Genomic DNA, 144,179 nt, shown 5'->3' with positions numbered 1-144,179 from the left:
TTATAGCATGTTCCCTCTAAGCCAGTCAACATCCTGGCAAACATCTTCTGCACTCTCTCCAAAGTCTCAACAGCCTCCAGATGCACCCTAACTAGAGTTTATAAAGCTTCAACATAACTTCCCGACTCTTGAGCTCAGTTCCTCAACTAGTAAAGTTAAGCTTGACATATGCTTTCTTAATAACCCTTTCAACATGTATAGCCATTTTCGGGGGCAATAAACTTCGACCTCAAGATCCCTCTGCTCATCACTGTTACAGGTCTTGTCATTAGCATTATTGTCTCCTTATATTTGATTTCCTGAAGTGCAACACTTAACATTTGGTTGGTTTCATCTCCATCTTCCATTTTTCTGCCCTTATCTGAATTTGATCTATATCTGTAATCCATAGCCCGTCTTCTACACTATCCACAACACCAGGAATCTTCATATGGTCTGCAAATTTACTAATCCACCCATCTACCTTTGCAGCCAGATCATACTTACGTATACATATGTAGATATTAAAATTCATGTAGACAATATCTGCAGTCTACCTTCACCACTCACCTTTGTCACTTCCTCAAAAAACTCAAACAAGTTACTAACACATATCATGTCTCGCATAAAGGCACCGACTGTCCCTAAATAGGTCTTGGTTTTCCAAATGCTAATAAATCCTATCCATAAGATTCATCTCCAGTAACTTCCTTACTACTGATGTGATATTCACCAGTTCATTGTTTCTAGGGTTGCCCCTGTTTCCCTTCTTGAATAATGTAACAACATGCCAGTCCTCCAGGACCTTGTCTGTGGCTAGAGAGGACACAAAGATATTGGACAAGGCCTCAGCAATCTCATCTCTTCCCTCTTTCACAACCTAAGTATATATTCCATCAGGCTGTAGTGACTTATCCATCATAATGTTTCTTAAGAGACCTTAACACTATCTCCTTTTTTAATCTTGAAATTCCCTAACAAATTAACACTAATCTCCTTATCCTCCATGTCCTTCTTCTTGATAAATACAGATGCAAAGTACTTATTTAGGACCTCACCCATAATCTCTGCTTCTAAACATTTCCACTTTTATCCTTGAGTGGTCATACACACTACCTAATTATTCTCTCGCTCTTGATGTATGCATGGAATGCCTTAGGATTCTCTTTAATCCTGCTTGCCAAGGGCTGTTCATGGTCTCTTCTGGCTTTTCTAATTCCCTTCTTGAATTATTTTCTGCTTTCTTTATAATTCTTAAGGGCTCTGTTTGTTTTTTAGATTCCTAAACCTTACATATATTTCCGTTTCCTTCTTGACTAAGTTCACCACCTCTTTTGACATTCAATTTTGCTGATCTTGGCATCCTTATCCTTCCTTCTTATTGGAATATACCTGTGCAGTTGGCCTTTTAAACACCTTCCAAAGAAGAGCAAATGACTATTTTCAAATAGTAGTATACAGTTCTTAGGAAGCTGGGAGAATTTAAAAACAAATCCAACATTAGTCAGTACATACAGCTGTGCAAAAACACAAATCACAAGATTTGCTTGGAAAAGAGATGACAGGAGAGAAAACACATGCAAGGATCACTGCTACTTGAGGGTGGGGAGTTTGTCTTTATGGGCTTAAATAATGAATAGACGTACATGCAGCTGATAGGACAATCTCAATCATTATTTTACTCTAGATATGAGGCATATGTAGAAGTTTGCCATTGAAAAAAGAAATGTTTCATCTCCAGAATAATGCTGAAGTTGTGAGCAGTTATAGTAAGAGGAAAGAGGCACAATATTGCTCAATGTGATTCACTCAACTGCTGGGTATCTGAAACATATATATGCTAACCCCTCTGCTTCCTTGATGAGGACGAAAAGATAGCATTTTTTTATTTTCAATTTTCCATATCAAGCACTTTATAAGGTAACAAGAAACCTTGTGCCTAAAGTATTGCAACATGTGATTTGTGACTATAATGTCCTAAAACAAATTTAAACCATTTTCTGTTTTTAAGTTTTTATTAAATCGCTTTCAAAGAAAAATGTACTATATATAGAGTCATAGAGTCATAAAGAATAACAGCACAGAAGCAGGTCATTTGGCCTGTCTGGTCTATGCCTAAACCACTTAAACTCCCATTGACTTGTTCTGGGACCGTAGCACTCCACCTCCCTACCATCCATGTACCTATCCAAACTTCTCTTAAACATTGAAATCGAGCTTGCATGCACCATTTGTGCTAACAGCTCATTCCACACACTGTCATGACTCTCTGAGTAAAGAAGTTTCCTCTCATGTTCCCGTTAGAATTCTCACCTTTCACCCATAACCCATGACCTCTGATTGTAGTCCCACACCAACCTCAGTGGAAAAAGCCTGCTTGCATTTACCTTATCTATACTCTCATAATTTTGTATACCTCAATCAAATCTCCTCTCAATCTTCTATAAGACCATAAGACCATAAGATATAGGAGCAGAAGTAGGCCATTTGGCCCATTGAGTCTGCTCCGCCATTCAATCATGGGCTGATCCAATTCTTCCAGTCATCCCCACTCCCCTGCCTTCTCCCCATACCCTTTGATGCCCTGGCTAATCAAGAACCCATTTATTTCTGCCTTAAATGCGCCCAATGATTTGGCCTCCACAGCTGCTCGTGGCAACAAATTCCATAGATTTAGCATCCTCTGACTAAAGTAATTTCTCCACATCTCAGTTCTAAATGGACGTCCTTCAATCCTGAAATTGTGCTCTCTTGTCCTAGACTCCCCTACCATGGAAAATAACTTTGTCATATCTAATCTGTTCAGGCCTTCTAACATTCTACATTCTAAAGAATATGCTCTTAACCTATTCAATCTTTCCTTATAATTCAGGTCCTCCTGAACTGACAATGTCCTTGTAAATTTTCTCAGTACTCTTTCAACCTTGTTTACATCTTTCTTGTAGGTAGGTGACCAAAACTGCACAGAATACTCTAAATTAGGCCTCACCTACACCTTATACAACTTCAGCGTAACATCCCATCTCCTGTACTCAATACATTGATTTATGAAGGTCAATGTGCCAAAAGCTTTTACAACCCTATCTACCTGTGACGCCACTTTCAATAAATTTCAAGGTACTTCCCAGATACCTTTGTTCTACCACATTCCTCAGTGCCCCACCGTTCATTGTGTAAGACCTCCCCAGTTGGTCCTACCAAAGTGCAAACCTAGAACTTGTCTGCATTAAATTCCATATGCCATTTTTCAGCCCATTTTTGCAGCTGATGCAGATCCCTCTTCAAGCCATGATAGCCTTCCTCACTATCCACTATGCCCCCAGTCTTGATGTCGTTCACAAACTTGCTGATCCTGTTAACCACATTATCATCCAGATCATTGACAAAGGTGACAAACAACAAAGGACCCTGCACCGATCCCTACAGCACACCTCTAGTCACAGGCCTCCGGTCAGAGAGACAAACCTCTAAGACCACACTCTGGCTTCTTGCATAAAGTCAATGTCTAATCCAATTTACTGCTTCATCCTGAATACTGAGCGACTGAACCTGCTAGACCTTGTCAAATGCCTCACTAAAGTCCATGTAGACAAAACCAATATCTTGCCTTCATCCACTCTCCTGGTAACTTCCTAAAAAAATCCATAAGATTGGTTAGACGTGACCTACCACACACAAAGCCATGCTGACTATCCTTCATCAGTCCAAGTCATTTGAAATACTTATATACTCGGTCTCTTTGAATACCTTCCAATTTCCTTCCCATAATTGATGTCATACTCACTGGCCTATAATTTCATGGTTTCTGTTTAGAGCATTTTTTAACAGTGGAACAACACTGGCAACCCTCCAATCTCTGGGTACCTTTCTGTCGGGAAGTATGCTTAAAATATCTCTGCTAGGGCCCTGGCAATTTCTGCACTTACCTCCCCTAGGATCCGAGGAAACACTTTGTCAGGCCCTGGGAATTTATCCACCCTGATTTGCCTCAGAGTAGCAAACAGCTCCTCCTCTGCCATCTGTACAGGGTCCAGGAAGTTGATGCTGTTCTGCTTCACTTCTATAGACTCTGTGTCCATCTCCCAAGTAAATACAGATGCAAAGAATGCAGATAAGATATCCCCCCTCTGTTTTGGCTGCACACATAGATTACCATTCGGTCTTCCAGAGGACTAATTTCGTCCCTGGAATCCTTTTGCTCTTGACATATCTGTCGAATCCCTTTGGATTCTCCTTCACCTGTCTGCTAAAGCAACTTCATGCCTTTGTTTAGCCTTCTTGAATTCTTTGTTAAGTGCTCTCTTGCATTTCTTGTACTCCATAAGCACCTCTTTTGTTTGTTCTTGCCTATTCCTACTATGCACCTCCTTTTTTTCTCTTAACCAGGGCTTCAATATCTCTTGAAAACCAAGGTTCCCTACACTTTTTTATCTTTACCTTTTATTCTGACTGGCACGTACAAGCTTGGTGCCCTCAAAATTTTGTTTTTGAAGGCCTTCCACTTTCCAAGTGCACCTTTGCCAAAATAAAGCTTGTCCCAATCCACACTTGACAGATCATTCCTGATATCATCGAAACTGGCCTTTCTCCAATTCAGAATCTCAACCTGCAGACAGACCCTCCTTTTAGCATATTTACTTTGAAACTAATGGCATTGTGGTCACTGGATGCAAAGTGTTACCCCATACAAACCTCTGTCACCCGCCCTGTCTCATTTCCTAATAGCAGATCCAGTGTTGCATGCTCTCTCGTTGGGACTTCTACATATTGATGAAGAAAATTTTCCTGAACGCATTTGACAAACCCTATCATATCTAGTCCTTTTACAGTGTGGGATTCCCACTCAATATGTGGAAAGTTAAAGTCGTTTACTATAACAACCTTATGTTTCCTGCAACAGTCTGCGGTCTCTTTACAATTTGTTCCTCAAAATCCCTAGCACTGTTGGGTGGTCTGTAATATAGCCCCGTTAACACGTTCATAACTTTCTTATTTCTCAGTTCCACCCATAACGCCTTACTGGTTGAGTTCTCCAGTCTGTTCTGACAGAGCTTTGCCGTGACATTTTCCCTGACTAGTAACGCCATGCCTCCTCCTTTAATCCCTCCCTAATCTATTCTTTCACAATGACTAACCAATAGACTGTTTGGTATGTAACATTGCAGACAATATAAAATTAGAGCTTTTCATGTGTTGCTTTGTATGAAGAAGAGTTTGGAGTTCAGACAAAATCAGAACAAAACTAATAAGAATGTCCATTTGGGACATAAAATGAATGGGGAGGGGGAGGGGACATCGACTCAGACCATGAGAGGCCTGTGTTGGGCATTTTCATGCCTTACAAGGCGCATATTTGAAGTCTATGTGGAGCGCCACTCCTTGCATGGACTAGAGCAATGTGTGATTAAGTGCCTTGTTCAAGGGCACAAACACACTGCCACAGCTGAGGCTCGAACTAGTGACCTTGAGGTAACTAGACGAACGCCTTAACCACTTGGCCACATGCCCAACACATGAATGAGCTACTGGATAAATACATGAGAAACTTCCTTTGGATAGAATGGGTCAAGCTAGTGGAGGATGTGAAAACAGAATTAGATCTGTGAACTTGGACACAAAGATAAAAGATTGATGATCTTTTAGGCTACGCCCCTGGATCATTTAAAAACAAAGTTGAATCCACCACACACACCTCAGTTGCATATCCATCAAATGTCACTGGATGGTGGCCTTTTTTCCCTCTTTATCCCAGGAACATTTTGGTTTTATTACTTGAGGGAGCATGAGAATAATGTTCCCCCATGTAAATAAATTGACCTATGCTTTTGGTAGACCCTTAGACTTCATATTAATAAATTGCAAAACAACTATAATGAGAGAAAGAGAGTCAAAACAAATTTTGTAATCCTTCAAATATGAATGTTCTATATTTTTATGAGATCATAAATTCATATAAAAACTGCTTTGTTGTTTGATGAGATATAGTTAAAATGTTCTGATTCATTGAAAAAAGTTGGCACAAAAATATGGAGCAGAATGTTGTTCATGCCTCACTTACATTTCTTTTGCTCAGACATCAAAAAGCTACCTTCCTGAAGTTTATTACTGGTATAAATGTGAATGTTTTTCTCATTATTAAGTATGAATTTCAAAGTAAATCAAAGTGCTTTAAAAATACACAATGTTATTGTGAAATTATAAATTTATAGCCAGGATAGCCACAGTGCTGTTGGTTGAGAAATGTACAATTGACCCAGCAACAATGACCAAATTAGGATCATATGCAGCTTCAAGAGAACATAGGTGAAGATACTTGTTCTTCACGGTGATGGAGAGTGGAACTGTGGGAGGTACACCGAAAAGCCTTTGGAGCTTAACTACCATAGATGCTACCATAGTCAAAGTCATGTATGCTTTGCAGATGTGAAGTACCTACAGTAGGCACCTCAAAGTCTTCATCATAACTGCCAACTAACTCATGTATCCTTAGCCCATAATCACGTAAAAGAAAAGAGGAACATTCAGGATGGCCTGATAACTACATCTGCAGTAAGTGCCCCAAATGAGCTGCAGCTCCAATTGAAGGAATTGGAGCTGCAGCATGACACGCTTCAGCTCATACAGAAAAATGAGAAGGTGATAGATGAGAGCTACAGGGAGCTATGGGTCACCTCTAGGTTGCCGGAGGCAGGTACCTGAGTGACTGTCAGGAGAGGGAAGAGGAATAGGCAGTCAGTGCAGGGTTTCCCTGTGGCCGTTCCCCTCAATAATATGTATACCACTTTGGATACTGATGGTGGTGTCAACCAACCAGGGGAGGCTGCAACAGCCAGGCCTCTGACACTGAATCTGGCTCTGTGGCTCAGAAGGAAAGGGGAGAGAAGCAGGTAGTAGTGATAGTGTATTCCATAGTAAAAAAAAAACTGCCTATCAGATGGCTTTCTAAAGCAACTTGTAGTTGAGCCCTCTAGGAACAGCAATTCTGGATTGGGAGTTATGTAATGATCCAGATTTGATTAGGAAGCTTAAGGTAAAGGAACCCTTAGGAGACAGTAATCATAATATGATAGAATTCACTCTGCAGTTTGAGAAAGAGAAGCTAAAATTGGATGTATCAGTATTACAGTAGCGTACTGATTGTGCATACAGCTCCAATGCCAGATTCAAGTTTGCTGACACCTCTGTCGTAGGCTGAATTAAAGGTGGTGACAAATAATATATAGGAGGGAGACTGAAAATCTAGCTGAGTAGTGCCACTAGAACAACCTGTGGAGCAAACCAGAGGTCCATGAGCCAGTATAAATCGGTGGATCAGAGGTAGAGAGGGTCAGCAACTTAAAATTCTTCGGTGTTATTATTTCGGAGGACCTGTCATGGACTTAGCACGTAAGTGCAATCACAAAGGAAGCATGGCAGTGCCTCTGCTTAGGATTTTGCAAAGACTGGGCATGAGATCCAAAATTTTAATAAACTGCTATAGATGTGTGGTAGAGAGTATATTGACTGGCTGCATCACAGCCTGGCATGGAACTACCAATGACTTTGACTGGAAAATCATACAACAAGAAATGGATGCAGCCTAGCCCATCATAGGTAAAGCTCTCCTCACCATTGAGCACGTCTACATTGAACGTTGCAGGAAAACAGCATCCATCATCAAGGACCACCCATCTCCCTTGGCACCCAGGTCATGCTCTCTTCTCACTGCTGCCATCAGACAGTAGGTTCAGGAAGCCTTAGCACTCACACCACCAGGCTCAGGAGCAGTCATTTGCTCTCAACCATCAGGCTCTTGAGCTAATTACACTTACCCCATTATTGAAATGTTCCCACAGGTTAAGAACTCACCTGCAGGGACTCTTCATCTCATGTTCTTGATAATTATTGCTTATTTATTTATTATTAATAATAATAATAATATTAATATTTCTTTCTTTTTCTATTTACACAGTTAGTTGTCTTTTACACACTGGTTGAACGTCAAGTTGGTGAGGTCTTTCTTTGATTCTATTTCTGTTGTTTTTCTATTATGGATTTATAGAAACATAGAAACAAAGAAAACCTACAGCACAATACAGACCCTTCGGCCCACAAAGTTGTGCCGAACATGTCCCTACCTTAGAAATTACTAGGCCTCTATTTTTGTAAGCTCCATGTACCTATCCAAAAGACTCATGAAAGACCCTATCAAATCCGCCTCCACCACCGTTGCCGGCAGCCCATTCCACGCACTCACCACTCTCTGTGTAAAAACTTACCCCTGACATTTCTTCTGTACCTACTCCCCAGCACCTTAAACCTGTGTCCTCTTGTGGCAACCATTTCAACCCTGGGAAGAAGCCTCTGACTATCCACACGATCAATGCCTCTCATCATCTTATACACCTCTATCAGGTCACCTCTCATCCTCCGTCACTCCAAGGACAAAAGGCCGAGTTCACTCAACCTATTCTCATAAGGCATGCTCCCCGATCCAGGCAACATCCTTGTAAATCTCCTCTGCACCCTTTCTATGGCTTCCACATCCTTCCTGTAGTGAAGCGACCAGAAATGAGCACAGCACTCCAAGTGGGGTCCGACCAAGGTCCTATATAGCTGCAACATTACCTCTTGGCTCCTAAATTCAATTCCACGATTAATGAAGGCCAATACACCGTATGCCTTCTTAACCACAGAGTCAACCTGCGCAGCTGCTTTGAGTGCCCTATGGACTTGGACCCCAAGATCCCTCTGATCCCTCACACTGCCAAGAGTCTTACCATTAATACTATATTCTGCCATCATATTTGACCTACCAAAATAAGCCATCTCACACTTATCTGGGTTGAAGTCCATCTGCCACTTCTCAGCCCAGTTTTGCATCCTATCAATGTCCCACTGCAACCTCTGACAGCCCTCCACACTATCCACAACACCCCCAACCTTTGTGTCATCAGCAAACTTACTAATCCATCCATCCACTTCCTCGTCCAGGTCATTTATAAAAATCACAAAGAGTAAGGGTCCCAGAACAGATCCCTGAGGCACACCACTGGTCACCGACCTCCATGCAGAATATGACCCATCTACAACTACTCTTTGCCTTCTGTGGGCAAGCCAGTTCTGGATCAACAAAGCAACACCACCTTGGATCCCATGCCTCTCAATAAGCCTTCGATGGGGTACCTTATCAAATGCCTTGCTGAAATCCATATACACTACATCGACTGCTCTTCTTTCATCAATGTGTTTAGTCACATCCTCAAAAAATTCAATTAGGCTCGTAAGGTACGACCTGCCCTTGACAAAGCCATGCTGACTGTTCATAATCATATTATACCTCTCCAAATGTTCATAAATCCTGCCTCTCAGGATCTTCTCCATCAACTTACCAACCGCTGAAGTAAGACTCACTGGGTCTATAATTTCCTGGGCTATCTCTACTCCCTTTCTTGAATAAAGAACAACATCCACAACCCTCCAATCCTTCGGAACCTCTCCCGTCCCCATTGATGATTCAAAGATCATCACCAGAGGCTCAGTAATCTCCTCCCTCACCTCCCACAGTAGACTGGGGTACATCTCATCCAGTCCTGGCGACTTATCCAACTTGATGCTTTCTGAAAGCACCAGCACATCCTCTTTCTTAATATCTTCATGCTCAAGCTTTTCAGTCTGCTGCAAGTCATCACTACAATCACCAAGATCCTTTTCCATAGAATTCTGAAGTATTCATTAAGTACCTCTGGTGTTTCCTCCGGTTCCATACACACTTTCCCACTGTCACACTTGATAGGTCCTATTCTTTCACGTCTTATCGTCTTGCTCTTCACATACTTGTAGAATGCCTTGGGGTTTTCCTTAATCCTGCCCACCAAGGCCTTCTCATGGCCCCTTCTGGCTCTCCTAATTTCCTTTTTAAGCTCCTTCCTGTTAGCCTTATAATCATCTACATCTCTAACATTACCTAGCTCTCTGAACCTTTTGTAAGCTTTTCTTTTCTTCTTGACTAGAATTATTACAGCCTTTGTACACCACAGTTCCTGTACCCTACCATAACTTTCCTGTCTCATTGGAACGTACTTATGCAGAACTCCACACAAATATCCCCTGAACATTTGCCACATTTCTTCCGTACTTTTCCCTGAGAACATCTGTTCCCAATTTAAGCTCCCAATTTCCTGCCTGATAGTCTCATAATTCCCCTTAATCCAATTAAAAGCTTTTCTAACTTGTCTGTTCCTATCTCTCTCCAATGCTATCGTAAAACAGATAGAATTATGATCACTATCTCCAAAATGCTCTCCCACTGAGAGATCTGACCCCTGACCAGGTTCATTTCCCAATACCAAATCAAGTACAGCCTCTCCTCTTGTAGGTTTATCTACATATTGTGTCAAGAAACCTTCCTGAACACACCTAACAAACTCCACCCCATCTAAACCCCTTGCTTTTGGGAGATACCAATCAATATTTGGGAAGTTAAAATCTCCCATCATGACAACTCTGTTATTATTACACCTTTCCAGGATCTGTTTCCCTATCTGCTCCTTGATGTCCCTGTTACTATTGAGCGACCTATAAAAAACACCCAGTAAAGTTATTGACCCCTTCCTGTTCCTAACCTCCACCCACAGAGACTCCGTAGACAATTCCTGCATGGCAGCCGTGACACTATATCTGATCAACAATGCCACGCCCCCACCTCTTTTGCCTCCCTCCCTGTCTTTTCTGAAACATCTAAAACCCAGCTCTTGAAGTAACCATTCCTGTCCTTGAGCCATCCAAGCATCTGTAATGGCCACTACATCATAGCTACAAGTACTGATCCACACTCTAAGCTCATCTGCTTTGTTCACAATACCCCTTGCATTAAAATAGACACATCTCAAACCATCAGTCTGAGCGCATCCTTTCTCTATCACCTGCCTATCCTCCCTCTCTCACTGTCTCCAAGCTTTCTCTATTTGTGAGCCAACCACCTCTTCAGTTCGGTTTCCACTCCCAACACTTCTAGTTTAAACTCTCCCCAGTAGCCTTCGCAAACCTCCCCGCCAGGATATTGGTGCCCCTGGGATTCAAGTGCAACCCGTCCTTTTTGTACAGGTCACACCTGCCCCAAAAGAGGTCCCAATGATTCAGAAATCTGAATCCCTGCCCCCTGCTTCAATCCCTCAGCCATACATTTATTCTCCACCTCCTTCTATTCCTATACTCAGTGTGGCATGGCACAGGCAGTAATCCCGAGATTACTGCCTTTGCGGTCCTGCTTCTCAACTTCCTTCCTAACTCCCTGTTCTCTTTTTTCAGGACCTCTTCCCTTTTCCTACCTGTCATTGGTACCAACATGTACCACGACCTCTGGCTGTTCTCCCTCCCACTGCAGGGTATCTTGGACAAGATCTGAAACATCCCGGACCCTGGCACCTGGGAGGCAAACTACCATGCGAGTTTTTTTCTTGCGTCCACAGAATCGCCTGTCTGACCCCCTAACTATAGCGTCACCTATCACTACTGCCTTCCTCTTCCTTTCCCTACCCTTCAGAGCCACAGGGCCGGACTCTATGCCAGAGGCACGGCCACTGTTGCTTCGCCCATGTAGGCTGTCCCTCCCCAACAGTACTCAAACAGGAGTACTTACTGTTCAGGGGTACAGCCACAGGGGTACTCTCTAGTTCCTGACTCTTCCCCTTCCCTCTCCTGACTGTGACCCACTTCTCTGTCTCCCATGGCCCCGGTGTGACCACTTGCCTATAACTCCTTTCTATCACCTCCTCGCTCTCCTTGACCAGACGAAGGTCATCGAGCTGCATCTCCAGTTCCCTAACGCGGTCCGTTAGGAGCTGCAGCTCGACACACCGGGTGCAAATATGGCCATCCGGGAGGCTGGGAGACTCCAGGATCTTCCACATCTGACACTGAGCACAGAACACTGCCCTCACACACATACTTCCTTTTCACAATTAACACTGGGAAACTTACCTCGCCTCATTGCCACCTTAGCCTGTTGAGCCAAAGCCCTACCACTCTACTACCTCTCACTCCGCTGCCCACTGGATATGGCAGTCTTCTCTTTAGACTTTTTCCGCTCTACTGGCTGACGTCACGTGCCTGCACAGTCTTGCCTCTCTTTTACCCTGTGTAGTAAAATGACTTCGCTCCGGAAATCCTTAGCCGTTCCACTCGCAGCCTTCTTGCTCCGATTTATTGAGTATGTCTGCAAGAAAGTGAATCTCAGAGTTGTATATGGTGACATATTTATACTTTGATAATAAATTTACTTTGAACTTTGAACTTCAAAGGGGAACTGGAGAGGAGCTGGCCAAAGTTGATTGGAAGGAGGCACTAGCAATGGCTAGAAATTTGGAAGGTGCAGGAAAGGTTCATCCCAAAAATGAAGAAGTACTCTAAAGAGAGAATGAGGCAACCATGGCCGACAAGGGAAGTCAAAAGCAGCATAAAAGTAAACAAGAGGGCATATAATATTGCAAAAATTAGTGGGAAATTAGAGGATTGGGAAACTTTTGAAAACCAACATGAAGCAACTAAAAAAGTCATAAAGAGAGGAAAGATGGTAAGCTAGCCAATAATATAAAAGACGATACAACATTTTTTTTCAGATTGTACATAGAGTAAAAGAGAGACAAGAGTGTGTATTAGCCCGCTGGAAAATGACACTGGAGAGATAGCAATGGAGGACTAATAAATTGCGGATGAATTTAATAAGTATTTTGTGCCAGTCTTCACTGTGAAATATACTAGCAGAAAGCCAGAAATGCATCCTTAATAATGGAAATCTTCCCAACCACTGACATTTTGATTATTTTTTATTTTTATTTATTTAGAGACAAGTCCTTCTGGCCTTTTGTGCTGTACCACCCAGCAAACTCCAACAACCCAATTTAGTCCAAGGTTAATCACGAGACAATTTACAATGACCAATTAACCTATCTGCCACGTCTTTACTATGTGGGAGGAAACCAGAGCAGCTGGAGAAAATCTATGCATTCCATGGGGAGGACGTAGAGACACCCCTTACAGAGAATACTCGGGCTGAACTCTGAACCTTAATACTCCGAGCTGTAATAGTGTCATGCTAACTGCTACATTACAGTGGTGTCCAAGTCAGGTTAACTGGCCTATAATTTATTTTCTTTTCCCTTCCTCTCTTTGAGCGGAGTGACAATTGAAATGTTCCAGTCTTCCAGAACCATTTTAAAATCTAGTGTTTCTTGAAAGGTCATTACTATTGCTTCCACAATCTCTTCGGCTGTCTTCTTCAGAATCCTGAGGTGTAGTTCATCTGGTCCAGGTGACTGATATACCTTCAGATCTTTCAGCTTCCCAAGCGCCATCTCCTTAGAAATAGCAACTACACTCACTTCTGCCCTCGACACTCTCAAATTGCTGACATATTACCGGTGTCTTCCACAGTGAAGACTGACGCAAAGTACTTATTAAGTTCATCTGCCATTTCTTTGTCCCCCATTACTACCTCTCCAGCATCATTTTCCAACAGTCAGATATTCACTTTTACCTCTCTTTTACTCTTTATATATCTGAAAGTGTCGCAACCATGGATTCGGTAGCGCAGTAGATATGACAATTGTGCTTGTGAATTTGCACTTGTCAGCAAATTATTACTTAATCATGATAATATTTAACTCCATACTTGTCATCGTAGTGCTTGTCGAGACTTGGACAGAGCACAGCGCACAAAGCACACACAGGGTATTGTGAGTAGTTTTGGACCCCTTATCTAAGGAAAGATGTGCTGGCATTGGACAGGGTCCAGAGGATGTTCACAAGAATGATTACAGCAATGAAAGAGTTAAGGTATGAGGAGCATTTCATGGCTCTAGGCTTGTACTTGCTGGAGCTTAGAAGAACGAGTGGTGAGCTTATTGAAACCTATTGACTGTTGAAAGGTCTGGATAGAGTGGATGTAGGGAGGATGTTTCCTATAGTGGGTGAGTTTAGAACCAGAGGGCACAGTCTCAGAACAGAGATGAAGAGGGATTTCTTTAGCCAGAGGGTAATGAATCTGTGGAATTCATTGGCACAGGCGGCTGTGGAAGCCAAATTAATAAGTATATTTAAAGCAGAGGTTGATAAGTTCTTGATTAATGAGGAGGGTCAAAGGTTACATGGAGAAGGCAGAAGAATGGTATTGAGAGGGATAATAAATCAGCCATGATGGAATGACAGAATGGACTCAATGGGCTGAATGGCCTAAATTTGCTCCTGTGCCTTATGGTCTTTTGGTCTAGCTCTATATTGGAAAACAGCAATTTGGAATTTGGCTTAGAGCTGGCTTCTCCACCTTTTGAAGATGTAACAGAGTGAGCAGTTCAAAAAGCATAATTTGTTAAATGGGTCACATGGTGGTTGACTGCAAGAGCACGTCTTTATTTAAGTTGATTGCAAGAGCACATCATTATTTAAGTATCAGCTAATACATTTGAAAGATTTTGTATTTCTCATTAATAGTAAACCTCACAGTGAGATGGGCCAAATAAGGAAATAAATTAGGGTTGGAAGGTATCAGTTAAGCTGCAGTTAAATCTCCATCTGGAAATTACCATAAGACCATCATACAATAGGAGCAGAATAAAGCCATTCGGCCCATCGACTCTGTGTTGACATTCAATCATGGCAGATTTATTTTCCCTCTCAGCATCATTCTCCTGTCTTCTCCCTGTTACATTTGACATCCTCACTAGCCAAGAACCTGGCAGTCTCTACTTCAAATGCCTCCAATGACTTGGCCTCCACCGCTGTCTGGAGCAATTACTGAGAGTAGTTGTCTACAACTCCCTGTTTCCCCAATTATCCAAGGAGAAGAAAGCCACCTTCATTTTCTCCTCCTCCTTATCTTCATCCTCACTATGGTCACTAAATCATGGTCCTCATGTTGTCTGATATGTCCTTTATGAATTTCACATTGCAAGAGTGATTATTTTAAATCTTGCACAGTCATAAAGAAGCCTGAGTGGCTGACAGGGAACACCAGAATGGGACATGCTAGTTAATTATCAAATATATCCTCATGGTTCCTCCTTTACATGATAGTTGGTGCTGCCTCTCGGTGAATCACCTCACTCCTTCCCTCCTTTGAATGCCATAAACTTCAGCACAATGTGAATGAATTCCTCACAAGCAATCAGCATTAAAATCCAAGCTGACAATGGTGCACCCTTTCCTGATGAGCTTAATGCCTTAGATGCATGTTTTAGCAGAAGGGGAATAGATTGCCACCACCTCCAATGCACAGGAATCCACAGCAACCATCGCAGATGTAAGGTCAGTCTTCCGGTAAGTGAACATGCGGAAAGCATCTGGTTGGATGGAGACCCTGGCCATGTCCTCAGACCCTGTGCAGATCAGCTGACAGGAGTGTTGCGGGCAATTTTAACCTCTCTCTACTTGAACCTGAGGTTCCCACTTTCTTTATGAAGGCCACTATAATTCCGATACCCAAGAAAAATAAGGTAATGTACCTTAATGACTGCTGCCGATTCACTCTGACATCCACCATCATGAAGTTCTTTGAGAAGCTGGTCATGGCGTGTATTAACTTCAGCTTCCCAGGCAGCCTCAACCCACTGCAATCCACCTGCCGTCCAAACAAGACTGACAACATATCCCTGGCCTTGCACTTATCTCCAGAGCTTTTGAAGAGTAAAGATACCCACGTTAGACTATTGTTTTTCAACTGCAGCTCAATCTTCAATAACTATTGAACATAGAAATTCCAAGCAAACTCATCTCCAAGCTCCTAGGCCTGGTACCTAACATTTCCCTTTGCAACTGGATGTTTGACTTCCTACCCAACAGATTGCAATCAGTAAGAATAATCAGCAACACATCTGCCATGAGTATCCTCGACACTGGTGACCCACAAGGTTGCCATCTCAGCCCCTGACTCAAGTCCCTCTGCACTCACCATCTAACTCTTGGGCTTTAACTCCATCTATAAGTTTGCAGCTGATACCACCGTAGTGGGCTGAATCTCAAATAATATTGTCGGATTACACAGTCCAGTGATATGGTGACATTACAGCAAACTTTCCCTCAATATCAGTAAAACAAAAGAGCTGGTCGTTGAGTTCAGGAAGGGAAGTAGTGCACACACTCCTACTTACAACAGTTGCGAGAGCTGAGAGAGTTAAAAGCTTCTTGTTCGTAGGAGTGAACATTACCAACAGCCTGTCCTGATCCAAACACAGAGATATCTTAGCCAAGAAGGCACACCAGCACCTCTGCTTCCTTAGGAGGCTGAAGAAATTTGGCATGTCCCCTTTGACCCTCACCAATTGTTATCAATGCACTATCAAAAGCATCCTATTCAGATGCATCACAGCATGTTGCAGCAACTGCTCTGCTCAACAGGGTAAAGCAACCAACATAATCAAAGACCTCACCCACTCCTGACATTCCCTCCTCTACCCTGTCCCATCAGACACAAGATACAAAATCCTGAAAGCACATACCACCAGGCTCAAGGACAGCTTCTTTCCCACGGTGATAAGCCTATTAAGCCATTCACTGGTACAAAAAAAGTGGACTTGTGACCTCTAAATCCACCTTGTTATGGCCTTGCGTCTTATTGCCTGCCTACAATGCACTTTCTCTGTAACTGGAACACTTTATTCCGCATTTGATTATTGTTTTTCCATATCCTACCCAAATGCACTGTTGAAATGAAATGATCTGTATGGATGGCATGCAACACAATGATTTCACTGTACCTCAGTACATGTGACAATAATAAACATATTTATCGATTTCATGGCTCACATCAAATACATATATCAATAGTGCTCTATTGATTTTTTGTCTAGCTTTCACTTAGAAAAATAAAATTCTGGATATTGCAGAAACTATGGTTGGAACATCAAGAAGGAGGCAAATGATAACTGGTAAGAAATTACAAAATTAACTCGAACAATGAATTTCTGGATGAATAATTTTACCACAGAAGTTATATCTTCCCGTTCAAGTTCAAGTTTATTGGTATCATAGATGTACATACAGAGGGTATAAATACCATGAAAATTAGCTTTTTGCAGAAGCAGTACAGTATATTCCTAGCATAATAAACATAAATCAACATGAGGTTACCATGATCTCGGGAGTAAACTTTTGCAATGAAAGATAACTCATATCATTTATTCAACATATTCAAACCCATAATTTTGTAAAATGCTTTCTGGTTTACAGGATTTTGCTGAATGATATTGTATAATGGTATAAAAGTTGACCATTTTGACCCCAACTATTTTCATCTCTGAAAACAATTTTATAGTACTCTAACTCTGTTCTTCGTTCAGTTATTTGCACTGTATTTTCTTTTAGACTTCACCTTGCTTTTAATTCAATCACTCTGCAGATTTCCTCGTGTTTGTGACTGAGCTTGGTTCTGTGAATAGTCTGTCCCATACTCCAACAGGAATCTATTCATTTCGCTTAACATGCCTCAATGGATTTAAGGGCCCCAAATCATAGACTGTTGAGTTTAGCTGTTATCCCGTGTGTAATCGATCCAAAATGATCAGATTTTCATTAAAGCTACACCTTTTTGGACCTTTAATTCGGGACTTTACCAGGAATAAATGAATATGGACAACAAATAAATCTTCACAATCCATCTTATTTTATGTGCAATTTACTTTCTATGCAACCTGTGATCAAATATTTACTTTAGGCTTTGTCTCCTTCTTCAATTACATCAAAATCTACTTTGTGATTCATGTTTTAACTTATTATTCAGTACTTCTATCTTTATTTAATAATGTCTGATTTATATGGACTGCTTATTCATTGCATATGCTATTCATGGCACCATTTCATTATGAATCTGTATAATCTGTCATTGTTATTAATTGTGTTTTGTAAAGATCAGTAACAGAGCAAAGATAAAATGGGAAATGTATTGTAATGGAGATTCTAACTGCCTGGCCAGAGATCAGCTCTTGAAGTTGCCTACTTTTCCTCCCCTAAAACAAGCAGCAAGGGCTGTGCTCTCACAACTTGCCAACTTGTTCAGCAGACAACAAAGGGCTACAAGTATGACAAATTGGTATGTACACTCCAAGACACCAACAGTTCCAGGCAAAGGAAGCATTGTCTAAATATGCTTGCAGTCTTTACAGTGAGGTCAAGGGCAGCAGCATGGCTTTCTCTCTGAACATATTGTGCTTTCATGTGGATAGTGTACCAGAGTCATAAGCAATGTGTTAAAGGGATAATTGATATCTCACTGTAGGTTCCCTGTGGTCTGGCACGGTAGCTCAAAAGGCCGTGGTTAGTGGATTGGCACAACATTAAATGATCCTGATTGAATGGCCTAGGTCTGGTTACAGGCCAACTGCAGGCTCAGGAAAGGGAAGCCTTTGCATTGACAGAATATGTTGGCATTTAACTGTGGTACCATTATTGCCATGTGAGCACAGTAAAAGGCAGCCTGTCCCATTAGGAAGCCCCTAGTGCTGCATGCTTTTCTTGGCTGCTGTTGTTTGACAAAGAAAAAGAAAATGCACTGAGCTCTCCTGGAATGGAGAGCGTCTCTGAGTACCCTAAGTACAGAGCGGGAGAGCTGGCATTCTGTTGAAATCAGCACACACAATCAATTCCTCCTGCATAACAGGTCAATGTACTGCAGTGTACCAAAGCTGCAGAAAGTGTGGGAAAAGGCTAACCCTTAGCTTCCAGTAACCAACACACAACAAAACTCCAAGTCACCAAGTCATCAGCTCTTCCATATGAGAGAGATCATGCTGCAGCTAAGTTCTGGATCCTCTGTGGTATGTGAAATCAAATAACTGTTTCATTATTATGCATCTTGGAAACACTGTTATCAAATCAGTATTGCACGAGAACTGAAGCTACATTCTGCCTAATATGAATTCTTCTGGCACACACAATCATCTTCCACACTTCCACTCTTCTCATAAGGACAGACAGTATAGCTAGCACAACATATATTCACACATAATAATGCAGAGTACTTTGGAAATCAATCATGTAGTACCCAAACAACGGTTGCTACAGAGGCAACATGCAAGCATGAAAAAAGATGAAACTCACAGCAGAGATTAAAACAAATAGACATATTCATACACAGTGATTGTAAGTAGAGTACAAGGCAAAACAGTAAAATAATGACTGACTTACACCTTCTCACTCTAAGTTCCTTCCACCACTAAGTCCTCTCTGAATAATCTTTTATTCTTACAGGCTCGAATTTCGAATTTAAATATTTTGAGACCATAATCCGACAATCTAATGAAACTATTTTGTTCTCTAGATTTTTTTCAAATTACAACCAAATTTTAAATTATTGGTTACATATCTTTCCCTCTTTCACACTGTTGCTTAGAGATTATATGCAGCAGAGTGACCTACAGTAAAAATCTACAGAAAACCATTTGAAATCCTGAAAATATATTGGTAGGATATATTATTTTTTGCCAAATATCAGGTATCAAATTTAATTGAAAAATAACTTATGTAAAACATAATATGATAGTTGTAATGGATTTATTTGTAGAGGAATAGATTCAACTAAAAATAACTTAGTGGAATAGGTCAAGCATTTCTAAATAGAATCATTATTTCTGAGAAATTTAAGCCAAAAACCCTAAAAAAAAATCATGATGAAAAATTTATGATGAAAAAGTTTTTAATGAATGAATTTGTTAATTCTGCTGACTAACTTGCATTTTTACCAATTGTCTTTTATGCAGAGAATTGGTAAATGTGTGTTACAGAGAACAGAGGTAAAGAGTCACAATATGTTGTACATGGATGACACTGTGACGTTGGCCTTGATTCATGAAAGGTTTATTTTGGCAACATTCAAAGGGTGGGTTATACCTGCTCAGCTCATCCTAGACCACCCCCTCCTAGTCCTCTCGCAGGAAGAAATTTGGTCAATTGAGATGCCTTTTCATGTGATATGTAATTCAGCAACAATCATATTGCCAAGTAAGTGCATTAATTCTCTAAAATACGGAACCATTTTAAATACGCTCAGCGCTGTAAATGAACACAGCTTTTAACAATAAATAAAGACTGGCTCTTAAGGTTGGTTGTGATATTCAATTGTAACTAACTTAAAGTGACATTGCCTGATTTTATTTTTAAAGGTAGTAGAATAGATTTTTAAAAAGAGAAAAGCTAAAGATGCTGCTATAGAAATATCTAAAATAAATCAATACCTTTCTTTAAAAATGCATTAAATTTATTTTAGTAACAAATTCACACCCACCCCTACAGCAAACAAGAATCAATATGTTTTCTATATTGGAGGACTCAAGCAAACATTTTAAGACATCAGTAGAAATGATTGTACCAATATTTGTCGCAGTCTGGAACATGGCTACAAATAGTGTTGTTATCAAATCAGGAGTATGAAATATTGTGCAATTTCACTTCCAATTTATTCAATAAGAATAGTTCACTTTTCCAAAAATGACTCTTGCATATAGTTTGAAAAACCATACATGGGTTTAGAAGTTGTCTAATTAAAGAAATTTGCATCATACACACAGTTGGACAGTATAAGGTAATGTACAGGGCAATATCACAAGTAAATCTGCAAGGTATTTATCATAAGTTTTAATTTATCATTTCATCTTATTACAGTATTTCTTCATTGAGTCATTCCACAGCTAAAAATAATTGACAGAAAAATATTTCTCAGTTTATTTAGAAGACAGGAAGATCTAAATGACATTGGTCTATAGTATCACAAAGATTCAATTGAAACCAATCAATGTTATCTAAAAACAAGGATTAGGCCTTCTGATTCTCTAAGCAATTAGATGCATTTAGAAGTTTTCAGCTGTGTGAGTTAGGACTTCCTTCACATTTACTATAATGGAAATCCAGGACATCAAAAAAAAACTTGAAGGAAAAGAACAATGAGTATTATATTGGCCACTTGTGAATCAGTAGTCAATTTGACCCCTATGCTACAATTTATAAGTTTATACATTGTAAACACGAGGACTTCTGCAGATGCTGGAAATTCAAGCAACACACATCAAAGTTGCTGGTGAACGCAGCAGGCCAGGCAGCATCTCTAGGAAGAGGTACAGTCGACATTTCAGGCCGAGACCCTTCGTCAGGACTAACTGAAGGAAGAGCTAGTAAGAAATCTCTTACTAGCTCTTCCTTCAGTTAGTCCTGACAAAGGGTCTCGGCCTGAAACGTCGACTGTACCTCTTCCTAGAGATGCTGCCTGGCCTGCTGCGTTCACCAGCAACTTTGATGTGTGTTGCTTTATACATTGTATCCAGTTTCCTTACCTCTTCATCAAATTCTTGATAGGCTCATTGACATAAGTGATGTTGAGGTGCTGCTGGTTTGATATCCACAAAGCATATATAGAGCAGTCAAAAATATAATGGAAGTATATGACATTTTGACCATCTGATTGATTTCTTAGTGTCAATCTGAACCAGTTATTTGACTAATTGTTTATGCACACCAAGCTCCTCACCAATTCATGTGTCCCTCCTGCATTCCTGTCATCTGGATGCATGAACAAGTACGCAGCCAAGCTGATAATCCTTTAAAAAGTTACAGGAGGATTCTGTCTTAAAAAAACATGACCTGTACAGATTTTTTTCTTGACATCTTAAGAGAACGAGTGCTGTCCGAAATGAAAGTAGAAAATGTTTGAAATATTCAGCAGGTCAAGCAGCATCAATGAAGAAAGAAATAGAGTCAACATTTCAGGTTGATAATCTTTCATCACAGCAGCTTTTTAATTACTGACACCTTCTTGGCAATGTATAAATGAGGATAGACATGCTTTTTTTCTGGGTTTTAGGCTGGCATGGACAACAGCGAAAGCTTGGTCCCTGTTAAGTTCTGTGCTGAAATTTAAAAGGGACTGGAGGGGCAAATTTTTCATGCACTAGGTTGTGAGTATGTAGAAAGAGCTGCCAGAGGAATTGATAGAGATAGATCCAATTGCAGTCTTAAGATACTTGGACAGGTTCATGGGTAGGAGAGGTTTAGAAGCACAGAGGGCCAATACAAGCAAATGGGATGAGCTCAGGATGGCTCCTTGGCTAGCATGGACAGATTGAGCCAAAGAGCCTGTTTCAATGCTAACTCTATAACACTGTGACAAGGAACTTTAAAGAACAGAAGATTATTCCACTCACTGAACCAGATGTGTTCTACTATTCAGTGAGGATACAGTACATCTCAACTGATCCATGGATCCGTTTGTCTGTCTTGGTTTCATTTCTCTCTATGTCCTTAATAGCTTTATTGATCTGAGATATAAATGGAAATTAATTTAAGCTAATATCCATTTTTTGAGTGAAGAAGTTCCACAGGTTTACAATTGGCTGCATGAAGGAGAATATCTAAATGTGATCAAAATCATGAAAGCTTCAATATGCCCCCTTAACTATGATTTCAAAGAACAGAAGCATAATTTACGGTATCTCTCATCATCTTGCCTTTTGTGGTATCCTGAAAATACTGGGAAGATATTGAGATTTTATTATTGCCCCCCCCCCAGTTGTTGAAGATAACACAAAATAAAAATAGTTTTATCCAAAAAAAACGCGACGTAACACTGCTGAACTATAAATGCTATTATATCGTATTTGCAGACACTGAAGAGCACTATTATCATAACTGGTTTCAGAAAATGTAAGAAGATTACTGGTATATATACAATGTGCTTTTTGCATGGTTTTATTTTTTTCTGAAGAGCAGTATTGCTTATGGAGATTAAATTAGATCTCACTGAGTCAGGTTTTTTTTTACATTTTGTACCAGTGAAGATGAATACAGCAACTATATTAGGTTATTTTAATAGTTCTATCAAGTCATGAATGAAACATGGAGAAAAAAAACTGAAACATATTTTTACCATGGTTGATATTGTTGCAGAAAAATCTACTTTGCTTCTTTCTGTAGTTGCTTGGTCAAACAAACCAGATGGAAGAAGCAATATACACAAAATGCTGGAGGAACTCAATGAGTCCGGCAGCATCTATGGAAATGAGCAAACAGTTAACATTTTAGGTCGAGACCCTTTTTCAGGGCTGGAAAGGAAATGGGAAGACGCCAGAATAAAAAGGTGAGGGGAGGGAAAGCAGAATAGCTAGAAGGTGAAAGGTGAAGCCAGATGGGTAGGAACGGTAAAGGGCTGGAGAGGAATGAATCTGTCAGGAGAGGAGAATGGACCATTGCAGAAAGGGAAAGAGAGGGGATCCAGGGGAGGTGATAGACAGGTGAGAAGATATAAGAGGACAGAGAGGGGAATAGAGGGGAAAGGAATTTTTTTTACCAGAAGGAGAAAACGACATTCATGCTATCAAGTAGGAGACTACTAAATGGAATATAAGGTGTTGCTTCATTGTGGCATGAGAGGAAGCCATGGATCGTCAAGTTAGAATGGGAATGGGAATGGGAATTAAAATGTTTGGCCACCAGGAAGTTCCGCTTTTGGTGGATGGAACAGAGGTGCTCGATGAAGTGGCCCCCCAATTTACAATAGGACAGACTAATGTAAAGGAGGCTGCATCAGGAGCACTAGACATAATAGACGACCCCAGCAAATTCACAGGTAAAATGTTGCCTCACCTGGAAGGACTGTTTGGGACCCTGAATTGAGGTGAGAGAGGAGGTGAATGGGCAGTTGTAGCTACTTTTAGGGATAAGTGTCAGGAGGGAGATTAGTGGGGAAGGACAAGGGAATCACAGAGAGAGCAATCCCTGCGGAAAACGAGGGAGAAGGCAAAGATAAGTTAGAGTTGGTAAATCTAATTGAACAGCATCAACATCCCACGCCCAGTCTTACATTCAATGGTAGAAGTTTAACTGCTGGAATTAATAGCAAAACAGTTAGACTCTAGCAGATTTGAAAAGAATAGCCAAACTAGGTGAAGAAGATGGGTCACAGAAATTATTCACACTACATTAGAAATTGTTTTCTTTGTTGGTAGACGTTGAAGGAAAGGAAGCAGTGATGGAACAACGATGCTGTGTGTTGGTGATGTGTGAGCAGAAAGTTATGCCAGATGTTACAGTGCAGTTTAAGGACTTGCCTCCTTCTTGCTTAGTTACACTGGGGAAAGGAATCAGTGTGACATGGACGTATGAGGTGAGAATGGATGTATGAGGTGAGAATGAGAATTGGTAGAAGTGAAGCAAAGCTCTGTCTCCTGATATTTTTCAAGGAAAGAATCGAATGTGACAGGTCCAACATGGCTATTAAATACAAAGCTAGATTGGAATTGGGATCAAAGGTATGAAGAAACTCTCTGTACCAACTATACTTGATAAGAATCCTTAAAATTTTTCTCAATGAGTTAGGTTATATTCAAGGTAGAAGCTCCAAAATTCAACTAAAGAAAAGTGCTGCACCTAGATTCTTTAATGCTCCTTCTGTAGCTTACAGCCTGAAGGTTATGGAAAAACAGAGAGCCAATGGGAAACTGGTTTTTGATTGAGTTTTCTGATTTAACTGCAACAGATGATGCCGTTATGATCTATGGGGATTATAAATTAATAACTAAAGTCAACCAAAAATAAACTCTTCTTACATCCAACTGATTTGTTGGTTCAACTAGGAGGAGGACAGATCTTCACAAGCTTTGACGTGTTGCATACATACCAGTCAAAGAGTCAGTCTAGTACATGCCAAACCATTTGGACTGCCTAGTCCAATTGACCTGAACCCAGACCATAGCTTTCCGTAATCCTGTCATCCATGTACCTATCCAAACTTCTCTTAAAAGTTGAAATCAAGCTCGCATGCAGCACTTGCACTGGCAGCTCATTCCATACTATCACAACCCTCTGAGTGAAGACAATTCCCCTTATGTTCCCATTAAATTGTTCACCTTTCTTAGCCCATGACCATGATCCCTTCTATTCCCTAATCTGACTTCTTGCATTTTCTCACCTGTCTATCACCTCCCCCAGTTCCCCTGTCTTTCCCTTTCTGCAATGGTCCACTCTGCCCTCCTAACAGATTCATTCTTCTCCAGCCCCTTACCTTTCCTATCCACCTGGCTCAACTTTCTTAGCCCATGACCATGACCCCTTAGCTCATGACCTTTGGTTGTAGTCCCACCCAACCTCACTGGAAAAAGCTGGCTTGTATCTATCCTGTCTATACCCCACATAATTTTGTATACCTAATCAAATCTTTCCTCAATCTCCACGTTCTGAGGAATAAAGTCCTAACCTACTCAATCTTTCCTTATAACTCAGGCCATCCAGTCTGGCACCATCCTTATAAATTTTCTCTGTACTCTTTCAACCTTATTTATGTCTTTCCTGTTGGTAGGAGACCAAAACTGCACACAATATTCTAAATTAGGCCTCACCAAGGTCTTATACAACTTCAACATAACATTCTATCTCCTGTACTCAATACTTTGACTTATGAAGGGTAAGGTGGCAAAAGCTTTCTTTACAAACCTATCAACCTGTGACTACTTTCAAATAATTATGGACCTATATTCCCAGATCCCTTTGTTCTACTGCAGTCCTCAGTGCCCTATCATTCACTGTGTAAGACCTACTCTGATGGTCCTACCACAGTGCAACGCCTTGCATTTATCTGCATTAAATTCCATCTGCCGTTTTTCAGCTTAATTTCCAGCAGGTCCAGATTCTGCTGCAAGTTCTGATAGTCTTTCACACTGTCCACTACGCACCCAATTTGCTGATCCATTTAACTACATTATCATCCAGATCATTGACAAAGATGACAAACAACAAAGGATCCAGCACCAATCCCTGCAGCACACCTCTAGTCACAGGTCTCTGGTCAGAGAGGCAGTCACCTAGTACCAATCTCTGAGTTCTGCCACAAACCAATGTCTAATCCAATTTATTACTTCATCTTCAGTGCTAAACAACTGAACCTTCTTGACCAACATCCTATGCAGGACCTTATCAAATGCCTCGGTAAAATCCATGTAGACAACATGCACTGCCTTGCCTTCATCAACTTTCCTGGTAACTTCCTCAAAAAAATCTATTAGATTGTTTAGGCACAACCTACCATGTACAAAACCATGTTGACTATCCTTAATCAGTCCATGTCTATCCAAATGCTCATATATCTGGACCCCTAGAACACTTTCCAATAACTTTCCCACTACTGATATCAGCCTCACTTGTCTACAATTTCATGGTTTATTTTTTGAGCCTTTCTTAAACAATGAAACAACATTAGCTATCGTCCAATCCTCAAGAACCTCACCTATCACTAAGGATAATTTAAATATCTCTGCTTGGGTCCCTGCGTTTTCTGCTCTTGCCTCCAACAGAGCACCTTGTCAGACCCTGAGGATTTATCCATTCTAATTTGCCTCAGGACAGCAAACACTTCATCCACTGTAATCAGTATAGGGTCCATAACCTCACTGCTGCTTTACTTCATTTTATCAACTTTGTGTCCATCTCCCGAGTAAATACAGATGCAAAAAATCCATTTAAGATCTCCCTCATCTCTTTTTGGCTCCACACATGGATTACCATTCTGATTTACCAGAAGGCCAGTTTTGTGCCTTGCAATCTTTTTTCTCTTATCATATCTGTAGAATCCCTTAGGATTCTCCTTCACATTGTCTGCCAGGGCAACCTCATGCCTCTTTTAGCCCTCCTGATTTCTTTCTTAGATGTTCTCATGCATTTCTTATACTCTATAAGTAGCTCAATTTTCCTACCTGCCTATACCTGCAATGCACCTTCTTTTCTTTCTAAACCAGCGCCTCACTATCTCTTGAAAACCAAGCTTCCTAAACCTGTTATCTTTATCTTCCATTTTGACAGATACATACAAGTTTCGACCCTCAAAATTTCACTTACCAAGTACCCCTTTGCCAGAAAACAACCTGTCCCAATCTACACTTGCCATATCCTTTCTGCTACAATCAAAATTAGCCTTTCTCCAATTTAGAATCTCAACCATTCTTTTCCAATATTTGAAACTGATGACATTGTAATCACTAGATACATAAACTTCTATCACTCGCCCTATTGCACATTGTCTTGTTGGGACTTCTATGTATTGATTAAGGAAATTTCCAGAGCACATTTTACAAACGCTATCCCAGCTGGTCCCTTTACAGTATGGAGTCCCAGTCAATATCACCTACTATAACAACCATATGTTTCTTGCAACAGTCTGCGATCTGCAAATCTGTTCCTCTAAATCCATCAGACTGTTGGGTGGTCTACAACATAGCCCATTTACGTGGACATACCTATCTTATTCCTCAGATCCGCCCATAAAGCCTCACTAGACGAGTTCTCCAGTCTGTCCTGACTGAGCACTGCCGTGACTTTTTCCCTGACTCCCCCTTTTAATGCCTCTTGCTCTGTTATGCCTTAAACAATAGAACTCTGGAATATTGAGCAGCCGGTCCTCCCCCCTCCTACAACCAAGTCTCATTAATGGCTACAATATCATAATTCCATGTGTTGATCCATGTCCTGAGCTCATCTGCCTTTCCTACAATAATTTTTGCATTGAAGTATACGCAGCTCAGAACATTAGTCGCACTATACTCAACCTTTTGGTTCCTGACTTTGTCTGAGGTCTTAACAACATCTGTCTCCACAACCTCTCCACTATCTGTTCTGGCGCTCTGGTTCCAATCTCCCTGCAACTCTAACTTAAACCCACCCCTTCCCACTAGCTACTCTTCCCACTAGGATATTAGCCCCCTTCCAGTTCTGGTATAAACCACCTCTTCTCTACAGGTCCCACCTTCCCTGGAATAGAGCTCAGTGATCCAAAAGTCTGAAGAACTCCCTCCTACACCAACTCCTAAAGCCTGGTTTATACTTCTGCGTCAACGCGTCGCCATAAGGTCTGCGTCGCCACAAACCCTACACAAAGCTGACGTGGAACCCTACACCAGAGCCTGCGTTGCTGCGACGCGCACTTCTCCCAAAATGTAACCGCGCGGCGTGGCAATGCAGACCGTAAGAACTGTGATTGGTCCGCTTGGTAGCATCGCATTTCATCCTACGCTGCAATAGCTTCCCATTGGGCGACTGAAGGGCAGGGAAGGAACTCTGGCTGCAATGCTTTCCGTAAAGCTTTACAGACCTCCGAAATCATGGAGGACACATTTCACTTTTATGAAAAAAGACGCTCGCTTCTTGTATACCCCGAGAAAGACTACCATGACCATGAAGCCTTGCGCGGGCAGGTGTGTGCGCATGTGTGACCTGCGTGAATTGCAGAGAGACACAGACACACAACGCACAAGTATAAATGCTCACAATGCGCGTAGGCCATTTGCGTAGGTTACGGCGTCCAGTTCACGCAGAAGTATAAACCAGGCTTTAGCCATATATTACACTGTATGTTCTTCCCATTTCTGGCTTCAATAGCATGTGGCACAGGTAGAAATCCTGAGATCACAATCCTGGAGGTCTGTCCTTTAACTTTGCAGTTAACTCCCTGAACTTTGTGTTGGCCAAGTGGTTAGGGCGTTCATCTAGTGATTTGAAGGTCACTAGTTTGAGCCTCAGCTGTGGCAGCGTGTTTGTGTTCTTGAGCAAGGCACTTAATCACACATTGCTCTAGTCTGTGCGAGGAGTGGCGCCCCACACAGACTTCCAATCTGTGCCTTGTAAGGCATGAAAATGCCCGACGCAGGCCTCTCATGGTTTGAGTCGATGTTCCCTCCCCTGAACTCACTTTGCAGAACCTCATCACTCTTCTTACCTGTGTAATTGATACCTAGAAGGATTACAACCTCTGGCAGCTCCCCCTCCCGCTTAAGACTGCTGAGGACTCAATCTGAGATATCCCAGGTCCTGGCACCTGGGAGGCAACATACCATCCAAGAATCTCCTTCTCACCCACAGAATCTCCTTTCAGTTCCCCAACTAATGAATTCAATAAGAAAAATGTTAGGGCCCATACACAAAATGCTACATTACAAGATTATGTGAAAAGTGAACAAAATTTGTATATCCAGAATTCAAGCAGTTACTAGTGACCTCACAGATTTTTGTTCATTATTATCCAGCAAAGCCATTATTACTGTGACATACTGCTTTGTGATTTCAATGTAGTTTTATCAAAGCAATGAAACAATCTCAGAATGAGAGAAAAGAGATTTGGATAACATGACAAAATAACAAAGTTCTGCAGTATAGCTGGAATTTTATTATTTTCATAATCATAAACACCTGCACAATATTTTTGGTAAAGAAAGAGATACCTCCATAATTATTAACTATGCTACAGATGTTGTAATATTAACACACCATGTGTATGATTAGATTCTGAAGTACAAGAATGGAGAAAGTGAGCAGAATACAAAAAATGCTGAGCTGGTTGCTTGTAGCGTGTGGTAACTCTTTCTACTTCCGTGCACAATACAAATACCAAATAAGATTGTGCCACTGCTAGAGTGCATGGACTTTATACCATTTATAACCCAATAACTTGTTACCATAATGAGATTTGACCCCCCCCCATCGTCTCAAGGAGGAAATGCACGTTTGCAATGGATATGAAAAGGAATGTATCAGGAAATGTAGAAGAGGCTTGATACAAAAACAGAGCAGTGGAGACTATTTCGCAGTAAACATACTTTACTAACAAATTGCAAAGTAACAAGCCACAGGGGCCACAAAATAAGAGAGAACAGATACTTAACATGACAGGGTAACCGGAGGCTAGGAGCAACTGTTTGAGGCTGGTTGGTTGAATGGGAGAACAAGGTCTGTGGATGAGAGCTGGGTTTCAATAGGCTGCAGGTGATGATTTGGAAATGAGTGACATGTGACTCCTGCTAGCTGGGTGGAGACTAGAAGGTGCCAGCCTGAGCAGGCCTGACGGAAGGTAAAGCTGACATATTAATTACAGGAAAACTGCGAGTAAAGCATCCAGAAGGGTGCTATGAAAGACTGCAGAATGGTGTGCTGCTTTAAAGATCCAGACGTGTTGTTTTGCCTTGAGAAAAAAATGTGAAAGTCAAGTATGAGGAATGCCCAAATTTATCTCATATCATGCAAGCTGTTAAACATTTTGTTTAGCGATAGCATTTATAATGGCTGTTGAAAGCATATGAGCATTGGTGAATTAATTGAACGAACCAGGGTATAACTCATGTCCTCAGCTTATCAAACCTTGGTTGAGGATACGTAATGATTTTCCAAATCCATAATTTCCTCACCTGCATCTGAAATCGATGTTGTACTGCAGACATACCTCAGGAAGAGTTGTTACCCACTGCTGATCATGTCTCAGAGACAAATGAGCTGTGTTGTTTGCAGCCCTGATTGTCACAGCTTTGTCATTGGCAGTCTTCAGTTGACTGAATCCCTTCCTCCCTCAAATGCAAATGTGGATGGATGCCAAAATGTTGATGACACTGTGCATTAGAACATAAATGTTAATACTAAAGTGCAAATGCATGGAGTAGCTTAGTGGAAACATCCACCACTGTCTCAAGAAGGCAGCATCTATCATCAAGATTCCCCACCAAATGGGTCATGCTACCTCCTTGCTGCTGCCAGCAGGTGGAAGCTCACAGTCCATCACCAAGTTCTCAAACAGCTACTTTCCTAGAAATAACTTGTAGGACCATTGCAACGGAACACTGCGGACCACATTTTGCACTGCCTCGATTTGTCTCTGATTGTGCCTACAATGCTTCTGCAAGCAGGTTTTTTATTGTATCTGTGCCTCACTGTACTTGTACATATGACAATACATTTGACTTCCACAGGCAACCAGAGACAATATATTTATCTGTAGTTTTCAGAACCTATCACTCCAATTTTCCTCTTTCTATCTTTTATTTATGGGCCGCACCGCCCAGCAACCCTAGCCTAATCACAGGACAATTTATAATGACCAATTAACCTACTAATGGTATGAGTGTGGGAGGAAACCCATACGTTCATGGCGAGGAACACACAAACTCCTTACAAACAGCATCGGGATTGCACTCTGAACTCCGATGCTTCAAGCTGTGATAATGTCACACTAACCACCATACTGTTGAATTGTAAAAATGAAATGTTTCCAGATTAGCACCTACTGTATTATACTAGAGCATGTGATGATGATGGAGATGTTTGCTGTCCTGAACCGTGGTAGAGCTGTAGTCCTGATATGATGTAAATCGACAGGAAGAAAACTGATTCACTATAGTTACTTTCTCTTTGGACTGAGACTGCAATACTCTTGTCAGTGTATATGAAAAATATAAAAAAAAATAAAAGGCTGGCACAATATAAGGTTTTTTATTCAATATTTTCTTATTCAGAGTATTGTGTGTATGTCAGTACTGTCATTGATTTGCAGGCTGGATTCAGCAATTCCCTTTAAACAATATAACCAACAAGGTTAAATAGAACACTGTCAGAAAATATATGCATCTTTCTTCCTTTCCTGTATTCGCAAAGCATTTTCTTGGAAACCTTTTGTACTGCCTCCTAAGTGCTTTCAAATGAGAGTTTACATTGAGATTTTACAGTCTCTTTAAACCTATTTGCTCATGCATATGCATAATAATACTGCAGTCTGTAAACAAGCAAATTCAACAGATGACATTGAAAGGCAGTAAGAATCGGTCTTTGTGTCGGGCAGTTTTTTTTCAGTGACCTCCTGTTGCTTAGCCACAGAACAAGTTTGTTTTATTTAATAGTTTACATGAACCTCATGGCATCATATTACCAATAACAATGTGCTGATTGAATTGGACAGCAGTGGGTTGATTTTCTTTTATTTCAAAGATATAAAATCTGCAAGTACAGATATATGGAACTATTTTAGTGCAGGCTATGTTGTCCCATTCACATTACGTCAGCAAGATATCAATTTTTCTTCAACTACATTTCTTGAATAAATAGTCTAAAAGTTTTTTTTCCCAAAACCTCAGAGTGCAATAGCCTTAAACCATGATCTTATCCCATGGAGTCATTTCCTTGGCTATGCCAGCTTTGTCAAATTAGTGGGGCTGATTAATAAGCCTGCAGAATACACAAAAGTGGGCAAGTTATGAATGTCAAGAATGTTGTTAAAGAATCTGGTAGTTGAAAACGTCAGCAAAGAAATGGCAAATAGAGTTTAATCTGGATAAGTGTGAGGTGTCGTCTCATGAGGGCAAATGCAAGAGGAATGTGTACAATAAATAACAGAATCCTTAAGATCCATGATATACCGAGGTCCAAGTCTATAGCTCCCTGAACATGGAACACAAGTAATTACGAAGGTAAACAAGCCAGTTTGCATATTAGTTGTGCATAATATTATTATATAATATATCATATAAATTATTTTATTATTGTATACAGAATATATGAGGGAGAATGAAAATCTGCTGAATGATGCCACAACAACAACCTCTCACTCAATCTTAGCAAAACCAAAGAACTGATTATTGACTACAAGAGCAGCACACCGGAGTCCTCATCAAGGGATTGGAGGTGGAGAGGCCCAGTAACTTTAAGTTCCTTGGTGTTATCATTTCAGAGGATCTGTGCTGGGACCAGCATGTAAGTGTTATTATAAAGAAGGTACGGTAGCACCTCTGCTTTCTTAAAATCTTGCGCAGATTCGACATGTCACCAAAAACTTTGATAGTTGCACAGTGAAGAGTGCCCTGACTGGCTGCATCGTGGGCTGGTATGGCATCACCAATGTTCAAGGACAGAAAAGCCAGCAAGAAGTTAAAAATTCAGCCCAGTCTATCAAAGGTAAAGGAATCCACATCATTGGGCACAACTACAAGAAAGCAGCATTTATCATGAAGAACCTGCACCATCCTTGTTTCATTTTCTCCGCTGGCATTGGGAAGGAGGTACGTGAGCCTTAGGTCCCACACCACCAGGTTCAGGAACAGTTATCGCCCTTCAACCATCAGGCTCCTGAACCAGCGTGGATAACTACACTCACCTCAACAATGAACTATTCGATAACCAATGGATGAAATGATTGTTACTCCTGCTCCAATGCAACATATACAAAATACAATAAGCATAAAAAACACAATATGAATAAACAAGCAATCCTATAAAACACAATGTACAAGTAAATGTATGAGTGAAGTATGAAGAGACTGTCCAGATGCTTGTTTTGTAGATACTATAAAGCTCTCACAGCACGTCCTTGGCATTAGCACCCATGACGCAGGTAATGTGGCTGGCCTTTGATTGTAAGATGCTGAAATGCCTCAGAAAAGTGACTGATAACTACAGAAGAGTTTATGTACCAGCCTTTATTGATGTACACACAGAGTGTGAATAATGTTTAATGCTGAAGAGGCTTTGTTATTCAGATGGCTCATTGCGTGAAGCTTTTTGTTGGAATAGTGAATGCACTGTTATTCATGCATATGATGTACGTGCTTGTGTTGAGATATTTTAATGTGAATAATATGTGTGTATTTAATGCACTTGACCAAAACCGGTCAAATTTCTGTTTTTGTGCATAATGAAGTTTAGGTTAAAATTTTGACATTTGGCATGCACACAATACTTAAAAGAAAATCCCAATGCAATTGTAATAGAAAAAGACAGATCTGGCAGGAAGCTGTAAACATATCCATTGTCGGTTACATAACACATATTTTCATTTGGAACCTTTGGCAAAGATTTTAGAAAAATATTGACTTTATTTTATTCTAATGTTGATAAAACACTTCAATATAAATAAAACTAGAGGCCATTTTTAAACAGAGGATTATGATCCCATAACAATTGCCAACTAAATCAGTGGATTTTCTGATTCTATAATTCTCTTGATCCTTAGCACACATTCATTAAAATGAAGAATGGTTTTGGTAATTTAACACAGTGAGATTTAGGATGTCAAAATAAAACAATATGTCTGATCAGTTTACTTTAGTAATATTGTGACATCAACAAGGCAAACATCTACTGAATGATCCAATTTTAGTTGAGATTATTTTTATATAAATATGTCTGTTTTAAAGTAAAAGTACTCTATAAAGGGTTGTTTCAATTCATGTTACTAAACATGCCCTGCAACCAAAGCTTTGCTTGTCTATGTTAATTTTATAAATCTGCATTATATGCCAATGACTTCTCCTGTAGCTGTGTTGGTGCCAGCTAGACTGTTACTTTCTGGAGGCCTAAAACGACCCATTTTTAATTCCAAGTTGTCAGAAATTACTTCAGCAAAACCAATACTAGAGGAAGATTGCATGTCAGAAATTCTTCTACATAGTTTCCATCTTTTTGTGTGTAATTTGTACAAACATGATAAATTCGCTTAATTCATTGAGTATGCTACACTGCTGATTAAATGACCGCACATAGGATGTTTAACATAGGCACTGTATTTAAAAGTTAATCCCAATCTTACGCTCATTTTCATGCTCTGCCCATTTTTTTCTGGTTTAGAGGCATAGAGGGGCACTCATGGGTAATACCTTTGAATAATCCCCATTTTCCAGGCTTTGCATTGCTTATAGGCCAACAAATTCTGTTTTCATACAAAAGTCAAGTGTGCTGCAGAAGAATTTGGAGATTCTAAAGCTTCCTAAAGAAGGAAGGGAAGACGGTTCATCTATTTGCTTGCTGTTTGACCTAATGTTCTTGTTCCTCAAGTACTGCACATCGTTAATCCATTACCTTAAGGTGCATTTGTCAATATTGCCAACCAGTACATCAGTAGATGAAAGATAGGCACTAATGCTCTATAAGGAACACCTTCCTTAAACGTGAAATAAGTCACTGATCCCTCACATTAGAAACTAAAGGTAACATCCTTAATAACACATCTAATGGTACTAAATGATTTTGTTGAAATTTGGAACCTGTAGGCCTGTGCCTAAGACATATGTTAAAAAAGCATATTGTCTGTGAGCACTGTATATAAGATGAATCATAAGTAGTTTGAAACTAATCAACAAATATCACAGGTGAGTCTGACCTCCACAAAGCAATCAGTCACACATACATACATCAAACAGTAGCTAAAAGTGCTTCACACAATTGTAAAAATACGATTGTAGTCAAGTCAAGTCTCTTTTTATTGTCATTTTGACCATAAACTGCTGGTACAGTACATAGTAAAAATGAAACAAGGATCCTCCAGGACCATGGTGCTACATGAAACAACACAAAACTACACTAGACTAAGTGAGACAACACAAGGCTACACTAGACTACATAAGACAATACAAAAACTACACTAGACTACAGACCTACACAGGACTACATAAAGTGCACAAAACAGTGCAGGGCAGTACAATAAATAATAAACGAGACAATAGGCACAGTAGAGAACAAATTACAATATAATAATAAATGAGGTAGATGTCAGTCAGGACTCTGGGTATTAAGAAGTCTGATGGCTTGGGATCATCAGTTCTGAGTTCTGAGGCTTTCTTCAACATCCCTGTTGCAGATTTCATTGGTCGATAGCATGGAGGTAATAATGATAAAATCTAAATATGTGGCAGTTAAGGGTAATGGATCTTTATAGATTCTAGATTGATAACAGGAACCAGCATGCTTCCCCTTTGTTACAGCTTTCTATATTGTTTTGCTGAGCTCCAGCTTTATACAGAGCACCCCTCGTGACTCTGTCAAAGAACGTGTCACGTCAGTGAGTGCAACTGCAGATGGACGAAGGTGATGGTGAGTAGCTCTGGACCTAAATGACTTGAACAGGATCGTACATTCTACAACAACATAGTGGCATGGCTGGTCATATTGCTGCCTCTTGCTCCAGTGATCCAGGTTTGATCCTGACTTCCAACGTTGTCCGTCTGTGACTGTATGGGTTCCCCCACATGCTCCAGTATTCCCCCAAACCCAATTTCATGTTTGTTGGTAGGCTTATTTGCCAGAGTGGGAAGATGGCAGAAGTATCAGGGTGGAGTTGATGGCATTCACAAGAGACCTTTCGTCCATAAGATATAGGAGCAGAATTAGGTCATTTGGCCCATCCAGTCTGCTCTGCATTTCACCACAGCTGATCCATTTTCCCTCTCGGCACCAATCTCCTGCCTTCTCCCTGCATCCCTTCACGCCCTGACCAATGAAGAATCTATCAACTTCTGCCTTAAATATACATAAAGACTTGGCATCCACAGCTGCCTGTGGCAATGAATTCCACAGATTCACCACTCTCTGGCTAATGAAATTCTTCCTCATCTCCATTCTAAAAGAATGTTCCTCTATTTTGAGGCTGTGCTCTCTAGTCTTAGATCCCACCATAGGAAACATCCTCTCCACGTCCACTCTCTCGAGGCCTTTCATCGTTTGATAGGTTTCAATTAGTTGACTCCTTATTCTTCTAAAGTCCAATGAATGCGGTCCCGGAGCCATCAAACATTCTTCATATCACACGCCATTTAATCCTGGAATCATTTGCGTGGACCTCCTTTGAGGCCTCTCCAGTTTCAGCACATCCTTACTAAGAGTAGAGGCCCAAAACTGCTCACAATACTCCAAGTGAGGCCTCACCATTACTTTATAAATCTCAATAGTACATCCTGGCTTTTATATTCTAGTCCTCTTAAAATGAATTCTAGCATTGCATTTGCCTTCCTCACGACAGATTCAATCTGCAAATTAACCTTCAGGGAATCCTGCACAAGGACTTCCAAATCCCTTTATGCCTCAGAGTTTTGAATTTTTTCGCCATTTTGAAAATAGACAATCCTTTCATTTCTTCCACCAAAGTACATGACCGTACACTATCTGACACTGTATTCCATCTGCCACTTCCTTGTCCATTCTCCTAATCTGTCTGTCCTTCTGTAGCCTCCACATTTCTTCAAAACTACCCGCCCCTCCACCTATGTTTGTATCATCTGTAAACTTTGCAGCAAAGCCATCAATTCCATCATCCAAATCATTGACATATAACGTAAAAAGAATTGGTCCCAACACAGACCACTGTGGAACACCACTAGTTACTGGCAGCCAATCAGAAAAGGCCCCCCTTATTCCTACTCTTTGCCTCCTGCCAATCAGCCACCGCTTTATCCATGCTAGAATCTTTCCTGGAATCCCAAGGGCTTGTAGCTTGTTAAACAGGCTCACGTGTGGCACCTTGTCAAAGGTCTTTTGAAAATCCAAGTACACAATATTAACCAATTCTCATTTATCTATCCTGCTTGTTATCTCTTCAAAGCATTCTGACCAATATGCCTGGCAAGATTTCCCATCAGGAAACCATGCTGACTACGGCCTATTTTATCATGTGCCTCCAAGTACCCTGTAATCACATCCTTAACAATTGACTCCAATATCTTCCCAACCATTGAGGTCAGACTAACTGGTCTATAATTTCCTTCTTTCTGCCTCTCTCCCTTCTTGGAGTGACATTTGCAATTTTCCAGTCCTCCAGAACCATTCCAGATCCAGTAATTCTTGAAAGATCATTACTAATGCCTCCGCAGTCCCTTCAACCACCTCTTTCAGAACCCTGGGGTGTACATCATCTGGTCCAGGTGACTTTCAGACCTTTCAGTTTCCCAAAAACCTCTCTCTAGTTATGGCAACTTCACACACTTCATGACCCCTGACACCTGGAACTTCCACAATATTGCTAGTGTCTTCCATAGTGAAGACTGATGCAAAATACTTATTCAGTTCTTCCATCATTTCCTTGTCCCCCATTACTACCTCTCCAGCATTGTTTTCCTGTGGTCCAATATCCACTCTTGCCTCGCTTTTACACTTTATGTTAACTTTTGGTATCGTTTTTAATATTATTGGCTAGCTTACTTTCATATTCCACCTTTGCCTTCTTAATGACTTTTTTAGTTGCCTTCTAAAAGAGAATAGATTGTTGGTGAATGGGATTAATGAGACTGTTCTGGTCACTGGGCTGAATGCAATTTGTCTTCTATGTCTTAAACAAGATGAGCAACAGAAACAGCAGTAGTGAAAGACACACAGAGAACTGGATATTGTCAGAGTGTCAGTGCTTAGAAAACAGATGCCGACTTCCTAAAAAAGGACATCACTTTCATGCTTCACAGAGCCAGTACCACTTCCCCCAAGGCTGAGCATAAAATTACCTTGCAATGTGGTAGAAGCCAAATCACTGCCTCCTGACCTAAACCACTTGATAATAGCAGTCCACAGGTGGAAGCTGTGTTTCTGGCTGACTACCCAAAAATACATTTGTGATTGGAAGCAAACAATGTTTGAATGTCAGTTTACTGTTACTAGCTGCTTTCCCCAAGCTCCTGTCGTGAAGTATGTCAGCCCCATTTTGGTTGTCATAATTGTACTTTGTCGTGATCAAAATCAGTCATCATAGGAGGGGTTGGTTGCCATGGCTGGAGTTTGATCTTCCTCACTGAGAAGCATTCCAGCTGTTGCTGTGCTCTTGAGTTTGTCAGGTGATTCATAAGCCAAGGTTCAATCCGTGTTTCTATTTCAGATATCCATCAGCTGCACTTTTGAATTCTAAATCTAATTTAAAAATTAAAGAACACTGCATTCCATAGAAACATCAACTAGTCATCCTTGTTCTTTCCCTGTGTGCCTTTGTTTCCTAGTCCTTGTGTTTCTGGGCATTGCTACACTTCGGCTTGTGGTGTGATTGATAGAATAATGATGACTTTCAAAAGACAAGATTGCAGATGGTTACTGAAAAAAAACCTGCAGTAGCTCTGGGCCTAGAAAGTCTTGTTGCAGATTATAACTTATTGCCAAGAGTGGCAACCCCAGAGCATTCCAGGCAAGTGTACAGGCAGAGTGGCAATGGTTGGATCATGGGTGCAATCCATTCCACCAGCAGGGCCTTGGTAGTCTATACTATATATGGAGACCAAATGGATGGACTGCTGTGAAACTTTGACCATCCTTTTGAAAATTTGGATCCAGAGCTATGATTGCAGCAATGTGAGCCAGAAGCATAGTTTGCAGAATTTGTATGAGAACAGGCTGAGCCTGTATAGAATCAAGCTGAGCTTCAACTGCTGTTCTCACAAAGGTAGAAACAAAAGGATTGGCTCACAACTTATCCATATAAGACTGATTCTGGACTTCTTTATTGTCCAAAGAAGAATGCAGAGTTTTGGATCTGTTGCTTGTTCGTTTTAGCCAGCATTTCGTAAGAACATAAGAAAGAGAAGGAGGAGGTGCAAGTGATCGTCTTGGCCTGCTCTGTCGTTCAATAAGACCATGCATAATACATTTATAGCTTCAGCTCTATTTCTTGGTTGCTCCAATAATAGTTTGCCTGTCTCACCTACCAGAACTCTCTGAGGCAGAGTCCTTAATCCATAACAGAAGAAAATCCTTCTCAATTCCATCTTAATTAGGTGACCCCTTATTCTGAAACCAATTTCTTACTTCTAGGTTTTCCAGTTTGGGGAAACATCCTCTCAATATTTATCCTTTTCTCAGGATAACATTACTTTCAACAAGATAATATTTTTGATTATATTTATCATCGGAGGCTCAGAAGTGGAGGCGGGGTCAGCAACTTTAAGTTCCTCTGTGTTATTATTTGAAAGAACCTGCCCTAGGCCCAGCACGTAAGTGCCATTATGAAGGAAGCACGGCAGCGCCTCTACTTTCTTAGAAGTTTGAAGAGATTTGACATGACATCTAAACCTTTGACAAATCTCTACAGATGTGTAGTGGAGAGTATATAGACTGGCTCCATCATAGCCTGCTTTGGAAATACTTAATCCCTTGAATGGAAAATCTCACAGGAAGTAGTTGATATGGCCCAGTCCATCATGAGTAAGGCCCTCCCCACCACTGAGCACATGTACATGAAACTCTATCGCAGGAAAGCAGCATCCATCATCAGGGACCCCTACCACCCTGGTCATGTTCTGTTCTCACTGCTGCCATCAGGAAAAAGGTACAGAAGCCTGAGGATTCTCACCACCAGGTTTGGGAACAGTTATTACCCTTCAACCATCAGGCTCTTGAACCTAAGGGTAACTTCACTCAACTTCACTTGCCTGTCTTTGAAATTTTCCCACAACCAATGGACTCACTTTCAAGGACTCTTCATCTCATGCTTTCAATATCCATTGCATATTTATGTATTTATTATTATTTCTTTCCTTTTATATTTGAACAGTTTGTTGTCTTTTGCATATTGGTTGAACGCCCATATTGGTGCAATCTTTCATTGATTCTATTATGGTTGCTATTCTGTAGATTTATTGAGTATGCCCACAAGAATATGAATCTCAGGTTTGAATGTGGTGACATATATGCACTTTTAAAGTCAAATTTACTTTGAACTTCTACTGTAGCTCTTACAAATTTTGATTTATGGACTTCAATGACCACCTTGCATCTCTACTATTATGCTCTACTGCTGTGGAAAAATATTGGATTGAATTGGATTATACTCCATCAGTTCATACCTATATTCATCCCATCACACTAGTTCCATGGCTGCACTAACATTATGCTCAGTGGCCACTTTATTAGGTACATCTGTACACCTGATCATTAATACAAGTATCTAATCTGCCAGTCAGGTGGCAACAACATAATGACATGGTTAAGTGTTTCAACTGTCGTTCCGACCCAACATCAGAATGGGAAACAAATGTGATCTAAGTGCCTTTGACCAAGGAATGATTGTTGGTGCTATTCGGGGCAGTTAGAGTATCTCAGAAATTGCTGATTTCCTGAGGCTTTCACGCACAATAGTCTCTAGTGTTTACAGAAAATGGTGTGAATAATAAAAAAACATCCAGTGAGTGGCAGTTTTGTGAGCAAAAATGCTTTGTTAATGAGGGAAGTCAGAGAAGAATGGCCAGAATGGTTCAAGTTTACAGGAAGGCAACAGTAACTCAAATAACCATGCATTACAACAGCGATATGCAGAAAAGCATCTCTGAATGCACAACACATTGAATGTTGAGGTGGATGGGCTGCAGCAGCAGATGTACCTAATAAAGTGGCCACTAGTTGTATGTAACCATGTGGCTTCCATTAAGCTCAAAGCCTCAGCTGCACAGCCAGCCCATAACTGAGCAAGTCACAGTTTACAAGCAGGCCTGCAGGCAATAAATCCTGATATTCTGCCCCCAGAACTGCCTTGTTGTTTGTGAAGCTGATTCAAATAAGCTATTGCTAGCATAAAGCATCAGGGCAATTTACAACTCATGGAATGCTCTGCACTTAGTTGTGTATCCAGGACACAGCGTGAGATCAGATATGCTTCGATGTGCTCCATACCTCTCAGCAGCGGTAGACTGGAATACAACTGCTAGCCAACCACCAGGGAGATCCTGTCCATTGCTTAAAATCACTGCGTCCTTAACAGAAACGTTCCTTTATTTAACTTTGAGAATGTGTAAATGCACAGTAATAAACACTTTAAAAAGTTCTTTAATATTTAAAATAGTTAAAATTTTAAAAATATTTTTTAAAAGTTGAACTTTTAAATAATTTTCCCTTCTTTAATTTTGCCTTCCTTTTATATAACAGTGAACCAATGCTGCCCTCTACTGAATTTAGTTTATCTGTTCTTCAAAGATATAGTGCAATTATGGTGCCACCTACAGTATTGTATTATGGCTTTCTTCCAATTTCTTAAACAATTACCGATGGCTGATGCTTGGTTATAAGAACCAGTGTTGAGATGTAAACAAAATTTGAATCTGTCGCCTAGTCTATATACGAAAAATATTTGATCTGTAATCTGTACGTCACCGGGGGTGGGGGGGGAGTAAATTTATATGACCCTTTGGTTGAGGATTAAATATTGGCTAATTCACTGGAGAAACTTTCTGGCTCCTTATTTGATATTGCCATGGGATATTTAGAATCACCTCAGAGGGGAGTTGTAGCTTTCGTTCATGTACAAAAAAAATTCAATGTCCAAAGCCCATCACAAAATGGACAACTCCTAAACTGCATACATGCACACTACCAGCAGAGGTCACTGGGCAGAAAGCACGCCAACAAAAAACAATTCAGAGTGTGAAGGTCAACGAAAAGATTTCTATCCTTTTCCTAAAGGGTCAGTGTTCTTGACACAAGTCAGTGAACAGGATTTCTAAGCACACAAGCAGGTTAATCAGTCAGTGTGGCAGTGCTGGATGCAAAAGAAAAATCAAGCAGTTAATCTCATTTTGTTGCCTTTTTCCAATACCGTCTAAAATGTGTACCTTTTTTAAAAATAGCCTTACGTATAGAGCGATCACTTAATACTTCTTTGGGACCTATCAATATAATGACTAACAGAAAGGATTTCTAGATTCACCTCCTTCACACTGCAATTTTTCAGTTCTGTGCAACTTAACTGTTCCCTTGATACCAGTTAGGAACTTCTAAATAGAAGGTTCATCACTCATCTGACATATTGACCATGTGGAGATAAAAATTTATTCATTCCCCCTCCCCCCTTCAACTGTTATTGTCAAACAATAAGGGACAATTGTAAGGTATAGTAATTGAGGGTAGAATTGCCTGCGTCTTTAACATCATGTAATTTTCTAGCACTAAATTCCTAACATAAATAAAGCTGGTCATAAATGAGCTCAGATCTAAACACGAACTTCTAGTTTATTCATTTAAAAAATCACCAACTCTTTTCCATTTTCATTGGGCACTAAGCAATGTTTTTTTCTGACTTACTTCCCTGTACAATGTAAAATATAGGTTAATAATTTCGTAATAGAAACATCCGATTAGCCTGCAACAAAAGATTTACTCTTCTTTGTAACAAAAGATCATCTTTAGTTACAAGAAATAGTCATCTAGGGATAAGAAGATTGAACAAAACAATGAGAATTTTAACTTTGGGACACTTCAGATAGTAGAACCAAAGCAGGTCAACATGAAGAAATGATAAGCTACTGGAACTTGTGCAAAATATAACCCTAACATTGACAATCCCAAGCCTGGCTGTGAAAGGAGGAGGATTAGTCATGGGGCTAGCAACACCATAAAACCCCAGTGCTACAGAAACACCAACAAAATCTCCAAAGATCTCATTCCTAAAGGATCTTTGAAGATGGGCTACATCTGGAAACAACTCCAAAGAATATAAAAACATAAGAAATAGGAGCAGGAGTAGGCCATCTGGCCCTTCGAGCCTGTCTGCCATTCAATAAGATCATGGCTCATCTGGCCATGGATTCATCTCCACCTACCTGCCTTTTCCCCATAACTCTTAATTCCCCTACTATGTAAAAATCTATCCAACCTTGTCTTCAATATATTTACTGAGGTAGCCTCCACTGCTTTATTGGGCAGAGAGTTCCACAGATTCGCCACTCTCTGAGAGAAGTAGTTCTTCCTCATCTCCGTCCTAAATCTACTCCCTCGAATCTTGAGGCTATGTCACCTAGCTCTAGTCTCACCTATCAGTGGCAACAACTTTCCTGCCTCTATCTTATCTATCCCTTTCAGAATTTTATATGTCTCTATAAGATCTCCTCTCATTCTTCTGAATTCCAGTGAGTACAGTCCCAGGCGACTCAATCTCTCCTCATCATCTAATCCCCTCATCACTGAAATCAAACAGGTGAGCACCCTCTGCACCACTTCCAAAGCCAGTATATCCTTCCTCAAGTAAGGAGACCAGAATTGCACACCGTACAGGTGTGGCCTCACCAGTACCCTGTATAGTCCCTGCTCTTAAATTAAATCCCTCTAGCAATGAAGGCCAACATTCCATTTGCATTCTTGATAGCCTGCTGAACCTGCAAACCAACCTTTTGTGATTCATGCACAAGCACTCGCAAGTCCCTCTGCACAGCAGCTCATTGCAATTTTTAAACCATTTAAACTATAATCTGCTCTTTCATTTTCCCTTTCAAGGTGGATGACCTTGCATTTACCAATGATGCATTCCATCTGCCAGACCTTTGCCCACTCAATTAACCTATTTATATCTCTCTGTAGACTCTCCGTATCTTCTGCACAATTTGCTTTTCCATTCAATTCAGTATCACCTGCAAACTTAGATATACTACGCTTGGTCCCCTCTTCTAGATAATTAATGTATATCATGAACAGTTGTGGGCTCAGCACTGACATCTGTGGCACACCACTCTCCACTGATTGCCAACACCTATGTATCCCAACACTCTACTTTCTATTAGTTAACCAATCCTCTGTCCATGCCAGTACATTACACCCAACTCTATGCATCCTTATCTTATGGATAAATCTTTTATGTGGCATCTCATCGAACACCTTATCCAAGTAAATAACATCCATCTGTTCCCCTCTATCCACTGCGCTCATTATATTCTCAAAGAACTCCAGTAAGTTCAGGGCCTGCCTTTGCTGAATCCATGCTGCATCTGCATGATGGTTCCACTTCTTTCCAGATGCCTCGATATTTCTTCTTTAATTATAGCTTCAAGCATTTTCCCAACTACAGATGTTAAACTAACTGGCCTATAGTTACCTGCCTTTTGCCAACATCCCTTTTTGAACAGTGGTGTGACTTTGCCATCTTCCAATCCACCAGGAACTGCCCTGAGTCCAGAGATTTTTGGTAAACTTTCACCAAAGCCTCTACTATAACTTCTGCCATTTCTTTCAGTACTCTGGGTTGCAGTCCATCAGGACCAGGGGTCTTATCTATCTTCAGGCCCACAAGTTTGCTCAGCACTACCTCTTTAGTGATAGCTATTGTATCGAGGTCCTCATATCCCATTGCATCCATAACATCTCTCCTTGGCATGTTAGATGTGTCTTCCACCATAAAGACCGACACAAAATAGTCAATAAAAGCCTCTGCCATTTCTTCATTACACAATATCAATTCCCCCTTCTCGTCTTCCGAGGGACCTATGTTCACTTTAGCTGCCCTTTTCTGTGTTATTTAATTATAAAAACTTTTACTATTCATTTTTATACAAACGTTTGTATCTTGTGCTAGTTTATTTTCATAATCTAGCTTCCCTTTCTTTATTGCTTGCTTAGTGGTTCTTTGTTGTATTTTAAAGTTTTCCCAGTCTTCCAGTTTCCCACTATTCTTGGTGACTTTGTACCCACAAGCTTTTAGTTTGATGCCTTTCTTTATTAACTTAGTTACCCATGACTGGCTCTCCCCACCCTTACTGTTATTGCTTTCAACTGGGATATACTTTTGTTGAGCACCATGAAAAATATCTTTGAAGGTCTTCCACTGTTCCTCCACAGTCCCACCATATAGCCTGTGTTTCCAGTCTACCCTGTCCAACACCTCTCTCGTCCTGTTGTAGTCTCCCTTGTTTAGACATAATACACTGGTTTTAGATCAAACTATTGCACCCTCCAATTGTATGAGAAACTCAGTCGTACTGTGATCACTCTTTCCAAGAGGATCCCTAACTACAAGATCACTAATTTTACCTGTTTCATTGCACAGGACCAGATCTAAGACAGCACATTCCCTTGTAGGTTCAATAACATGCGGTTCAAGTAAGTCATTATGGATGCATTCTATGATGTCCTTCTCAAGACTGCCTCGATCAACTTGATTCACCTAATCTATGTGCAAGTTAAAGTCCCCTATGATAACTGCTATTCCATTTTTACACGCCTCAGATATTTCTCTGTTTATTGCCTGTGCCACTGTAATGTTATTATTTGGTGGCTGATAGACAACTCCCACCAGTGATTTTTTTCCCCTTTACTATTTCTAATCTCTACCCAGATGGATTCAACATTCTGCTCCTTAGGTCTTGTATCGTCTCTCACTATCGCCCTGATCTCATCTTTAATTAAGAGCGCTACCCCACCTCTCTTACCTTCCTGCCTATCCTTCTGTATTACCTGATATCCTTGGATATTTAATTCCCAATCCTCTCCACCCTACACCCACGTCTCTGTTATAGTCACTAAATCATACCCTTTTGTACTGATTTGCACCACAAATTCACTGACCTTGTTTCGATTACTACGGGCATTCAAATAAAGTGCCCTTACACTCATTGTGCTTTTAAAATCTTGTAATCTTTTACTCTTTTGCATTTGACTTTTCTTCACTCCATTCTTACTTTTCTCTTTTTTATCTTTTGTTTTTCTTTATCTTTATTCACCCTTTTCTTTTTTACTTTATCCATACTTCACCTGTTGAACCCACCCCCTTACTATTTAGTTTAAAGTCTTATCTACAGCTGTAGTTATGCGATTCGCTAGGATCCAGGTCCCATCACGGTTCAGGTGGAGCCCGTCCCATTGGAACAGTTCCCTCCATCCGCAATACTGGTGCCAATTTCCCATCAATTCAAACCACTTCTTCCACACCAATCCTTGAGCCATGCATTTAACTCTCTAATCTTCTTGACCCTATGCCAATTTGTACGTGACTCAGATAGTAATCCAGTGATTACTACCTTTTTGGTTCTGCTTTTTAATTTAGTCCCTAGCTGCTCAAATTCCCTCAGCAGAACCTCTTTCCTCATTCTACCTATGTCGGTGGTACCCACATGAACCACAACAACTGAATCTTTCCCCTCCCAGTTCAAATTCCTCTGCAGGTGAGATAAGATGTCCCGAACCTGGGCACTAGGCAGGCAACACAGCCTTCGGGATGTTACACCCTCGCGACAAAGGCTGGCCCAGGACAAAGGACTCTGGTGAGCTGCCGTCGGCAGCCTATACCCCAGTAAGGGTGATGTGCCGAAGCAAGTAAGTGTAAAATACGCTATAAGGTAGCAGCATATTGGATGAGCTGGAGATGGGAAGGTGGATGATGAGAGACCGAGCAGGACAGCACAACAAGATGATGGTGACATGGTCACAAGAATTCCAGCATAATGATGGGAGATTTTACCAGATGAAAGTAGACTTGCAAAATGGAAATAAGAATACTGAGAGAGAGGATGTGGTTTGGATCTCAGCTTGAGCAGAATCTGATTCAGCCTTTGAGATAGTATTTGCAACAGGAAGTAAAAGTGACATGTTAGTTTCAAATTGTGGTTCCACTTCATTAGGAGTTCTTAAATTGTTAGGATTCTGATTCTGATCCAAAACTAATTGCATATAAAGTGGAGAGGTGGAGCTAGGTGTAGATAGCACAAATGTGGAAGCTGAATAAACAGAACTAACAGCTCATTATATCCTGATGTGAAAATGGAAATGATCAGCCTAATCACATTGACTGTGGTGGGCAATTCTGAAAACAATCCCTGGTATTTAAAGTTCAAAATACATTTATTATCAAAGTACATACAGTACATGTCTCCATATACCATCCTGACATTCATTTTCTTGCAGGTATGCACGGTAAATACAAAAAAACTCAACAAAATCAGTGAAAGACCACTGCACCCAACAAGACAAACAAACAACCAATGAGCAAAGGACAGCAAACTGGTCACATACAAAAAGAAAAAAATAGTAATAATAGTAATAAACAAATAAGCAATAAATATCAGGAACATGAGATAAAGAATACTTAAAATTGAGTGCATAGGTTGTGGAAATGGTTCAGTGATGGAGTGAGTGAAGTTATTCCCTCTGATTCAAAAGCTTGATGGTTGAGGGGTAATAACTTCCTGAACCTGGTGGTGTGGGTCCTGAGGCTCCTGTACTTTCTTCCTGATGGCTGCAGTGAAAAAGGAGCTTGACCTGGATGGTGGGGGTCATTGTTTGCTGGATGCTGCTTTCCTGTGTAGATGTACTCAATTTTGGGGAGGTATTTACTGTGATGGACTGGGCCGTATCCATTTACTTTTGGTTGGCTTTTCTGTTCTGACCCTCCCGTCCTCCCTGATGAGATGGGATCATAGAACTCCAGTTTCCTCTTCCAGTGATTAATAATCAGCTCCATGGTCTTGCTGACATTTAACTGACAGGTTGTTGTTGCTGTGGCAACCCCCAGCCAATTTTTCAATCTCCCTCCTATATGCTAGATTCAACCACCTATGATTCAGCCAATAACTGTGGTGCCGTCAGCAAACTTTAAGATGACATTCAGGCTACACTTAAGTCATAAGTACAAGGTGAGTGGCGCGGGGGCCAAGCACACTGCCCTGTGATGCATTTTCTTGTTGGCGTACTCAATAAATCCATAATAAGATAATAACCATAATAGAATCAATGAAGGACTGCTGCAACTTGGGCGTTCAACCATTGAGCAAAATATAACAAACTGTGTGAATACTAAAAGAATGAAATAAGAATAACAAAAATAAATGAGTGATAAATATCGAGAACATGAAATGAAGAGTCCTTGAGAGTGAGTCCATAGGTTGTGCAAACATTTCAATGAAGGGTCAGGTGAAGTTGAGTGAAGTTATCCCCCTTTGGTTCAAGAGCCTGATGGTTGAGGGGTAATAATTGTTCCTGAGCTTGGTGATGTGAGTTCTGAGGCTCCAGTACATTCTTCCTGATGGCAGCAATGAGAAGAGAGCATGATTTGTGCGGTGGCGTCCCGATGATGGATGCTGCTTTACTGCGACAAAGCTTCATGCAAAAGTGCTCAATGGTGGGTTGGGCTTTACCTCTCATTGAATGGACCATATCATATACTTCTTTGTAGGATTTTTCATTCAAGGGCACTTGTGTTTCCATACCAGGCTGTGATGCAGCCAGTCAATATACTTAGAAGAGGGTTGTCTATGTTTTATGTGTCATGCCAAATCTTTGCAAGCTCCTAAGGAAGTAGAGGCACTGCCATGTTTGCTTCCAAAGAGACCTTGTTTTGTGGATCCAGAATTGGCTTGCCCACAGAAGGTAAAGGGTGGTTGTAGATGGTTCGTATTCTGCATGGAGGTTGGTGACCTGTGGTGTTCCACAGGATCTGTTCTGAGACCCCTCCTCTTTGTGATTTTTACAAATGACCTGGAAGCAGAAATAGAAGGGAATGTTAGTAAGTTTGCTGATGACACAAAGGCTGGGGGTGTTGTGGATAGGCTGAAGGGTTGACATAGTTTTAAGGTGCTTGGAAGTAGGTACAGATGTCGGAGTAAGTTCTTCACATGTGGAATACACTGCCAGCGATGGTACTGGAGGCGGATACAATAGGGTCTTTTAAGAGATTCTTAGATAGGTACATGGAGCTTAGAAAAATGCAGCGCTATGCGGTAGGGTAATTCTAGGCAGTTTCTAGAGTAGGTTACATGGTTGGCACAACATTATGGGCCAAAGGGCCTGTAAAGTGCTGTAGATTTCTATGTTCTATATTCTAAACACCTCCCCCCCCCCCCACACCACCGCTGTTCTATGGGGTCTCATGATATAGCTCAATCTTCCTGCCACTGCTACATGCCATAATGAAGAATTGCCAATTGTAACCTGTAGAAATTCTGAATTGAGGTTCATCTAGATATGGTTAAATTCAATTCAAGCCTTCACAGAAGACAAGGCACTATTCCACACTTTTCCTTCAATTACAGGTAGTTATGGCACTTTGGTGGCAGGAATTTTAAACTGCACTGCCGCTGCCACGCCCTGGCTTGGATTAATTTCCACCACCCCTTTCAAACTAATCTACACTATGTTCCTTTGTATCTTAGGCAATCTTCTTCACTATGTATAACTCCACCGATTTTCATTGGCAAACTTACTAATTAGACCACGTATATTTTCATCCAAATCATTTATATATATGGCAAGCAACATTTTCATAGAATTGCCACACACAGAGTGGGCTGAATAACCTATGGAGAAAGTAAATGAAGAGAATAAATTTCATCTATAAAACTTTGGATAATGAATCGTAAGTTATCTTTCCCAGGATTACATGACATTTGTGTCTTCAATATGCAGGTCTTATGCATGCCACCATAACATGGTTCCAGAAGACTGGAAAATTGCAACTATCACTCCACTCTTTAAGAAGATAGGGAGGCAAAAAAAATTATAGCAGAGTTAAACAAAATGCTGGAGGAACTCAGCAGGCCAGGCAGCATTTATGGGAAAGATTATAGTCGATGTTTCAGGCCGAGACCCTTCATCAGGATTCATTTAGCCTGACTTCAGTGGTTGGGAAGAATGGCCTACTCCTGCAACTATTTTCTATGTTTCTATGTTGGAGTCCATTATTCAGGATCAGGTTTTGAAGTACCTTGAGGCACATTAATTAGGCCAAAGTCAGCATGGTTTCTTTAAGGGAAAATCTTGTCTGACAACCTACTGGAATTTTTTAAGGAAATAACAGGCAGGATAGACAAAGGAGATTCAATTGATGTTGTTTACTTAGATTTTCAGAAGGCTTTTGACAAGGTGCCACACATGAGGCACATGAGGCCGCTAAACAAGATAAGAGTCCATGGTATTACAAGAAATTTACTAGCAAGGAAAGAAAATTGGCTGACTGGCAGGTGGCAAAGAGTGGGAATAAAGGAGGCCTTTACTGGTTGACTGCCAGTGACCATGGTGCTCTGCCATGTCAGTGTTGGGAGTGTTTCCTTTCATATTAAACGTCATTGATTTTGATTTCAGATTTAATAGCTTCGTGACCAAGTTTGTGGACAATACAAAGATATGTGGAGGGGCAGGTAGTGTTGAAGAAGCAGGGAGTCTGTAGAAGGACTTAGACAGATTGGGAGAATTGGCAAAGAAGGTCCAGATAGAATATAGCGCTGGGAAGTGTATCTTCTTGCTCAATGAGTGTAGGAATAAGGGTGTAGACTATTTTCTAAATGGAGAAAAATCAGAAATCAGTGTTGCAAAGGGACTTGGGAGTCCTCATACAGGATTCCCTGAAGGATAACTTGAAAGTTGAGTCAATGTTAAGGAAGGCAAATGTAATGTTGGCACTCATTTCAAGAGCACTAGAATAGAAAAGCAGGGATGCAATGCTAAGGCTTTATAAGGCATTGGTCTGACCATACTTGGAGAATTGTGAACAGTTATGGGCTCTTATCGAAGAAAATAGGTGCTGGCATTAGAGAGAGTCCAGAGGAAGTTCACGAGAATTATTCCAGGAATGAAAGGGTTAACATTTAAGGAGCATTTGATAGCTCTGGGTTGGAGTTCAGAAGAATGGGGGGGGGGGTTCTCATTGAAACCTATTAAATATTGAAAAACTTTTGTTAGAGTAGATGTGGAGAGGATATTTCCTATAGTGTGAGAGTCTAGAACCAAAGAGCACAGCCTCAGAATAGAAAGACATCCCTTTAGAACAGAGAATGAGAGAAATCCCTTTCATGAGAGGGTGGTGTATCTGGAATTCATTGTAGCTGTGGAGGCCAATTCAATGGGCACATTTAAAGTGGAGATTGCAGGGTTCTTGATTAGTGAGGGCATCAAAGTTTATGAGAAGAATGCAGGAGATGGGGTTGAAAGGGATAATAAATCAGCCATGATGTAATGGTGGAGCAGACTTGATAGCCAAATAGAATAATTTTGCTTCTAGGTCTTACTGTCTTATGGATGAACTTACTGCAGTTCTTTTAGAATATATTTGTGTAGTGGATGGAGGAGAAGAGGTAGATGTTGTAAAAATTGATTTCCAGGTGTTTTATAATGTGCCATGTAAAAGACTTATCCATAATGTAAGGATCCATGGAGTTGGGGGATGTGCAGGGTATTATATTGGCATGAATAGAAAATTAGTTAACAATTAGAAGGCAGAAATTTGAGTTAAATGGGTGTTTGTCTGCTTGACTGTCAATGGTGACAGCTCTGCCGCACTGGTCAGTTCCACAATCATTCACTATATTCATTAATGATTTGGAAATGGGGACCATTCATGTAGCATATCTAAATTTGTTGATGACACTAAACTGAGTTATAAAGCAAATTGTGCAGAGGGTGTAGAGATTCTGCAAAGAGATATACTGTAGGTACTGTAGGTTAAGTGAGTGAGCAAACGTTCTGGCAAATGGAGTGCAATGTTAGTAAGTGCAAAGTTATCTACTTTGGAAGGGGAATAAAGGATGATCACAATTTTATTTAAATGGTAATAGATTGCAACATGATGTTGTGCAGAGGGACTTGGGAATGCTTGTGCCTGAATTGCTAAAGGTTGGTTGCAGGTGCAAAAGGTTGTTAGCAAAGCAAATAGAAAGTTGACCTTCCTTGCTAAATTATTCAATTCAGGAGTACTGAGGGTGTGCTGCAACTGCACAGGGTATCAGTGACATTACACCTGGAAGACTCAATGCAATTCTGGTCTTCTTTCTTCAGAAAAGATAAGACCATAAGATATGGGAGCAGAAGTGGGCCATTTGGCCCATCGAGTCTGCTCTGCCATTCACTCATGGGCTGATCCAATTCTTCCTGTCATCACCACTCCCCTGCCTTCACCCCATGCCCTTTGATGCCCTGGCTAATCAAGAACCCATCTAACTCTGCCTTAAATACACCCAATGACTTGACCTCCACAGCTGCTCGTGGCAACAAATTCCACAGATTTACCACCCTCTGACTAAAGTAATTTCTCCACACCTCAGTTCTAAGTGGACGTCCTTCAGTCCTGAAATTGTGCCCTCTTGTCCTAGAATCCCCTACCATGGGAAATAAATTTGCCATATCTATTCTGTTCAGGCCTTTTAACATTCAGAATGTTTCCATGAGATCCCCCCTCATTCTCCTGAACTCCAGGGAATACAGCCCAAGAGCTGCCAGACGTTCCTCATACGGTAACCCTTTCATTCCTGGAATCATTCTTGTGAATCTTCTCTTAACCCTCTCCAATGTCAGTATATCCTTTCTAAAATAAGGAGCCCAAAACTGCACACAATACTTCAAGTGTAGTCTCACGAGTGCCTTATAGAGCCTCAACATCACATCCCTGCTCTTGTATTCTATACCTCTAGAAATGAATGCCAACATTGCATTCACCTTCTTCACAAATGAGTCAACCTGGATGTTAACCTTTAGGGTATCTTGCACAAGGACTCCCAAGTTCCTCTGCATCTCTGCATTTTGAATTCCCTCCCCATCTAAATAATAGTCTGCCCATTTATTTCTTCCACCAAAGTGCATAACCATACACTTTCCAACATTGTATTTCATTTGCCACTTCTTTGTCCATTCCCCTAAACTTCCTAAGTCCCTCTGCAGGCTCTCTGTTTCCTCAACACTACCCGCTCCTCCACCTATCTTTGTATCATTGGCAAATTTAGCCACATATCCATTAATCCCATAGTCTCCAAATCATTGACATACATCGTAAAAAGCAGCGGTTCCACCACCAACCCCTTGTGGAACTCCACTGGTAACCAGCAGCCAGCCAGAATAGGATCCCTTATACCCACTCTTTGTTTTCTGCCGACCAGCCAATGCTCCACCCGTGCTAGTAACTTCTCTGTAATTTCATGGGCTCTTATCTTGCTAGGCACCTCATGTGTGGCACCTTGTCAAATGCCTTCTGAAAATCCAAGTACACCGTGTCCACTGCATCTCCTTTGTCTACCCTGCTTGTAATTTCCTCAGAGAATTGCAGTAGGTTTGTCAGGCAGGATTTTCCTTTCAGGAAACCATGCAGGCTTTGGCCTATCTTGTCATGTGCCTCCAGGAACGCCGTAATCTCATGCCTAACAGTCGATTCCAACAACTTCCCAACCACTGATGTCAGGCTAACAGGTCTATAGTTTCCTTTCTGCTGCCTCCCACCCTTCTTAAATAGCGGAGTAACATTTGCAATTTTCCAGTCATCAGGTGCAATGCCGGAATCTATCGATTCTTGAAAGATCATCGTTAATGCCTCCGCAATCTCTCCAGTTACTTCCTTCAGAACCCGAAGGTGCATTCCATCAAGCCCAGGAGATTTATCCACCCTCAGACCATTAAATTTCCTGAGCACCTTCTCAGTTGTGATGTTCCCTGCACAAACTTCACTTCCCTGACACTCTTGAATAAAACCATAGAACACTACAGCACAGAAAACAGGCCATTTAGCCCTTGAAGTGTGTGCCAAAACTTTATTCCGCCAGTCCCATTGACCTGCACCCAGTCCATAACCCTCCAGACCTCTCCCATCCATGTATCTATCCAATTTATTCTTAAAATTTAAGAGTGAGCCCACATTTACCACGTCAGATGGCAGCTCGTTCCACACTCCCACCACTCTCTGAGTGAAGAAGTTCCCCCCAATGCTCCCCCTAAACCTTTCCCCTTTCACCCTAAAGCCATGTCGCCTCATATTTATCTCTCCTAATCTAAGTGGAAAGAGCCTATTCACATTTATTCTGTCTATACCCCTCATAATTTTGTAAACCTCTATCAAATCCCCCCTCATTCTTCTATGCTCCAAGGAATAAAATCCTAACCTGTTCAATCTTTCCGTGTAACTCAACTCCTGAAGACCCAGTAACATCCTAGTAAATCTTCTCTGCACTCTTTCATTCTTACTGCTATCCTTCCTATAGTTAGGTGACCAGAACTGTACACAGTACTCCAAATTTGGCCTCACCAATGTCTTATACAACCTCACCATAACATCCCAACTCCTATACTCAATACTTTGATTTATGAATGCCAGGATGCCAAAAGCCTTCTTTACAAACCTGTCTACCTGTGACACCACTTTCAGGGAATTATGTATCTGAACTCCCAGATCCCATTGTTCCTCTGCACTCCTCAGTCCCCTACCACTTACTGTGTAAGTCCTACCCTGATTTGTCCTTCCAAAATGCAACACCTCACACTTGTCTGCATTAAATTCCATCTGCCATTTTCTGGCCCATTTTTCCAGTTGGTCCAGATCCCTCTGCAAGCTTTGAAAGCCTTCCTCATTGTCCACAACACCTCCAATCTTAGTGTCATCAGCAAACCTGCTGATCCAATTTAGCTCATTATAATCTAGATCATTGATATAGACAACAAACAAGAATGGTCCCAGCACAGATCCCTGAGGCACACCACTAGTCACAGGCCTCCAGTCTGAGAAGCAATCATCCACTGCCACTCTCTGTCTTCTCCCACACAGCCAATTTCGAATCCAGTTTACAACCTCTCCATGGATACCTAGTGTCTGAACCTTCTGAACTAACCTCCCATGTGGGACCTTGTCAAAGGCCTTATTAAAGTCCATGTGGACAACATCCACAGCCCTTCCTTCATCTACTTTCTTGGTAACCTCCTCAAAAAACTCTACAAGATTCGTTAAACACGATCTACCACGCACAAAGCCATGTTGACTATCCTTAATCAGCCCTTGGCTGTCCAAATACTTGTATATCCGATCTCTCAGAACACCTTCCAATAATTTACCTACTACTGATGTCAGGCTGACCAGCCTGTAATTACCTGGTTTATTTTTGGAGCCTTTTTTAAACAATGGAACAACATGAGCTACCCTCCAATCCTCTGGCACTGCACCCATAGCTAAGGACATTTTATATATTTCTGCCAGGGCCCCCGCAATTTCTACACTAGTCACTCTCAAGGCCTGAGGAAATGTCATGTCAGGCCCGGGGGATTTATCTACCTTTATTCGCTGTCAGGCAGCAAGCACCTCCTCCTCTTTAATCTCTATATGTTCCATGACACTGCTGCTTGTTTCCCTGCCTTCCATATACGCTATGCCAGTTTCCTGAGTAAATACTGATGCAAAAAAACTGTTTAAGATCTCCCCCGTCTCATGAGGCTCCACACATAGACGACCACTCTGATCTTCTAGGGGACCAATTTTGTCCCTTACTATCCTTTTACTCTTAATATACTTGAAGAAACCCTTCGGGTTTACCTTTACATTATCTGCCAAAGCAACCTCATGTCTTCTTTTTGCCTTCCTGATTTCCTTCTTTAGTATTTTCTTACATTTTCCATACTCTTCAAGTACCTCATTAGTTCCTTGTTGCCTGTACCTGCTATACACCTGTCACTTTTTCTTAACCAGATCGCCAATATCCCTTGAAAACTAAGGTTCCCTATGCCTGTTAATTTTACCTTTAATCCTGGCAGGAACATGCAAACTCTGCACTCTCAAAATTGCACCTTTGAAGGCCTTCCACTGAACACATCCTTGCCAGAGAACAACTTATCCCAATCCACTCTTCCTAGATCCTTTCTCATTTCTACAAAATTGGCCCTTCTACAATTTAGAACCTCAACTCGAGGACCAGACCTATCCTTATCCATAATTAACTTGAAGCTAATGATGTTATGGTCACTGAACCAAAAATATTCGCCTACACATACACCAGTCACCTGACCTGTCCGGTTCCCTAATAGGAGATCAAGTATTGCATCCTCTCTCATACGTACCTCTATATATTTATTTAGAAAACTTTCCTGAACACATTTAACAAACACCCTTTCACAGTGTGGGATTTTCAGTCAATATGTGGAAAGTTAAAATCCCCTACTATTACAACTTTCCGTTTCTTACATCGGTCTGCTATCTCTCTACAGACTTGCTCCTTCAATTCTCTCTGACTATTGGGTGGTCTATAATACAACCCTATTAGTGTGATCACACCTTTCCCGTTCCTCAGCTCCACCCATATGACCTCTGTAGACAAGCCCTCTGGGCTGTCCTGTCTACGCACAGCTGTGATATTTTCCCTGACTAGTAATGCCACTCCTCCCCCTTTCATCCCTTCCCCTCTATCACGTCTGAAACAACGGAACCCCAGAATATTAAGCTGCCAGTCCTGCCCCTCCTGCAACCAAGTCTCACTAATAGCAATAATGTCATAATCCCACGTGTCAATCCATGCCCTAAACTCATCTGCCTTACCTACAATACTCCTTGTATTGAAATAGATGCACCTGAGAACATTTCTGTCACGTACAAATCTTTGATTTCTGTCTATACATGCAGTCCTCGCATGACCTTTATCCTCCTCCACCTCACTGTCTGCTCTAACACTCTGGTTCCCCTCCCCCTGCAAACCTAGTTTAAGCCCCCCAGAGCGGCACTAGCAAATCTACCCGCAAGGATGTTAGTCCCCCTCCAGTTCAGGTGCAAACCGTCCCATCAGAACAGGTCCCACCATCCCTGGAACAAAGCCCAATTGTCCAGAAACATGAAGCCCTCCCTCCTGCACCAACTCCTTAGCCACGTATTTAGCTGCATTATCTTCCTATTTCTAGCCTCACTGGCACGTGGCACGGGTAGCAATCCTGAGATTGCAACCCTGGAGGTCCTGTCCTTCAACTTTGCAGGGCTAACTCCCTAAACTCTCTTCGCAGGACCTCCTCCTCCTTCCTATCCACGTCACTGGTCCCTACATGGACCACGACATCTGGCTGCTCACCCTCCCTCCTATGAATACCGAGAACTCGATCCGAGATATTGCATACCCTAGCACCAGGGAGGCAACAGACCATCCGGGGTTCTCGATCTCTCCCACAGAACTTTTTATCTGTCCTCCTGACTATCGAATCCCCTATCACCACTGCTCTTCTCTTTTCCCTCCTTCCCTTCTGAGCTGAGGGTCCAGTCTCGGTGCCAGAGACACAACCACTGCAACTTGTCCCTGGTAGGTCATCCCCACCAACAGTACCCAAAATGGTACACTTATTGTTGATGGGAATGGCCACAGGGGTGCTCTACTCTTTCTGTCTGTTCCCCTTCCCTCTCCTGACAGTCATCCAGCTACCTGCCTCCTGACTTTTAGGGGTGACTGTCTTCCTGAAACTCCTGTCTATTTCTGCCTCTGCCTCACGAATGATCTGAAGTTCATCCAGCTCCAGCTCCAGTTCCCTAACTTGGTTTGTCAGGAGCTGCAGCTGGATGCACCTTTCACAGGTGTAGTCATCAGAGGCAATTGTGCTGTCCCTGACTTCCCACATACTGCATACAGAGCACTCGACTGCCCTAACTGCTGCCTCCATTACCTACTCCTAAGTTAATTAAATTAATTAAAGGGACTTACCCTACCTTACCTCACTGGGAGCAGGCTCGTCCTCAGCCTCTGCTCGCTGAAGCCTCTCGAGCCAAAGCCTCAAAGCTCCATTCCTACCCTGAGCCACTCACATGCTGGCCACTCCTCTTCAGTTACCCCTCCTTTTATTTGTCCCTGCTAATTATCTCAAGTACTCACTCCCCCTAATCAACTAATCAACACTCTGTTTAACCCCTCAGTTGCCCTCCACGCTCCTTTTAAAGCATACTCACCTCAGCTGCTCAGCTGCTTCCCAGCATTCAGTGCTCTCCCGAGCCTCTCACACCTCCTCCTGCTGTGAGGAAATGTCTGGTATAATGCAGACATCTTCCACTGTGAAGAATGATGCAAAATACACATTCAGTTCCTCTGCCATCTCTGCACCTCTCATTACAATATCTTCAGCGTCACTTTGTATTGGTCCTATACCTACCCTTGACTCTCTTTTACCCTTCATATACTTAAAAAAGCCTTTAGCATCTTCTTTGATATTAATCACCAGCTTCCTTTCATAATTCATCTTTTCCTTCCTAATGACCTTCTTAGTTTCCTTCTGCAAGTTTTTAAAAGCTTCCCAATCCTCTGTCTTCCCACTAGCTCTGGCTTCCTTGTATGCCCTCTCTTTTGTTTTTACTTTGGCTCTGACTTCACTTGTCAGCCACGGTAGTGTCCCTCTTCCCTTTGAAAATTTCTTCTTATTTTGAATATATCTGTCTTGCGCTTCCCTTATTTTTTGCAGAAACTTCAGCCATTGCTGCTCTGCTGTCCTTCCTGCAAATGTCCCTTTCCAGTCAACTTCAGCAATTTCACCTCTCATGCCATTTTAATTTCCTTTATTCCACTGGAACATTGGACACATTGGATTTTCTTTTTTTTTCCCCTCAAATTTCAATGTGAGCTTGATCATATTGTGATCACTGTTCCCTAAGGGTCCCTTCACCTTAAGCTCTCTTATCACCTCTGGATCATTGCACAACACACAATCCCCAATGATTATCATGACATTGCCTTTCTGACATGCCCTTTCTATCTCCTGATGTAATTTGTAATCCACATCCCAGCTGCTGTTTGGAGGCCTGTATACAACTGCCATTAGGGTCCTTTTACTCTTGCCATTTCTTAACTCAACCCATAGAGACTCTACACCTTCCAATCCTATGTCATCTCTTTCTAATGATTTAATATTATTTCTTATACACAGAGCCACACCAACCCCTCTGCCTACTAACCTATCTTTCCAATACACCGTATATCCTTGGACATTCAGCTCCCAATGGCAGCCGTCCTTTAGCCAAGTTTCAGAGATGGCCACAATGTCATATTTGCCAATCAGTAGCTGAATTTCAAGATTGTCCATTTTATTCCTTATGCTGCATGCATTCAAATATAATACTTTCAGTCCAGTCTTTGCTGCTTTCTGTTTTAACTGCACCATGCCTCTATTGCCCTGTAACACATGCTGCTGGCTGTGATTAAGCCTCATCTCCTGCCTGTTCTTTCAATAATCTCTGTTGCATGCTACCTTTGATTTATTTCTGTTTTCCCCTTCCTCAACCCTATCACTCTGGTTCCCATCCCCCTGACAAATTAGTTTTAACTCTCCCTAACAGCTTTATTAATCGTGCCCGCTAGGAAATTGGACCCATTTGGGTTCAGGTGTAACCCGTCCTTTTTGTACAGGTCGTACCTCCCCCAGAAGAGGCCCCAATGATCCAGGAATCTGAAGCCCTGCCCCCTACACCAGTCTCTCAGCCACACATTAATACGCCTGATCATGCTATTCTTGCACTCGCTACCACATGGCACAGGCGGCAATCCTGAGATTACTACCCTAGAGGTCCTTCTTTTCAGCTTCCTACCTAACTCCTCAAATTCTTTCTTCAGGACCTCCTCCCTTTTTCTACCTATGTCATTGGTACCAACGTGTACCAAGACTTCTGGCTGTTCACCCTCTCCCTTTAGAATACTCTGCACCCGATCTGAAACATCCTGTACCTTGGCAAAACACCATGCGGGTATCTCTATCAGGCTGACAGAACCTCGGCCTGAAACGTCGACTGCACCTCTTCCTAGAGATGCTGCCTGGCCTGCTGCGTTCACCAGCAACTTTTGTGTGTGTTGCTTGAATTTCCAGCATCTGCAGAATTCCTGTTGTTGACAGAACCTCCTGTCTGTTCCCCTTACTATGGAATCCCCTATGACTACCGCATTCCTCATCTTCCTCTTTCCCTTCTGCACCACGGAACCAGGCTCAGTGCCAGAGACCCGATCGCCGTGGTCGTCCTCTGTCAGGTCACCCCACTCAACCGCGTCCAAAATGAGATAACAATTACTGAGGGGGATGGCCACAGGTGTGCTCTCTACTATCTGAGCTCTTCCCTTCCCTTCCCTGACCCGTCACCCACTTATCTAACAGATTTACTAGCTTTGGATGTGGTGCAGAGGAGATTCACTGAGTTGAATCCAAAGATGAGGGAGTTGGCCTGTGAGGAGAGATTGAGTCACCTGGGACTATACTCCCAGAATTTAGAAGAATGAGAGGGAATCGCATGGAGACATTAAAAAAAAGGGAAATAGGAACTAACAGCAAGGAAGTTATTTCCACTGATAGGCGAGCCTGGATCTAGGGGTCAGAGACTCATGATTAGGCAGAGTAGACTTCAAGATTGGAGGGAGTTGACGTGAAGATCCAAGATTGTTTAATGTCATTTCCAGTATGCAACTGTAAAACAGAACAAAATAATTGATACTCTGGATCCAGTGCAGCACAATAAACACAATAAGATCAGGAACATAATAATTTAAAAAAGCTTAATAAATATAAATATGTAAGATAGCTTATATACTATACATAGATTGATTGTCCATAAAATGATATTAGGCACAGAAGTGTCTGTTCATAAGCTGACTAACGGGAAATGATAATGTAGCGGTGGGAGTGTAGAGCGGTGGGTTAGTAGTGGAAGTGTTGACAGCTTTTGAGTTGATGGTCTTGGCATAATGCTACATAACTTCCTCCCTGATGGGACTAGGACAAACAGTCCATGAACAGGGTTGGTGAGATACCTCATGATGTTCCTGGCCCTTTTCTGTCATCTTTCTATCTATATGTGCTTGGTGACAGGTAGGCTGGCGTTGGTGATGTGTTGGGCAGTTTTAGCTACCCATTCTAGAGACTTACTGTCTGCTGCAGTGCAGTTTCCGCACCATGCAATGATGTGGCTTGTTAGGATGCTTTCTACTGCATGTCTGTAGAATGATGTGCATAGTGCAGCTCGCTGCAGTTTCTTCAGAAAGTACAGATGTTGGTGAGCTTTCCTGCTTGTGCATGATGTGTCCTAGAACCATGGATCGCTGTATAAGATGAGCACTCCTGGGAGTTTGAAACAGCTTAGCTTTGCTGCTGCTGTGCCACAGATGTAAACAGAGGGTGCGAGTGCAGTGAGTTCTTCTGAACTCAATAACCATCTCCTTTGTCTTGTAGGACATTGAAGCAAGGGTTACTTGCCTGGCACCGGACCTCGAATCATTCACCTCCTCCCTGAAGACTGTCTCATCGTTATTGGTGATGAGCCCCACACTGTCTTGTCATCGGCGAAATCGACGAAGTGATTGCTCAGGTGTCTGGCCATGCAGTCATGTGTGAGCAGAGTGTACAGCAATGGGCTTGGCACCCATGTTGAGGATGATGGGGACGGAGAAGCAGTTGTGCATCCTGACTATCTGAGGTTTATTGGTAAGGAAGTCCAACACCCAGATGTGCAGTGGTACGTTTAAACCAAAGACTAGGAGTTTGTTCACCAAGGTCTGTGGGACAATAGTGTTCACTGCCAGACTGAAATCCAGAAAAAGCACTCTGGCATAAATGCCCTTGTTTTCTAGGTGTGCCAGGGCCAGGTGCATGATAGATGACATCTGTCATAGAGTGGTTCTGTCAGTAAACATAGTGAAGAGTGTCCAGTGTGGCAGGAATGGAGTTTCTGATAGGTGTCATTACCGGTCGTTCAAAGCACTTTATGATGATTGGCCATTGGTCTGTGCCACTGGGAGGAAGTTGTTTAACATAGAACATAGAAATCTACAGCACATTACAGGCCCTTCAGCCCACAATGTTGTGCTGACTGTGTAATCTACTCTAGAAACTGCCTAGAATTTCCCTAGTGCACAGCCCTCTATTTAAGAGTCTCTTAAAATAACCTATTGTTTAGTTCTGAAGGTGTCGAATTCTTTGGTACAGGGATGGTGGTGGCTGATTTGAAGCATGTGAGGAAAGCAGCCCGGATAAGTGATGCGTTGAAGATGCCTGTGAAGATATCAGTGAGCTGGTGTGCACACTCCCTGGGATGTTGTCTGGCCCAGGCTGACTCTCTGCAAAGTCTTCCTCATGTTTGCTGCTGTTGCAGACAGTGGCTGCTCACCTGGGAGATGGGTAGCTTTCATGGCCAGCGTTATGTTGCATGCAGAAAAGTTCTGTAGAGCGTCAGGGAGGGAGGCGTCACTGGTACAATCAACACACATCAAAGTTGCTGGTACAATCAACGTTGCTTTACTTTGTGTAGTCAGTTATGCCACTGATGCCCAGCCACACACACTGGAGATCGTTACTGGACAGATATACCTGAATTTTTTTTTGAGTGTAGGCGGTCTTAGCCCCCTTGTTGCCTAAGATGATGTTTCTCATGGCTACTCTGAGAGCTGTTCTGTCACTAGACTTGAAGGCAACGTCTCAGGCTTTTAGTAGGGAGCACACCTTTGTGTTCAGCTGGGGGCTCGGGATGGGCTGTGAGATGACTGTTCTTGAGGTATAAACATAGTCTACACACTTACTGATGTAGCCAATGACAGATGAGGCATATATCTTGAGGTCTGTGCCTGCTCCATTTGTGTTGGCCTCCTTGAATAGTTAGTCCTGTTAAAAACTGTCCTAAGGCATAGAGATTGCCTCATTAGGCCATATAGTGATGGGCCTCTTGATTGGTTTCTCCATTTTCAGCAGTGGTTGGTCAGCTGTGATAAACATTCTGGAGATGTGGTCAGAGAGGCCAAGATGAGGGTGTGAGATGATGTTGTAAGTAACACATATGTTTGTATGTATATGGTTGAGTCTGTTTGTTTCCCTAGTGGCCCTGGTGACATATTGGTGGAATTTGGGTAAAATGTCCTGTTGGTTAACATGATTGAAGGGACCATCCTGATGCTTATTTTGTAGAGAGCTGATGATATTGTAAATCTCTTCCAGTGCTCGGGGGATGTAAACAGTGGTGATGACCACAACAGTGAACACCCTGAGCAGGTAACGTGGCGGCATTTAATTGCTAAATGTTCATTTGCACCAGAACAGTGACTGCAAACCACAGATGAGTAGACTTAGGATAGAGATGAGGAGGAATTGCTTTTCCCAGAGAGTAGTGGACTTGTTGAATTCTCTGCTCAGGGAATCAGTAGTAGCTACCTCATTAAATATATTTAAAAACATGGCTGGATATATTTTTACATAGTAGGAGTATTTAAGAGTTCTGAGGAAAAGGCAAATAGTTCAGCCATGATCTTATAGTTCAGCCATGATCTTAATGAATAGTGGTGCATGCTCAATGGGCAAGTTGACTGACTCTGGCTCCTGTTTTTTGTGTTCTTAGACCCTGCCTTTGCACTTTAAAGGCATCTTTTTCTTCATCTTGATGGCTATTTGATTATTTACAACAGAGCAAACTGGCTGAATCTGTTTTACTGAAATGGCAAAGCAACATCTTTTTAGAACCCTTGAGCTAATGGCCTGTTTCATGGTTGATTATTTGAAATATTTCCAATGTCATTGTGCAATAGTTTACAAAAGGACTTCAAGTCACAGTCCAAAAATGATAAGCTTCGATGTCTATATAAGAGAAGCGTGGTAACAGTCCTTTGTTAGACTAACTTTAATTACCCACTTCAGAAGCAAACAAATTTGTAATTTTTCATTATTCATGCTGCTTGAATTATTTCTTCTCCTGATGTAGCTGCCACCTTTTTTAGACACACCCAAGAGATTCTGCAGATGTTGAGCAACACACACAAAATGCTGGAAGAATTCAGCAAGTCATACAGCATCAACGTTTCAGGCTGAAATCCTTCATTTGGACCATTTTTTGATGTCTCATTTGTGTATTATATCAGGGTCCTATCATTTTAAAAATTCCATCATGGGCTGACCCAAGCCCTGCTAAGAAATGAGGAGGGTCGGGTATGGGGCTAGCAACCCCAGAGGAGGCCGTGGATGGACATATCAGAATGGGAATGGGATGTGGAATTAAAATGTGTGGCCACTGGGAGATCCTGCTAAAGCATGCTGGAAGTTCAAGGCCTCCATGGCCTCCTCTACTGTAAAGATGAAGCCACACTCAGCTTGGAGGAACAACATCTTACATTCCGTCTGGGTAGCCTCCAACCTGATGGCATGAACATTGACTTCTCTAACTTCCGCTAATGCCCCACCTCCCCCTCGTACTCCATCGTTATTTATTTATATATACACATTATTTCTCTCTCTCTCCTTTTTCTCCCTCTGTCCCTCTGACTATACCCCTTGCCCATCCTCTGGGTTCCCCCCCACCTTGTCTTTCTCCCTGGGCCTCCTGTCCCATGATCCTCTCGTATCCCTTTTGCCAATCACCTGTCCAGCTCTTGGCTCCATCCCTCCCCCTCCTGTCTTCTCCCATCATTTTGGATCTCCCCCTCCCCCTCCCACTTTCAAATCTCTTACTAGCTCTTCTTTCAGTTTGTCCTGACGAAGGGTCTCGGCCCGAAACGTCAACTGTACCTCTTCCTAGAGATGCTGCCTGGCCTGCTGCGTTCACCAGCAACTTTGATGTGTGTTACCTGGAGGTAACATGAAAGAATGGCGCAGGACAGAGGGCCCTGGCAAGCTACCGTTGGCAGCCTATGCCCTAGTAGGAGTGATAGGCTTATGTAAGTATGATTTCAAAAGTAATCCAATTGTGCAAAGTGAAAATATCATTTTGGAGTTTTATTCCACATAACTTATGAATCACTGTATGCCTTCTTTGTTCACCTAAAGAGCTTTCAAAAAACTCATATTAAGATTAACTGGACTGAGCTCAACAACGCTATGGAGACCACTGTGGCTGGAAGAAGGCGAGCTGTATAAGTAGTTCAAGAAGAGCAAAATTAGTGAGGCAGTGTTCGTGAGTTGGTTCATTGTCCACTCATTAATTTGACGGCGGTGGGGAAGAAGCTGTTCCTAAAATGATGTGTGTGTGTGTCTTCCAGGTTCTCTACCTCCTCTCTGACAGTAGTAATAAGAGAATGTGGGGGTCCTTAATGATGGATGACACTTTTCTGAGTCATCGACTGTTGAAGATGTCCTCAGTGGTGGAGAAGCTAGTGCCCATGATGGAGCTGGGTGAGTTTGCAACTTTCTGCAGCTTATTCTGATCACATGCAGTGGCCCCTCCACACCAGACAGTAATGCAACCAGTTAGAATGCTGTCCATGGTACATCTTCAGAAAATTGCTGGAGCCTTTGATGGACTACCAGATCTCCTCAAACTCCAAATGAAATATAGCCACTCTTGTGCCTTTTTCGCAATTGTATCAATATGTTGGGCCCAGGATATATCTTCAGAGATGTTAACACTCAGGAAGTTGAAACTGCTCACCCATTCCACTGCTGACTGCTCGATGATGATTGGTGTATGTTCCCTTTACTTCCCTTTTCTGAAGTCCACAATCAATTCCTTGCTTTTACTAACTCTGAGTGCAAGGTTCTTATTGTGATACTACTCGAACAGCTGATCTATCTCACTCATGTACGCCTCCTCATCACCATCAGGGACTCTGCTTAAAATAAATAGATGGTGTTTGACCTGTGCCTAGCCACACCATCATGGATGTGGAGAGAATAGAGCATCGGGTTAAGCACACATACTTGAGGTGCACCAGTGTCGATTATCAGCAAGGAGATGTTTTTTTCAATCCACGCTGACTGTGGTCTCCCAGTGAGAAAATCAAGGATCTAATTGCAGAGTGGGGTCCAGAGGCCCAGGTTTTGAAGCTTGCTGATTCATACTGAGGGGATGATGGTGTTCAATGCTGAGCTGTAATCAATAATCAACAGCCTCATATAGTATTACTATTGTCCAGATAGTCCACAGAAGAGTGGAGAGCCATTGAAACTGCATCTGCTGTAGACTGATTGAGAGGGTTAGGAAATTGCAGATCCTTGCTTAGGCAGGAGTTAATTCTAGCCATGACCAACCTCTCATAGTACTTCATCACAGAAAATTTTAATGCCACACAAGTACCATTGCAACATTTAACCACCTGCCCATCATATTCAACAAGATATCTATTGCTGAGCTCCCCTACTAGTAACACCCTAGAGGTATTCATTGACCATAAACTTAACAGGAACAGCTACATAGTTCCCGTGGCTGTGAGGTAAGGTCAGGGGGCATGTACAGTATGCTGTAGTGAAGGATTTATCTTCTGATCCCTAGAGGTAGTTTGCTGTGTAAAAAGGGATGTAATAAAATACTTTTACTTGTGTGGACGTGTGCGGCCCCTACAAAACTCAAGAAGCTTCACACTGCAAGAGAAAGCAACCTGTTTGAATGCGACACCATCCACTAAGCATTCAGTCTTGGCTGCCATAAACACCATGGTAAAAATTAATTACAGTTAACTAGGCTATTCCAACTGCACCTCCCACACTCATCATCTCTAAAACAAAAATAAATAAAGGATTCACATGCAACACATACAAAATGCTGGAGGAACTCACATGCCTGTGCCCCTCAGCTATGTGGAGTACTTCGCTGTGTCTTCAACCTGGGCCTAAGGCTCCGGAGGGTTACTGTGCCGTGGAAGACATCCTGCCTCGTCCCCGTGACGAAGACGCCGCGCCCCAGCGGCCTCAATGACTACAGACCGGTGGCATTGACCTCCCACATCATGAAGACCCTGAAGAGACTTTTTCTGGAGCTGCTCCAGCCTGTGGTCAGGCCACACTTAGATCCCCTCCAGTTCGCCTACCAGCCCCGACTAGGAGTTGAGGATGCCATCGTCTACCTGCTGAACCGTGTCTACGCCCACCTGGACAAGCCAGCGAGCACTGTGAGGGTCATGTTTTTTGAATTCTCCAGTGCGTTCAACCCCAACCGCCCTGCTCTGCTGGGGGAGAAGCTGACAGCGTTGCAGGTGGATGCTTCCCTGGTATCATGGATTCTTGATTACCTGACTGGCAGACCACAGTACGTGTGCTTGCAACACTGTGTGTCTGACAGAGTGATCAGCAGCACTGGGGCTCCACAGGGGACTGTCTTGTCTCCCTTTCTCTTCACCATTTACACCTCGGACTTCAACTACTGCACAGTGTCTTGTCATCTTCAGAAGTTTTCTGATGACTCTGCCATAGTTGGAAGCATCAGCAAGGAAGATGAGGCTGAGTACAGGGCTACGGTAGGAAACTTTGTCACATGGTGTGAGCAGAATTATCTGCAGCTTAATGTGAAAAAGACTAAGGAGCTGGTGGTAGACCTAAGGAGGGCTAAGGTACCGGTGACCCCTGTTTCCATCCAGGGGGTCAGTGTGGACATGGTGGAGGATTACAAATACCTGGGGATACGAATTGACAATAAACTGGACTCGTCAAAGAACACTGAGGCTGTTTAGAAGAAGGGTCAGAGCCGTCTCTATTTCCTGAGGAGACTGAGGTCCTTTAACATCTGCTGGACGATGCTGAGGATGTTCTACGAGTCTGTGGTGGTCAGTGCTATCATGTTTGCTGTTGTGTGCTGGGGCAGCAGGCTGAGGGTAGCAGACACCAACAGAATCAACAAACTCATTTGTAAGGCCAGTGATGTTGTGGGGATGGAACTGGACTCTCTGATGGTGGTGTCTGAAAAGAGGATGCTGTCTAAGTTGCATGCCATCTTGGACAATGTCTCCCATCCACTACATAATGGACTGGTTGGGCACAGGAGTACATTCAGCCGATTATTCCACCGAGATGCAACACAGAGCATCATAGGAAGTCATTCCTGCCCGTGGCCGTCAAATTTTACAACTCCTCCCTTGGAGGGTCAGACACCCTGAGCCAATAGGCTGGTCCTGGACTTATTTCCTGGCATAATTTACATATTACTATTTAACTATTTATGGTTTTATTACTATTTATTATTTATGGTGCAACTGTAACGAGAACCAATTTCCCCCGGGATCAATAAAGTATGACTATGACTATGAGAAGTTGCCCCCCACCCCGCTGCCACCCCAAGTCGCATGCATCCTGAAAACAGATCACAAATTTTGCAGTTTTGTTAGGTCTATATCCTGGAGCTCTCGCCATAAAAGCACAATGACATGCCAATTAAATAAAAGCACACACATGGGAGATGGCTTTAACTGGTGTATTCACATTTCAGTGAGAGAGAGAGAGAGAGAGAAAGAAATGTGCACGTGCAGCCAACAAATCAATATGTAGTGCTAAAGGCTGGGGGTGGAGTCATTGCTCTAAAAGAAACAGATCCATGCATTATACTTCCCCCCCACCTTAGATTAATGCAACATAAATCTGTATATGTACAGAACATTTAATTTCCCTTTCATAAACCCATATTCCAAATAAACATGCAAACACGAGGAAATCTTCAGATGCTGGAAATTCAAGCAACACACACAAAATGCTGGTGGAACGCAGCAGGCCAGGAAGCATCTATAGGAAGAAGCACAGTCGACATTTCGGGCCAAGACCCTTCGTCAGGACTAACTGAAAGAAGAGATAGTAAGAGATTTGAAAGTGGGAGGGGGAGGGGGAGATCCAAAATGATAGGAGAATACAAGAGGGGGAGGGATAGAGCTAAGAGCTGGAAAGTTGATTGGCAAAAGGGATACAAGGCTGGAGAAGGGAAAGGATCATGGGATGGGAGGACTCGGGAGAAAGAAAGGGGAGGGGACCGCCAGAGGAAGATGGAGAGCAGGCAAGGAGATATTGTGAGAGGGACAGAGAGAGAAAAAAAGGAAAAATAAAAATAAATAAATAAATAAATAAATAAGGGATGGGGTAAGAATGGGAGGAGGGGCATTAACGGAAGTTAGAGAAGTCAATGTTCATGCCAACAGGTCGGAGGCTACCCAGATGGAATATAAGGTGTTGTTCCTCCAACCTGAGTGTGTCTTCATCTTGACAGTAGAGGAGGCAATGGATTGACTGAACACCTACGCTCTGTCCGCCAGAGAAAGCAGGATCTCCCAGTGGCCATACATTTTAATTCCACATCCCATTCCCATTCTGATATGCCTATTCTTGAAAAACTCACGTTTCTCTCTCTTTGCACTCAGACCATACTCACTGAGCCTGGTAAGCACTTTGCCAGGTTCTGGAGGTGCTGTTCATCATACTTGCCAGTCACGATGATGTCATCAAGGTAACATTGTTTTCCTGGGATATCTTGGAACAGTTCACCCATTACTGGAGCTGATGCGACGCCAAAGATGAAACGATTATACTGGAACAATCCCTTGTGAGTGTTAATGGTGAGGAAATTCTTGCATGACTCCTCAATTTCCATTTGCAGATAGGGTTGCGACAAGTCAATCTTTGAAAACTACTCCCAAACTGCCAAAGATCAAAAATGTCTTCTATTTGTGACGGGGGATACTGCACAGTATGCAGCACCTTGAAATCCCTACATATGTGAACGGCTCTGGCCTTCCCTTTCTTGATCACCGGGACAATGAGCATGACCCAATCACTCCACTCAACCTTGAAGAGAACTCCAGATGCCTCCAAACTCTGCAGTACAGCATCCATTTTAGGACATAATGCGTAAGGCACTGGATGCGCTTTAGAGAAGCCTGGTGTTGCTGCTTCATCCAGTTCAGTTCTGGCCTTCATGCCTTTGAGTTTACCAATCCCATTCTCATTAGCGTTAAGCAGCTGTGCCAGTCTCTGGTTAGTGCTACCATTTGTGCTGTCGGTGCTTGTTGAGAGCTTTGATTGAGTGCCAGTCTAGTTGGACTTTTCTCAACCACTCACGTCCAAAAAGTGCTGGCCCTCCACTTTTCAGTACATGAAGCTCAAACTGCTATGTCTGGCCTCCATACGTCACACTTACCTTCAGTTTTCCTTCGGGAGACACTATTTCACCTTAGTAGGTCTTTAGCATCACTGGAGTCTTCTCTAAAGGTATCTTAGAGACAGTCTGTTACAGTCAACCTCTGGAATCTGTTATAGTCAACCTCTGGAATTACAGACAAAGCTGACCCTGTGTCCAGCTCCATTTTTAGTTTTATACCAGACACATCTATTGTGATCCATTTGATTTTGTGATCTGCTTCAGTAATACTATGCAATTCTGGACATTAAAACTCACCTTCATCAGACTCTGTGTTGTCTGTTTCACATTCAGTCACTTTGTGCATTTGCTTAGATTTGTATGTGAAACTCTTCACTGTGTGTTTTTTTCTCTTTGGTTGTGCTTTTTGTCTGACTTGCGCACTCTCTCTACGTGACCTTGTCTGTGACACTTTCTGCACACTTTAACCTTGAACCAATAGTCATTTGCATCATGGGAGGATTTGCCACATCGATAGCATTTTTGGCTTTTTGCAGCATTCGGAGTCTTTTTATTCATTTCACATTCTAACTTCCTTTTCTGTAGTTCAGCTGCATCCGTTGCTGCAGTCTCTAACGATGGCAATGGTCAATCCCTGCTCTAAGGTTAGGTCCCTTTCAGATGCTGTAGTGCCTCCTTTGAGTGCTTTGACTATGCATGCCACATACAAGCCTGTCCCTTAATACATCAGAAAGTCCATCTCTAAAATCATACTACTACAATGTATTCAGAAATGCTTTCATCTTTTGACTGGCTCCTTTTGTAAAACCTAAATCTATTAGCCATTGCCAGTAGTTTAGGGCTCAAGTGATTTTGTATAATTGTAACAATTACATCAAACATCTTGCTGGCTGGCTTTTCAGGGGTTACTAGTTTGTGTAAGAGGCTGTATGTCCTAGCACCCATTAAGCTAAGAAGTGCAGGGGTTTTCCTTTGCTTGTCCACATTGTTCACATTACACTATAGTTGAACATTCTCAATATATGGCTCCCAGCCTTCATTAGCACTATCAAATTTATCAACTTTCCAGAATGAAGCCATCACTGTATTATTTTCACTTTAAATTCAGCGTGTCTTTCACTGTTACTCACAGGTCCTTTGGCTTTCTCATGCTATTTAACTCTTGCTGTTTCATCCGGTAACTGTCAGTGCAGTTTGTTATATTTTCTGACATTCAGGTTCATACTTGTTGCCAGATTGTTGTGTCTGTGCTCAACTAAAGGCACACACGCAGGAAATGGCTTTAACTAGTGTATTCACATTGCAATGAGAGAGAGAGAGAGAGAGAGAGAGAGAAACTGATCCATATATTACAAGCCCCTCGACCAAGGAATCCAATAGATCAGGAATACAGCTCACCAACTTCCAAACACAACATATTTTTGTCATCATAAAGCAACACTTGAAAAATTAATTTAAAGAAGCAACTAATTAATTTGGAGAAACCTCTTCACTTATAATTCAGAATCAGATTTAATATCACTGGCATATGTTGTGAAGTTTGTTAACTTTGTGGTGTAAGTACAATACATGATACAATATTGGAAAAAAATGAGTTATAGTGAGTATGTACATATGTATATTAAATAGTTAAGTTCAAGTACGTAGTGCAAAAACAGAAATAAATTAAAAAAAGTAATGATGTAGTGTTCATGGGTTCAATGTCTATTTAGCAATCTGATGGTAGAGGGGAAGAAGCTGTTCCTGAATCCTTGAATGTGTGCCTTCAGCCTTCTGTGCCTTCTTCTTGATGGTGACAATGAGAAGCGGGCATGTCCTCTGTGGCGGGGGTCCTTAATGATATATGCCTGAGGTACCGCTCCTTGAAGATGTCTCAATACTGTGGAAGCTGGTACCCATGATGGAACTGACTAATTTTACAGCTTTCTGCAAATAAAATGTGGATTTCTTGTAACATGGAGTAGATACCAATTACATGGATGCATTTAAGGAAAACATACAAATTAAATAGAAAAAGTAATTTGTATGTTTTCCTTAAATGCATCCATGTAATCCAGGAGTTTGGAGGCTGAGGAGGAGAATGCCTCCTAGTTTGTCCTCCTCACCAAAGCCCCCCCCCCCCCACACTTCTTATTCTGGCATTTTCCTCCTCCCTTTCCAGTCTTGACGAAGGGTTTCGGACCGAAATGTCAACTGTTTATTAATTTCCATAGATGCTGCCTGACCTACCGAGTCCCTCCAGCATTTTGTCTTTATTGTTTCAAGGTACCATTTTAGGCTGGTAAGGCAGATAGCCTGTTCCTGCACTTAAAATAATGCGCATTCATTATTTCCTCCTTTTTCCTTCAATACTATTTCCACTCGAACCTATTGCTGGCAGTGGTTGCCACAAAATGATCATGGGGACTCTTATTCCTGAAGCAGTCCTCGTCACAAAAACTAGTTGCCATTGGTGCGGGATTCTCAAAGGAGAGCGTACTGGTTGCGCATGTTTTATTGTCAGTTCAAGGCGGATGTTGAGTGCAAACATTCTTTTATTGTTTTTGGAAACTGTTAAATCTTGCGTTACGGCGCCGTGCGTAGGAAGGTCTGGATTTAACAAAGCTGAGTTTGTTAAAGTTCGCACTCATGCGGACGGGACACTTTAACCGCTACGACAGCAGCAGGAGGGTTTGTTTTGAATGAAGCACTAGCTTCCTGTAGGATCCTCCAACATGGCAAGCGGGGAGGGCACCGAGAGGTGGCGAGGCGACAAATACTCGGTGCTACTGCCCACCTACAACGAGAGGGACAATCTGCCACTTATCGTCTGGCTGCTGGTCCGATACTTCGATGAAAGGTACCCGGCTGCGCGCTGAGCAGCCAGCGCAAGCTCATTCCCCGGGTCCGTATCGCGGCTGACCCGCGGGTGTCCGTCGGAGGGTGGGGAAGGGAGCTAGGGGACCGACCTGGGGCTGCCCTTCAGACTGAAACCGGGGGAGGGGTGTTGGGTGTGAGACCGGAGGTGAAGGGTTGAGGAGGTAAATGGAGCCGAGAACATCTGCTGGTTAAGATAGGAGACTACTGACTGCCATCCTGTTCCCCACAGTGTTACCAAAATGGGCAAAGGGCCGATTGACAGGCTAAATCCTTAAATCAAGATCTTTCCGAGTGGGGTCCGCCCAAAACAAATACATTATTTTCCTTTCTGAATGTGGCTATTAATCGTAGTATTTCTTGTGGGATTGGCATGTTGGATTACGTCAGTCAGAGAATTGAGCGTGGAGGTTGGGCCGTTTTGTTGCATTTGTACAGAATGTTGGTAAGGTCGCCCTTGCGTAATGTGTACAGTTTTGATTGCCCTGTTACTAGGAAGACTCCAGTAAGCTGTAAAGATTGCAAATATTTACGAGAATGCTGCCCGGACACGAGGGTCTTAGTTATAGGGGGAGGTTGGGGAGGCTAAGACTTGATTCCTTGGAGCTCAAGAGACTTAGGGGTGACCTTATAGCGGTACATAAAATCATGAGGGCCATAGACAGGGTGACTGCATGCAGCTTTTTCCCAGGGAAGGAATTCAAAAACTAGAGGGCATAGATTTAAGTTGACGTGAGTAAAATAAAGTGTCAGCTTGTTTACACAAAGATTGGTACGTATATGGAATGAGTAGCCAAAAGAAGTGGTCAAAGCAGATACAAAAACAACTTTTAAAGGACATTTGACAAGTACATAGATAGGAAAAGTTGAAAGGGATGTGACCTAAACGTGGACGAGTAAAACTAGCTTAGGCGGGCATCCTGGTTGGCATGGATGAGTTGGGCTGAAGGGCCTGTAGTACTCTTGACTATGATCTTGGAGTTGTCCAGTTAGTGAAGTAAATAGGGTGGAACGTACTGGCTGTAGGGATGGCCAAGTATTGTCCAATTGAATGTATTTCAGTTATAATTCAGGAGATTGATTTGAAGAACCTTACAAAGTAAATGTCTGTAATCCTCTACAGTTATGATGAAGCCACCCACAGGTTGGAAAGGCAACACCTCATATTTCATGTTGGTAGCCTCCAACCTGATAATATCGATTTCTCTAACTTCCAGTAATTTCTCCTCCCCTCCCCTTCTCTCTTTTTCCATTTCCCATTCTGGTTCCCCTCTACTCCTTTTCTTCTCCTCACTTGCCCATCACCTCCCTCTGGTGCCCTTCTTTATTCCCCTTCTCCCATGGTCCACTATCTTCTCCAGTTAGATTCCTCCTTCAGTCCTTTACCTCTTCCATCTTTCACCTAGCTTCTCACTTCACCCCTCTCTCCTGGTTTCACTTGCCAGCTTGTTCTCCTTCTCCTAACCCCTTCTTCTTATTATGGTTTTTAACTCTTCCTTCAAGTCCTGTTGAAGAGCCTAGGCTCAAAACATTGACTTTTTACTCCATTCCACAGATGCTGCCTGATTTGCTGAGTTTCTCCAACATTTTGTGTATGTAGCTCTGGATTTCCAGCATCTGTAGAAACTCTCATGTTTACCTAGATGAAAACTACTTATTATCTGTGCTAAATAGGCTGTTTCAGAGAATAGTTGAGAGTCAACCATGATGAGAGGTGTGAATTTGCATCTTGACTGATCAGGTATGAATAATAAATTTCTTTCTCTTAGTAACTCTGGAGATCAATCTGTTTTATGCCAACCAGTAGTTTCATGATTAATCAGATTTGCTTTATTGGCAGTATGTGAAATATACCAGAATTGATTGTGATTCGGTGCCAAGCATGAAAGACAGGACAATACCATTACAGACAACACAAAAGCAAACAACAGTTTACAAGATGATAGTGCAAACAGCCACGAGCAATCAACAATTAGCAGAAAGGTCACATGAGCAAATGTCAATAATCAAACATAAATGTGAACATGTGAACAGACTAAATCATTATCAACAGAACAAGGGGAGCAGGAAAGACCATTTAATGGATGTTGTGCAGGGACCATTGGGATATTACACCTGAGTGGGTTTTGTTAAGAAGCTGGATAGCCACAGGAAAGAAGCTTTAAAGATAACGTGCGGTTCTGGTAGTGACCAGTGGTAGTGTTTTTATTCCAAATATGTTTTACAACTTGTATTTAAATTCTCAGTTGCCATGGTGGATTTGATTGTGTCTTTGGAATAACAGACCAAATCTCTGCATAATAGCAACTAACGATCACGGTACTACTGTACTTGTTCTCTCCTAAAGATTGTCAATTGGAAAATGCCTCTTAATAGGATGGCAAGGACCATGGCAAATTAATGATGCATGATCTTTGGAAGGAACAACCTGATGCATTTCTTTCTGTTTTCTTAATGTGATCAAAAAATGTTGACTGGTTAAAGACACATTTAAATGTATGAAACAGTCAATTTCGAAGGCTGTTGTAAATGCAGGTTGCATTTTGCAATTGAAAGTCGTGCTGTAAATGAGCAATGCCTGGTAAATCCATAAAACGCTTTCCTGCCACAGAAAAGGAAAAGGTAAATGCCAAGCAGAAAGGCCGTTTAGCTCATCTTTCTCAAACGTTTCATAGAAATCTGATTACTGATGCACCACCCAAGAGGCCAGCGTGTCTTCCCAAAATTCATCCAAACTTTTCGTTATAATTTACAAACTTTTGTAATTTAAAGCACAGCTCTTTATTTCTTTGGGATATTCCTTTAAAAACTGCCACTTTGACCAAGCTTTTATCCACAAATCTTAAAATTTATACTCTGTTTTAATGATCCTATTAAATATTCTGTGATATTTTACTGCTAAAGATGCATAAATATTGCTATGACGAATTTTCTATTCCAACCAGTACCCTGTATTTTCATGTGGGTGTTTGCCTTTTATCCGTCAGGCTAGGAAGGAGCTGATCAAGTTATTCTTATGATTAGCATAATAAAAGTTCAGTATATCACTCCTAGGCTTAGATGCTTTTTTTGCTGATCAAAACCAAAACTATGCTTACTGTTAACAAGAGTAACTGTTTACTATTAAATATTAGTTGCTACCAGTTTACATACTTTCTAGACTTAACTAATTTGATTTCCTTGTTACCTAGTCTATACCAGTAACTCGATTTCAACTTTGCAAAGTGAGAGCATCTTACCAACTTATTCCTCAATTTGCTCTATACAGATATTGGAATGTCACAGCAGAAAAGACAGTATACTTAATGTACTATCTTCAGGAATTGTGTTTTCCTTGACTTTAAAAGGGCTGACAACCATTGAGTTCTGATTTCACTGACTTGACATTGCGTCAGTTCCCTATACTACTGGCAGGAGTAGGAAACATTACAATGGAGTTGGACAGACTTCTAAGCTATTTATTTGCTTAACATTGGTTATATGGTAATACACCTTATTGAGAAGAAACAGTCCATCAACCATATCACTTGAGATCTCCTTCACAGACAGTCCCTTGGGATCAAAGATGACTTTCTTCAAGTTATCTGGATTATGAGATGGCTACTGAGGCCAATGTATTAACTGCCAACATATCCAAGGATGTGGCAGGAGATTGTGATGGGATAAGCAGGTGGGTTCCTTGCATTCCTCAGCTGCTAATGCAGACTTTCTGAGTACTCCCAGTTCATGGTTGCAATATTTTCAGTGCCAACCTGAATGTTCTTTATCCATTTATATTGTGAGCTATCATGGATCAGGACTTCAAAGGAGTCAGTGGGGATGTTGAACTTCCTCAAGGAAGCTTTGAGCACTACAATGAAGCTGGGAGTAAACTATCCTGTTTTGGGTATGCAAATAGTGTGGGCTGCACAATGTAACATATGATGTACTTTCTAACTTTTGTAGCATCAGTTTTTGAATTGAACCCCAAAATTGTCAAACAGTAATGTTTAGAGAAATGGAGAATCAAGACTCATTTATTATCAAACAACATATAAATTATACAACCTTGAGATTTCCTTGCTCACAGGTAGCCACAAAGCAAGAAATCTAAAAGAACCGAGTTAAAGAAAAAAAATAAAAATGGAAGACCAATATTCAATGCGCAAGTGAAAGAAAAAAATACAAATCATGCAAACAATTGAAGTGAACGACAGCCATTACGAAATAGAATTGAGTCCTCAGATCTGAACCCTGGAGTAGGCCCAAAGCCTCGGTTATCAGTTCGTCGTATTAAAAGGCACGGAGCACTGTCTTTGTTGCCTCAGTGCTATGGAGATGACCATCGCGGAGAGCGAGTGAAATCGGCTCTCATCCCGACCATTGTTTAAATTGACCCAACAGTGGAACAGCGAAAGTCTCCAGTGCCCTGAGCAAGGAGTGAAGATCATGGAGAGTGAGCAAAATAGGCTCCTGCCTCCGATCTGGGCCAGCGTTTAAATTGTGAAAACAGTGTATTGTACCTGACGCTAGGAGCCAGGCAGCACTGCTGAGAAAGGCTTCTGGCCTAAGCCATGACGCCCAGCGAATCACTCCAGGCCCAGGTTCCGTCACCTGGCCTGAAGCCGCATTCACACACTTTAGATCAGCTCAGTGCCCAGAGCAATCCAACCTTGTACCCAGGCCAGTTGAAGGAGCATAGGAACTCCCCTACCTGGGCCCAAACCTCTCCTTTCAGGGCCCAGAGTGATCCAACTTTGTTCCCAGGTCAGCTGTGCATGCATCAGAACTCCAACTGCAATGATTCTGCAACACACTATCTCACTCATCCCCCAAATGCCTCACCATCGCTCACTCCTTTATTGTTTGTGGTGATGATTTAACACAACTTACCACAGAAAAGATATTCTTAGTTATGCTTTTAGTCGGATTTCTTAATTTTTTGACAACTAGAAGCTGTCGCACACATTTGGTAGCACCATCACCACCAACATCCCTCAACACCAGCTCCATAGCCAAGAAAGCCCAGCAGCATCTCTACTTTCTGTGAAGGCTGAAAAAAGTCCATCTTCCACCCCCCCCCATCCTCAGCACATTCTACAGAGGATGTATCGAGAGTATCCTGAGCGGCTGCATTACTGCCTGGTTCAGAAATTGCACTGTCTCGGATTGCAAGACCCTGCAGCGGATAGTGAGGTCAGCTGAAGGGATCATTGGGGTCTCTTTTCCCGCCATTACAAGATATTTACACCACACGCTGCATCCACAAAGCAAACAGCATTATGAAGGACCCCATGCACCCCTCATACAAACTCTTCTCCCTCCTGCCATCTGGCAAAAGGTACCAAAGCATTCGGGCTCTCACAACCAGACTGTGTAACAGTTTCTTCCCCCAAGCCATTAGTCTCCTCAATTCCCAGAGTCTAGTCTGACACCAACCTATACATACATACTCCCTCCCCCTCCCAACTGAACACCACTCCACACCCTTTGTAATTTTTGCTCATTTCTTTCTCAATTCCTGCTAAAACATTGTTTACATTTACATTGACATCATTTATTATTATATTGTAGTTTGTCCTTTACCGTGCCTATTGTCTTGTTTATCAATTATTGTACTGTCTTGCACTGTTTTGTGCACTTTATGTAGTCCCATGTAGGCCTGAAGTCTGATGTAGTTTTGTGTTGTTTCAGGTAGTCTAGTGTAGTTTTGTGTTGTTTCAGGTAGTCTAGTGTAGGTTTGTGTTGTTTCAGGTAGTCTAGTGTAGTTTTGTGTTGTTTCAGGTGGTCTAGTATAGTTTTGTGTTGTTTCAGGTAGTCTAGTGTAGTTTTGTGTTGTTTCAGGTAGTCCAGTGTAGTTTTGTGTTGTTTCAGGTAGTCCAGTGTAGTTTTGTGTTGTTTCAGGTAGTCTAGTGTAGTTTTGTGTTGTTTCAGGTAGCACCATGGTCCTGGAGGATCATTGTTTCATTTTTACTGTGTATTGTACCAGCAGTTATGGTTGAAATGACACTCAAAGTGACTTGACTTGATCTTAACCAGAAGCTAAAGCATCGTTGAAGTTATATGTGTGTATGAAATATATTTTGTATTTCTTCAATAATACATTTAATAGTTGCCTATGAAGATTCTATAAGTTCTGTAACTGATAATATGCTTAATCACGTTTTGCAGATTTTCTCTATAGTTCTATCGCTAGTATATGAAGTGTTGTGGCTAGTCTGGCTACCAGTCTGTGGTGGCCAGTGCAATCATGTTTGCTGTTGTGTGCTGGGGCAGCAGGCTGAGGGTAGCAGGCTGAGGGTAGCAGACAGCAACAGAATCAACAAACTCATTTGTAAGGCCAGTGATGTTGTGGGGATGGAACTGGACTCTCTGACGGTGGTGTCTGAAAAGAGAATGCTGTCCAAGTTGCATGCGATCTTGGACAATGTCTCCCATCCACTACATAATGTACTAGTTGGGCACAGGAGTACATTCAGCCAGAGACTCATTCCACCGAGATGCAACAGAGAGCGTCATAGGAAGTCATTCCTGCCTGTGGCCATCAAACTTTACAACTCCTCCCTTGGAGGGTTAGACACCCTGAGCCAATAGACTGGTCCTGGACTTATTTCCTGGCATAATTTACATATTACTATTTAACTATTTATGGTTTTATTACTATTTATTTATGGTGCAACTGTAACGAAAACCAATTTCCCCCGGGATCAATAAAGTATGACTATGAGTTATGTTGCACAGTATCATAAATAGACATTGGCTGTAATGTCTTGAACTCTGTCCCACCATTCAGTTACATTATTTATAATCTATATCTGATTTATCTCCCTCTCCTTATTTCACTGTGTACCATTGTATTTTCGTCCTTCCAAATATGTTGTACCTAGATGGAGCATTTTGAGCAGAGTAATTTACTGATGTTGGTATACTGATATTTATAGACTGGCATTAAACACTGAGACCTATACAACACAATAAAGGCATTGGCATAAAATTAGTCTTCTGGCTTTTTGTTTTAAAAAGATTTTCCTCCATAATTTTGTTTTTTTTTTAAGTAACAGATGCACTTAATAAAGTGATTAAGAATATAATTCGTGGACTTTTTTTTACATTAAGAAAATAATCTGATGTTGAAAGTGCTAATGTAAATTGTGGCACAGAACACTCTAGTAATGAAAATTATGGCATCTGAAGATGTGCTGCAACAATATGAACATCTTAAATTGAATTGTGCCAGAGCTATAGATTTCAACTTACCATTATCTGAGCCATTGGCATTTAAAGACTTTACTTTGATCATAGAGATCGCAGTGAACACAGAGGCATTTACATCCATTAGAGAAAACATACTGTCAAACCAATAATGAGAGCTGGATTTTAACTTGTGGACTAAATTGAAAAGCCAGAGACACTTGCAGTGCACAATGTGTTCATCTATCTGTTTTTTTAAGTTGTATGTCATTATTGGTGGTGTATTTTCAATTTAAGCCACAATGAAATACGTTTTTATAAATTTTAAACAGTTCATAAAAGGACATTTAAAACATATTCTTCTTGAATTTGTACAAGTGGAAACAGCAGATGGCTGTAAAGTGTTTTGTTTTTTTTTGCCCATGCAGCAAAATGAATCCTTATTAGCAGTATTAGGAATATTCCAAAGATTCAGTTTAATTAGTTGATTACAACTTTACCTCTGCCTGCCCTTAATTTGAGCGTTTAGTACACACAGCGTAGTACTGAGGGAGGAGTGCGTAGTTTGAGTTTTTCAGATGAAGTATTAAACAGATTACATCCACTTATTGTATGGCTCATAATGAATGTTAAAAACCTTGTGACTCTATTCCAAGAACACCAGGGAATTTATTCATTTCCCCAGGGCACAATTTTCCCTAAAGAATATATTAATGTTCTTATTGCTATTTATGGAATTCTATTGTACATCAGTAGTTCTTAAAATTAGAAAGTAAGTGTCCTTCTGGAATTATTGATACACTTCAAGCCATCTTTGTTGTGATCTGTGAAAGACCTGTAAGACAATTATAAGCCCTAAATAGGTGTTATGCCCATTTCAAGAGCAGTTCAGTCCCTGAAGGAGAGAAATCAGAGAAATTTGGAAATTCCTTAAGGACCCAAGTCTAAGTTTCAAAATATATAAAAATAACTTCCATATTTGCCTGCATTAATAAACACTACTCTCAAATGAATTCATTACATGATGTCTTTGATAATATCAAAGGCATCATTAAGGAAAATATACTTAAAATTATTTTCTAGGTTTGGTAATAATTTAGTGGATGCCATATTGAATCTGTGAATCTTATGTAAAGGTGCTTGAAGTAGCACCGTATTCATAAAGATGGTTAGGTAGTTATTACAAAAGCATTATCAGTTTGGCTGTTTACATTTGTTTTAGTTTTCTCTGTCTGCTGTTTTTAAAAGTTATGATTTTCTGAAGTGTTGTTAGGCAATAATGTAATGAAGCCTTCACTATAGGATCTGCATGCCTTCAACTAAGTTTACTTTTTATTTTTATAATTCCTTTGTTCTATTTTATAAATGAAATTATATTTGCAATATAGTCACATCAGTTACATTTTACAGAATATAGAGTGCCAACAAAAAACAAATTTATGAAAATAGTTTAAAAATATTTTGTATTATTTGGTTTTACTTGAATTTGCTTGTAGTAAATTAGAAAATACACTTTTATACATTTACAGCATATAATGTGTTATGTATTTGATTGTGGAAGTGATCTAACATTTTAAAAGCCACATAAACTAATGGGAATATATAAACACAACCTGAGATTAATTGTTGTTGGCTTGGTTTGGGGTTCAGTGGAATTCGTAACTCATCTGAGTTTCTAATGAATATAAGATTTTGTTTTACAATGTTATTCTGTTCATAGAACCATAGAGGCATGGAAAAGTATAGCATAGAAACAGGTCTTTCAGCCCATCTAGTCCATGCCAAACCATTTATAGATTCAGTTAGGATTTAACTTCTTCATTTTTCATAGTTGACTCCCTCAGCACCTAAAGTATGCTGCTGGTTTATTGATGTGAGTGGCATTTATGACAGATTATTAATGAAATTTGATTCCATGATGAAGTGAGCCCAATCCTGACAATTTTTTTCCATTCTTCCAATAAAAGATGATGTCCAACTGTACGGCAACAGTAGTCTCACAGATAAATAAATCTTGTCGAAATTGGAGAGAACTTGTGTGCTAAAAATAATTAGCTGAAATGAAAAACAAGGCCTTAGGCATAAGTTGGAGACTTTGATTCATGAAATAAGGTCTAAATTATAAGGCAATATATCCAGAGTCTAATCACACCACAATTCCTATGCTGACTGAACATGGAACTCACACATTTTTTAAGTATATAAAGGGTAAAAGAGAGTCGAGGGTAGATATAGGACCAATACAAAGTGACACTGAAGATATTGTAATGAGAGTTGCAGAGACGACAGAGGAACTGAAAGCGTATTTTGCATCAGACTTCACAGTGGAAGATGTCTGCAGTATACTGGACATTCAAGAGTGTCAGGGAAGTGAAGTATGTGCAGTGAAAATTACGACTGAGAAGGTGCTCAGGAAACTTAATGTTCTGAGGGTGGATGAATCTCCTGGACCTGATGGAATGCACCCTCGGGTTCTGAAGGAAGTAGCTAGAGAGGTTGCAGAGGCATTAACAATGATCTTTCATGAATCGATAGATTCTGGCACTGTACCAGATGACTGGAAAATTGCAAATGTTACTCTGCTACTTAAGAAGTGTGGGAGGCAGCAGAAAGGAAACTATAGATTTGTTAGCCTGACATCAGTGGTTGGGAAGTTGTTGGAATCGATTGTTAGGGATGAGATTATGGTGTACCTGGAGGCATATGACAAGATAGGCCAAAGCCAGCATGGTTTCCTGAAAGGAAAATCCTGCCTGACAAACCTACTGCAATTTTTTGAGGCAGTTACAAACAGGGTAGACAAAGGAGCGGCAATAGACGTGGTGTACTTGGATGTTCAGAAGGGCTTTGACAAGGTTCCGTACATGAGGCTGCTTAGCAAGATAAGGTCCCATGGAATTACATGGAAGTTACTAGTGTGGGTAGAGCATTGGCTGGTCGGCAGAAAGCAGAGAGTGGGAATAAAGGGATCTTATTTTGGCTGGCTGCCAGTTACCAGTGGAGTTCCACAAGGGTTGGTGTAGGGACTGCTGCTTTTTACGATGTATGTCAATGATTTGGTCTACGGTATTAATGGACTTGTGGCTAAATTGCTGATGGTACAAAGATAGGTGGAGGAGTGGGTAATGTTGAGGAAATTGAGAGCCTGCAGACAGACTTAGATAGTTTAGGGGAATGGGCAAAGAAGTGGCAAATGAAATACAATGTTGGAAAGTGTCTGGTCATGCACTTTGGTGGAAGAGATAAACGGGCAGACTATTATTTCAATGGGGAGAGAATTCAAAATGCAGAGATGCAAAGGGACTAGGGAGTCCTTGTGCAGGATATCCTAAAGGTTAACCTCCAGGTTGAGTCGGTTGTGAAGAAGGTGAATGCAATGTTGGCATTCATTTCTAGAGGTATAGAATATAAGATCAGGGATGTGATGTTGAGGCTCTATTATGCACTCATGAGACCATACTTGGAGTATTGTGTGCAGTTTTGGGCTTCTTATTTTAGAAAGGATATACTGACTTTGGAGAGGGTTCAGAAGATTCATGAGAATGATTCCAGGAATGAAAGGGTTACCGTATGAGGAACGCCTGGCAGCTCTCGGGCTGTATTCCCTAGAGTTCAGGAGAATGAGAGGGGATCTTATAGAAACATTCTGAATGTTAAAAGGCCTGAACAGATTAGATATGGCAAAGTTATTGCCCATGGTAAAGGAGTCTAGGACAAGAGGTCACGACTTCAGGATTGAATGACGTCCATTTAGAACTGAGATGCGGAGAAATTACTTTAGTCAGAGGTTGGAAAATCTGTGGAATTTGTTGCCACAAGCGGCTGTGGAGGCCAAGTCACTGGGTGTATTTAAGGCAAAAATAGATAGGTTCTTGATTAGCCAGGGCATCAAAGGGTATGGAGTGAAGGCAGGGGAGTGGGGATGACTGTAAGAATCGGATCAGCCCATGATTGAATGGCGGAGCAGACTCGATGGGCCAAATGGCCTACTTCTGCTCTTATATCTTATGGTCTGTTGGTCTTATTTCTCTAATGAACATAACAGGTGCAATAAATGGATAATGTTGATCATAAATGTGACAAATTCATTATTCTATATAACAAAAGGACAAGAATAATTAGATGCTGTGGAAATGTTAATATTATGGAATTAGCAATAGAGCTGTGGGCAGATTGTGTCTGTCTATTATTGTGACTTGGATGAAGATCAAACCACATTGTATGAGTAATTAGTGCAGGAAATCAGGTAATTGCAAAGGGTTCACTAAGTTTTTCTTGCAACTGTACTTCCTTTAGGCCATCCCTTCAGCCTCCTTTGCTCCAAGGAAAGTAAGCCCAGTCGATTCAATCACTTTCCGTAACTAAGATTCTGCATTCCAGGCAACATCCTGGTAAATCTCCTCTTGCACTCTCTACCATGCAATCACATCTTTGCGCAACCTTAAATGGTGTTTTGTGAAATTACAATGTAACAGCCCAAATTTAATATTCTATGTCCTGACCTATAAAAATAAGCATTCCATATGTTTTCCTCACCATTCCATTTAAAAACTTCGGAATAATCTGTTTTGTTCACCAATCTAACCCACAACTCTGAAGAGCTTTAAAACAACTTGTTTTTTGAGAATGAATGCATGTAACTGCTTCAGTTCTGCGAACACTATGTATACCATATATGCAAAATAGAACAAAGTTTCTCCAAAGCTAGTAGAGCCATTGTCTCACAGCTACAAGGAGCTGAATTTGAGCCTGACCTTCAGTGCCGTCTGTGTGGAGTTTGTCCATCCTCCTTGTGACCACATGGGTTTCCTCTGGGTGCTTGGGTTTCCAAAGTATGAAGGTGAGTGGTAGAATCTGGGAGGAGTGGGACTGGGGAGGGGATAAAAGGAGAATAAACAGGGGTTAGGATTAGTTTAAAAGGGCATTTGAAGCTTCGCGAGGTCTCTGGGTTAAAGAGCCTGTTTCAGTACTGGATGACTGCGATATTAAAAGATGAAAAATACATTGGATTAGGTTTTCCACTTTGTTCAAGTTAGCAAGGGAATAAAAACATGATTGCAGTCATTTTGCCAACTACGCAAACATAAAAGGGCAATTCATGTAATTCTGGTACTCTCATTTGACCTCTTCCACCTTGCAGAATTTAACTATCTACAAGAATACTAAAGCCTATTCAGCAGGGTAGAGCAACTCTGGTTTGGTTCAGGAAACTAAGTCTATTGACAATGGAACAAATGAGCATTCCTTGTAGTGAATCTTTACCACTAATTGGAAATTTTTGGTTTATTGCCTATCAGTCTGGCATTGCAACTGATTAACGATATGAGACTTATCACATACTATACTGGAAACCTATTTATTGACCACCTACAGATTCAATGGCTTTATTACATTTTCTGATGGCTATACATTATTTTTGGGGTCAGACATAAAATGCAATAAAATTGGTCCAGATTTTGCTTTCATACAACAGCAACAGGTAAGGCAAAGCCATCTGTGATTTAGCATCCAACTGATTCATCGCTAATGAAACAGCCATTGATTCCCATATTAAAATATTTTTACAGAATTGTATTTATTTCAGGCAAAAATTAGGTATCCTTTTATCACTCTTATGTAATTTCTTAATAAATATAAGTACAGAATGATGAAATCATTTTAAATTTGAATGTACCCAGTCCTTTTAGGTGTTAAAATCAATTTTTTTTTAAGCAACTGTTAATGTATGGAAATGTAAGAAACTTTTATGGTAGCCTGCATTTTGAAATGTTTCTCAGAAGTACAAACAATATCACAATTTACATATTAACAAAAAAAATTAACAAAGTTAAAAATCAAAGAAAATAAAATGAAACCTTTAATATGAGTAGGGTGTTTCAGCGTTTGATTTGATTCAGTTCAGGGTGCTTTATTATTTGATAGTGAACTGTAAAAATTTTGATTTCTAAAGCACTACTCAATTAAAGGTGTTAGAATCGATCACCAACAAGTTCAGGCTTTACTTTGTTTCCTAATTCTTAATGTTCTTGCACCTAATCATGAACACCAAAATATTGCCCATTTCTGCTCAGCTTTACTCTGATGGTTATTTTGGCTACCATCACACCAGTGACATGCACATCTAATAAACAAATGATTAGTATTTTTGAAAATCATATGTGGCATTCTTAAAAAAGAATGAAAATGTAAAATCTGCATATTTGACATTTATTGTTGACTTGGATATCTATCAGAGAGAGGAAATAGAAGTATTCTTCCAAGTAAGTCTGAAGAGTGTTGCTTCAGGTTTTGTCAAAATTCAAAAAAAAATCTTGAGCTGTATATGAACTGTAATTTAATCATTGACTTTCCTTTCTCAGGTCAATGGAATATTTTCCATAGATACAAATTGGCTTTGTTTTGATTGCAAATTCCAAGCAATTAGGTTGATTAATGCTACAAAGTAGTGTAGACACCATTTTCCCCCCTAACAACATTGTTGTAGAAGGCTATGATGTTAATCTTGTGTATTAACTGTTATCTTGGTGAAGGTCAGAGGGGAATTGAAAATACTGTTGTGGCAATTATTTCAAATAATTTTTTTTTCCACATCAATCTGCTATCTTTAACTAAAGCTTAACTTTCCTGCATAGATGGAAAATAACTGTGCTGGTGGACAACAGCCAACAATACATTGTTGTATAATAAAAGTGCCAGGCATTGGTTGTTTTGTTGCTATGATCCCAACATAGCAACCAGTTATAGTATACACATCTCCAGATGTGGTAAAGCTAGCTCTAATTCTGTTTAAACAAAAAAAGCTGAAATTGGTGCACACAAAGGGTAAAATCATGAATTTTTTTTCAGACAAAAGCTTCAGTTTTCTTGATTAAAAAAAAATAATTTAAATATTCCCCTTTTAGCTTGCTGGCTATATTGTACTATGGATAAAATTTGTTGAGCGTTTAAATTGCATCTAATAATCCTTGGTAATTATGCTTTTTTAAAAGCTAAGCTTCCAAAAGTGGTATTTAAAAGATTTTTGAGCCCAGCTTAATGAAATTGACTGATTGAAAGTTTGGCAAAATGAAGTGATACTGCTTTTTAGACACCTGTTACCAGCAACCAGAGTGCCCTCACCAATGGAACAGAGATTGCACAGAGAGCAAAACTCCGACATGCTCTCATAACCTCCAAAGACCACTCAGACTTTTTATAACCAATTCAAAGATGCAAGCATTGCTTGCAGGGTGTTTATTGTCTATCCCCAAGTACATGTAATCAATGAGCACCTTTAAAGGAAGTCCATTGCATGTGTACAGATTGTTTAAATGTGAAAGACAAGATCAAACTAAGTGTCCATTGAATTAAAAGGATTTACTAGCAATGCCCCTCCACACAATAGCACGTGTAACATTTGTCAAAAGCTCTATTTTTTAAGAAACACACATACTGATCTAATATATCTATAAATTTGGCCATATTTCAGTTTTTCCACATTTTTTTGTGATCTTAGCAGTAGTATTAATGCTATTTACTTTGAACTTACAGATCCAACCAGGATTGCTAGAATATCACCCATTTCTGGATTTAATTAAGTTGTCTCATCTCGACCGTTAGAAACATTTACACTTTGACTCTCCTGTAGGAATGTACTTATTCTTGAGTATAGTTGTTATTTATTGTCTTGAGTATTCTCTTGAATATCATAGTGTAGGATCAAATAGTATGTGATTTTCAAAAAAAAATCTTTTTCCAATCTTTATGAGATTATTCTTAGAACCGCGTATTTCTACTATTTCCGAAAAGTTCCATCTTCTCATTTCTGACCTACCAGGACTGTGTCAAGAACTGTATTGTGCAAACTGAACTGCTGGCCTTTGCAGTTGTGCATTGCTTTCAGAATCAAATCAGGTTTATTATCATTGGCATGTGATTGAAATTTGGTAACTTAGTTCAATTCAATACATAATCTAGCAGAAAGAAAAAAAATAAAAACAATAATAAACAAGTAAATCAATTACATGTATTGAATAGATTATTTTTAAAAAGTGCAAAAACAGAAATACTGTATATTTAAAAGAAAGTGAGATAGTGTCCAAAGCTTCAATGTCCATTTAGGAATCGGATGGCAGAGGGGAAGAAGCTCCACATTCTTATTTTAAATTGGGTTGAATAAGATTTAACTAGGACATGAGTCTAAACATCAATATTTCCACTGTAGTGCAGCACGTTGTGGATTGTGGTGTTGATCTCTAGCTTAGAAACATTGCTGCTAAAAAATGTTTTATTTTCATGTTCGGTTGATCCTCCCTGGCCTGTTACTTCAGTGTCTCATTTTAACATGTGAATTGACGATTTTGCTTCTTCATTGAAGCAGGGTGGTAAGAAGAATTGGAATAGTGCTTTATTCCATTGCTACTCATATGATGCAACCTCTTATTTAAGACAGCTTTGATTTCCTGTATCATACATTCTTAGTTGAGTTATTACTGCCACTTAATATAAAATCATCCAACTATTTTCACAGTAATTTATTTGCATTGTTCGGAATGGTGTTGCAGCTCATTTAGGCAGCTGGAGTAGTGCTTTTGCAGGTTGTGCTTTGCAATGACATACTGGTTAGATCCTAACTCTCTTTGCTATTAATCAGAATCATGTTTATTATCACTGACATACTATATTTGTGAAATTTGTTGTTTGGTGGCAGCAGTACAGTGCAATACATAAATAATTACTGTAACTTATAATAAGAAAAATAAAAAATAACTAGCGCAAAAAGACATTACACATTTAATATACCAAGTCTTCTGAAAACAGTTCTTCCATAAATGTGCTTTTGAGGTCCTTTTATTCTTCTACTCCACTTTGTATTCTTTGTGGATAGACAATTCAAAGTCTTCATCTTTATTCAAATATACTGAGCCAGTCATGCAGCATAAAAATAGGTCTTATGACCCACTTAGTTTATTCCAATTATCAAGCATCCATTTAAACTAAATTTTCCCCCATTCCTGTTGACTATTAAGGGATTCTAGTTTTGCTATTTATTCGCTTGCAGCACTGGAGGTCAGGATTGAACGTGAGTCGTGGAGCTATGTATGAGCAGTTCTCTGTTGCACCACTGAGCCACCTTTGTGCCTGAATCTTCATCCACGTGTGTTCATGTACTTGGCTTAAAATCTGATTGATTTGTTAAGTACATTTTTCCCCCATTTAGTGGCATCCTATCAGCTGTAGAGTTTAAATTTCTGCGTAAAATTATAACCATAATTTGTGTATTGTCTTGTTTGGATGCTTTGTGCTCAGTTTCATAGTAATATTGAAACAGGAGTTTGGCAACTAGCCTGTATTTATGATGCTCACTTTCGGAATAGCAAGCTTCAGTGTCCGAATGGACAACAAAATTTTGTAAGTAATGTGAATCGTCTTTCAAATACGAAATAGTACAGACCAGCAACTCAAAATATGATCACCAGCATTTTCTTTGAATTTAGTTTTTTTTTCCATTTTTGATCAACATTGTGACATTTAGCATAAATAATAGATTTCCCATGACGATCCTTGAGACTGCACATGGAAACATTGCAAACAAGTTTTAAAGTAAAGTTTAGTGTTGTAATCACCCAAAAAGGATTCACTGTTGAATCCAGGAAGACACAGCTAATTGGATGCACAATTGGCTTAATGGTATGAAACAAAGGGTGAGGATGGAAGGTTTTTTTTGGAATGAGGCCCATGAATAGTGGTGTACCATCTGAGGGGAATAATCCTCATAGTGATTTTCAACAAGGTATACATCTCTGGAGTTAGAAAATATGTGATAGCATTGCACCAGTGTTAGCTTTGTTACTTCAAATAAGTAATCACTTTTTGTATATATTCCATAATAATATCAGTACAGCAGAAAATGTTACCCCACCCCACAAAAGGTAAAAAAGCCTCATTTGGAGGGATTTCTGGAGTTTTATCCATGTCAAGATATTTTCCATATTGTATCAAATCAAAACAATCTTAAGCTCTTGTCATAGCATATAGAATTACAGTACAATAATTCAAATGTGGAGTTCCACACGACCATAACCTAGGCCCCATTTGGTTGTAAAATGAATATATTTAATCAAAGACTGCTTTCCATACTTGGTTTTCCATACTTTCATAACCTATTAATAATCATAATTTTCCAAGTCTAACACATCTTCATCTGAACTTTCCACACTCTGAGGTGGATGCCTGGTTCTTACAGTCTGCCAGTCTACACATGTCAGTACACCTGAGGCCATTTGCAACACACAGACATCTTGGGGGTGAAAGTTTTTTTGGACAGTTACAGGCCAGTAGATCCAGGACGGCATTGGGTGCTGGCTGGCCTTCCATCCAGTGCACCACCCATTGTTCAGCTTCCTCTTCTCTCTCCATCCTTTGCCAACAGGGCTTGGCACTTGTGGGTCCTTCTCCAAACATCTTCTCCATATACCAGCCTGGTAGTTGGCTCGCTGTGCCTGTTTTGTTAAGCAGTCCTTGCAAGGTGAGAGTTGATGACTTTCGATTTCACCTTTTTTGGCACAGAAAAGGTGACAACCTGAGCTCATTGACCTTGGTGGTCGATGCTTTTGGGGCATACAGGAGACATATAAATGCCTCCAGTTTGTCCATCAGTTCTGGCGAGAGGTTCCATTCCTGACCCAACACTAAGAATGTGTCCTGAGTTTCCCTGGTACTGGTCAGAACTTTTAGGGCACTTGTCTTCCCTTTGCCTGCAGAGGTGCTTACAGTGTCACATCCTGTATATGCGTGCAACACAATGAGAGGCCTGCAAACCTCTATGCCAACAGTGGCAGCAACCTTCCTGATGTCTACAAGCCTTGTATGGGTTCTAGTGCCATACTTCTGGAACCATGGGGCCTCAATCTTGTCACAAAATGTTAAAGACATGATAAAGACATCTGTGTCTTCTGAGCAGATCACAACAGATTGGTATCCGTCTCTTGTGGCATGGGCAGCATGGAGAAGTAGGCGGCCATCTACTTCTTGTTGACGCTGAAGAGCTGAAACTCCTCACTGTCTTGAGATGTGATTCTGTAACATTTGTCATTCACAGTTGCATATAGAATCTTCTCCTGTAGCTTTGCTCTGTACTTCGCCTTCCTCCATTCATGGACTATGAAGCTAATGAGACTATCTTTGTTACTGACTTTGGTGAGGAAGCTCCTCCACTGCCTCACCATCTGTGTACCTGTGATACCTTGCAACTCATGACCAGTCTCTTCACCCCGTAGAGATCCTTCACTATTCTTGATAGAGTTCTCCTTGTATGTGTCGAACACAACATCTATTCTGCTACTCCGACTGCCTTCCCTTAGAGCCATACCCAGAATTGTTGTGGCAACATCTCTGAAAGTAACTTGATCACCTTTCACTCTTTGGACCAAGTTCATTCCATCAACCACAGTAACAGAGTTTCCTGGGAGTTGCTCTTCTACTGCTACATTTTTCTGCAAGGTTGTGGCTAAAGTAGCTTTATTTGTCTTTCTCAGCAATCTTTCTGGTGTGGACAGGGCCCCGGGCAATGGTCCAAGGGGATAAGAAAGGATATTCTCCATACGTAGACTGCACCCTTGTGCCATCATTATGATGCGTCCAAACAAAGACCTGTCTGCTTTCAAGATGATCGCCCTACCATTTGATTTCACTTCTCTCTTACACATATCACTGAATGTTTTCGGCTTGTTGGTTTTCATTGGGTCATGGAATTTCTTTGCTGGTGGGCCTTCCTCTAGTCTCTCATCCTTACAGGTTGCATAGCATTGCTCACCAATCTCTTATGCCTTCTTCAGGTTGGAGGCAATATGCTTGGGGGCTGCCTTTGCCATAGAGATGCTAATGAGATCCCGCTTCTCTGCAAATGGGTTGACCCATTCATGTATGAGGCTAACCACTGCTGAGACTGCTTCCTCATCTTTCTGGATTCTTGGCCTCTATAGCTCTGCATGACAAAGCTTTGACTTGTCGCCTTGCACCACCTCCCTTAACTGTCCCAGGAATGCACTGCAGTGCTCAGCTGTTATATAGTAACGCTTGATATCTCCAGCATTCAGGCTGAACCATGATGTGCCTCCAGGAGTCTTTGTCTTTGTTCACTGTGGCTTCAATAGCCTGGTCCACAGGGATCTGCCCAGAGGGGTTGTTACTTGACAGCTGTACTGAGAATTGGCCTGACTTGAAGGCCTCGTACACGGAAGGATTCTTCTCTGGGAAGTTCATCGTCTGAGCAAAGTAAGGGGACAGGTACCTGGCATAATTCATCTCATCACAGGTAAAGCACCATGGGATCATGGTTCTTATAGCATGGAGGGTACCATGCTAGCTACCACCACTGCAATGCTATCACAAATTTTCTAGCACTAGGGGTGTATACCTCGCCAAAAATCACTATAAGAATTATTCCCCCCAGATGGTACCTCTGGCCCAAATTTGGGATCCTGGCTCACAGACTAATTGTTATTTTTCTCTATATCAGTGTTTTGGATGAGAATATACAAGGCAATGTACAAATCAGTGTAGGACTTTTACGGTGAATGGTGGGAGCTCGGGGAGTGTTGTAGAACACAGGGACTAAGGAGTACAAGTACATGGGTCCCTGAAAGTGGCATCAAAGGTAGACAGGCTGGTCACTGAGTACAGACCTTGGGCTGTTGTAGCTGTACAAGGTGTTGGTTTATGATGACATTCGTGGGAAACGAGGGCGCAGATTCCTCTCTTATTTATTTTACAGCTGCATGGACTACACAGGAAATTTTTACATGGCTTGAACACCGCAGCACTTTTACATGCTTTTATTTGTAATATGCGTATTACAGCGTTGGCATTCGGGGGCCAGCGGTTTATTAACATTGGGCTACCGACTTCCATTCTCTGTTTATTGTTACAATTTATAATCGTGTTGTAACTTGAAACATCTAACGATGTAAATATGTTAAAGCTCTTAAAATGTTTCAAAGTAAAGGTTATGGTACATTTATTATTTAGAAAATTTATGGATTATATTCATTAACACAAAATTACAGGGTATTTCACATTTCTATTAACATTTCAAAATTTTTATTGTAATTTCAAAATTGTGGTAGCATTATATAAAAGAAAATTGCAGCTGCACGGCATCAAATGCTATGTGTACTGGAGCATTTCAGTTATTGAGCAGCCGTGCACCTGCTTAGCTTAGAACAGTTCATGAAGGATTGAATTATGTGGAAAGGTTGATCAGATTGGGACTTTATTCATTGGAATATAGGCAAATGACAGAGAGTAAGCCTATTGGCTTACATATACGGAGTGTGGTGCTCTTTTATGCCTGTGTATGAATCTTTAAACATATTTTTATGTGTTCTGGACATGCGAAATATGTTTTTCCAAACCATCTATAACACTCTCAGCCAATTATTTTCTTACAGAGCTGGTCTGTTCATATAATCAGCCATAATTACTGAACTGCAATCTCCAATAGCTCTTAAATTCCAAATTAGTTCTGAACTTTCTTCCCTTAACTTTCCTCTTACCCCATCTTTTCCTCCAGTCCCAGTCCCAGTCACTTACAGCTTTAACAGTTCCTTCTAATCATCCCCAACTCCCCCTCCACCCACCAAGCCCAAGGGATCAGTCCTCAGTAGAGACTTCCACTTTGGTCCAACCCATCTAAGTGAATTCTGAGCCTGATGTGAGTATTTCAACTGCTCCCTCCACCTCTGCACACTTTTTTTTGGATCAGTGGTCTTCACTTCAGATAGCGATTCTTTCCATTTCCTGAATTCCTGATTACTCTGACCTCTTACCGTTTCAAGATCTATTCATTGTAAATTACTGATGCAACATTCAGTACCTTCATTTTCCCCCATTCCACCAACTCAAACATGTTCCCTTCTGAACACAACACTACTTTCACAAAAAAACCAACACTAGTATTGCCAGCAGAACCAAAGAATGGGATGGAGTTGTGGTCAGACAAGCTGATATTATCTCACAAATCCCAGATGTTAGCTCTCAAACACTTACTTCCTTATCTCTCTCTTTGGATCATGGCTACATCACCGAATCTGGCCATTAGCTGCCAGATAGTTACAGCTCTCTTTCCTTAGATTTTCTCTCCAGAGCTCTCAGCTTTATAGTCTCCCAGTTCTGCAGAGCTGCTTCAATCTTATAAGATTCAAAAGCAGGACTGTTCCAGCAGACTTATTGTTTCAGCCAGCTCAAGCCCTGCAGGGTGTATTTCTTCCTTTATTGACTTCATTCTTTCTCTCTGAGTCCAGACCCTTCCTTCCTTATATCTGTGATATCTTTGAACAGCAATCTCCCCTCCCCCCAGCACTCTGATATTTTCCAATTACCTGGTTTCAATCTGCTCAACTGTGCTATTGATATTCAATTCTTTCCATCCGACAGGTGGATGAACTGAAATGGAAATGCTGGTGTGGATTTGTTTTTTTTTAAGAATGATTATGTGTTTGCTAGTCCTTTGGCTTGGTGGTAATGTGATGTAACTGGGCATGTATGGTAGGTCTTTACGCTTATTTTAACTGTACATACCCAAGAGTTATGATGGAGATGTTTGGGGTGTTGGCTAAAAGATGAGATGCACCAGTATGTCAAATTGTATGTAATCTTACTCAATAAGAGTTATGTTCTGAAAGGAACATGTTTACGTAAGGGGAGTAGTGAAAAAATGAAGATGCTGACTTGTCTCAAATTAGATTTAAGTAAAATGGACTTTGTAATGTTAAATTGTATGACAATCTGGCCATTTCAGTAATCAGTTTGGTACAGCTTTGTTGTGTCCAAATCAAGTGCCTGACTCACTATTTTAGTTTATTATTATAGCTTATTAAAGATTTTTGGCACAATTGAATCATCAGCATGCCAGAAATGCTCAGTGTCGTATAATCATCTCTGACAATCTTCTCGTGGATCAGAAAAAAGCAATAGGTCACCTCAATATAGTGAATGTTGGGAAGTGAGTTTAACAAAAAAAAGGCCAGATACATTACATAAGGAGGATAAAACACTATTAGGAAAATAAAATTTGCAGACCTTTAAAATAAGAAAAAGAGTGGCTCAGAATGCTGTCAATGTGTTGTGCAATTTTCAGCAAGTTTAGGTTGATTTATACACCATTTACCTTTGCTGCAAACACTGTTATCACATGGTAGATGGACGATCAGAATGTTGAATTATATTTTGTATTTTTAAAATTATAAATGTTACCATTTTTTTGAGCTGCAACTCTTAAGTCAAAGTTTTTCCATCAAAATTTGAATCAGGAGTTGCCAAACTAATTAAGCTTAATGGAATGATATGGCAAAGAACTAACTATTGCTTTTCACTCAAAGCAATAATTTTTAGTAATACATGAAAAAGAGTCTTCTGCAATGTGCAGTGCAATGGCCAAGTGATAGATGCCAGCGCGGCCAAACCGAACGAATGGAAATTCCCTGCTTAAATGGAGGCAAAATTCAGGATTTTGCTTTTACTTAAGCTGTCAAACACAGATGTCCTGGGCTTACTGAATGAAGAATTCATTTCTGTCCTGGACTCTACCAAGCCAAGTTCAAGGCACTATAAGGAATTACCTTTTGGATCTCGAGCCAGGTCAGCCATCTTCAGATGTCATGACCCTGTTGGTTTTATTGGAGATTATAAAGTTCTCAAAAAGATAATTTTTTAAATGTTGATTGATATTGTCGATTTTAAATGTTTGCCTGTGTGTTATGTTTTTAGTTTCATTCATTATCTAATCTCAATCCAGTCCACCCAGCTGAGAATGGGTCCTGGCAAAAATGCTGGAGGTTAACCTCGCGATAGACTAGCATCCTATCCGGAGGGGAGTTGTAAACGTAACTTTGCTAGATCAAATGACGACAGCACAAAAAGATTGTTACTTATCTTTTCACCCGTTTATTCCTTCGAGCTCAGCCGGCGCGTGAACTTGGACCCGACATCAGGGAAAGAACCTTTCTAATCTCCCTGGCGGTTCTGCAAGTTCACTGCCCGATGTCAGAATTGTCAGAAGTTATAAGGCCACCGATACAAAAGAACAATCAGTTTGATAACTATTCTGGTCAAGTCAATGGACAATTGATACAGAAGTACAATCAATTTGTTAGACACTCCAGCCACCTTAATTAAAGAAAAGAATATCCTACCTGGTTTGCTGGAGCCACAACTTAATTACAAAGGTAAGAACATCCGTCAAATTTATGCTTTAATTAAGAAAGGAATGTTCTGTCTAATTTCCATCAGGTATTGCTTTTTGTCAAAATCAAAAGGTGTGAAAAGCCCAGAGACATCTATGTAGATCTGGGCGAACTTTAACCCTTATCTTCTCCAAAGAAAGCAGCTGTGAGACGTTATTCAAACACACTGCAGTCACAGACATAGTCAGTACTGAATCCATTGTTTACAGGAATCTTGAGAATCTCCCTTTCCTTTAAGCTTTATCAGAGTCTCGTACTCTCAGTCGCTTCATGCCACGGAAACCAGCATAAGCACCGGCCTAAGGCTCGGGACAGACTTTTAACTTCAATTTAACTAATCTCAATAGCTAAATGTTTGTAAATGTAAGTGACAGACAAATAGAAAAATCAGAGAAGGAATTGGCTATTCGGCCTTTTCAGTCTGTTCTGCCATTGAAAACAATCATGCCTGATTCAGTATTCTCACTCCCTTTCTATACCCTTCAATGTCTGTTGTGTCGAGAAAGTTTTCCATGTACTTCTCAAATATATTCAGCTGCTTGGCTTCTACAGCCTTTGGAGCTAAAGAATTTCACAGATTTGCTACTGTATGGCCAAAGAGTCATAAATATTGTCCCTTGAGTTCTAAGATTGTGACACCCGGTTCTATAACCAGCCTCCCCTGCATTGACTCTGTCAACACTTTCTGATGATTTGCGAAAGCAGCTAACATTATCAAGGACCCTAACCCTCCTCCACCTCCCCAGTCCCTCACCCCTAGACATTCTCTTTTTCCTTCTCCCACTGAGCAGGAGATAGAAAAGTACAATTACTTTTTTTTCCTTGTGATGCTACACAGCCACTCTCATTAATAAAGCATCAATCTTAGCATTGGTATTCTGTGGCTGTTTGTAAGTAGATGAATCTCAAGGTTGTATATAGTAAACATACTTTGATAATAAAGTAAATACGAGGAAATCTGCAGATGCTGGAATTTCAAGCAACACACATAAAAGTTGCTGGTGAACGTAGCAGGCCAGGCAGCATCCCTAGGAAGAGGTACAGTCGACGTTCACCAGCAACTTTGATAATAAAGTACCTTGAGCTTTGAAGTTTGAACTTTTAACTTATCATGGTAAAGGGGTCAATTGAACTAATCAATATTTATTCATCATTTATTTCTACTCAAATTATTACAGCTGCTTATTTTATTGTCCTCTCCTGAGCAGATTTTGTTAGTGAAACTTGTTAAAAGTGTATGGTGTATCAACAGTGAAGATGTTTTCAGTGTAATAAAGAAATACAGACTCAGGAATTTTATTCTGCACACAGTTGTTGATATTTTCTATGGGACTAGCTACTTTCAAGTGGGAACCTGTTTGCAAAATTGTTTTTGAAGGATCTCATCCACAATACAAAAACAGGATTCACTTCATGTTTACCAAGTATATATGGAGTAGGAAGGATGGGAAATTGCATTGTTGTATCACAGATTTCTTTACTTATCGAAATTGCTCCTCACTTTTCCTCAACAGTATGGGATATTGCTGAAAGTCACATTTTCTAAATTGCCTTCAGCTGGGGGGGGGGGTTCTCTCAATTTTGGGGGCTGAATATTTCTCATGGAGATGAATTTAAATTTAGGAAGTGGCATTTTGAATTCATTTGAATTTAGAGCATTATAGCACAGATCAGGACTGTCAGCCCTCTATGCTGACCTTTTAACCTAATCTAAAATCAGTCTAACCCTTCTATCCTGTGTATCCCTCCATTTTTCTATCAGCCACATGCCTAAGAGTTTATTTAAGTGTTGTTAATGTATCTGCCTTTACAACCACCCTGACAGGGTATTCCATGCACTCATCGCTCTGTGTTTTTAAAAACTTGCCGTGACGTTCTCACCCCTCCTCTCCATACTTTTTTCCAGTCACCTTAAATTTATGCCATCCATATTATCCTTTTCTGCCCTGGGAAAATGTCTCTGTCTATCCACTCAATTTGCTCCTCTTATCATCTTGTATACCTCTATCAATCAGCTCTCAATCTCCTTTGCTCCAAAGATGAAATCCCCTAGCTCATTCAACCTCTCTTCATAAGACATGCTCTCTAGTCCAGACACCTTACTGGTAAACCTCCTCTGCACCCTCTCCAATGCTTTCATATCCTTCCAATAATGAGGTGAAGAGAACTGAATACAAAATTCCAAGTGTGGTCTAACCAGCATTCATCGAGCTACATCATCACCTCACAGTTCCAGAACTCAGTGCCCCAACTCATGAAGGCCAACACATCATATGCCTTCATAACAACCCTATCAACTTGCACAGTAACTTTGAGGTATCTGTGAACATGGACCCCAAGATCCTAATGTTCCTCCACACTGCTAAGAATCCTGCCATTAACTCTGTATTCTTCAAATTCAATCCTCCAAGGTGAATCACTTTACACTTTTACAGGTTGAGTTCCATTTAACGCTTCTCAGCCCAGCTCTGTATCCTGGCATTGTCCCGTTGTAACCGAGAACAGCCTTCTACATTATCCACAACTCCACCAACCTTTGTCATCTGCAAACTTGGTAATTTGACCTTCTACTTCCTCATCCAAGTCATTCATAAAGAACAATTTAAGTTTATTCTTAATTAGGCTAAAGCAAAAGTAAATCTTGCCTTTAATTAAGTGGACAGCAATTCAACTTCCAATCCTAGTTTGTTTAACTATTTTACTGATGTAAAGAGTTGAATGTTATCTGTTGCTTTGAAATATAATACTGGATCAATCAAATCTTCAAATTCAGTTGGAGTTTAGCCTGGATAAGTGTGAAGTGATTCAGTCTGGAAGATTGAATTTGAAGGAAGAATACAGAGTTAATGAATGTTTTCTTGCTTAAAGTGCAGTGTCAAATTTCATTAATTTTTCAAATTTATTGGATTAGACTGACAATATTAAATCATCTTGCAGAAAAGACCAGTTACATCCCAAGATTTTCTGGAGCTGTGTACACCTTTAGCACATTTTCCACATCTATCATGAATGTTGATGGGTCCTCTTACAGAAATAATAATTTTATATTGCAAAATTTTGATTTGGTTGCTTTGAAAATGGTGCATGGGGGATTAGCCAGGAAGATGGATGAAGGAATTGAGGAGAGATGAAAGAATCTGGAATGTGTGGGCCACATACTGTATGTCTAAGGAAAGATTTAGCAGAGATGTTGTGGTGACCCACTTTCTAGCACACACGAACAGGCTCACAAAACAGCGCGCACAGGCAGAGAGGCTGGCCCCAAAAAGGGCGCCAGGCCATCTTCACCAGCAGGGGGAAAATCATGCGCGCGGAAAGGGTCTGGGAATATGCATTCCCCACAGCAGTCCTGCCCAGGGAGGGCGGGAACGGGAAGGCTTTAAAGCAGGCCGCGAAGTTTGAATAAATCTCTTTCATCGCAACTCTAACTCACCGACTACGTGTGGTTATTTTAGTGCTGTGTGTAGCACACTGCTACAATTGGTGACCCTGACGGCCCAAACGATATTTGGACCAGAGATGACTGACGCCACATCTGTTCATGCAGTTTCGTTAAAACTGCCAAGCTTTTGGACGCTGCGACTCCGTCTGTGGTTCAAACAAGCAGAAGCTCAATTCCACATTCGGCAGGTAACCTCTGAGTCCACTCGCTACTACTACATGCTGAGGTCCCTCGACCAGGAGACTGCTGCATAAGTTCAGGAGTTTATACAGTCGCCCCCGGAGAACAGCAAATACACAGCATTCAAAGCCCTGCTCATAAGGACTTTCGGACTCTCATGGCACGAACAAGCACGCCGCTTAATGCACCTGGATGGTTTGGGAGACAGGCCGCCGTCAGCATTAATGAACGAGATGCTGGCCCTGGCTGAAGGACACAAACCCTGCTTCATGTTTGAGCAGGCGTTCCTACAGCAACTGCCCGAGGACATATGCCTGCTGCTGTCCGACGCAGATTTCAGCGACCCCCGGGAGGTGGCGGCCTGGGCAAATGCGCTGTGAAATGCCAGGAAAGAGAGAGGGGCATCCGTTGCACAGATCACCAAGCTGTGTGCCCAACGGCAGACCAGACCAGGCCCAGCAGCAGAGCCTACAAAACCCGGCAACGGGAGTGAGGAGCCCAATGAACAATGGTGCTTCTACCAACAGCGGTGGGGCACAGAGGCCCGCCGCTGTAGACCACCCTGCAAATTCTCGGGAAACGCCACGGCCCAGCTGCCGCCGATCGCTACGGCAGCTGGCCATCAGGACAGCCTCCTGTATGTCTGGGACAAGCAGTCGGGACGCTGCTTTTTGGTCGACACCGGAGCGGAGATCAGCGTCTTACCTCCAATGAGTTACGACACCCGCAACAGAGAACCCGGACCCACCCTGAGGGCCGCAAATGGCAGCACAGTACGAACCTACGGCACCCGCACGGTGCGGCTACAGTTCAGCTCCAGCTGGTTCACGTGGGACTTCACAGTGGCTGCCGTGGCCCAACCACTTTCTGCGAGCCAACAGCCTGCTGGTCAACCTGCAAGGTAAGCAATTAGTCCACGCCAAGACTTTTCAAATGTTCTCCCTGGGTGAAGCAAAGTTGCCAGCCCCACACCTGGTCTCCATCACGCTGTCCGATGACGAATTCACTAGGGTCCTGGCGGATTTCCCATCAGTACTGACACCGCAGTTCACGGCAGCCATGCCCAGACACGGAGTACAGCACCACATCCCGACCCAGGGACCACCCCACCACCCCCGTGCTCGAAGGCTTCCCCCGGACAAGCTCCGACTGGCGAAGGAGGAGTTCAAGAAGATGGAGGAATTGGAGATCATATGATGGTCCGACAGCCCATGGGCCTCCCCCCTTCACATGGTGCCCAAGGCAACGGGGGGCTGGAGACCATGCGGTGACTACTGCAGACTGAACGAGGCTACAACGCCAGACCGCTACCCTGTACCGCACGTTCAAGACTTCGCAGCAAACCTACACGGCGCAAGGATCTTTTCCAAGGTAGACCTCATCCGAGGATACCATCAAATCCCGGTACATCCGGACGACATCCCCAAAACAGCACTCATCACCCCATTCGAACTTTTTGAATTCCTCCGAATGCCGTTCGGTCAGAAGAATGCCGCACAGACGTTCCAGCGGCTAATGGATGCGGTGAGACGCAATCTGGACTTTGCATTCATCTATTTGGACGACATCCTCATAGCCAGCAGTAGTCATCAGGAGCATCTGTCCCACCTCCACCAGCTCTACTCCCACCTGAGCGAATTTGGCCTTACAATCAACCCAGCCAAATGCTAGTTCGGACTCGACACCATCGACTTCCTGAGCCACAGGATTACTAAAGACGGGGCAACCCCGCTGCCCGCCAAGGTAGACGCGGTCCGTCACTTCCCCTGACCCAACACAATCAAAGGCCTGCAGGAATTCGTGGGTATGGTGAATTTCTACCACCGTTTCCTCCCCTCAGCAGCCCGAATCATGCGCCCCCTGTTCACCCTGATGTCAGGTAAGGGCAAGAACATTACCTGGGACGAAGAGGCCGCAGCCGCTTTCGTTAAAACCAGAGAAGCCTTGGCAAACACCGCGATGCTAGTGCACCCCAGAATGGACGTTCCTACTGCCCTCACGGTGGACGCATCCAACACAGCGGTCGGTGGAGTGCTGGAACAACTCATCGAGGGTCGCTGGCGACCCCTGGCATTCTTCAGCAAACACCTACGACCACCTGAACTCAAATACATTGCTTTCGACCGGGAGCTATTGGCACTATACCTGGCAATCCGGCATTTCAGATACTTCTTAGAAGGTAGGCCCTTCACCGCGTTCACAGACCACAAACCGCTTACCTTTGCGTTCACGAAGGTGTCCAACCCCTGGTTGTCCCACCAGCAGCGACATCTGTCCTACATCTCCGAGTACACGAGGGACATCCGGCATGTCTCGGGAAAGGACAACGTCATGGCAGACGCACTTTCCAGACCTACCATGCAGGCCCTGTCCCAGGGGGTGGACTATGCAGCGCTGGCAGAGGCACAGCAGGCAGACGATGAGATCCCCAGTTACAGAGCTGTGTTCTCCGGTTTGCAGCTCCAAGACCTCCCCGTAGGCCCAGGTGAGAGGACCCTACTGTGTGACGTAGCTACCGGCCAACCCCGCCCCGTCATCCCAGCAGCCTGGCGCCGGCGGGTTTTCAAGTCCATTCACAACTTAGCACACCCCTCCATCAGGACAACTGTCCGGCTGGTCTCCAACAGGTTCGTGTGGCATGGACTTCGTAAACAGGTCAGTGAATGGGCCAAAACGTGCATGCAGTGCCAAACGGCCAAGGTGCAGCAGCACACCAAGGCTCCGCCGCAGCAGTTCGAACCCACCCGCCGGAGGTTCGACCACATTCACGTGGATATCGTGGGGCCCCTGCTAGTGTCGCGAGGAGCGCGGTACCTCCTAACTGTGATAGACCGGTTCACCAGATGGCCAGAGGCAGTCCTGCTCACCGACACCACCTCCAAATCCTGCGCCCGAGCACTGATCGCAACCTGGGTAGCCCGCTTCGGGGTACCGGCCCACATTACCTCTGACAGGGGCGCCCAGTTCACCTCCAGCCTGTGGTTGGCTATGGCCAGCCTTTTAGGATCGCAGCTACACCACACAACTGCCTACCACCCACAGTCGAACGGACTAGTGGAGCGTTTCCACCGTCACCTGAAGTCGGCTCTCATGGCCCGCCTGGAAGGGCCTAACTGGATGGACGAACTTCCCTGGGTCCTGCTCGGAATCTGCACTGCGCCCAAAGAGGATCTGCACACCTCGTCGGCCGAGTTGGTGTACGGCGCACCCCTGGTCGTCCCAGGAGAGTTCATACCAGCCCCAAGGGGGCAAGAGGAAGAACCCACAGCAGTCCTGGACAGACTACGGGACAGGCTCGGTAACCTGGCCCCCATACCCACTTCACAGCACGGACAGAGCCCGACCTGCGTACCCAAAGACTATAAGTTTCTTTTTGTACGACGGGGCGGACACCAGGCACTGCTACAGCGACCCTACGAGGGGCCGTTTAAGGTGATCAGGAACAACGGGTCCATGTTCGTGCTGGACATTGGGGGGAGAGAGGAGGTTTTCACGGTGGACCGACTCAAACCGGCCCGTGTGGACTTGGCGCAGTCGGTCCAGGCTCAGGCACCGCGGCGCAGGGGCAGACCTCCCAAACAGAGGCCAATCCAGCCTGTGGACATTGGTAGAGGTATTGCCAGTTCTGGAGGTGGGGGGGTCGGGGGTTATGTGGCGACCCACTTCCTAGCACACACGAACCGGCTCACGAAACAGCGCGCGCAGGCAGAGAGGCCGGCCCCAAAAAGGGCGCCAGGCCATCTTCACCAGCAGGGGGCAAATCCCATGCGCGGAAAGGGTCTGGGAATATGCATTCCCCACAGCAGTCCCGCCCAGGGAGGGCGGGAACAGGAAGGCTTTAAAGCAGGCTGCAAAGTTTGAATAAATCTCTTTCATTGCAACTCTAACTTACCGACTACGTATGGTTATTTTAGCGCTGTGTGTAGCACACCGCTACAATGTTCAAATTATCAGTACCTGTAGCGGAATAGCTGAGGAGAATCTTGGAACTGGTGAAAGACATAATAACCAGAGAGAACAATTTTAAGAATTGGCAAAGGAAACTTTGGTTACACAATGGAGTTCTAATTTGAAAACCGTTGTTGGAAAGAATGTTGGATGCAGGAAATGTCTGTATATTTTAAGAGGAATAATCTTTAGGACTGGAAAATAAGTATTGAGTTGCTTTTTCACGTAGGCAGTATGGGCTCAATGGACCTCCTTCAGTGAGATGAGATTCTGTAATACTTGTAGAGACATGTATTTGTGAAACCGAGACATCTCTTTCTCCTTTATTAGGGAGAGAGAGAACCTGTGGTATGTCGAATACCGGGTGAACGCGTAGTCTTTGGGGTAACTGTAAGTCTGTGTCTTTGCTGTTGCTTTGCTCACGTTTGAGTGCTTGGTGGCGGGTTCCGATGCTTTTGCTGATGGGGGAGGGGGTTAGTTGCTTGCTGCTGTTTGTGTGCAGTAGGGAGGAGAGCTGGGGGGGGGACTTTGGGGTTCTAACATTTAACTGTCATTTATTCTTTGGGGCACTCATCTGTTTTCATGGATGGTCACGAAGGAAAAGCATTTCAGGATGTATATTGAATACATTTCTCTGGCATTGAATGTACCTTTGAAACCTTTGACTAGCAACGTTCTTATGGGAATTTTATATCAAGTGTCTTCCAAAAGGAAGAACATACCGTGGTTCCTTCCTTTGAATCTGGAAAGCTGAGGTACAGATAAAGTAAAGACCTCTGGGAACATACAGGGGAATCCATGCAATTTATTTTTGACTCATGCTCCCTTTTGTTGCTGCCTCCACCAATCTCCTACCCAAAGTTTGCCCTGCAGTTTCTTCATTGCCCCCCACCTAATTTCCTTGTATAAATGTAAAAGCTGAAATGGTAGAAATAACCACCAGCAATGATATTAAAAGGTATAATCTTAGCTACTAGTATGCTTTGGCGGTTTGCCAGAGAAAAAGGTGGAACTGTAAATGGTATAAAAACAGCAGTGGTATGTGGCTTATACTGGCAGTATGGCGCTTGCCGGAAGATCCACCTCACACTTTTAGAAATATAGCCTGCAGGCAATGAATTGCAGCAGCTCAAAATTCTGGTTACCATCACAACATAGTACAGTGAATTGAATTTGAAAATGCACTTATTGTTACTATGGTATTTTCACATTGTACCTTCCTTCTAATTCTATTCCATTTTAATTAGTGTGAATTCCAGAACTTTATTCACGTTCTCAAATGGCTGTGCTCCAGCTTCATTTTTGAGCCGATATTTTCTCAATCATATGCAGAATTGAAATATCTGAAAAAACACGCATCAGCTTAATCTACCATGTTTAAACTTTTAACTCTGTTCATATTGTGAGCTTTTTTGTGTGTTGTGTCATGTATTGAATGATCAGTGATACTGAAGAATGGAATGTGAACCCTAAAACTGAAGTTATTGCTAAATTTTGATAACTTGGGTAGGTTTTCAGTTGTAATTTTGTTTTAAGAGGTGTCAGCTCAGTGTTGTTAATTACAAAGTTCCTGACACTTTACATACTTCATACATCTTTAAATGAGATCATAATGTTAGTAGCCTGCTTTGCAGGAGTGCCAGCAAATACAGTACATTGAACTCTCTTTCCCTACTTAGATTACACCAACAGTTGTGTTTCATGTAACACTTAAGTTGTTTCATAGAATGTATCAAGATAAATTATCAGGGATCTATACAATTGTGCTACAATGAATGAGAGTTCAAAGTAACTGTAGCAGAAGTTTACACCTGAAGTCAATGTTTCTGAATTATCTTTGACATGTGCTTTATTAAAAACTGAAAAGGAACTTAAGTTAAAAAATATAGGTCCTTGAAACTTCTTAGAAAAACAGCAAAGGATGTAAATACTCAGCAGGCCAGGCTGCACCTGTAAGAAAAGAAACAGGGTTAACATTTTAGGTCAGAAACCCTTCATCAGAATTTATCACTTTCTGACAAAGGGTCTTTGACCTGAAACATTAACCGTTTCTATTTCCAGAGATGTGGCCTGACCTGCTAAATATTTCCAGTATTTTCTAAAAAGAAACATGATTTATTAATTTGGCATTTCTGAAACAGACTCATAATATTGCTGTGGACACATCTTCAGTGATGTTCCTGGAATCATCGGGTGTTTCGGGTCTTTCAACATCATACAACCTCCTCCAGGTGACCCAGCTGGGGCTGATCAGACCCCAGCTTGTGTCCAGATGGCTAGCTACTTATGACTCCATGGCTCCCCTCTTTTGAGCCACAGCCATCTTGAGGCCCTCTCTGCCGTATTGGTGGTACTGCGGATGGCTCTCCTCTTCCTCACTCCCTCGATGCCCAAAATGCTGAAGGCTCTAGCTAAGGAACGGGCTACGAATCCCCTACATCCAGCCTCCACTGGGAGACACCTCGCTCTCCATCCAGCCTGCTGACAGTTGCTGACTAGTCCTGCGTACTTGCAGAGCTTCCCTTCAAAGGCCTCTTCCAAACGATCTTCCCATGGGACTGTCAGCTCCAGCAGCACCACTTGCTTAGTAGACTGCGACATAAGGACAATGTCTGGTCGCAGGGTGGTGGCTGCGATATGGTTGGGGAACTTCAGCTGTCCTTCGAGGTCCACCAACAGCTGCCAGTCCCTTGCAGAGGTCAGAATGCCTGCAGATGTTCTTTTGGTGGGTATTGGCTGCTCCCCAGCTCTGACAAAGGCAATGGTCTGCTTGGAGGGTCGGGACTGCTTCGCCCACTCAACTCCTGCACTGACGGCTTCGGCGATGGTCTTCAGGACCTGATCATGCCTCCATCGGTACCGTCCTTCACCAAGTGCCCTTGCGCAGCCGCTGAGGATGTGCTCCAGAATTCCTCACTTGGAGCACAGTGGGCACGCAGATGACTCTGCCTTGCCCCATGTGTGCAGATTTGATGGGATAATAATGTACTGAATAATTACTTGATTTTGCATCTTAGGTACCTTATTGGTTTCACTAAATTTTTCTTTGTTAAATTATGGTTCTATTTAACTAAGCTATTTGTATGGTGTACTTTGTTTTAACAAGTCATTTGGCTGGTTACCAAAAGGCATGTTTTAGCAAGAGTCTGGTGGATCACTCAATTTTATGAGCTTTATTTGTTATGTTGCTAACATATGCTAAAAACCTACATTAGAAATTGTACACCACCCCTCCACCCCATAAAAATGTATACTACCTGAGGAATTTGAAAAACAGTTTGTCTGAGTTGAAGCAAGTATATCACGTTGTCGCAAGAAGTTAGAATCTGACAAAATCTACAAACTAGTTTTGCTGCCTGTGGTTACTAGAACTTGAAGTATGAAATGGTGCCTTCAAACCTATACTTTTACTTTCTGAAAATTAACATGCATTTTCCTTTATTGGTTACAAGTTTTTCTGCTGGGCTCAGTACTTTTTGCATCACAAGTTGGCTAGCAACACAGATAAAAATGGGAATTCACGAATGTGGGCACACGAAAAAGATAAGATGCTGAAGGCAAACATCATTAGAACCACATAGAGAAGCAAACTATGAAATTTGACTGCTTTTAGCCTGTTTCGATCAGGAGTATTTTAGCATGAACGTTAATACAGTGGATTCCGGTTAATTGGGGAAGCCACTTATTTGGGACAATTCTTAAAGAACAAAAACTAATCAAGAAAATTACCAGGATTCCCTTCATTTATTTGGGACACTATGCTGCTTAACTGGGGCAGGAGACTGTTGCCAAACAAATTCTAACTGGAGTTAGTCTCGGTCATTAGAAGCTACACCATTCTTCAAGTGATCCGTTTTTAAATTGCATCAGTTGCATGTATTTGCATTCAAAAAGCAGTGTTTTTTTGTCACTGATAGTTAGTGAGGAATAAGCAGTAAAACAATTCAGAACTGTTCTGCTCAGTGCATTCAGGCTTGGAGATGACAGAAAATGGTCAGGAGTGAAAATGAGACAAATTCACTATTTCAGCAAGTTAGGAGATGTGAAGAATTTGAAGATATCGACAATCATCTTGAATGCTTGAATGTTAGAATGAAAATTAAGATTTGGCGGATGCTCATCGATAGCATTGTATGAAGTCATATGCACTAAGTGCCTGCGATGATTTTGTTTATTGCGTGCATTGGATAAATTCCTCTGATCACTATTCGGAACTAATGTACAGTGTAATCGTACTGAAGCAGTATTGGTAGTGTACTAATTTGTTTTATATTTCATTCAAATACATAATTTGATACTCAGTTTATCTTTGTTTCATATACCTCTTTAACTATTTACATCTTACTTTGGCTAATTGGGACAGCTGTTTAAAGGGACCAAAATGTGCTGATCTTGATGTGTCCCAGTTAACCAGAATCCATTGTGTTATTTTTTTAATAAAATGCAGTGCTCTGCTCTAATAAAAGTTGAATTGAAATTGTGCACAGCTATGGACATAAATTTAAAAGTGTTGATGAAAAAATGGTACAATTACACTTTTCTTTATTTAATATATGGGATTCCCTGAGTTAATGAAAGGGTTAGGTTCATTTAAAAAATCCATTCTCTATGTAAAAATCCATAAATGGCTTCTACAGTAAAATTTCATCTTTCACCAGGATACTGGTTGCTGTGAATGGTAAGAAAAGGATGCAGAAGCTAGTCAATCTTCTCTTAATAAGAATACAGTTAATCAAAATCAAATGTACTTGTTTTGACTAGCCAAGATTAACATGCCATTCATTTAATTTTGTTGCTGCCCGGTGGATCAATGCAGATGCTCAAAGAGAGCTCTTTGTTTTTATCACCCATTTAAAATATTTACTTCACAGCCTCCTGCCTATTAAAAATACAGTTAAATGTTACTGGCTTTCATGGACTTGAGTTTGAAAGCCAGATTCTAAATATATTCCCACCCTTCACTGCAGTGAATTAATAAAGTCCTTTGGTATAGCAAAGATTGGTTAAGTGAATTTTGAGTGACTGAGGGATAACTACCTTTTGAGTATAGCATCTTCAAAATGGATATCTCTACATGAAGAACTTTGATTGCAAAGTTGGTGGAAGCATTGACTAAAACTGAACACCAGCCTAGAAAATGGAGCACCTAGCATCTGCAAGTCACACACATAAGCCACTTCAGCTTATATTTTAATAATGTACAGCTGTAATTATTTCCTGTTGAGTTCTTGCCCATCTTAAAATTGGACTGTGCACTCACAGCTATATTTACTCAATTGTGATAAAATGTTTCCCTGAATCATACACATACTCTCAATGATATTTTCAGTGTACGGTATTTATTTTCTCTATTACTGGCATAAATTGAATAAAAGGGTCCTTCCGTGAATACTCACAGTTGAACCCAGGAGCATATTGTGAGATTTTATTGTTTTAAAAGAGATACTGCTGTGAAACTGGGATATTTGATCGATGCCTTTAGAACTTGCAGAGTCACCTTTCAGAATACCTTGACTGTAACACAGTTGGCACACATGCTTTTCCAGCATTTATAATTTGTGGAATCTTAGTAGTGACATTGCAGTTGACAACCTGTTAGTGCAGGCTTTGCTGTGGTTATCACTGGCCAGGTAGAGTGAATCGGAAGTATAAGCGCAGCACACAAAGATGTGTCCTTCTCAGAAAAAGTCTGCTTCACAGTCTTCGGCATCACATACTGCCCTCTTATAAACTGTCTCTTTGCAGGCTTTGGTGTTTTCAGTGATTTCCTTCAGAAACCATTGTTTTTGACTCAAGATTCCTCCACTCTGTTCTATTTCATCTTTATAAAATGTTAAGGATCTAGAGGGGGGTCAGATTTTCCATAAGATCATAAGACATAGGAGAAAAATTTAGGCCATTTAGTCCACTGAGTCTGCTTCGCCATCCCATCGTGGCTGATTTATTATCCCTCTCAACGCCATTCCCTGCCTTCTCCCCATAACCTTTGACATCCTTACGAATCAAGAACCTAGATATACCAAATGACTTGGCCTCCATAGCTGTCTGTGGCAATGAATTCCATAGATTCGCCACCCTATTTCTAAAGAAATTCCTCCTCAATTTGGTTCTAAATGAATGTCCTCGTTTTCTGAAGTCTGTCTTATTGTTGAGGCCAGCATTTACAAGGTTTTCATATGTCAGAGGAAACAAATTTCAATCAGAATTAACTTTGTACTTATTCAGGCATTGTAATGCCATAGCCCTGGTATGATATATTTCTGCACCATTAAGAATGTTATTTTCACAAAATGAGAGTCCATTTCAGCAATGCTGACCAGCTCACATCTCTGTTATGATAGAAAATGACACCAAACATAAATGGAGTGTAATATATTTTCTAAAACTTAAAAACCCTGCATGTATGTTAACCTTATAAGCGAACCTAGATGTTACAGCACTGCAGCATTATATACAATGGCTGACTCCCTTCACTTTGAGTCTATGCAGATTTCCTTTGTAACTCACAAAATGCTCTTGCCTTGGACAGCCCAGCCTCTGACTGCTGCGTAGCGTCAATTGAAGTAGCGTTGTTAGCTCTGGGTTTGAGTGAGTGTGCTGCCTGAGAAGCAAAGCTGGCAGGAGAACTGATGCCCTTTTGAGGGGACCTTTTAGATTCTGCAGAACTTGCTAGCAGATGATAGGGCCAGGTATCTGGTCCTTTTCTGTCTTCATTCTTCTCTAAAGGAGCCCTCTATACAATTGTGACTGGACAATGCTTATGATTATGAGATGTGAGTAGGGGAATATTCTTATTCCAACAGATGAGCTTCCATATGTTTTTTGTAGGAGTGATCTGCCTGGATAATCCTCTCTGCTTATGCAGGAGAATGATCTGTTGACATACAGTGTGTCCCTCAAGGTGCATTTTTCATCTCTATGGGAACATGAACCCCACTCCCTGCTGGTTTGAAGCTCTACCAATTGGACATAGACGTATGTAAATTTCTCTGGTGATATAGCGGAAAGTATTCTGACTGTTGGCATTGCAGCCTGGTATGAAGGCTCTGATGCATAAGATCGCAAGAGGCTGCAGAGGGGTATAGACTTGGCCAGCTCCATCACAGGCACAACATTGCTCTCCATTGAGGACATATTCAAGAGGTGATGCTTCAAGAAGGTGCATCCATCACTGAGGATCCTCACCATCTGGGATGCAGTCTTTCCTCATTACCACCATCGTGGAGGAGGTACAGGGGCCTGAAGACACACACTCAATGTCTTGTGAACAGCTTCTTTCCCTCTGGCATCAGATTTCTGAATGGTCCATGAACACTACCTCATTATTCCTTTTTTTAACGCTATTATTTATTTTGTAGTTTATAGTAATTTTTATGCCTTTGCATTGTTCTTCTCCAAAGCAACAAATTTCATGTCATATAAGTCAGAGATGATCAACCTGATTCTGATATACTGTATGTAGCTGGGTCAAAATTAGATTATACAGACAGACTTTGTGTGACTCCTGCCTATGCTTGCACAGTAGTTGTAACATGACTTGGAGTCAGTGTAAAAAGGGATCCCTGTTAAGGTTTTCTTGAAGAACAAGTACTTTTAAAAAAAGTATTTATGCCTCAAGAAAGGAGGTAGAGTACTGGCATCTTGACTCTGTATAATCTCCTGTGAAAGCATAGAGATTATTCCTCTCACAACCTCCTGCATTCAGTCAGGCAGACCTGACAGCACATAATGCCATCTCAGTTTGTATTTGTATCAGCCTTGTTTTGACAATTGTGTCCATCTAGTCTAACTTTCCACCCACATGTATGCTGGAAATATCAAGTGCAATGACGAACTGTGTTTACCATCAAATTCTTGTCCTTATTACACCACCCTGTCTCCAGTGTCTCCTGCATTCACCTGCTTGTGCCCCTTTCAATATCTCCCCTTCCTCCACTATGCCTTGCTGCCTCTTCTGCCCCCTCCTTAAGTGGAAGGAAAAGGGGCAACATTTGCCAGTATCTTGCAAACACCACACATGAGCTGTGACAAAACATGTTCACAGTAATCCTGTAGCCCAAACATAATTGTTGATCAATTCAAAGTGGTTGCAATAAGCAGTTTGTGATTATTCCTCCAGCATTTTGTATGTGTTGCCTGTAATAATCAGTTTGAAGTTTTGCTAATGAAATCAGATGTACATGAATGGCAACAGATGTACATGATGTTTGCACCATGTTGGCACATCATTCTTAGGATAGTTTCCACCACTATAGTTAGCTATTAATCTTGGTAGGGTCTCCTTTGTGTGGATGGACTCTTTCTCACTACTTTTACTTGGATGGAAGAATTCAAAGGCATTGAGTAACCTTTTCTTTCGTGATCAGTGTAGTTGAGGAGCTAGAGTATCAAGTTGGGATGAAAGCAAGTTTCAAAGAAGGGGAAGGAGGTGAGTGTATGTGGAGTAATAGGAAACCGGTCAAGAAGGTTGGAAGGCAGAATTGAGATTAAAATATGGTGACTAGTCTAAGAATTGGTTACCAGCCAGAAAGTAAAAAGTGGGAACAAACTGCACTTTTTCACATTGGTAAGCTATGACTAGTGGAGTTAGTGGTTGTGGCTCAGATGTTCATAATTCATATTAATGATTTGGCTGAGGGGACCAGATGTCGTATTTTCAAGTTTTCCGATCATACAGATCTCGGGGGACTGTGAACAGGGAGAAGGATGTACAAGCTTCAATGAGATATGGATGAACTTGAGTGAGTGTGTAAGCATGTGGCAAATGCAATATAATGTGGAAAATGTGAAATTCACTTTCTTGTACAAAGTATTTTTAAATGAAAATTTGGGGTAATGTTCATTTTCAATGTGTGCCTTTGTACGTGTATCACAGAAAGTCATGTTTCGATGCAGTAATTAATTAAGGAAACAAATGTTTTTTAACATTTGTGATGAGAGGATTTGAGCATGAGAGTAAAGTAGATTACTGCAATTCTAATGCATCTAGATGAAACTGCACCTTCTGATTTATGTTTTGTTTTGGTTTCTTATCTTTTTTTTAAAAAAAGTATTTGCGATAGGGACATTCCAGGGTTTTCAGTGTAAGGAATGATTGGGTAGATTGCGTCGAAGGGTCTCAGCCCAAAACATTGACTGTACTTTTTTCCATAGATGCTGCCTGGCCTGCTGAGTTCCTCCAGTATATTGTGTGTGTTGCTTGGATTTCCAGCGTCTGCAGATTTTCTCTTGGTTAAGATTGGGTAGATCAGTTCTGTGTTCACTAGAGCTTAGAAGTACAAGACAAGATCACATTGAAACTTAAAGGGCTAAGGAGTCCAGAATCAGGGCTCATGGTCTCAAAAAAAGAGGTAGGTCATTCAGAATTGAGTGAGGAGAAATGTCTTCATGCAGAATTAAATATGTGTAATTATCTCTACCTGGGATAACAGTAAAGACAATCATTCAGTTCTTTCAAAACAGAGTGATAAGATTTCTGAATAGGAATAAAATTAAGGGATATAGTGATAGTTTAAGAGAGTGCTGATGAGATAGAAAATTGGACATGATTCTAAAGATTGGCAGAGCAGAGTAGGAGGACTATTTGTTCATGTATTTGTTTATATCCAAGTGTGATGAAGGAACAGTATTTAATGGTTGTAGAGCTATCTTATTTCTTTGTTTATTGCCAGACCATGAAATGTCTAATTGCTCCAGATTTTGGGGGATTATTGTAGGTGATAAGTATGTTGGGTATCTCCTGCCACTTCTTTCTAATTGATTGCTTGGAGGATCTGCCACCACTTCTCTCCCCTGCACATAATACCTTCCTCTTGGCCTCTGCTTTTTCCACCAGCACTTGTGTTGAACAAGCAAGCTCTCTTTTTTTTACTATTTTAGCCTTCTTTCATTGCTGCCATTGTTGTGTGTTTTGCTGTGTGGCCATGTGGGAAGCGGTCTTCAGGGCTTAGAGCATGGTGAAGTATCTGCAGATATGCCAGCTAGGTGAGGTCTGTTCAGAAAGTATGTGGGTCCTGTTTCAGCATACGATGATTCTGGATGGAAAAATTAAAGGGTAGAAAGTGTAGAAACACTGAAGAGCTTTCCAGTCTTTGGTTACAAAGCAAAATTAGCCATATCTTGGCAAGATGACAGTTTGCAATCTGAGCCAGAAAATGAAGGATCTAAAATTGGAGGGAGAAATTTCAAAGCAGTAATGTTTAATTTTAAATGAATAATGTTTGCAAATCAGTTGTGCTCTTGCCTCTTGGTTAGTTTCTGTTACATTGGTCATGTGATTATATAATGAGGGAGACAAACAATCTGAATACAAAATACATTTACAAAGTGATTTGGATTTACTGCCTATCATATTTATGTCATTGACTGCAATTTTGCATTTGTAATTTTTTGCAGCTATATTATTCTCATTACAAATAAATTGAATATAGTCATTAGATATTTTTTCCCGGATACCAACATCATACTGCTCACCCAGTTATCCACTGATTGCTCTTCTGTCATCTGCAAACATCATATTATAAATAGGAACACACTGGGAGGTAATTCAGATTAGCTGCTATATTTTATCCTTTTGTCCCTTCCCTGTGATTATTGTTTTCTGAAATAGTGTATACAGGGTAGAAGAGCTCATCTTCACAAATGTTGTCAGATAGATAGGATGAAGAACAAGATTGTGGTTGTGCTTATTCTTGATGAGAACTGAACAGTAGTTTGCCTAACTTTGGTTATTCAGGATTTTAAAAAAAGAAGGTACTATAAATAATCCACAAATCAGGAAGCATTTGTGGAAAGGTAACTTTCAAAGACTCATCAAAATTGGGAAAATGAGAAAATGGTAGTTTTGTTTTGCAGAGTTAGTAGGGAAATATGGATAGGATAAAGGGGGTAGCTTTAAAATGATAAACATAAACTAGTCCAAGATATTCCAAGGTAATTCCAGAGAAAATAAACAAAGAAGTAAAAATCAGTCTGTGGTGCAATCAGGGATACAGTTGGGAGTTTTGGGCATTTGGGTGCAGAATGCAGTAGAAATTCTGAGGGGTTTGGCTTGGGAGGGTGCTAATCAAAGAGAGGGTGCAGGGATGATGGTCAGAAGTTGGCAATCGGTGTGAAGGAGCCTGAGAAAGGTAAATGCAGGTGGAGGACAGATTAATTCTATATATCAAGTACCCTGGGGATGTAGGCAGCAATGAGTCTGGAAACTGGGAGCAAACACTTAAGGCAGCTACGTAAAGGAAAACCCAACTGAGTGACTTTCAGTGCCTCTGAAACCTCAGCAATAGACAAGGTCAAGTCCTCTCAAATGAACTTACCTGAAAAGGCCTACCTAACTTGACAGATAAGCTCTGCTTTAAAATGAGTGGCGCACACAGTTTGATAGAACTTCTGACAACTGGTATCAAGGCATAGATTGCATGCTACTTGCTCTTATTAATCATCAGCCTCTGTTTTAGCACATCTTACGTATAGAGAAACCAAAACAATTTTCTGAAATTGAATGTATAGTACTATGCCTTACTTTCAACTGTTGTTTTGGTGTTCTGACTAAAACTTTTCTAGATATTCTAGGGTTACTACTCATAGAGAACAAACCAATTTATGAAACTTGAGAATTCTATGTTTAAAATGCTTCTGTGTAAATGATAGAATATTTTAAAAGTTACTCCATAGAGAGAATTAAGTTTAAATGTCACTGAAGTGTGTTTGGATTCTAATGATACTTCTAAAAGTTTTCAGTAGCATTTAAAAGTAAAAGAGGGGTCAAAAGAAAGTAAAGCTGTATTGGTAAAGATGGTGGGCTAGAAATTAGCTGTGAATACAAAAGAAGTTGACAAAATCAGTTTTGCATGATGCAGTTGGATCACTTGTGTTCAGTTATGCACATTTGAGAGTTTGCTTCATTTATCATAAGCCATTGGGAATGATGGCCATTGTACCTGTGTAGTGATGTCAAATAGTGTGCAGTGCATATTTCTTCATTCTTACAAAATTCACTTTCACATCTGAAACACGCAAATAGCATGGACCACGCACTCAAACAGGGAGTAGCAAAACCCCATGCAGCTGTTAAGTCCATCCATCTGGTCTCCCAAATGCTCATCCATATGTATGGGCTGTATATACTTTTGGGATTCATAAGCTGTGAAATACTTGTACCCTTTTAATTAACAAATATGACACAAATATAATAAAATTTTCTGGTGAATTCTAAGTTTAAAAGGAGCAAGGAAAACCGTGTGTTTAAAGTGAGTGGGCATATCTGCACCTAGTGAGCTAGATGCTGAACAACTGGGATTTTCAAATAATGGGATAATGGATTATATGGATCCCCACTTTCATCCTATGCTGAACGTTTCTCTTCAGTTTGAGCTTCCAGAAACCTGGCATGTTAATTCTCCCACAGACTCGCAGTTATCTTGATTACACCACTTCCCATGCTGGCACTTGTAAGAATGCTATTCCCTTCTTTCGTTTCTTCCACCTCCGCCACATCTGTTTTTAGGAAGAGGCTTTCCATTCCAGGACGTCCGAGATGTCCTCTTTTTTTTTCAGAAAATGGTATTTCCCTTTCCAGTATCAATGCTGCCCTCAACTGCATCTCCATTTCTCATACATCTGCCCTTACCCCATCACACCTCCCCAAATATAACAGGGATAGGACTCCTTTTGACCTCACCCTGTCCTTGTGTACCTCTCCATGAGCCCCTGCATTCAACACATCATTTTCCACAGCTTCTGTCGTTTCCAATGGGATCCCTCCACCACTAGGAACGTTTTTCCCAACCCCCTCTCTGGCTTTATGCAATTATCACTCTCTCTGCAAATTTTTTGTCTATTTGTTCCTCCACACTCCCTAAGTGCTACAGGTGCCCCATACACAACCTCCTTCACCACTGTTTAGGACCCCAAACTGTCCTTCCAGATGAGGTGGCACTTTGACCTGTTGGTACCATTTATTGCATGTGATGCTTCTGATGTGGCCTTCTCCACATCAGGGAAACCCTCTGTAGATTGTGGGATCAATTAATTGAGCACTTTTGTTCCATCCACCACAACAGTCAAGAACTCCCTGTCATCACCCATTTTAAATCTACTTCCCATTCCCACACTAGCATGTCTGCCCACAGACTCCTCTACTGCCATGTTGGGGCAAGATGCAGGTTGGAGGAACAAGACCTCATATTCTATTGTCTCTAAGCTGATAGCATCAACATCATTTTCCTTATTGCCAGTAACCACTTCCCATTATTTTGTCTCATTCCTGTGGCCCTTCATTCCTCTTCCCACTCTTCCCCCCCCCCCCCACCACTTCTCAAGAGCTGGCTAGCAACTCCTTCCTTTTATTCTATGGTTTATTGTTCTCTTCTAGCAAATTCTTCCTCCTCCTTCAGCTCTTAGTCTCTTCCACCTATCATTTCCCAGCTTCTCACATCATTCCCTTTCATTCCCCCCCTCCCCACCTACCTACCTTCCCCCTCTCACCTGGGCTCCCCTTTTCCTGCCAGTTTATGCTCCTTTTTACTCCGGCTTCTGTTCTCTTCCGTTTCAGTCCTCATAATGGGGGTTTGGCCCAAAATGTCAACTGTTTATTGCCCTGCATAGATGCTGCCTGACCTGCCAAACTCCCCCAATGTGTTGTGCATGTTGCTCTAGATTTCCAGCACCTGCAGAATCTCCTGCTTCTCCAGCTTTAATTCTCCATCTCACACATGTGCACTGAACTGGATTGTTCTTGACTTCCTACATTATTCAGTGGTGCCCATGTAAACATGAGGACCAGGACCTCATTCCCTGCCTGGTTAGGCTGCAGCTCTTGGGACTTGGTATTGAATTTAACAATTTTGGGTAACCACTTTGATTTCTCTCTCCAGGTGTTTTTTCTATTTGTCTCAAACAGTGGTTTATAAAGTTATTATTATATTAACAACTTTGATTTGTGCTATATCATAGACATTCCTGCTGTTTACACTGCAGCTTAACATGCTTGTTTTCACACTTTTCCAGTTCTGGAGAAGGATGTTGACCTGAAATGTAGACTGTTCTTCTCCCACTAATGCTGTTTGAGGGCTGTCAGCACTCTTTGCTTTTGTTTTGAATTTCTGGCATCTTTGTTTCTTTACTCCAGGGTTTAGAGTGTGTTATGCAGTATTCATTTGAGATTACCAGAAAGATAGGGATCTAGATAGAAAATATAAAAATGAGTTAAGGTGGTTGTAATATTTTTTTTCTTTTTTTTTTCTTCAGCCTTTTAGGAAGGAGTACAGCTGTTTAGCTATAACAGATTTTTATGATCAGGAGTTCTAAATTTTTTTAGAATTAATTTTAAAGTTGTATCTGTTATAAAATTGGAAAATACAATTATTGCAGTTTAACACTTTTGAAGAAGAATGTATTTTGATTTTCATAGAACTTTAAATTTGAAATACCTTAAGAGGTGACAATGCTGATTTGCCATAGATTGAGTTCGTTTGTGGCAAAGCAAGCTGTAAATTCAACCATCAGTTCAAAAAAACCTAGGCAGATACTTATTTTTAACCAGTTAATGGGGGTGGTGTAGAAGGATTTATTTTCAAGTTGAAGGAGCCCAAGAGAAATGTCGTCTAACCTGTCTTAAGTACAATATTTCTACTTCACTTGGCCCAGAAAATGCCAAAAAGGGAAAATAGCAGAAAATACCTATCATTGGAACTTTATGCAGGTGATTTGTTGCAGTTGCTGCACTCTGGGTAGTAAGCTCCAGTAATCTCCTAACTCACACTTTATAAAATGGGAATTTGACTTGATAAGCATACATGACAAGGAAGAACACAAATTTTCAGTGCTTGGAAAAATTCACTTCCTCTGGCTGAATGATAGAAGTTGAATTTATTTGCCGTGAAATCTATAATGGTGATGCTTTATTCTTCTTTGCAGTGGTTTTGACTATGAAATTATAATAATTGATGACGGAAGCCCTGATGGAACACTTGAGGCTGCCAAGCAGTTGGAGCAGATTTATGGATCTGATAAAATTGTAAGTATTTGGGTGGGAATGTACAGTCCTTTAATTTCTAGGACTTTATGAATTCAATGTAAATTTAACCTCTAAGAATGTAAAGAGTTTCCTCTGACAGTTGGTAAGGGACTAAAATTGTGGCAAAGTTACAAGAACAGAACATCCTATTATTTGGCATTGGTAGACAGCTTTACAGAGATATTTGATAAGGATATTACTTATCGGAAGTAGAAATGTCATATTATGGAAGTAATGACATAAGTATCAAAGGAATTTAACAAAGCTACTCAGCCATTCAAGGCTATCAAACTACAGTAGTTCCATTTGGTGCTTTTATGGTGTTGGAGTTGTTCCCTATTTGCAGTTATTTATAATTCTCTAAACCCCAAACCACAGCTAAAATCAGAAGTTGATTTTATAGCCAAAATATGTCAAATACTATTTTTTTAAAAAAACTGTTCATTCATTATGCAAAATCAAATCCTTTTCCTTATGTTAGTTTAACTGGTAAGTGCTTCAGTAATGAATCATAAGCATCTGCAAATGGGGACTGTCTACAACACCAGATAGAACTACTGGCTTACCAAATCAGGAATACTGCAAAGAAATTGTTACTTTTTCCTTAGTTGTGCCAAAGTTACATTTATATAAAAGTCACACTAATAGTCAAAACTTTATTCAAACTCTTAAATGCAAAGACAGTGTATAAGATGTGAAGACATGAGGTGATTAGTCTCAACAGACTAAATATGTGGGAACAGAATTGGGCCATTCATCCCATCGGGTCTGCTCTACCATTCTATCATCATTACCTTTTTCAGCCCAGTCACCTGCCTTCTCCCCAAAACCTTTAACATCCCTATTTATAAAAAACCTATCAACCTCTGCTTCCACAGCTGTTTGTTTCAATGAATTCCACAAGTGTAACTAATTGAGAAATAAATTTTTTAAATGCCACCAGTTTGCAATGTTGAAGAAAGATTCTGATAAAAGGCTATGTAATAAGGAAATCAAATTAGTTAAATCTAGAAAGTATGTAAACCCAGTGGCAACTAACATTTAATAGTAAACGGCGGCTCTTGCACTGGATAGTTTTGGTTTTGATTAGCAAAGAAAGTATCCATGCCTGGGACCTGTGGCTTCCCTTTATTTTCTGAATCCTAGACTCAGGATCTGTCCTTGTGAGTGTTTGGTCTCTCTGTGATCCACATCCTCATGTTGTTTGATGGTTTGAAACAGAGTTAAATCTTGTTTCTAAGACGCTTTACTTTTCAGATGCTCCAGAGATGAGTGTTAGGCCGGAGAGATGACATTTTCCATAGACCTGTTTCAGTGGTGGGCAAATTGCAGTGCATCAAAGTTAACTGGGAGGCTGGAGCTGTTACGTGCCATAACCAGCCTCTCAAAGCACTTCATGTTGGTGGATGCCAGAACTACCAGGTGACAATCAGTAAGGCAGGTTACCTTGTTTCTCTTTGGTACTGGGATGATAGTGGTCTTATAACAGCATGGAATCTCAGTGAAGCATGAAAAGGTTAAAAATGCCTGCAAATACAGTGCTTTCTTTTTAAATCTTTTTATTGAGTAAGTATACAAAAAAGGCAAGCCATATAAACATTAATACAATGTTAAAGTATAATAAAATTCCAAAAGATAACAATACCAAAAAGAAAATACTACAAACAATGTAATTTAAGCATAAGAAACCAAGATAACATAATAGTATACTAAATTTTATATATATCAATGGAAAAAAAAGAAAAAAAAACCCCAAAAAAAAACCCACCGTGCAGCTAACTAAAAGCAAAGCATGCAAATACAGTGCTTTAAAAAAGTATTCAGCCCCCACAACTATTTTCATATTTTACTGTCTCATTTTTTAAAAATTTAAATTGTATTGAAGTAAGATTTTCTGAGCTAATCTACAAAACATTGTGTCAAATTGAAGAAAATTTCCAAAACCTGTCAACAACTTACTAAAAATTAAAAAAACAAAATTGTAAGTCTGAAAAAGAATTCATCCCCTTTGTAATTACTATGCTAACTTTCCTCAGGTGCAATATTACCTTATCAACTCACCCAATTTGTTCATGTAGAAAATTGGAAGATCAGTTGTTTTCAATGAATTCATAAGGATAAATACCCTCTCTCTCTGTAAGGTCCAACGGTATGGTAGATTTTCAAAGGACCAAACCAAAATGAAGACAAGAACATTCAAGATAAGTCAAGGAAATGATAATAAAGAAGCACAAATCTGGAGAACAGTACAAGACTATATCAAAGGCACTGGACATACCTCAGAGCTCAGTGCAGTCCATTATGAGAAACTGGGAGAGAAATATGAAACCGCAGTCACACTGCCCAGGTCAGGCTGCCCCTCTAAACTTAGTTGCCTGAAGAATAATGGCTTTTGTAAGAGAGGCTACTGTAATGCCAACAGTCACTCTGAATGAGCTGCCTAAGTCAGTGACTGCAACTGGATATTAAGTTCATAGCTACACAATCTAAAGCCTTCCATAAAAAGAATATTTATGGAAGAGTGGCAGGGGAGAAGCCTTGGCTAAAAAAAAGCATTTCCTTACCCTTAAAGACTTTGCAAAGCATCACTTAGAAGCTACTGTAAAGATGTGGAAGAAGGTCTTGTGGTTGGATGAGACTAAAGTGGAACTATTTGGCCTCAATGCCAAGTGGTATGTATGGCATAAATCTAATACTGCACATCAGCCACATAGCACCATTCCTACTGTAAAGTATGGAGGAAGTAGCATCATGCTGTGGGGATGCTTTTCAGCAGCAGGGACTGGAAATCTTTATAGCCTCTGCCAAAAAGCTTAAATTGTTTTGTCACAATGACCCAAAGCACACTGCCAGAGCAAATGCAGAAGACTGATGTTATTGAGTGGCCCAGTCAGAGTCCTGACTTAACCTGATTGAACATCTCAGGCAAAGACCTCAAGATTGCTGTTCTCCAACTGATCTGGCACAGCTTGAGTAATTTTGTGAGGAGAAATGGACAAATCTTGCTCCATCATGTTGCACAAAGCTAATAGAGACTTATCCCAAAAGACTACTGGCTGTATTAGCTGTTAGAGGTGGTTCAACTAAGTACTGAGCCTTTGAACTGTTGACACTGCAGTTTTTGAGATTTTAATTTTTCATGTTTTACAATCTTCTGTGTTTTTGGGCTCCACCATGGGGAGGAAAAGGAGCGTGTGATTCACAAATAAATATTCTCAGTTAAATTGATCAAAATCCCTGGTTGTAATACTCATGTGAACAAAGGGTGGGGGGCTGAGTACTTTTTCAAAGCACTGATCTGTGCAGAATCTACGGATATGGCCAGGTATAACATCTGGGCCTGAAGCTTTCTGTGGATTCACTCTCCAGAGGACTGATCATGCATCTACAGTGGTGACTGAGTTCAGGCCCATTGGTGGCTGTCATGGTGGATGGTGACATTCCATTCCTCTTCTCTGAGAAGGTTGTTGGCAATGCTGCCTGACTTCACTTAGTAATCTATTATAGCATGTAAGCCCTGTCACAGCTGATAGCTTGGCTCAGATTGATTTCAGACAGGTATTGTCTCTTGGCATCCCTTGTAGCTTTACGAAGATTATATTTTGATTTCTTATAAAGGTCAGGGACATCTGAATTGAAAACTGCAGTCCTAGACTTAAGGAGAGAGTGGATTTCCCAGTTTATCCGTGGTTCCTGGTTTGGGAAATCCTGGATTGTCCTCTAATATATCATCCTCAACACTTCGGTAGTGCGCAGGACTAAGACAATAGTACTGATGATACTATATTGCTAGTCTAGCTCATCTTCATTCTGTTGCAGTTGAATTATTGGCCATCACAGTATCGCTTCCATTTTCCCCTTTACCAATTGTGGTATGATTTATCCCTTTGCTTTGCATTGGTATGTACTTCATTGGTCATTACTTAATTTTTTGTTTGAAATATTCTGTTAGTCGCTTTGTAGTTGCCATTTCCTTTGCAGTTTTCATTGTTCCTTATATTGTCACTTAGCACAATTTTCAGCTCATCATTAGTTTGTCTAATTATATTATAATTGTTCAGGCGTAAATGATTCAATACCACTGGGTTATTTTTTGTTCATAATTAAACATTTTATTTGTCATGGATTCAGTGATTCAAAATGGTGTTTACAACAGCAGTCTTAAACAGCCTGATTTAATATTGCCACTTCTAATTTATGGGTGATTGAACTTAACCTAAATTTCTGCTGTTTGTATATCAGTAGCATGTTCTATTTGTTTGAATTGCTCAATGTCAGCTTGTGCACTATAACCTCTTATGTTAAAATTACAAGTTTTCAGTCATGTCTGTTAACCAAGAAAGCAATTTGGCTAAAAGATTTCATCTGCTATACACTTCATGCAACAGCCATATGGGGAAGGGACAAAAAAACTCAACGTTTTATTATGGGAATGATAAATTGATTTTTTTTTAGTGCTGCTTCTACAGGTTTTGGTGTTCAGCTGTAATCAACCTGGTTCTGATGGGTTAGTTTACAGGGAGGTCCTGTTTCTTTCATAAATTAGTAATCATATTTCTGCCATTTCATCAATCTCTTCTGAACATTTTAGAACTTGTGACATGAATCTAAGTAATATTTGGCAATTGATTTTTGTTTTCAGAACTGTGCAAGTTCTCTGAATAGCATCTATTTAAGCAATCTCCAATTTAGAAGTACTTAATTTTGACAATAATCTCAAAGAGAGAAGGAATGTTTCTTTCCCCACTGCTTTGTCCTTCTGGTATTGGTAGATTTCAAAATGGGAATGTAATCCAAAAACCTACAGTTCCAAATGAAGTTATTCGAACTTCGAAGATTCATTTATATCTTCCTTTTCCCCACAAATAACTTAAACAGCATTTTATTTCACAATAGACTTTAGTATTAATGATAGTTTACTGATTTCATAATAACGCATAACAAGAAGTCTTTTGTTGCCAATAAGGAGCCAACATTCATATGAAAAGGAAATTCACCAGTGCCTTTTAGAATGAATCCTGTAATACCAAAAATGCAATAAATCATCTCTTTAGTAAATCAGTCTTGACTATTCCAATGCATTTTTGGCTGCCCTCTCTCTTGCTACTTTCTAAAACTAAGGTCATCCAAAACTCTGCTGCTTATGTCCATCCCTACGATAATTCACATTCCGGTATTACTGCTGTATTTACGAACCGATATTGGAATCCAGCTAAGTGACACTGTGCTTTTAAAGTATGCATGCTTTTATTCAAAACCCTGCATTATCTCACCCTTTCTTATCATTATTATCTCCTCCAGTTCCATAAATCTCTGAGCTAACTGCACTTCTTCTAAGTCTGACGTTGGTGGTATAGATGCTATAGCTCTAAGCTCTGGAATTCCTCAACTTTTCCACTTCTCTTTCTTTAACAAAGCTTTTAGTCTGTTGTTCAAATATTTGCCTGTGGCTCTGTTTCAATATTTATTTATATCACTCCTCTGAACAGCCCTGCAATGTTATGGCAATACTGAAAATATTTAGAGATATAGCACAGTGACAGCCGCTTCTGGCCCAATGAGCCCACACTGCCCATTTACACTCATGTGACCAACTAAGCTCTTAACCCACGTCTATGGAATGTGGGAGGAAACTCACACGCCTGGAGGAAACACGTGCAATTACTAAGAGAATTACAAACTCCTTTTAGACAGCAGCAGGATTGAACCAAGGTTGGTGTTACTGTAATAATGTTTTGCTAACCATAAAGCTGTCATACCATCCTAAATTTTAAAATGTGACAAACTTAAGTAAATTTCAGAAAGGAGTATACAGAACAAACATGTTGAGAAGGGAGTAAGACATACACCCAGTTTATTGACACGGGAAAAATGGAAAGAGGGCTTGGGGGATTTTATTGGCAGTGATATTATTACCAAAGGAGAGATTTAAAGTATGTATACAGAATACAACTCTGAGATTTGTCCTCCCGCAGACAGCCATGTAACTAAGAAACACCATAGAACCCATTTAAAGGAAACAGCAAACAACCAATGGGCAAAAAAAGAACAAATTAAGCATACAGCGGAAGTGAGCGAACAACACATAGAATATCAAGTATCAAACCAGAATTCAGGAGTATTGAGTTGAATTCAGTTCCGGACGCAGAGCCAGTCTTCACCAATTGCCCCAATCAAACTGCTCAAAATCAGCTAAAAAAAGAGTAACCAGAATCCAGAAACTTGCAGAGTGAACCTCAAAGTCTCCCAAGGTGAGTCCACAGGCTCAAGCCTCGCTGATCAATCCTTACAATGTGGAACCCCCAAGGCTCTTGCACTTTTGTCTGACTGAAGCTAGCAAGAGCAAGAGGAAAACACAGGCAGATAGCGCTGAACACCCACTCGGACTTCATTCTTTTCTTTGTCAACTTCAATCTTGCTCGATGCCTCAGTCGGAGAGAAGCAATGGAATCGTCCAGACTGCCAAGCCACCAAGCCGCACACTTGACTCTCAACCTCAACAAACTCCCTCGGAGACAGCAAAGCACCAGATCACTCAATCACACCACTGTAAATCACAGGTTCTAATCACACGCAACTTAGTAGTAGATCATATTTGAAAGAAGAAGTAAAAGAAGTAGTTTCATGAGCTGTCTGCAGGATGCTGCTGTTGGTCACGTTGTTCGCTGGCACCATCTTGAACAGAGAGGTGACTAAATAAATAATATGTTCAAACTCTTGAGTATATAACATGTTGTGAAGTGAAATGCTAATTGGTTTTTATGTAAGTATTTTTATGTAATTTTTTTGTTGAAGAAGCTAACTGGAGCCTTGCTGTATTACTAAGGCATGAAGGTATTTGGTAAAGAAGAGATGATGCAATTCTTTTTGTAAAGATTTACTTCTGGCTCTTCACAAATAACCTACGCATTGAAAACCACCTCACATTACATATAAAGGTTAATTTCATGCAACAGTGATACATAATGCAAAATATTTATTAATTTACCTGTGATAGTATTTGGTTTTCTTCAACAAGATTAGAAAGAGCATTTGACTCCTGTTTTGGTGCTGAATTGCTGTTAACATTATGCTTTTTAATTCTTTTCGGTGAATCATACAGCAAAAATCTACCTTTTTCTTTGTGCAGCAACTGACACCTTTAGAACAATGCCACAGATGATGTGTCTTAATGATAATGAATGTAATCTTTGGGTAATGTACAAAGTTGCCTATGACTTGCCAGTCCATTTGGAAAAATTACCTCTTGGGAATCTGGCTCACTGTAATATATGCCTCTGTTAAAATTTTAATTATGTTGCTGTAATTATTGTTTAATCTTTTCACAGTTACTCCGACCTAGAGAAACAAAGTTGGGATTAGGTAAGAGCTATGAATGCATACAAACTATTTTAATTATATTTATGTTTTCAGTTTTGTAAATAATTGTTGAAACATGTATTGGAAATGAAGCTTTTTGGATGCTGATTTAAATCATTCTAAGCCTTATTGTTAAGTCTCAGAATCAGACGGCATTGTTGTGTGCAAAGTCAAAAAAAAACTCAGCGGGCCAATCTTTGTGTTATTTTCCTTTGCATATCAGGCACTAGATAAAAACTGATTGTACTTATGGATTATCAGTTAAAAGGCTGAGACTAATAGCCCAGAGAACTGTTGATTTTTGATTAATGTGAGCCTGATGTAGCGGAGTAAGTGTATCATCAGGAAGGAACAAAAAAATGATGTGATTCGGGGTTGCACACTAAGTTTTATGCAAGCCTGAAAATCTATATTACTTTTCCAAATTATAATGGTTTTATATCATCTGCATTTTTAAATGAATTAACTGCTAGGGTATTAATTCTGCCTCTGATTCTGTGTTGAATACTATTGTTTGCGTGCTAGTACTTCATACTATGTGTACCATATGGCCACATCATTGGATGTTAAATACCATTTAAGAGGCCCATTGTTGAAAACCTGTTCAAAGTTGAAAGTAAATTTATTATCAAAATAAATCCACATCACCATATACAACCGAGATTCATTTTCTTGTGGGTTTGCGGGCATTCACAGTAAATACAAAGCACGCAACAGATTCAATGAAAGACCGCGCCCAACAAGACAGATAAACAACCAATGTGCAAAAGACAGCAATCTGGCCAAATACAAAAAGAAAGAAAAATGGTAATAATAATAAAAAATAATGAATATCAGGAACAAGAGATGAATACTTGAAAGTGAGTCCATAGGTTGTGGGAATAGTTCAGTGATGGAGTGAGTGAATGTTGAGTGAAGTTATCCTCTCTGATCCAACAGCCTGATGGTTGAGCTGTAATAACTGTTCCTGAACCTGGTGATGTGGATTCTGAGACTCCTGTACTTCCTTCCTGATGGTAGCAGTGAAAAGAGAGCATGAACTGGATGGTCGGGGTCTTTGATGATGGATGCTGCTTTCCTGTGACAGCAATCGTGTAGATGTGCTCGATGGTGGGGAGGTATTACTGTGATGGACTGGGCCATATCCACTACTTTTTGTAAGCTTTACTGTACAAGGGCATTAGTGTTTCCGTACCAAGCCATGAAGCAACCAGCCAATATACTCTCCACAGCACGTCAGTAGAGGTTTGTAAAAGTTTTAGATGACATACCAAATCTTTGTGAAGTAAAGCTGCTTTCTTCATAATGGCACTTGCATACTGGACCTAGGACAGATCCTCTGAAATGATAATACTGAGCAATTTAAAATTGATGACCCTCTCTACTTCTGATTGCCCGATGGGGACTGGTTTCCTCTTCCTGTAGTCAATAATCAGCTCTTTGGTCTTGCTGACATTTAAGTGAGTTGTGGCAGCCCCCAGCCAGATTTTCAATCTCCCTCCTATATGTTGATTGATCACTACCTTTGATTCAGCCAATAACTGTTGTGTCGTCAGCAAATTTTAATATGGCATTCAAACTAAGCTTAGCCTCACAGTCAAAAAATATAAAGTGAGCAGATTGGGAGGGAGGGGGGCTAAGCACACAGCCTTATGGTTGATCGTGATTGTGGAGGAGATGTTGCAAATCCGAACTGTTGTGACTATACACACAAAATGCTGGAGGAACTCAGCAGGCCAGGCGGTATCTATGGGGAAAAAGCACAGTCGACATTTTGGGCCGAAACCCTTTGGCAGGTCTGGAGAAAAAATGCTGAGGAGTAGATTTGAAATGTGGAGAGAGGGGAGAGAGAAACGCCAGGCGATAGGTGAAACTTGGAGCAAAGAACTACGAAGTTGACTGGTGAAAGAGACAGAAGGCCATGGAAGAAAGAAAAAAGGGGGTGGGGGGAAGAGCCTAGCAATTCTCTCTCCCCTCCCCCACCTTTCAAATCTACTTCCCAGCTTTTTTTCCTCCAGTCCTGCTGGAGGTTTTTGTCCCAAAATATTGACAGTACTTTTTTCCATAGATGCTGCCTGGTCTGCTGAGTTCCTCCAGTACTTTGCGTGTGTTGTTAAAGATCCTCTCTCCCCAACTCCCCCCCCTCCCCACCCGATTAAGTATTGTACCTTTTCGGCCTCAAAATGTGTTGTCAGTGTTCCTTTCTGAGACTTGAAGAAAGGCTAACAGTTGGGATGTCACATGCACTATTGTGTTGCAGACGGGGAGGACATTGGAAATGGCCATTGGTTAGAGGGTGTCATGCAGGCTTATGTGTTATGAGTTTAAAACAAAACTAGTTTAAAATCATTTGCAACTATACAGTACATCTTGCGCAGTTTCTACCATTACAATTGTTCCTGCTACCTATCTCAAATATTTTTTACAATATTTGCAATATTATAGTGCTGAACCAGCGGCTGATGTACCATACAGCAACAGGAATAGCTAATTATGATGTATCATAGCTGTAAGCACAAAACAAAATTATAAGTAAAAATAAATGGTTATAATTCTCTTGGATAACACAGTGTTTTTAATGCACAGACAGTGAAATTAACCTGAAATCGAAGCTTTAAGTGAAATTAGTTGGCTTGTACATTGCAACTTGCACAAATTTGCTTCAGATCTCTTTTACGTATGATATTCATAGTGGCTGCTGGACATGTCAAGTAGCACACAACACAGCTTTAGCCACATGCAAAATTCTTCTGTGCGTATAAAGCTAATGAAAGCAATGAGACTCTCACACCAAAGGTTATCTTAACTAGAACTGCCCTGATCTGAAACATTTTTTTTCCTTACAGGTACAACAGCTTTGCTGTCGTTTTCTTTGTTTGCTCTCAAACCTTTCCCCTCATTGCTGATTTCCTTTGGGTTCTTGATTGCGTGCATGACTATCCCTTCTCGGCATCCCTCCCCCCATCTTCACACCACTGCTTTCTGCTAATTCTATCTCTTATCCTTCTGGACTGATCATTTGGCCATCAGTCCTATCCCAACATCTAATCACTGTCCCTCTCCTGCTAATTCTAAATGCATGTCCAACTCTCTTCATGCCTCTGATCTGTAATCACACTGCATCCTAACTATCTCTCACTTTAATTCACTTTCAACTCCATAACCTCTCATTGTAATCTGTAGCCCAACTACTTCCTCTTCTGGCTCCACAAGATCACACAAGCCTCGTATACAATAGAATTTCAGTTTCGGAGTGACCTTATAGAAAAAATATTGTGAGTTTGTGCATAGCATCTGTTTAACATGCCTTTTCATTGAGAATTTCTAGCCTAGCAGACCAAATCTGAAGTAGAAGTAAGTAATAAAGTAGGACAAACCACATCTATTGCAACCCATCTTCTTTTTCAAGTAATATTTACTATTGTTATAATATACTTTCAGTTAGTCTTTGTAAGATGTATTTTCATAATTATTGTGCATTTCAGAGAAGCAATATGTTACTGTGGTACTCTACCATTTAATGGGAGAGCAAAGGTATTTGAGAGCTGACCTCAAACTGATAACCCTAGCTAAAAACAGTCAGTTGCCACTTTATTAGGTACAGCTGTATACCTCATTAATGCAGAATATATAATTAGCCAATCTTGTGACAGCAACTCAATGCATAAAAGCATGCATTGATATGGTCCACAGGTTCATTTGTCGTTCAGACCAAGCATTAGAATGAGGAAGAAATACAACCTAAGTGACTGACCATAAAATGATTGTTGGTGCCAGATGGGGTGGTTTGAGTATCTCAGAAACTGCTGAGCTCCTGGGATTTTCATGCATAATAGTCTCTAGAGTTTACTGAAAGAGGTGAGGAAAAAAAACAAAAAATATTCAGGGAAGGGCAGTTCTGTGGCGAAAATGCCTCATTATTGGGAGAGGTCAGAAGAGAATGACCAGACTGTTTCAAGGTGACAGGAAGGCAACAGTAACTCAAATAACCACACATTATAACAGTGATATGGAGAAGAGCATCTCCAAACACACAACTTGTCAAACTTTGAAGTTGATGGGCTATAGCAGCAGAAGACCACAAACATACACTCAGTGGTCAAAGTGACCATGGAGTGTATTTTATGATGATGTCCAATACTCCAGCCATAGGCTGCTGAGTGTATTGGTTTGATATTCTTCTAACAAAATACTTAAAGTTGTAAAAGTATGCTGACATTATATCAAAAAAATTTCAAATATATTTTCTTTCAGTGAGCAATAATGTAAAAAATGTGTTTTCTGTCATAACCTGTTACTTTAGGCACATGTGGAATATGTTCAGGAAAGTCAACAAATACTGATTTGCTTAGTGTGCTTATCCTGAGTGCTTGTTTTTATTCTAGGAACAGCATATATTCATGGAATTCAGCATGCCAATGGTAACTTTGTCTTTATCATGGATGCAGATCTTTCACATCATGTAAGTTCATCTTTTTTTTATTTGTTTATTTCACATTTAATGTATTCGTATAACCAGTCTCTTCTTTTTATTTCAGCCAAAGTTTATCCCTGAGTTCATAAAGTAAGCAATTTTCCTTGTTTCCAACTGTGTATTACTTAGTCATATTAAATGTTATGTAACTGTACCTTCTCAAATGTTTCGTCATTGAACATAGCATAACTGATAAGTGATTCATTTCATGATGATATCCACCTTTTCCCTGTTACATCAGTGTCAGTGATTTTAAACTTTATATTTTTATAATCGTGTGAAACAATTATGAAAAGAAAATGGACATGAAATAAATTAACCTGAAGTGTGAATGACTAATTTTACTTTATTTTTCTTCGTAAATTGCTGCTGAAGTATTTACCCTGATTAATTCAGATCTTGTCCATGTCCACATTCAGAGTAAAATTGTCACTAACATTTCTCCATCCATACAAAAGAGGTTATGTCATAATATTTTCACATAAGAAAACAACATTCTAGATAGTAATAATAAATGAATTCAGAATTATGACTGTATTCATGTTTATACAAACTCTTTCAATATTTTTATTAGTTTCTACATAGAAGAATACAAAGTACAAGAAAGTATATATAAAGGTCGAAAAAAACAACTACCAATTACATTATATCTATTCATAGTAACAATCTCATTACCCCGTATTCATGTAGGTTAGTCAAAGTTATATTGAAATATACTAATTTATTACAAAAGAAGAATCTAACCCCTACCAAGACCGAAGCTGTTTATTAAGGAGAAAAAAGGGTAAAATACCTTCTCGTATAATAAAAATTAATAATAGCCAACATCTAAATTTAAACAATGAATTGAGGGATTTGAAAGTTTTGAAAATAATTCAGAAAGGGTCCCCACAATATTTGAAAGTCTAGACGAGATTCAGAAATTGAACAACGAATCTTTAAATCTAAGCATGACATAACATCGCATAACCATTGAGCATGAGTAGGAGGAGAAACATCTTCCCATTTAAACAAAAGCACCATCCTAGCTTTAAGAGAGCTAAAGGCCAAAACATGTAAATCTGAAATACAAACTCTAAAATAAATATAGCATCTCCTGAATTCTAAATCTGCTCAAATTATGAAAGTGTGAATGACTAATTTTACTTCATTTTTCTTGGTAAATTGCTCTTGTTAAGCATAAAATGCAATCATGCAGGTGTTTTTTTAATTGTAAGGTAACTTCCCAGGGTTCCACTTCAAGAACAGAAGTAATGGCTTCTCTACTTAGAATTCTCTCTGGCGTTCACAACATGTGGGGCTGTGGATTAGATTTTTTTCAAAGTTGAGAATACTTCTCTGGATAGCTGTATATGCACCTGTTTTTGTTTTATGAACAGCTTTGCACAGTATGGAAACAAGCCCTTTGGCCCACTGAGTTCATGCCAACTGTCAAGCACCCGTGTTTACACTAATCCTATCCCATTTTATTCTACACACATTCCCATCAACTTGCTCCCCCAATCCCACCTCCAATTCTCCAACTGAGCTACAAATTGGGGAAATTTACAGTGTTAACACGGTTTTTGGGATGTGGGAGGAAACCGGAATTCCTAGGGGGAAAAAAACTAATGCAAACAGGCAGAGCATGCAGAATCCACTCAGATGGAATGAGGTTGCTGAAGTTATGAGCTCTAGCTCATAACATGAGAATTTCAGAAGTTCTTTTGTAAATAGATTTGGAATTGCTTCCTTATTTTCTTTAGATGTTTTTATTACTGAATTTTCTTGATAACCAAATGATCTTTTGTATGAAGTAAATTGATTATGCTTTTGTTTCTTGACAATCTGAAAATGGATGTAGTCATATCAATAAAAAATTTTGCATTTCTTCCACTTTGAATGAAATTTGTCTTCAGTTTAGGTATTAAGATATATGAAATGTATTTTTAATTGTATTATCCAAAGTATATGTTTATTATTTTAATTTAATTTAGAATGGTACTCGTTGTTGAAGTGTAGTTTATAGACTATAAAGGGTGGTAATGCAATTTGTTATAGAATGATTTTGATACCAGTTTTCTGTTTCAGAACATCAATTAATTTAGGTTTAATCACTATCTTGTATTACATAATATTACAGAAAACAGAAGGAAGGGAATTATGATGTAGTGTCTGGCACACGCTACATAGGAAATGGAGGTGTATTTGGCTGGGATTTGAGAAGGAAACTTATCAGGTATGCAGCAGTGCATCATAAATACTTTGAATTCCTGTCTATAAGATTAACTGCAACACCAGTAAAATAGCATCGTAACTCACCTCCTACACTCATACTTAGGGCTTATTTAAACATGAGATTCTGCAGATGCTGGAAATCCAGAGCAACACATGCAAAATGCTGGAAGAACTCAGCAGGTCAGGCAGCCTCTATAAAAATGAATAAACAGTCGACATATCAGGCCGAGACCCTTCTTCAGGATTGAATAAAAAGGTGGGAAGGTGGGGGGGCGAAGAAGGACTAGCTAGGAGGTGATGGGTGAAGCCAGGTGGATGGGAAAGGTAAAGGCCTGGAAGGAAGGAATTTGATAGAAGAGAATGTACCATGGGAGAAAGGGAAGAAGAAGGGGCACCAGTGGAAGGTAATAGGCAGGTGAGGAGAAGAGGCCAGAGTGAGGAATAGAAGAGGGAAGGGCGGGGGGAAAAGAGGAGAAATCTATGTTCATGCCATCAGGTTGAAGGCTACTTTGTTGGAATATGAGGTATTGCTCCTCCACCCTGAGAGTGGCATCATTGTGGCAGAAGTGGAGGTCATGGGCTGACATATCGAATGAGAATGGGAATAGGAATTAAAATGGTTAGCCACTGACAAATTCCGGTTTTGGCAGTTGGAGTGGAAGTGCTTGACAAAGTGGCCTGCAATTTACGTTGGGTCTTCCCATTATAGAGGAGGCTGCATCATGAGCACTGGATACAATAGACCCCCCCCCCCCAAAAGATTCTCAAGTGAAGTGTTGCCTCAACTGGAGGGACTGTCTGGGGCCCTGAATGGAGCTAAGGGAAGAGGTAAATGGGCAGGTGTAGCATTTCTATCACTTGCAGGGATGAGTGCCAGGTGGGAGATTAGTGGACAGGGACGAATGGGCAAAGGAATCATGAGGGGGAATGATAACTATGGAAAGTGGAGAGTGGTGGGGGGAGGTAAAGATATGTTTGGTGGTAGGATCCCTTTGAATATGGCAAAGATTGTAGAGAATGATGTGCTAGATGCAGAGGCTTATGGGGTGGTAGGTGAAGACAAGAGGGACTCTATCCCTGTTAAGGCAGCGGGAAGGTGGGTTAAGTGCAGATGCCCAGGAAATGGGGGAGATACTTGTGAGGGTAACATCAACAGTAGAGGAAGGGAAAGCCCATCCTTTGAAAAAGGATTACATGGCTGATGATGTAGAAAGGTAAACCTCTTCCTGAGAACAGATGCAGCGGAGATGAAGGAACTGATAAAAGAGAATAGCATTTTTGCTCCTGATGCAGCCTCCTCTCCATTGGTGAGTCCTGACATAAATTGGGGAACCGCTATGTCAAGCACCTCCACTCCATCTGCCAAAAGCAGAATTTCCCAGTGGCCAATCATTTTAATTTCGGTCCCCATTCCCATTTTGACATGCACGTCCATGGTTTCCTCTTTTGAAATGATGAGTCTGCTCGCAGAATGGAGGAGCAACACCTTCAAATTCCATCTAGGTAGCTCCAACCTGATGGCATGAAACTTTGATTTCTCTCTGTAAATTTTTAAATTTATCTCATCTGTGTTTCTCTAGCTTCTTCTTAACCACATTTCTTCTGTTCATCTCACATTGACTCCTGAAGAGCAATTTTGTCCTTTTATCTAATGCTTTGTTAAATATTTCTCCTGAAATTCTCTGTAAATTTATTAATGTTTGTCTTGTATTAGTGGACACTTCAAATGTCTGTTCTCTCGAAGTTTCTATACCCAATCCTTTCTTTCCTCTTCTAACAAGTGACTGTTGAATCTTTCTTTCAAGTGGAAAGAGCCCCACACTACTCCGTCTTTCTTGTTAGTCATGACCCTAGTTCTGAAGCTGTGCGCTCTGGTCCGAGACTCTCCCACTCTAGGAAACATCTTCTCAATGCCCAGTCTGTCTAGTCTTTTCAATATTTAATAAGTTTCAATGATGTCCACCCCCCCCCCAATTTTTCTAAAATTCCAGTCAATACCGGTCCAGAGCCATTAAATGCACTACACATATTAACCCTTTCATTCCGGTGTCATTCTTGTGAACCTCCTTTGGATATTCTGCAATGCCACAACATCCTTTCTTGGATAAAAAGCCCAAAACTGCTCACAGCACTCCAAGTGCAGTCCAACCAATGCCTTGTACAGAGATATTAGGAATTTCCTTGGATAGAGAGTGGTGAATCTGTGGAAATCATTGCCACAGATGGCCTTGGTGACCAAATCAGAGGATACATTTAAAGTGGAGGTTGATAGGTTCTTGATTAGAAAGGGTGTTAAAAATTACAGGGAGAAGGCTGGAGAGTGGAGTTGAGAGGATGATAAATCAACCTTGATGGAATGATGGAGCACACTCGATTGGCCGAATGGCCTAATTCTACTCTTATTTCTTATGATCTTATAGTCTTAGCTCTATTTTTGCACCTCTTCCAGCCATTCTATGTACTTTCCACAATATGAAGACCAGAAATATTCATGGTTAGTAACTATGAAGAACAAACTACTGTCTTTGAATGTCCCTCTCAATTATTACTTTTCACTGACTTGATCTGCACCAGGCTGTTTGCAGCATCCCAGTGTCTTATTTAACTGGAGCTGAGCTTCCAATCCTATATTCAACCCACCTCAAAAGTTTCTACTGCTCCCTCTGCAACATTAATCCATAACAACCTGGCACTCAACGTCAGTAAGATGAAAGAGCTGATTGTGGACTTCAGGAAGGGTATGATGAAGGAACACATACCAATCCTCATGGAGGGATCAGAAGTGGAAAGAGTGAGCAGCTTCAAGTTCCTGGGTGTCAAGATCTCTGAGGATCTAAACTGGTCCCAACGTATCGATGTAGTTATAAAGAAGGCAAGATAGCGGCTACACTTATTAGGAGTTTGAAGGGATTTGGCATGTCAACAAATACACTCAAAAACTTCTATAGTTGTACTGTGGAGAGCATTCTGACAGGCTGCATCACTGTCTGGTATGGAGGGGCTACTGCAGAGGACCGAAAGAAGCTGCAGAAAGTTGTAAATCTATTCCACTCCATCCTGGGCACTAGCCTATAAAGTACCCAGAAAATCTTTAGGGAGCGATGTCTCAGAAAGGCAATGTCCATTATTAAGGACCTCCAGCACCCAGGGCATACCCTTTTTTCACTGTTACCATCAGGTAGGAGGTACAGAAGCCTCAAGGCACACACTCAGCGATTCAGGAACAGCTTCTTCCCCTCTGCCATCTGATTCCTAAATGGACATTGAAGCTTTGGACACTACCTCACTTTTTTTAATATACAGTATTCCTGTTTTTGCACATTTTTTAATCTATTCAATATATGTAATCGATTTACTTGTTTATTATTATTATTTTTATTTTATTTATTTTTTCCTCTGCTAGATTATGTATTGCATTGAACTGCTGCTGCTAAGTTAACAAATTTTACGTCACGCGCCTGTGATAATAAACCTAATTCCGATTCTGCTTCAGCTAACATGCTTTTGAAGCCATCCTGTACTACTTTCATGATGAACTACGACAATGTTCTTAGGCCAACTTCCAATTGTAGGTCTTTATAAATGTACACTCATTTACATCATTGGTGCCTGTATCCAGTTCTTGTCACCCTATCGACATTACTGAACCTGTTAAGGCCCCTCAACATCTTGTATGTTTCAGTAAGGTTACTGCCATTCATTCAGTGAATTTAGACCCAATCTGCTGAACAATTCCCCAACCCTTCATCCCAAGAATTAATTTAGTGAACTTTTCTTGAATTACCTCGAATACAAACATATTTCTTCTTCAGCAAAGAGACTGAGAAGTCCAGATGTGGTTTCATCTATCCTGTGTACCGTTATAACAAGCCATCTGTACTTTATATTCTACCTGCTTTGCGATGAAGACAAACATCCACCTGTATGTTAGAACATAAGAACATAAGAAATAGGAGCAGGTGTAGGCCATTTGGCCTGTTGAGCCTGCTCCACTATTTAATAAGATCATGGCTTGTCTGGCCATGGACTCGACTCCACCTAGCTGCCTTTTCCCCATAACCCTTAATTGCCCTACTATGCAAAAATTCTATTTAACCTCATTGAGGTAGCCTTCACTGCTTCATTGGGCAGAGAATTCCACAGATTCACCATTTTCTTGGAAAAGCAGTTCCTCCTCATCTCCATCCTAAATCTACTCCCCCGAATCTTGAGGCTATGTCCCCTAGTTCTACTCTCACCTACCAGTGGAAATAACTTATCTGCCTCTATCTTATCTATCCCTTTCATAATTTTTTATGTTTCTATAATATCTCCTCTTATTCTTCTGAATTCCAGAGATTACTGTCCCAGGTGATTCAATCTCTCCGCATAGTCTAATCCCCTCATCTCTGGAATCAACCTTGTGAAGCTCCTCTGCACACAGCCTCCAAAGCCAGTATATCCTTCCCCAAACAACAGGAATTCTGCAGATGCTGGAAATTCATGCAACACACATCAAAGTTGCTGGTGAACGCAGCAGGCCAGGCAGCATCTCTAGGAAGAGGTGCAGTCGACGTTTCAGGCCGTGACCCTTCGTCAGGACTAACTGAAGGAAGAGTGAGTAAGGGATTTGAAAGTTGGAGGGGGAGGGGGAGATCCAAAATGAGAGGAGAAGACGGGGGGGGGGGGGGGAGGGATGGAGCCAAGAGCTGGACAGGTGATTGGCAAAAGGGGATACGAGAGGATCATGGGACAGGAGGTCCGGGAAGAAAGACAAGGGAGGGGGGACCCAGAGGATGGTCAAGAGGTATATTCAGAGGGACAGAGGGAGAAAAAGGAGAGTGAGAGAAAGAATGTGTGCATAAAAATAAGTAACAGATGGGGTACGAGGGGGAGGTAGGGCCTAGCGGAAGTTAGAGAAGTCGATGTTCATGCCATCAGGTTGGAGGCTACCCAGAAGGAATATAAGGTGTTGTTCCTCCAACCTGAGTGTGGCTTCATCTTTACAATAGAGGAGGCCGTGGATAGACATGTCAGAATGGGAATGGGATGTGGAATTAAAATGTGTGGCCACTGGGAGATCCTGCTTTCTCTGGCGGACAGAGCGTAGATGTTCAGCAAAGCGGTCTCCCAGTCTGCGTCGGGTCTCGCCAATATATTAAAGGCCACATCGGGAGCACCGGACGCAGTATATCACCCCAGTCGACTCACAGGTGAAGTGTTGCCTCACCTGGAAGGACTGTTTGGGGCCCTGAATGGTGGTAAGGGAGGAAGTGTAAGGGCATGTGTAGCACTTGTTCCGCTTACACGGATAAGTGCCAGGAGGGAGATCAGTGGGGAGGGATGGGGGGGACGAATGGACAAGGGAGTTGTGTAGGGAGCGATCCCTGCGGAATGCAGAGAGAGGGGGGAGGGAAAGATGTGCTTAGTGGTGGGATCCCGTTGGAGGTGGCGGAAGTTACGGAGAATAATATGTTGGACCTGGAGGCTGGTGGGGTGGTAACTCCAACGGGATCCCACCACTAAGCACATCTTTCCCTCCCCCCCTCTCTCTGCATTCCGCGGGGATCGCTCCCTACACAACTCCCTTGTCCATTCGTCCCCCCCATCCCTCCCCACTGATCTCCCTCCTGGCACTTATCCATGTAAGCGGAACAAGTGCTACACATGCCCTTACACTTCCTCCCTTACCACCATTCAGGGCCCCAAACAGTCCTTCCAGGTGAGGCAACACTTCACCTGTGAGTCGACTGGGGTGATATACTGCGTCCGGTGCTCCCGATGTGGCCTTTTATATATTGGTGAGACCCGACGCAGACTGGGAGACTGCTTTGCTGAACATCTACGCTCCCAGTGGCCACACATTTTAATTCCACATCCCATTCCCATTCTGACATGTCTATCCACGGCCTCCTCTACTGTAAAGATGAAGCCACACTCAGGTTGGAGGAACAACACCTTATATTCCTTCTGGGTAGCCTCCAACCTGATGGCATGAACATCGACTTCTCTAACTTCCGCTAGGCCCCACCTCCCCCTTGTACCCCATCTGTTACTTATTTTTATGCACACATTCTTTCTCTCACTCTCCTTTTTCTCCCTCTGTCCCTCTGAATATACCTCTTGCCCATCCTCTGGGTCACCCCCCCCCCCGTCTTTCTTCCCGGACCTCCTGTCCCATGATCCTCTCGTATCCCCTTCTGCCTATCACCTGTCCAGCTCTCGGCTCCATCCCTCCCCCCCCCCGTCTTCTCCTATCATTTTGGATCTCCCCCTCCCCCTCCCAACTTTCAAATCCCTTACTCACTCTTCCTTCAGTTAGTCCTGATGAAGGGTCACGGCCTGAAACGTCGACTGCACCATATCCTTCCCCAAGTATGGAGACCAGAACTGCACATAGTACTCCAGGTGCAGCCTCACCAGTACCCTGTATAGTTGCAGCATAACCTCCCTGCTCTTAAATTCAATCCCTCTAGCAATGAAGGCCAACATTCCATTTGCATTCTTGATAGCCTGCTGAACCTGCAAACCAACCTTTTGTGACTCATGCATCAGCACTCCCAAGTCCCTCTGCACAGCAGCTTGCTGCAATTTTTTACCATTTAAAAAATAATCTGCTCTTTCATTTCTTCCTTCCAAAGTGGATGTCCTCACATTTACCAAAATAGTACTCCATCTGCTAGACCCTTGTCCACTCACTTAACCTATCTATATCTCTCTGCTGACTCTCTGTATCTTCTGCACAATTTGCTTTTCCACTCGATTTAGTATCATCATCAAACCTAGATACACTACACTTGGTTTCCTCTTCCAGATCATTAATGTATATCGTGAACGGTTGCAGGCCCAGCACCGACCCCTGCGGCACACCACACACCACTCACCGCCAACCAGAGTAAGACCAATGTATCCCAACTCTCTTCTTTCTATTAGTTAACTAATACTCTATCTATGCTAATACATCAGCCCCAACTCTATGTTTCCTTATCTTATAGGTAAGTCTTTTATGTGGCACCTTATCAAATGCCTTCTGGAAGTCCAAGTAAATAATGTCCATCTGTTCCCCTCTATCCACTGTGTTAGTTATATCCTCAAAAGATCTCCAGTAAGTTTGTCAAACAGGACCTGCCTTTGCTGAATCCATGCTGCACTTGCCTGATGGATCCATTCCTTTCCAGATGCCTCACTATTCCTTCTTTAATGATAGCTTTAAATAGGTTTCTATATTTTTCTTTCTATGAGGACCCACTAGTTCCTTCTGTATTCTTTCTGCATTTCAGCAATATTTACTGCCCCAAAAAAGGGAACAATGAATTCAAAATTGTATCAAGACATTTTACAAAAGAATGACAGGGTAGCGGTCCGTAACTTGCAACTTAATAGAAGTTGGGTGATAATAATCTGAAACAAGAATAAATCAACAACAGAATAGTTTTTTTTTTAAAGAAAATCTGTATTTTGGAATGGCTTAAGTCAGAGTCCAGACGTTAACTCAAATTAAGGTCTGTGGGCATAACTTGGAGATGGCTGTTCATGCAAGGTATCCCAGAAGTATTGATGAACTGAAACAGATTTGTATGGAGGAATGGTCTAAAATTCTTCCTCACCATTATGCAAGTCTGATCAGCAGCTACAGGAAACATTTGCTGAAGGTTATTGCTGCGCAAGATGTTCTACCATTTTTAAATATAAGGGTTCACAGACTTTTTCCAGCCTGGGCTATGAGTGGTTAAAGAATGTGTTCAATAAAGACAGGAAAAGTCCAGTTGTTTGTGTGTATTAGTTTAGTCAGATTCTTTGCCTATTAGTGTGACTTAGATGAAGATCGCACTACATTTTATGAATGATTAATGCAGAAAACCTAGTAATTGAAAAGGGTCCATAAACTTTTTCTTGCAACTATGTATATGCCTAAGACTTTTGCACATTACTGTATTTCTAGATCAGATTAATTTATCCAGCTAATAAATGTGGAATTAAAAAAGGCATTTGTTTTAAGTTTAATTGAAGAAATGAAATTACTTCAATTTTTAATTTGTATTCAATCTTTTTTTAATGTAGCCGTGGAGCAAATTTTATCACTCAGGTGTTATTGAGACCTGGTGCTTCAGACTTGACTGGTAGCTTTAGGTAAGAATGCAGTTTAATAACTTCTGCTTTATATTTGTGTGGGTGTAGTTGTTTAACTTCAGGGCATGTTGAAGTAATTATATATAATCTAGACCACAGCAAAGGAATTCCACTTTTTCATTGTGCTCTCTTGTACAGGGAGAGTGATGAAGAAGAAAATGTAATGAAGGAATTGAAAAGTTAATTCTGTATCTTGCTAGCTTTGAAGAATAGTTAGTTGATTTATATCTGTACATAGCCATGGGCTACTAGTACAGGTAGATTGGTTTGACAAGAGATCAGTACGTGTTTTAATGTGCTACAATTATGGTCCACTAGCTGGCAAGTCATTTGAAATTTTCGTTTCTCCCTCTTCTTTATACATCAATATTTCATTGTTTCTAAAAAGGAGTAATGCTTTTTCCAATTTTCCTTCTGAAACATTTCGTGTCATAGTTGTTTTTGAAAACATTACAGCATCGTAGCTGATCCTAATCCTCCTCCAATATCACATGAGCACTCAGCACTTTCCAGCAACAGGCCAACACAGAGGAATCAGAGAAGTGAAACCTGCCTCATTTCTCTCCTTTTGCTTTTTCTGGCACTATCCTGCTACTGTCTCAGAATGCAATACAGATCAAAATATTGAGCTCTCTGTCCTCCATGGCTCAGTACAATATCACTAAATTTCCCGTCAATCATTTCTGCAATACATCTATTTCCAGAGTTAAAAGATTTATACCACTCGAGAACGGCTTTTTTATACTTGATGAGGCGGTGTTTCTTGTTTTGGATATGAATTGTCTTGTTGAAAGTAGTGCATTTACATACTGTATATTCTAAAAGTATTTTCTTTCCACAGACTATACAGAAAAGAAGTACTGCAGAAACTGGTTGAGAAGTGTGTATCCAAAGGCTATGTCTTTCAAATGGAGATGATCATTAGGGCTCGACAACTGAACTACAGTATTGGAGAGGTATGGAAGGAGAATTTCAAAATAATTATAGAAATTAATTGAAAGTCAGCTTTGTCCTTTACAAAATAGTTTGCTTGATATATGACTGTTCTACATGCTTCAAAAATAAAATGGTCGGTTTGCAATATTATTACAAAATTACCCCAAGGATAATAAAACCCTATGATGAAATTTGGGGGGCGTGGGGAGGAAGGGGAGGAAGAGAAGGTAGTCTATTACGTAAGCTGTTTCTTGTATATCAATGGGAATGGGTGTTTCAGGTAGGTGCTATTTTAAATGATAGAAATGAATATAACAGTGTTGCTTTCTCTGGTAAATAATCCAGAATAAAAAGATGTAATAGGAAAATTAATTAGGTATGATGGAGTGGGGGGAAAAAAAGCATGTATCCAATAGATTTTGGTGAAACTGGGAAATATTATGTGGATATTCAATGGAACCTTTAAAGGCTACAATCTCTAAAGTTTCTTGGGTATATATATCAATGGATATATTTGAGTAAATGGATTTGCAATAGAAATCAGCCATGATCTAACTGAATGGTGGAACTAGCTCAAGGAGCTGATTGGCTTCCTTGTGTCCTTATTTTTTAATTTATTTTTAGACATTGTATGTAAGTCTAATTTGATTAGCTCATTCCTCTTTAATATGGGAATGATTAGGGAACCATGTTATGTAAAAAAAAGTATGTGGCTCGTGCAATATCAAGTGTAGAACTGGATGTAATTTTATTCGCATGGATTGAGGGTTGATTAATTATCAGAAAAAATAATATACTGTTTGGGGGGCAGTCTTTTTGGCAGTATGTATATTATGTGATATGTTCCAAATATCTGTCTACATTTAACAACATTAAAAAAGGAAGCTGATAATGCCCTAAAGATTAAAGTTAAGTTGTATTTCTCACATATACATCGAAAAATATAGTGAAAGGTTTTGTTTGTGTCAAATCAAATCAGCGAGGATCGTGCTGAGCAGCCTATAAGTGTTGAGATGCTTCCAGTGTCAACATAGCATGCCCACAACTTACTAACCCTAACCATACGTTGTTTGGAATGTGGGAAGAAACTGGAGCACTTGTGAGCAACTGAAACACGTGTTCACAGGAGAACATATAAACTCCTTACAGATACCGGTGAGAATTGAACCCCGATCTTACAGCTGGTACTGTAAAGCACTGTGCCAACCACCATGTTGCCGTGGGATTAGTTTTACTAAAACGTAGTTAAAGTTGCATGAAAAATACAGCCATTCTTATTTCTTCATGACTCATAGTGAATGACATCACATGATAAATTGACAAGTATAACAGAGGGAACAAAAAGAAATTACTCAAAATCATATCAACAGTGTCCCAGGTACATTAAAAATGTATTAATATTAATAAAATTTGGGTCTGTAAAATTGGTAGATAATGTAGTGCTGGACTATTTTTTATTACTGAAATTTATGTATATACTATAGTCAGTTAATTCTTGATACATAGATCCCTTGGTAATGTTCATATTTACATTCAATTAACATGTTTCACCCCCTCCCAATTGTTGCAGGTTCCTATAACATTTGTGGACCGTGTGTATGGTGAATCTAAACTGGGAGGAAATGAAATAGTTTCGTTTTTGAAAGGACTGCTGCATCTCTTTGTCACTACATGATCGAAGCTAATATACTGTATGGTGCTGAAATATTATGTATCTAGAATGTCTTAAGATTTGTAATGTTTCCTTGCTTCACAGCCTCATTGTAAATTCCAATCTGTATAAATCTGTAGCACACCTTAGTGAGTGAACAATTGTAATATGTGAAATAAATCATTCCTACTATCTCCTTAAATATTAACTTTGTTTGACTCATTTTAATGCTGATAGCCCTCCTGCCACAAATCATATTGCTAAATTGTTTTGTAACTTGTTAAGAATACAGCCTGGTCTAGCTGACTAATCACCAACACTGCCTGCTGATACCAATATTTATCTTTTAGTCCCCAATTAAAGCAATAGATTTTATATTATGGTAACATCTGAATAATACTTTTCATATCAGGTATGATTTAGTTGGACATTCTTTTTATTATTCAATTTTGTTCTGAGAATTTACACATACAAATTCTAATATTAGTGATTTATTTTATGAAGAGGAACAAACAGTCAACATTTCAAGCCAAGACAAATATCAGGACTGAGAAGTAAGGTGGTGGGGGGACAGATTAAGAAAGTGGGGGAAGGGGAAGGAGTTCTGATGATGAAGGGTCTTGGTCAAAATGCTGATGGTTTATTCCTCTCCATAGATGCTGTCTGATCTGCTGAGTTCTTCTAGTATTTCATGTATGTTGTCCGGGATTTCCAGCATCTGCAGAAGCTCTTGTGTTTAGTGATTTATTCTTATTTTCCCCCCAAAAAACTATGCAAGACATTCTGAGATTTCCAAGTTTTTCCATTTAACTAAATTTCTAGACATTTTCACTTTTTTCTATTATTCATTTCATTATAATATTCATTTTAACTGTGTATATTATCTTTA

General features: G+C 40.9%; 1 protein-coding gene across 2 annotated transcripts; it reads left to right on the top strand.

The window, feature by feature from the left end:
- The first annotated feature begins 72,217 nt into the window (after positions 1–72,217).
- On the top strand, positions 72,218–143,830 carry dpm1 (dolichyl-phosphate mannosyltransferase subunit 1, catalytic). 2 transcript variants are annotated; one of them, XM_063041471.1, is made up of 9 exons: positions 72,222–72,548; positions 118,445–118,544; positions 125,873–125,906; positions 130,289–130,365; positions 130,442–130,467; positions 132,500–132,595; positions 140,635–140,703; positions 141,545–141,659; positions 143,210–143,822. In XM_063041471.1, exons 1-9 carry the CDS (start codon positions 72,424–72,426, stop codon positions 143,312–143,314), a joined length of 747 nt encoding a protein of 248 aa, XP_062897541.1. In that variant the 5' UTR covers positions 72,222–72,423; the 3' UTR covers positions 143,315–143,822. The 2 variants fall into 2 exon arrangements, with proteins under 2 accessions (XP_062897543.1, XP_062897541.1); XM_063041473.1 differs by lacking the exon at positions 140,635–140,703 and having other exon boundaries at positions 72,218–72,548; positions 143,210–143,830.
- The last annotated feature ends 349 nt before the right edge of the window (positions 143,831–144,179 follow it).

This window comes from Mobula hypostoma, chromosome 2 (assembly GCF_963921235.1).
Source record: "Mobula hypostoma chromosome 2, sMobHyp1.1, whole genome shotgun sequence".
NCBI classification, from domain to species: Eukaryota; Metazoa; Chordata; class Chondrichthyes; order Myliobatiformes; family Myliobatidae; genus Mobula; species Mobula hypostoma.
The sequence above is the reverse complement of the archived record's forward strand: the minus strand, read 5'-3'. Positions and strand labels throughout refer to the sequence as shown.

Coding starts and splice junctions, on each gene's coding strand:
- dpm1 (XM_063041471.1), top strand. CDS start 72,424: ATGGCAAGCGGGGAGGGCACCGAGAGGTGGCGAGGCGACAAATACTCG. Junction 118,545..125,872: donor TTTATGGATCTGATAAAATT/GTAAGTATTTGG, acceptor ATCTTTTCACAG/TTACTCCGACCTAGAGAAAC. Junction 130,468..132,499: donor TTTATCCCTGAGTTCATAAA/GTAAGCAATTTT, acceptor ATAATATTACAG/AAAACAGAAGGAAGGGAATT.